General features: G+C 46.6%; 1 protein-coding gene across 1 annotated transcript; it reads right to left on the reverse strand.

Moving 5' to 3' along the window:
* Positions 1-4,987: 4,987 nt before the first annotated feature.
* On the reverse strand, positions 4,988-65,001 carry shkbp1 (SH3KBP1 binding protein 1). The gene is made up of 18 exons (XM_041179443.1): positions 64,876-65,001; positions 55,590-55,643; positions 53,093-53,138; positions 52,882-52,955; positions 51,814-51,872; positions 50,219-50,299; positions 47,761-47,925; positions 44,635-44,725; positions 43,538-43,728; positions 36,378-36,493; positions 36,209-36,296; positions 28,936-29,052; positions 20,132-20,302; positions 19,481-19,636; positions 18,270-18,366; positions 7,733-7,917; positions 6,960-7,092; positions 4,988-6,519 (listed from the first exon to the last, which is right to left on the reverse strand). Exons 1-18 carry the CDS (start codon positions 64,929-64,931, stop codon positions 5,937-5,939), a joined length of 2,463 nt encoding a protein of 820 aa, XP_041035377.1. The 5' UTR covers positions 64,932-65,001; the 3' UTR covers positions 4,988-5,936.
* Between the last annotated feature and the right edge of the window lie 41,298 nt (positions 65,002-106,299).

A 106,299-nucleotide genomic window follows, 5' to 3' on the forward strand; every position in this document is an offset into this window, starting at 1 on the left:
TTATAACCTGGTTGCTGCTCAAAAAGATTGACAGAAGTAAACAGTACTTCCAGTGAGAGTGTGAAACCCACGCATCGTAAAGGGGGTCAAAACTGGCAATTTACCAAGGAGATGCTGCTTTTTGCCTTCAATACTCATTGTGCTTAGCAAGTCAGTGAATATTTCACCTTTTTCCTCTATTTTAGTGTTTAGTGCAAAGTCAATGCATAGAAAAAGAAAAAAATTACAAACTAAAAAGTAGATATAAATAATCTAGACTAAGAGTAGGTTTTATGTCTGGACTGCAGTATTAGGGAGGGGGAGTGGAGTTTGTGGACAGTGGGACTGGCCTGAATGAACACAATCCAGTCGACATCTCCATCTCGAACCTCCCCGGCTCAGACTCCTCAAGCTGGAGTGAGAGTCGCAGAGACTCTGACACATATCAGGGAGCAGGAGGAATATCTGGGTAGTTTGCTCCAGCCATCAGTCACATCTTTTGGAGAGGTGCAGGTCAGAGGGGGGCATGTAGAATAAGAGGAGCTCAGTCAGGTAGAAGATTAGGATTCAGAGAAACTGATCCTCTCCAGAAAGCACAACGTACTTGCTGAGGAGGAGGATGAGGATAAAGATTGTCAGAAGCAGGCAACAGGCAGAATGTGAACCATGGGGCATTGGAGCAGGAGGCTGTCCAAAGGGGCAGGCCAGGGGGGGGTAGAAGGGGAAGTGTAACGTGGTAGTTGTAGATTCAGTAATTAGGAGGCAAATCACATCCTTTCTAAGCAGAATCAAGAATCTCCCACAGTTTGTTGCTGAGCTGGTGTCAGGATGAGTGGCATCTGGAATGGGGTTGAAAGGGCATTAGAGAGGGAGATGATCCATTCATTGTGATCCACGTTGGGACCAAATCATAGGGAAGAGTGAGCAAGAGGTCTTGTTGAGAGAATGCCAGGGACTAGGAGTTAAATTAAAGAACAGGGCAAGTATTATAACCTTTGGATTATTATACAACTGACAATCAGCACCAGAAAAACCAAAGTTATGAGCCAGGCTGTAGAAACTCCACCCTCTATCAACATTGAGAGGGTGCAGTTCTGCTTTAACAAATGAAGCTGGGCAGATGGAAGGAGTGACAGTGGGAGAGCATTTTGGTGACAGTGATCACAATACAATTAGTTTTAACATATTTATGGAATAGGTCAAAGATGGTACATGAGTTAAAGTTCGAAATTGGGACAAGGCCAATTTTACTAAGCCAAGGGGTGATTTAGCAAAAGTGAACTGGAAACAGCTACTTGAGGGTAAATCAGTGTCAGAGCCATGGGTGGCAACCAAAGGGGAGATTCAAGGGGTTCAGAGGAAACGTTCCCACAAAGGAAAAGGGTGGGGCGGTCAATCTAGAGTCCCCTGGATGTCAAGGAGCTAACAGGGTAAGATAAGGCAGAAAAGGAAAACTTATGTCAGACACTGAGGACTCAATACTACAGAAAACTGAGAGGAGTCTAGAAAGTGGAAGGGTAAAATCAAAAAGGACATTTGGAAAGCAAGAATATTGGCAAGAAAAATCAAGGAGAACCCAAAGATGTTTTATCAATGCACTAAGAGGGTCACTAAGGAAAGAGTAAGACCCATAAAAGATCAAAAAGGTAACCTGTGTGTGGAGGCAGAGGATGTGGGGATGGATCCTAATGAATACTTTGTGTCTGTCTTCACAAAAGAGGGGGACAAAGCAGACATTGCAGTTAAGGAGGAGGAGTGTGAAGTATTGAATGTGATAAACATCGGGAAAGGGGAAGTATTAAGAGGATTAGCATCCTTGAAAGTGGATAAGTCACCAGGGCCGAATGAAATGTACCCCAGGCTGTTAAAAGAAGCCAGGGATGAAATAGCAGAGGGTCTGATCATCATTTTCCAATCCCCACTGGATACAGGGGAGGTGTTGGAGGATTGGAGGTCTGGTTACATTGTACCTTTGTTAAAAAGGGATAGACCAAATCATTACAGGCCAGTCAGTCTGATGATAGTGGGCAAATTATTGGAATCAATTCTGAGGGACAGGATAACCTGTCACTTAGAAAGGCACAGATCGATCAAGGGCAGTTAGCATGGATTTGATAAGGGAAGGTCAAGCCTGACTTGAGCAAGTACCAAGTTGGGTTGATGAAGGTAGTGCAGTTGATGTGGTCCACGTGGATTTTAACAAGGCTTTTGACAAGGTCCCACATGGGAGAATGGTTAAAAAAAACAAAAGCTCATGGGATCCAGGAGAATGTAGCAAACTGGATACCAAATTGGCTCAGTGGCAGGGAACAAAAGGTTATTGTTGACCTTCCAGTCAGAAAAACATCTGTTTCCAATGAGGTTCTGCAGGGTTCTGCACTGGGCTGCCTGCTTTTTGTGGGCTATATTAATGATTTGGATGTAAATGATCAAGATGTCTGCAGATGACACAAAAGCTGCCAATGAGGAGGGGACTGCAGGAAGATATCAATGGACTGGGCTGGTGGGCACAAAAGTAGCAAATGGGATTCAACCCATTCAACCCACAGAAATGAGAGATGCTGCATCTGGGGAGGTCAAACAGGGCAAAGGATTACACAATAAATGGGAGGATAGTGAGAGGTGGAGAGGAAGCGAGGGGCCTTGGAGTGAATGTCCACAGATCCCTGAAGGGAGCAAGACAGGTTGATAAGGTGGTTAAGGGGGTATATGGAACCCTTTCATTTATTAGCCAAGGCATGGAATATAAGAGCAGGGGGGTTTTCTGGAATTATATAAAACATTAGTTATACCACAGCTATGTGTGGCTCTGGTCACCTCATTACAGAAAGGATGTAATTGCATTCGAGAGGTACAGAGCAGATTTACAAGGATGTTGCCAGGACTGGAAAATTGCAGCTATGAGGGAAGTTTGGATAGGCTGGGATTGTTCTCCTTGGAACAGAGAGGGCTGAGGGGAGATATGATTGAGATGTACAACATTGTGAGGGCCCTAGATAGAATGGATGAGAAGGGCTTAAGTGGGCATAGATTTAAAGTGATTGGTAGGAAGATTGGAGGGGAGACGAGGAAACATCTTTTTACCCAGAGGGTGTGGGGGTCTTGAACGTCCTGCCTGAAAGGGGAGTAGAGGCTGAAACTCTCAACTCATTGAGAAAGGTGTCTGGATATGCACCTCAAGTGCCATAAGAAGGGCCAATTGGCCTTCCTGTGCCATAAACCTTCCATGGTTCACACCCTGCTTCACATACCTCGGATCAACAGTTACCAGAAACCCGTTCCTTGATGCTGAAACAGCACCAGGATTGCCAAGGCTGCAGCTTCCATGTAAAGTTGGGAAGTTGAGTTTGGACCAACAGCAAACTAACCAAAAATACAAAACTCCATGTGTATCAGGATTGTGTTCTCAGCATCTGTTTTTACAGTAACGAGACGTGGACAACTTATACAAGCCAAAAAAAGCAGCTGAAAAGCTTCCACCTCTGCTGCCTCAGGTGAATAATGGGCATTTCCTGGGGCAGGCGGTGGTGTAGGTACACCCACAGGGAGGGAGTTGCAGGATTCTGACCCAGCGACAGTGAAGGAACAGCGATATATTTCCAAGTCAGGATGGTGAGTGGTTTGGAGGGAAACTTCCAGGTGGTGGTGTTCCCATCTATCTGCTGCCCTTGTCCTTCTAGATGGTAGAGGTTGTAGATTTGGAAGGTGCTGTCGAAGGAGCCTTGGTGAGTTGCTGCAATGCATCTTGTAGATGGTACACACACTGCTGCTACTGTGCGTTAGTGTTGGAGGGAATGGATGTTGAAGGTGGTGGGATGTGGTACCAATCAAGTGGGCTGCTTTGTCCTGGATGGTGTCGAGCTTGTTGAGTGTTGCTGGAGCTGCACTCATCCAGGGAGTATTCCATCACAATCCTGACTTGTGCCTTGTAGATGGTGGACAGGTTTGGTGAGTCAGGAGTTGAGTTACTTGCCACAGAATTCCCAGCCTCTGACCTGTTCTTGTAGCCACAGTATTTATATGGCTGCTCCAGCTTAGTTTTTGGTCAATGGTAACCCCCCCCAGGACCAGGATGTTAATGATGGGGATTCAGCAATGGTAATGCCATGGCACTTATGCGGCAAAAATATTACTCCCAAGACGAATGGATGTGTAACTATTACTCAAACCAAATGCAAATTGGCGTAGGGATGAATAAATTACTGAAGTGAAGGAGTGGAATTGGAAAGTGGAACTTCCATTTCATGGGACACTGGTACCAGTACTGGGACAAAAAGGAACTGTACATTTGGAGACTCGACTATTCATCATATTTGTTAAAGCACCAAATAATGAGATTGAAAGCTATATATCCAAATTTTCCAATGACACAAAGATAGGTAGCATTACAAGCAGTGTAGATGGAACCAGAAAATAATAGTTATTAGCAAGATTCATTGGGTGTGAAAAACTGAAATGGGTTTCAATTTAAGCAAATGTGAGGTTATCCACTGTGGACCTAAAAAGGAGGGAACATCCTAAATGATGAAAAACTAGGAACAGTTGTGGTTGAGATAGACTTGGGAGTCTAGATACATATCTAATTAAATGTCCTGAATTGGTGCAGAAAATAATCAAAACAGTGGGAGAAGTTTGGTACACTCTTCCAGAAACAGCAATTGATGTCAAATCAATTATTAATTTTAAATCTGAAATTGGCAAGTTTTTGTTATCCAAAGATATTAAGAGGTATTGGGCATAAATAAGAGTCATGATCTTACTGGATGGTGGAATAGGCTGAAAGGGTTAAATGAGCTTCTCCAGTTCCGATGTACAATCGATGGCACCGGGCCTTCAGCTGTCTAGGTCCCAAACTCTGGAATTTCTTCCCTAAATCTCACTTCCCTCTTTCTCTTTTCTCCTTCAAGATTCTCAATAAAACCTAGCTCTGAGTGAGCATTTGGTCATCTGTGTTAGTATTGCCTCATTCATTCTGTCAAATGTTTGTTTGATAATCACTCCTGTGAAGCACTTTGGGATGTTTAATTAACTCAAAAGGCGTGATACAAATACACATTTTTTGTTGTTTGTTCCACCTATTTAATTATCTTTTATCAATCTAAAGGATTAATTTATAATGGCCACAAAATCCCTCAATGGCTTCACTCCTCTAGCCCCACAACATTCCCGAGATTTCCCACTCCTCTAATTCTGGCCCTTTGAGCATTCCAGATTTTAATCTCTCCACAATTGGTCACTGTGCCTTATATAAGAAACATAAGGAATAGACCAGGGGAAGTCCAGCATGGGGGTTAGATAATGAGAAGGGGTTAGGTCCATTAGTAGGAGAGTGTTCAGCAGTTGCAAGTCCAACATGTTAGGAGTAAATCTTGTGAAAAGCACCAGTGGTGGAAGATGAAACAAAAGGAATCCTTCATTCTTTACTTCATTCTAGAAAACGCATCAGCACATTAAACAATTTTTAAATATATAGCAAATCATGAACTGCCTCTGACCCAAAACTAACTGGGTTATTATGTCATGAAGTTATTAAAAGCTAACACTTCAGGTGTTTTAAAATGTGCAATTTTTAATGTGAACTGTCGATAACTCCGAATTCTGGGGCTCAGTACGTCACAATATGCATCGAATCAGGATCAATCCGGAGCAGTTTTTGGGGCTGGAATTCGGGGCTGTTGGAATTTCCACACAACTGGAAAAGTAGCCGATTTGGACTGGTGGATTTCTCTGATGCTTTATGGAAGGGTTTCGAGTGTGGGGAGTTTGGTGGTGGGGAGATGAGAGGCGACCACTCAGTCAAAAGCCAGGAAGATGGGATTGAAAAAGTCTGCTGCAAGTACTCAGCCTTCAAAAGCTAACACAATGTTTCACAGCAGCTGAGAAAGTCCATTGCTGGGATCTTGTCGATGACTGGACATTGGTGTTATGGCTGGTCATTGACCACGGGGCAGTGATAGTCAGAACGAGGTCTCATTCATTCTGGGCCTGGTGGCAGTAGCTGCTTCAGTGGCTGGACTGAGGGGATTTGCTACTGACAACTGAGACTCTGCTGTGGCAATTGCTGATGGTACATTGGGAGGGAGAGTTCTGACTGAGAGCGTTGGACTGGGTGACACAGCTTTCGACCCCTGTGCTGAACTGCATGGACCCAGGGGTCTACCTTTCGTCGATAGTCTGCCCTCAGACTCAAAGCTAAACCGGCGAGGATCCATGGCACTTAATTCAGTGCAGCGTGCCAACTCCTGACAACGCTCAACAAAGCTTCCTCGGTGCCCCGCTCTGCCTTCACTGTCTGACGCACTATTTTCACCACTGGGACACTCTGCTTTCAGAGATGAGCGATGTGATATCATTAGCTGAGGGTTCCCACTGGAAACATCACCCTGATCCAATGAGGTTCGACTGGCAATGGGTGACTGCAGACTGCACACACTGGAAAATCTTTCCCGCTCTCTGGTCACCAAGGGGCTTTCTTTCCAAATGCCTCCAGTTCCACTCCGCATCCACCTCTCACGGAATCCATCGGCTGTTTGAAACTGGCTGTTTAAACAAAAAAGGAAAGAATTGCAACAAAACGGTATCCATCTGAACCTGAAAATCCTGTGCCAGGGCCAACTATAGGCTGCAGCCAGTAGTTACTGAGCATTTTGTAGTGTGACAGCACTAAACTGCTTGTAGATCACCTGCTTATGTCACACTTTCTCCCTCTAATACTTTCACTGTCGATTTGATCCTAATATTCTAGTTATAAAGCAGTTTATTCCCGCATTCTACTGTAACCTGAGTGAAATGAACAGCTCAGTGTCAGAATCAGACTGTGCAGCAATGGGGCTGGGACTGAGTCCCCACAGCACCAGATGCTTTAGCATTTCTTTTTTATTCCTGGTCTGGGTTTAATTCTTTGTCCCTGATGTTCAGCGGCTTTCTGCACTTTGTCATCCTTTACATTTCATGAGTGAACTTATTGACCAGGACATTACCTGGATGATGAGACCCGCAGCATGATGGGATGGGCCAGCGATTCTGCAGGGCTCACATCTGGTGTTCGGGTCAGCGCGAGGTCACATTGTTCCAGCTGCTGAAGGAGCTCCTGCACTGTGGGGCCAGCAGAATCTTTCAACGTTAAAAATAAAATTAAAATAGATTAAAAAAGGTTCTTTGTTCTCCTCTCCAACTGACCCTCCGCTGCTCAGATTGTAGCCGTCCTCGTGTGAGCTGACTGACTGCAGCAGGCATCACACCCCAGCACAATCTTGACCTCACAAACGTTGAGCGTGACAATGGGCTGAGAGAGCCTCAACTCATCATCATTCTGGCAAATTGCAATAATTCCACAGAACAAGGGTTGACCCAGAAACAGGCTGTACCCCCACCATCAGCCCACCCTCACCCTTATCCCCACCCACTCCTCACCCCCATCTCCATCCCAAGGCCAGGGTTGGGGGTGGGTTTCTGGTCTTTGAAGATTTTTTTCCTGTTTGGAGAGAAACACAAATTGAGGGCTGCAAACTGCCCTTTGACCCCAGACAGACACCCAGTGATTCCACCATCTCCACCCCCCCACAAACTGCTTTGTGCCTCCGAACCACTGCACACCCCCCAGCTTCTCGTGTGCCCCCCTGACCCCTGCACACCCCCTGCACACCCCCCAGCTTCTCGTGTGCCCCCCTGACCCCTGCAGTCCGGCTAACCCTCTGCACGCCTCATGGCACCTGCTGTGCCCCCTCCCCCAAACCCCTGCACGACCCCTGACCTCTGTTTGCTGCCTTGCCAGTTGTCTCCATGGCTGTGGTGAGGTCCCACATCTGGATGCTGCCATCGGTGTGTCCGGTGAACAGGTAGCGACGGGCACGGGAGCTGATCCTACTCGATCCCTCACACTCATGCACAGTGAAAGCAGTGATTGCAGTGCTGTCCACTGAACGAACCTCACAGATCCTGTGTCAGAGTAAGACAGAGATGGGAAGGAGGGGGTGAGATGGGTGGAGAGAGAACAGGGAGGGGGTGAGACAGAGGGAAAATTAACCAACGATCTTGGTCTGTTCATTTTGAGATGATTTCTCCCATATCAACCGATGACATCCATTTTCAGTCCTGAATCTTAGCCAATTGTTCAGTCTCTAGAGTAGCCTGAGCAGCTGCAGATAACCGGGAGGGGCTGTTACAGTTCCCCTGACCTCACTATGCAGCTGTCCTAGCAGCTAAGAGGCTGCACCACTGGGGGTTTATCAGCCTCTCCCCTTTGTAGAGAAAGATAAACTTGCATTTCTGTAGCACCTTTCACTGCTTCAGGACATCTCAAAGCACATTGCAGTCACGCAAGTATAACTGCTTTGTAGTCACTGTCATCATGTAGGGAACACGGCAGTGAAATTACACAGCAAGCTCCCACAAAAAGCAATGTGATAAGGACCAAATAATCTGGTTTTTGTGAGTTGTTTGGGACATAAATATTGGCCAGGATCACAGGGAAACAACCCTGTACTTCAGAATAGTGTTGTGCAATCATTTATATCTTCAGAATCGTGGAAAGTTCGAGTCTGTGCCTTTGAAGAAAAATGCACCTCGCAGCCTAACCCCACTTCCCAGCATTTGGTCTGTAGCCCTGCAGGTCCCAGCCATGGAGGAGCTAATCCAGAAACCTTCTCAATGAGATGAGGGTTTCTGCCTCTCCCCTTTCACGTAGTGAGCTCAAAAGCCCCACAACCTCTGGATGAAAAAATATTTCTTCGTCTCCTCTTTGGTAGAAAGATTAATCACTTTAAATCTCTGCCCCCTAGTCACTGGTCTCTCTGCTAAAGTAAATTGGCCATTCCCATCCAGACTGTCCAGGGCCCTCACAATGTTGTACATCTTAATCATATCTCCCCTCAGCCCTCTCTATTCCAAGGAGAACAATCCCAGTCTATCCAATCTTCACTCACAGCTGCAATTTTCCAGTCCTGGCAACATCCTTGTAAATCTGCTCTGTACCTCTTGAGTGCAATTACATCCTTTCATGAGCTGAATATGGAAAAAAAACAGCAAACAATCAGGTACATTGACCAGGATTGCACACAGTACTGATCAATCAGGTACATTGACCAGGATTGCACACAGTACTGATCAATCAGGTACATTGACCTGGATTGCACACAGTACTGATCAATCAGGTACATTGACCAGGATTGCACACAGCACTAAACAATCAGATAGAGTGACCAGGATTGCACACAGTACTAAACAATCAGGTACATTGACCAGGATTGCACACAGTACTAAACAATCAGGAACAGTGACCAGGATTGCACACAGTACTAAACAATCAGGTACAGTGACCAGGATTGCACACAGTACTAAACAATCAGGTACATTGACCAGGATTGCACACAGTACTAAACAATCAGGTACATTGACCAGGATTGCACACAGTACTAAACAATCAGATAGAGTGATCAGGATTGCACACAGTACGAAACAATCAGATAGAGTGATCAGGATTGCACACAGTACTAAACAATCAGGAACAGTGACCAGGATTGCACACAGTACGAAACAATCAGATAGAGTGATCAGGATTGCACACAGTACTAAACAATCAGGAACAGTGGCCAGGATTGCACACAGTACTAAACAATCAGGTACAGTGACCTGGATTGCACACAGTACTAAACAATCAGGTACATTGACCAGGATTGCACACAGTACTAAACAATCAGGAACAGTGACCAGGATTGCACACAGTACGAAACAATCAGATAGAGTGATCAGGATTGCACACAGTACTAAACAATCAGGAACAGTGACCAGGATTGCACACAGTACTAAACAATCAGGTACAGTGACCAGGATTGCACACAGTACTAAACAATCAGGTACATTGACCAGGATTGAACACAGTACTAAACAATCAGGTACATTGACCAGGATTGCACACAGTACGAAACAATCAGATAGAGTGATCAGGATTGCACACAGTACTAAACAATCAGGAACAGTGACCAGGATTGCACACAGTACTAAACAATCAGGTACATTGACCAGGATTGCACACAGTACTAAACAATCACGTACAGTGACCAGGATTGCACACAGTACTAAACAATCAGGTACATTGACCAGGATTGCACACAGTACTAAACAATCAGGTACATTGACCAGGATTGCACACAGTACGAAACAATCAGATACAGTGACCAGGATTGCACACAGTACTAAACAATCAGGTACAGTGACCACGATTACCACAGTACTAAACAATCAGGTACAGTGACCAGGATTGCACACAGTACTAAACAATCAGGTACATTGACCAGGATTGCACACAGTACTAAACAATCAGGTACATTGACCAGGATTGCACACAGTACTAAACAATCAGGTACAGTGACCAGGATTGCACACAGTACTAAACAATCAGGTATATTGACCAGGATTGCACACAGTACTGATCAATCAGGTACAGTGACTAGGATTGCACACAGTACTAAACAATCAGATACAGTGACCAGGATTGCACACAGTACTAAACAATCAGGTACAGTGACCAGGAATGCACACAGTACTAAACAATCAGGTACAGTGACCACGATTCCCACAGTACAAAACAATCAGGTACATTGACCAGGATTGCACACAGTACTAAACAATCAGGTACATTGACCAGGATTGCACACAGTACGAAACAATCAGGTACAGTGACCAGGATTGCACACAATCAGGTACAGTGACCACGATTCCCACAGTACAAAACAATCAGGTACATTGACCAGGATTGCACACAGTACGAAACAATCAGGTACAGTGACCACGATTACCACAGTACTAAACAATCAGGTACATTGACCAGGATTGCACACAGTACGAAACAATCAGGTACATTGACCAGGATTGCACACAGTACTAAACAATCAGATACAGTGACCACGATTCCCACAGTACTAAACAATTGGGTACATTGACCAGGATTGCACACAGTACTAAACAATCAGTTACATTGACCAGGATTGCACACAGTACGAAACAATCAGGTACAGTGACCAGGATTGCACACAATCAGGTACAGTGACCACGATTCCCACAGTACAAAACAATCAGGTACATTGACCAGGATTGCACACAGTACGAAACAATCAGGTACAGTGACCACGATTACCACAGTACTAAACAATCAGGTACATTGACCAGGATTGCACACAGTACGAAACAATCAGGTACATTGACCAGGATTGCACACAGTACTAAATAATCAGAATCAGTGACCAGGATTACACACAGTACTAAACAATCAGGTACATTGACCAGGATTGCACACAGTACTAAACAATCAGGTATAGTGACCAGGATTACACACAGTACTAAATAATCAGATACAGTGACCAGGATTGCACACAGTACTAAACAATCAGATACAGTGACCAGGATTGCACACAGTACTAAACAATCAGAATCAGTGACCAGGATTACACACAGTACTAAACAATCAGGTACATTGACCAGGATTGCACACAGTACTAAACAATCAGGTATAGTGACCAGGATTACACACAGTACTAAACAATCAGGTACAGTGACCAGGATTACACACAGTACTAAACAATCAGCTACATTGACCAGGATTGCACACAGTACTAAACAATCAGGTACAGTGACCAGGATTGCACACAGTACTAAACAATCAGGTACATTGACCAGGATTGCACACAGTACTAAACAATCAGGTACATTGACCAGGATTGCACACAGTACTAAACAGTCAGGTACAGTGACCAGGATTGCACACAGTACTAATAATCAGGTACAGTGACCAGGATTGCACACAGTACTAAATAATCAGGTACAGTGACCAGGATTGCACACAGTACTAAACAATCAGGTACATTGACCAGGATTGCACACAGTACTAAACAATCAGGTACATTGACCAGGATTGCACACAGTACTAAACAATCAGGTACAGTGACCAGGATTGCACACAGTACTGATCAATCAGGTACAGTGACTAGGATTGCACACAGTACTAAACAATCAGATACAGTGACCAGGATTGCACACAGTACGAAACAATCAGGTACAGTGACCAGGAATGCACACAGTACTAAACAATCAGGTACAGTGACCACGATTCCCACAGTACAAAACAATCAGGTACATTGACCAGGATTGCACACAGTACTAAACAATCAGATACAGTGACCACGATTCCCACAGTACTAAACAATTGGGTACATTGACCAGGATTGCACACAGTACTAAACAATCAGTTACATTGACCAGGATTGCACACAGTACGAAACAATCAGGTACAGTGACCAGGATTGCACACAATCAGGTACAGTGACCACGATTCCCACAGTACAAAACAATCAGGTACATTGACCAGGATTGCACACAGTACGAAACAATCAGGTACAGTGACCACGATTACCACAGTACTAAACAATCAGGTACATTGACCAGGATTGCACACAGTACGAAACAATCAGGTACATTGACCAGGATTGCACACAGTACTAAATAATCAGATACAGTGACCAGGATTGCACACAGTACTAAACAATCAGATACAGTGACCAGGATTGCACACAGTACTAAACAATCAGATACAGTGACCAGGATTGCACACAGTACTAAACAATCAGAATCAGTGACCAGGATTACACACAGTACTAAACAATCAGGTACATTGACCAGGATTGCACACAGTACTAAACAATCAGGTACACAGTGACCAGGATTACACACAGTACTAAACAATCAGGTATAGTGACCAGGATTACACACAGTACTAAACAATCAGGTACATTGACCAGGATTGCACACAGTACTAAACAATCAGGTACAGTGACCAGGATTGCACACAGTACTAAACAATCAGGTACATTGACCAGGATTGCACACAGTACTAAACAATCAGGTACATTGACCAGGATTGCACACAGTACTAAACAGTCAGGTACAGTGACCAGGATTGCACACAGTACGAAACAATCAGGTACAGTGACCAGGATTGCACACAGTACTAAATAATCAGGTACAGTGACCAGGATTGCACACAGTACTAAACAATCAGATACAGTGACCAGGATTGCACACAGTACTAAACAATCAGGTACATTGACCAGGATTGCACACAGTACTAAACAGTCAGGTACAGTGACCAGGATTGCACACAGTACTAAATAATCAGGTACAGTGACCAGGATTGCACACAGTACTAAATAATCAGGTACAGTGACCAGGATTGCACACAGTACTAAACAATCAGGTACATTGACCAGGATTGCACACAGTACTAAACAATCAGGTACATTGACCAGGATTGCACACAGTACTAAACAATCAGGTACATTGACCAGGATTGCACACAGTACTAAACAATCAGGTACAGTGACCAGGATTGCACACAGTACTGATCAATCAGGTACAGTGACTAGGATTGCACACAGTACTAAACAATCAGATACAGTGACCAGGATTGCACACAGTACGAAACAATCAGGTACAGTGACCAGGAATGCACACAGTACTAAACAATCAGGTACAGTGACCACGATTCCCACAGTACAAAACAATCAGGTACATTGACCAGGATTGCACACAGTACTAAACAATCAGATACAGTGACCACGATTCCCACAGTACTAAACAATTGGGTACACTGACCAGGATTGCACACAGTACTAAACAATCAGTTACATTGACCAGGATTGCACACAGTACGAAACAATCAGGTACAGTGACCAGGATTGCACACAATCAGGTACAGTGACCACGATTCCCACTTTACAAAACAATCAGGTACATTGACCAGGATTGCACACAGTACGAAACAATCAGGTACAGTGACCACGATTACCACAGTACTAAACAATCAGGTACATTGACCAGGATTGCACACAGTACGAAACAATCAGGTACATTGACCAGGATTGCACACAGTACTAAATAATCAGATACAGTGACCAGGATTGCACACAGTACTAAACAATCAGATACAGTGACCAGGATTGCACACAGTACTAAACAATCAGATACAGTGACCAGGATTGCACACAGTACTAAACAATCAGAATCAGTGACCAGGATTACACACAGTACTAAACAATCAGGTACATTGACCAGGATTGCACACAGTACTAAACAATCAGGTACACAGTGACCAGGATTACACACAGTACTAAACAATCAGGTACAGTGACCAGGATTACACACAGTACTAAACAATCAGGTACATTGACCAGGATTGCACACAGTACTAAACAATCAGGTACAGTGACCAGGATTGCACACAGTACTAAACAATCAGGTACATTGACCAGGATTGCACACAGTACTAAACAATCAGGTACATTGACCAGGATTGCACACAGTACTAAACAGTCAGGTACAGTGACCAGGATTGCACACAGTACGAAACAATCAGGTACAGTGACCAGGATTGCACACAGTACTAAATAATCAGGTACAGTGACCAGGATTGCACACAGTACTAAACAATCAGATACAGTGACCAGGATTGCACACAGTACTAAACAATCAGATACAGTGACCAGGATTACACACAGTACTAAACAATCAGGTATAGTGACCAGGATTACACACAGTACTAAACAATCAGGTATAGTGACCAGGATTACACACAGTACTAAACAATCAGGTACAGTGACCAGGATTACACACAGTACTAAACAATCAGGTACATTGACCAGGATTGCACACAGTACTAAACAATCAGGTACATTGACCAGGATTGCACACAGTACTAAACAATCAGGTACATTGACCAGGATTGCACACAGTACTAAACAATCAGGTATATTGACCAGGATTGCACACAGTACTAAACAATCAGGTATAGTGACCAGGATTACACACAGTACTAAACAATCAGGTACATTGACCAGGATTGCACACAGTACTAAACAATCAGAATCAGTGACCAGGATTGCACACAGTACTAAACAATCAGGTACATTGACCAGGATTGCACACAGTACTAAACAATCAGGTACAGTGACCAGGATTACACACAGTACTAAACAATCAGGTACAGTGACCAGGATTGCACACAGTACTAAACAATCAGGTATATTGACCAGGATTGCACACAGTACTAAACAATCAGGTACAGTGACCAGGATTGCACACAGTACTAAACAATCAGGTACAGTGACCAGGATTGCACACAGTACTAAACAATCAGGTACATTGACCAGGATTGCACACAGTACTAAAGTTGCAGCCTAACTAAAGTTTTTATTCAGTTCCTGCTCTTATATTCTATACCTTGACTAACAAATGAAAGGAATCCATATGCCTTGTTACCCCCTTGTTAACCTTCCCTGTGCACGTTCACTCAAAGCTCTCTCACTTCTTTTATGCTCTCACTATCCTCCCATTTATTAGGATTTCCTTTGCCTTGTTTGACCTCCCCAAATGCATCAGCTCATTTCTCGGGGCTGAATTCCATTTGCCACTTTCCTTCCCACCTGACCAGGCCAAACAGAATCTTGGTTTAGATCTCATCTGAATAATGGCATCCTTGGCTGCCGCTCTCCCTCAGCACTGCATTAGTTTGCACACTTGCTCATTCATGAACCCCCCCCCATGCTTCCCCACTTCTTACACTGGGATCAAACACAAGGATTTGAAGCATCTCTTCACATCTCCAGAACGTTTAAAATGCCTCAGCTCATGCACGCCTTTATTACCCCCAGATTCGACTGTTCCAACACTCTCCTGGCCCAAACCCCCACCTTCTATTCTCCATGAACATGAACTGACTGGAAACTCTGCCCATGTTTGAACTCGCACTAATTCCCCTTCATCTATCACCCGTGCCCACTGACCTACAATGAAGTAATGCCTTGATTTTAAACTCTCAGCCAGGTTTATCAAACCATCCATGGCCTCACCCCTCAGGTCTCTCTAAACTCCTCCAGACTCTGCAACCTACTACACTACTATCTCCAACACCTGCAGTCCTAACATCCCTCCCTATCTCTGTAACCTGCTCTAGGCCCTACATCCCTCCCTATCTCTGTAACCTCCTCTATGCTCTACAACCCTCCCTATCTCTGTAACCTCCTCTATGCTCTCCAACCCTCCCTATCTCTGTAACCTCCTCTATACCCTACAACCCTCCCTATCTCTGTAACCTCCTCCAGCCCCTACACCCCTCCCTATCTCTGTAACCTCCTCTATGTTCCAAAACCCTCCCTATCTCTGTAACCTCCTCTATGCCCTACAACCCTCCCTATCTCTGTAACCACCTCTATGTTCCAAAACCCTCCCTATCTCTGTAACCTCCTCTATGCCCTACAACCCTCCCTATCTCTGTAACCTCCTCTATGCCCTACAACCCTCCCTATCTCTGTAACCTCCTCTATGCCCTACAACCCTCCCTATCTCTGTAACCACCTCTATGTTCCAAAACCCTCCCTATCTCTGTAACCTCCTCTATGCCCTACAACCCTCCCTATCTCTGTAACCTCCTCTATGCCCTACAACCCTCCCTATCTCTGTAACCTCCTCTATGCCCTACAACCCTCCCTATCTCTGTAACCTCCTCTATGCCCTACACCCCTCCCTATCTCTGTAACCACCTCTATGTTCCAAAACCCTCCCTATCTCTGTAACCTCCTCTATGCCCTACAACCCTCCCTATCTCTGTAACCACCTCTATGCCCTACAACCCTCCCTATCTCTGTAACCTCCTCTATGCCCTACAACCCTCCCTATCTCTGTAACCTCCTCTATGCCCTACAACCCTCCCTATCTCTGTAACCTCCTCTATGCCCTACAACCCTCCCTATCTCTGTAACCTCCTCTATGCCTACAACCCTCCCTATCTCTGTAACCTCCTCTATGTCCAAAACCCTCCCTATCTCTGTAACCTCCTCTATGTCCTACAACCCTCCCTATCTCTGTAACCTCCTCTATGCCCTACAACCCTCCCTATCTCTGTAACCTCCTCTATGTCCTAAAACCCTCCCTATCTCTGTAACCTCCTCTATGCCCTACACCCCTCCCTATCTCTGTAACCTCCTCTATGTTCCAAAACCCTCCCTATCTCTGTAACCTTCTCTATTCCCTACATCCCTCCCTATCTCTGTAACCTCCTCTAAGTCCAACAACCCTCCCTATCTCTGTAACCTCCTCTATGCCCTACAACCCTCCCTATCTCTGTAACCTCCTCTATGCTCTCCAACCCTCCCTATCTCTGTAACCTCCTCTATGCCCTACAACCCTCCCTATCTCTGTAACCTCCTCTATGTTCCAAAACCCTCCCTATCTCTGTAACCTCCTCTATGCCCTACAACCCTCCCTATCTCTGTAACCTCCTCTATGTTCCAAAACCCTCCCTATCTCTGTAACCTCCTCTATGCCCTACAACCCTCCCTATCTCTGTAACCTCCTCTATGCCCTACACCCCTCCCTATCTCTGTAACCTCCTCTATGTTCCAAAACCCTCCCTATCTCTGTAACCTCCTCTATGCCCTACAACCCTCCCTATCTCTGTAACCTCCTCTATGCCCTACAACCCTCCCTATCTCTGTAACCTCCTCTATGCCCTACACCCCTCCCTATCTCTGTAACCTCCTCTATGTCCCTAAACCCTCCCTATCTCTGTAACCTCCTCTATGCCCTACAACCCTCCCTATCTCTGTAACCTCCTCTATGCCCTACAACCCTCCCTATCTCTGTAACCTCCTCTATGCCCTACAACCCTCCCTATCTCTGTAACCTCCTCTAGGCCCTGCAGCCCTCCCTATTTCTGTAACCTCCTCTATGCTCTCCAACCCTCCCTATTTCTGTAACCTCCTCTATGCTCTCCAACCCTCCCTATTTCTGTAACCTCCTCTATGCTCTACAACCCTCCCTATCTCTGTAACCTCCTCTATGCTCTCCAACCCTCCCTATTTCTGTAACCTCCTCTATGCCCTACAACCCTCCCTATCTCTGTAACCTCCTCTATGCTCTACAACCCTCTCTATCTCTGTAACTCCTCCAATCCTGACACTCCAAGAACTCAGTGCTCCTTTAATTCTGGCCTCTTGAACATCATCCATTTTAATTCCTTCACCATTGGCATCTATACCTTCAGTTACCTGGCCCCAAGTTTCAGAATTCCAACCTTAAATCTCTCCTTTTGTCTGTCTCCTCCTCTCAGATGCTTCTTAAAACCTCCCTCTGAAACCAAACTCTGGAAAATATTTCTGAATTCCCCTGTACTAACAATGCTATCTTAGAAAGCCCATTCAGTGCAAGGACTGGCTGCTTTTGGGAGTTTCAGTGTGTTCCATTACCTCTTGCCAGTTGAGGACAGACGCACAAAGATCTGATTTGTGTCAGGAACAACTTTCTGAATGAAAACTTGCTCATCATCTCGTTCCCCGAATGGGCCTGTGAGAAAGAGAGAGAGAGAGTGTGAGAGAGAGAGAAAGCGCCTGTAAGAGAGAGAGAGAGAGAGAGGCAAATTACACACAGTAGAAAGCTAGTCTCAGTTAAGGTGATGGGGAAATTACTGGGCTGTTGTAAAACCTATTTGAGTTTTAGGGAAGGAAATGTGCCTTCCTTTAATGGGCTGATCTACATGCAACTTCAGACCCACAAAATGTGGTTCACCCTTAACTGTCCTCCGAAACAGGGTCAAGCAAACCCTTCGTTGTACCAAACTGCTCCAAGCAAGTTGAAAAGGAATAAACCGGGTATATCACCCAGCATCAGTTCAGTTGACTGTGTAAAGTCCTCTTTGGTAGTGCCTGGGACTGGTGTGAAAATTAGAAGGGCTGTCCCACAGCAGTCAAACAACCCAGTCATTCTCACTGAACCACACCTTATAGTGTCCATGGCTCACACATTACCAAAGTACCATCATGGCCTGAAACATTCACTCGGTTTCTTTCCACAGATGCTGTCTGATCTGCCGAATACTTGCAGCATTTTCTGTTTTATTTCAGATTTCTAGCATCTGCAGTATTTTACTTTTGTACTTCTCTCACCATCCCTGGGTATGTCCTTATGTCCTGCCCCATGAGCAGGACAGATCCACCAGCAGTGGTGACAAAGTTGGGAAGGAGATGCTCTGGGAGGCCTCAGCATTGATTCCAGACTCCATGAAGTCTGACGGAATCAGGTTAAATATAAACTAGGAAGTCTACTTCCGATTGCCACTTACTGCATTCCCTCAGTTGATGAGTCACTGCTCCTCCATTTGGAAGAGGGTGGTAAAGCACAGAATATACTCTGGGTGGGAGACTTCAATGTCCATCGCTAACTGTGGCTTGGTAGCACCGTAACTGACTGAGCTGGCTAAGTCTTGAAGGGCTTGTGACAGGTGGTGACAGAACCAACACAAGGGGTGAACCCACCTTTCATAGATGCATCTGAGAAACAGGCAGCAGCAACAGGAACTGGCAGAGGCAAGGTACACACACACACACCGATGAATCAGAGGCCAGCTCTGCAATGTTTTGTGTCAGTTCCACACACTAACACCAATCTTGCTGCCTCTTACCGATCTCCAAACCCGCAGAACATCCTCCGTGTCCGTCCAAGTCTTCCAGCGAGAGGATTTTAAATGATGCCAGTGGGGTTGATCCAGGCTGTGTGGAGATCATTCCCCGGAATCTGGTTACACTCCACGTCCTCACGTGATTATTATCTGCACAGACTGAATAAAAAACACAGATCTCAGCTCCCGAAAGTGCCAATTGCCATTTGGCTGAAGTGACCCCACGTGCCTCATGAACCCATGCTATTTGGCTGTAGAAGGCTTCACAGTTTTAAGCTACTCGCACTGTCAGCTAAAATGCAAACAAGTGGTGGGGACTGAGCAGTGATCGATAGCAGCAACCTGATCAATCCTGCTGCTGTAGACTACAGTGGGTCAACTGCAGAGATTGGGGAAGGAGGGATTGGGGTCCGGGGGCTGAGAGTTGGTACACACTGTATCAGACTCTGATCCCGATAATCTGACACTCACCATTCCTGCCCACACTCGGGGGATCCTCCCTGTCTTTGCAGTGAGGGCTGTGGAGGGAGTGAGCCCAGGACAGGTAGCTGAGTAGTGGGTTGGACTGACAGGGGTAAGAGATGTGACTGATGAGGTGGGGGGGGGGTTGAGGAAATGGTGCCAAAAAGGTGAAGATTAATCATGGTTTCCTACCCGAGATGAGGTTTTTCTCAGAGAGTGTGATTTTTGTGATGGGGCTGCGATGAACACTGAATGTCTGGAAGAGCTGTGGACCAGAACCCACTGTCTCAGGATGCTGCACAATCACACGGACCATTCCAGAACTTGTCCCGTACGCAATCTCGATCCAGTTTCCACTGTCACCTGGTAGAAATAACGGCAAAAAACAGTTACTAAACTCCGCATTGTTAGAACTGAGGGGGCTGGATCGCTGAGGGACACAGCTCTGAGGGACACAGCTCTGAGGGACACAGCTCTGAGGGACACAGCTCTGGAGTCTGGTCTTTAGGCACATTGTTTGCTTTTAGGATTAGTAGGCCATTCGGCCCCTCGAGTCTGCTCTGCCATTTGAAAAGATCATGGCTGATCTCTACTACCCCGTCTGCCCCCAAATCCTCTGATTCCTTCTCAACCAAGAACCGATTGTTATGTTCAGTATAACCACAAGGATATTGGACATTACGCACAGTGGGATCATAGTTTGGGAAGCAGCCCCAAAACCTGCAACCTAACATGTAACTGTGGATGTTTAAATTGTGGACAGTATTCAATTCTGTGGTCAATATTTATTTAAACATGCACCTGAATAAGGGAACTTCACAGCTGCCTGTAAAGTTTACACATCACATTGTTAAAGGGTGAACCAGCATTCGAGGAATATGAAACCTCTGGACTGCTGCTCTCCAGGAACTATATTGAACAAAATGGGTTGTTTGGACTGAAGCTGGGATAGAGGTAAGAGTGAATGACATTGTATCGTGGTGGTCTGGAGTCCAGAAGTGTTAACCCTGCAGTCATGTGACTGAAACTAACTTCAGACTAACAAATCTAAACTCTAAAATATTAACATCAACCATGACCTAGATATATGTGACAGTTGACAAGTTATTGTTGATAGAGACACAATTTATATATTATGTACTTCCAGCTAAAAACCCCTCATTCAGTCTGCTCATTTACCCAAATACTATTAAACTATAATAATATTTAAGCCTGTATGTAAACTGTGTATAGAAACTGTATAATTAACAGCAAAGATGATGAGCTCTGATAACATCCTGGTTATAGTACAGGAGACTCGTGCTCCAGAGCTTGCTGCACCCCTAGCCAAGCTGTTCCAGTGCAGCCTCAACATTGGCATCTACCCGACAATGTGGGAAATTGCCCAGTCATATCTTGTCCACAAAAAGCAGGACATAACCGATCCATCCAATGACTGCCTCACTAGTCTACCCTCAATCACCAGCAAAGTGATAGGAGGTGTCATCGACAGTGTTATCAGCGGCACTTCTCAGCAGTAACCTGCTCACTAATGCCCAGTTTGGGTTCTGCCAGGGCCACTCAGCTCCTGACCTCATTACAGCCTTGGTTCAGATATGGACTAAAGAACTGAACTCCAGAGGTGAGAGGGAGCGACTGCCCTTGACATCAAGGCTGTATTTCACCAAGTGTGGCATCAAGGACCCTACAAAACTGGAGTCCATGGGAATCAGGGGGAAAACTCTCTGCTGGTTGGAGTCATACCCAGCACAAAGGAAGATGGTTGTGGTTGTTGGAAGCCAATAACCTCAGCCCCAGGACATCACTGCAGGAGTTCCTCAGGTAGTGTCCTCGGCCCAACCATCTTCAGCTACTTCATCAATGCCCTCTTCTCCATCAGAAGGTCAGCATTGAAGTTGTTTGCACTATGTTCAGCACTATTCGCCACTCCTCAGATACTGAAGTAGTCCATGTGCAAATGCAGCAAGACCTGGCCAATATCCAGGTTTGGGATAATAAGCCAGGCGATGTCCATCTCTAACAAAAGAGAATTGAACCATCTCCCACTGACATTCAATGACATTATCATCTCTGAATCCCCCACCATCAACATCCTGGGGGTAACCATTGACCAGAAATTGAACTGGACTAGCCATATAAATACTGTGACCACAAGAGCAGGTCAGAGGCTGGGAATCCTGTGAAGAGTAACTCACCTCCTGCCTCCCCAAAGCCTGTCCACCATCTACAAGGCACAAGTCAGGAGTGTGATGGAATACTCCCCACTTGCAGGGGAGTTGCAGCTCCCACAACACTCAAAAAGCTCGACACCGTCCAGGGCAAAGTGACCTGATTAAGTGGCATTCTAACCATCACCTTAAATATTCACTCCCTCCATCACCGAGTGCCAGCAGTGTGTGTACCATCTACAAGGTGCTCTGCAGCAACTCACCAAGGCTCCTTCAATAGGACCTTCCAAACCTGGGTCCTCTACCACTTAGAAGGACAAGGGCAGCAGATAGATGGGAACACCACCACTTGGAAGTTCCCTTCCAAGTCACTCACCATCCTGACTTAGAAATATATCGCAGTTCCTTCACTGTCGCTGGGTCAAAATCCTGGCACAGCAGGTGTACCCACATCACGCAGACTGCAGCAGTTCAAGAAGGCAGCTCACCCCCACCTTCACAAGGGCAATTAGGGATGGGTAATAAATACTGGCCCAGCCAGTGGTGCCCACATTCTTTGAATGAATTACAAAAAAATAATACCGACCAAAACCCCAGTCCTTGTCTTCCCCCCGCAGGGCCAACTAACTCATTCTCATCTCAATGATCTCTTCAGGCTGCCTGAAGGTCAAAATGAAGCCAATGAGAAAGATTGGCTTGTGATTCATTGCTGATTTCCACACTGAGACATTGACTGATTTGATCTATTAAACAGCACTTTGTTTCTGATTACTGGTCAATACCACCACCAGCTGGTGATCCGACGTACTGCAACAGAAGCATCCACTTGCAAAAAAAAGGCTTCAATTTACAGACGACAATTTGCATTTAGACAAATTATCAGGTCACCAGAAATCTCTCTCACTGATTCATCCTGGAAAACATGGCAAGGAGATTAGCACACAGCAAGATCCCAGACACAGCAAACATAAAAGCAAAAACTGTGGATGCTGGAAATCCAAAACAAAAATAAAAATACCTGGAGAAACTCAGCGGGTCTGACAGTGTCTGCGGAGAGGAACACAGTTAACGTTTCAAGTCTGTATGACCCTTTAACAGAACTAAGGAAAAATAGAAGAGAGGTGAAATATAAGCTGGTTTAAGGGGGGCTGGGACAGGTAGAGCTGGATAGAGGGCCAGTGATAGGTGGAGGTAACCAAAAGATGTCACAGACAAAAGGACAAAGAGGTGTTGATGGTGGTGACATTAGCTAAGATAAGTGCGAATAGGTGACATTAAGGGCAGAAAGCAGGACGAGAAAGGTACAGATAGCCCTAGTGGGGCTGGGGTGGGAGGAAGGGATTGAAATAGGCTAAAAGATAGAGATAAAACAATGGATGGAAATACATTTAAAAATAATGGAAATAGGTGGGAAAAGAAAAATCTATATAAATTATTGGAAAAAAGGGGGATCGGAAAGTGGGTGGGGATGGAGGAGAGAGCTCATGATCTAAAATTGGTGAATCAATATTCAGTCCGGAAGGCTGTAAAGTGCCTAGTCGGAAGATGAGGTGTTGTTCCTCCAGTTTGCGTTGGGCTTCACTGGAGCAATGCAGCAGGCCAAGGACGGACATGTGGGCATGAGAGCAGGGTGGAGTGTTAAAATGGCAAGTGACAGGGAGGTCTGGGTCATTCTTGCGGACAGACCGAAGGTGTTCTGCAAAGCGGTCACCCAGTCTGCGTTTGGTCTCTCCAATGTAGAGGAAACCGGATTGGGAGCAACGAATGCAGCAGACTAAATTGAGGGAAATGCAAGAGAAATGCTGCTTCACTTGAAAGGAGTGTTGGGGCCCTTGGACGGTGAGGAGAGAGGAAGTGAAGGGGCAGGTGTTGCATCTTTTGCGTGGGCATGGGGTGGTGCCATAGCAGGGGGTTGAGGTGTTGGGGGTGATGGAGGAGTGGACCAGGGTGTCCCGGAGGGAGCGATCCCTGCGGAATGCCGATAAGGGGGGTGAAGGGAAGATGTGTTTGGTGGTGGCATCATGCTGGAGTTGTCGGAAATGGCGGAGGATGATCCTTTGAATGCGGAGGCTGGTGGGGTGATAAGTGAGGACAAGGGGGACCCTGTCATGTTTCTGGGAGGGAGGAGAAGGCGTGAGGGCGGATGCGCGGGAGATGGGCCGGACACGGTTGAGGGCCCTGTCAACGACCGTGGGTGGAAAACCTCGGTTAAGGAAGAAGGAGGACATGTCAGAGGAACTGCTTTTGAAGGTAGCATCATCGGAACAGATGCGACGGAGGCGAAGGAACTGAGAGAATGGGATGGAGTCCTTACAGGAAGCGGGGTGTGAGGAGCTGTAGTCGAGATAGCTGTGGGAGTCGGTGGGTTTGTAATGGATATTGGTGGACAGTCTATCACCAGAGATTGAGACAGCAAGGTCAAGGAAGGGAAGGGAAGTGTCAGAGATGGACTACGTGAAAATGATGGAGGGGTAGAGATTGGAAGCAAAATTAATAAATTTTTCCAAGTCCCGACAAGAGCATGAAGCGGCACCGAAGTAATCATCGATGTACCGGAGAAAGAGTTGTGGAAGGGGGCCGGAGTAGGACTGGAACAAGGAATGTTCCACATACCCCATGAAGAGACAGGCATAGCTGGGGCCCATGCGGGTACCCATAGCCACACCTTTTATTTGGAGGAAGTGAGAGGAGTTGAAGGAGAAATTGTTCAGCGTGAGAACAAGTTCAGCCAGACGGAGGAGAGTAGTGGTGGATGGGGATTGTTCGGGTATCTGTTCGAGGAAGAAGCTAAGGGCCCTCAGACCATCCTGGTGGGGGACGGAGGTGGGGGATGTTCTGATGCCACTTTCAAAAACAGTTCCTCTGACATGTCCTCCTTCTTCCTTAACCGAGGTTTTCCACCCACGGTGGTTGACAGGGCCCTCAACTGTGTCCGGCCCATCTCCCACGCATCCGCCCTCACACCTTCTCCTCCCTCCCAGAAACATGATAGGGTCCCCCTTGTCCTCACTTATCACCCCACCAGCCTCCGCATTCAAAGGATCATCCTACGCCATTTCCGCCAACTCCAGCATGATGCCACCACAAAACACATCTTTCCTTCACCCCCCCAAGTGGCATTCCGCAGGGATCGTTCCCTCCTGGACACCCTGGTCCACTCCTCCATCACCCCCTACTCCTCAACCCCCTCCCATGGCACCTTCCCATGCAACCGCAGAAGGTGCAACACCTGTCCCTTTACTTCCCCTCTCCTCACTGTCCAAGGGCCCAAACACTCCTTTCAAGCGAAGCAGCATTTCACTTGCATTTCCCTCAATTTAGTCTACTGCATTCGTTGCTCCCAATGTGGTCTCCTCTACATTGGAGAGACCAAACGTAAACTGGGCGACCACTTTGCGGAACACCTGCGGTCTGATCACAAGAATGACCCAAACCTCCCTGTCGCTTGCCATTTCAACACTCCACCCTGCTCTCATACCCACATGTCCGTCCTTGGCTTGCTGCATTGTTCCAGTGAAGCCCAACGCAAACTGGAGGAACAACACCTCATCTTCCGACTAGGCACTTTACAGCCTTCCGGACTGAATATTGAATTCACCAATTTTAGATCATGAGCTCTCTCCTCCATCCCCACCCACTTTCCGATCCCCCTTCTTTCCAATAATTTATATAGATTTTTCTTTTCCCACCTATTTCCATTATTTTTAAACGTATTTCCATCCATTGTTTTATCTCTGCCTTTTAGCCTATTTAAATCCCTTCCCCCCACCCCACCCCCACTAGAGCTATCTGTACCTTGCTTGTCCTGCTTTCTACCCTTAATTAGCACATTCCTTTAGATAATATCACCACCTTCAACACCTCTTTGTCCTTTTGTCTGTGACATCTTTTGGTTATCTCCATCTATCACTGGCCCTCTATCCAGCTCTACCTGTCCAAGCCCCCCTTAAACCAGCTTATATTTCATTTCTCTGCTATTTTTCCTTAGTTCTGTTGAAGAGTCATACGGACTCGAAACGTTAACTGTGTTCCTCTCCGCAGACACTGTCAGACCTGCTGAGGTTTTCCCAGGTATTTTTATTTTTGTTTTGGATTTCCAGCATCCACAGTTTTTTGCTTTTATCCCAAAGAATCTCTGCTCTTGGAACAATGACACTTGGAGGAGACAAACAAGGTTTCAGTGAATAATCGCGCCTCTGACAGTTCAGCACACTCTCTGTCGGGCTGGGCTGTCACTGGGCTGTCACTGGGCTGTCACTGGGCTGGGCTGTCACTGGGCTGTCACTGGGCTGTCACTGGGCTGGGCTGTCACTGGGCTGTCACTGGGCTGGGCTGTCACTGGGCTGTCACTGGGCTGGGCTGTCACTGGGCTGGGCTGTCACTGGGCTGGGCTGTCACTGGGCTGGGCTGTCACTGGGCTGTCACTGGGCTGGGCTGTCACTGGCTGGGCTGTCACTGGGCTGGGCTGTCACTGGGCTGTCACTGGGCTGGGCTGTCACTGGGCTGTCACTGGGCTGGGCTGTCACTGGGCTGGGCTGTCACTGGGCTGTCACTGGGCTGGGCTGTCACTGGGCTGTCACTGGGCTGGGCTGTCACTGGGCTGGGCTGTCACTGGGCTGTCACTGGGCTGGGCTGTCACTGGGCTGGGCTGTCACTGGGCTGTCACTGGGCTGGGCTGTCACTGGGCTGTCACTGGGCTGTCACTGGGCTGGGCTGTCACTGGGCTGTCACTGGGCTGTCACTGGGCTGTCACTGGGCTGTCACTGGGCTGGGCTGTCACTGGGCTGTCACTGGGCTGGGCTGTCACTGGGCTGTCACTGGGCTGTCACTGGGCTGGGCTGTCACTGGGCTGTCACTGGGCTGGGCTGTCACTGGGCTGGGCTGTCACTGGGCTGTCACTGGGCTGGGCTGTCACTGGGCTGGGCTGTCACTGGGCTGTCACTGGGCTGGGCTGTCACTGGGCTGTCACTGGGCTGGGCTGTCACTGGGCTGGGCTGTCACTGGGCTGGGCTGTCACTGGGCTGTCACTGGGCTGGGCTGTCACTGGGCTGTCACTGGGCTGGGCTGTCACTGGGCTGTCACTGGGCTGTCACTGGGCTGGGCTGTCACTGGGCTGGGCTGTCACTGGGCTGTCACTGGGCTGTCACTGGGCTGGGCTGTCACTGGGCTGTCACTGGGCTGTGCTGTCACTGGGCTGTCGCTGGGCTGTCACTGGGCTGGGCTGTCACTGGGCTGTCACTGGGCTGGGCTGTCACTGGGCTGTCACTGGGCTGGGCTGTCACTGGGCTGTCACTGGGCTGGACTGTCACTGGGCTGGGCTGTCACTGGGCTGGGCTGTCACTGGGCTGTCACTGGGCTGGGCTGTCACTGGGCTGTCACTGGGCTGGGCTGTCACTGGGCTGTCACTGGGCTGGGCTGTCACTGGGCTGTCACTGGGCTGGGCTGTCACTGCGCTGGGCTGTCACTGGGCTGTCACTGGGCTGTCACTGGGCTGTCACTGGGCTGGGCTGTCACTGGGCTGTCACTGGGCTGGGCTGTCACTGGGCTGTCACTGGGCTGTCACTGGGCTGGGCTGTCACTGGGCTGGGCTGTCACTGGGCTGTCACTGGGCTGGGCTGTCACTGGGCTGTCACTGGGCTGTCACTGGGCTGTCACTGGGCTGGGCTGTCACTGGGCTGTCACTGGGCTGGGCTGTCACTGGGCTGTCACTGGGCTGGGCTGTCACTGGGCTGTCACTGGGCTGGGCTGTCACTGGGCTGTCACTGGGCTGGGCTGTCACTGGGCTGTCACTGGGCTGGGCTGTCACTGGGCTGGGCTGTCACTGGGCTGTCACTGGGCTGTCACTGGGCTGGGCTGTCACTGGGCTGTCACTGGGCTGTCACTGGGCTGTCACTGGGCTGGGCTGTCAATGGGCTGTCACTGGGCTGGGCTGTCACTGGGCTGGGCTGTCACTGGGCTGTCACTGGGCTGTCACTGGGCTGGGCTGTCACTGGGCTGTCACTGGGCTGGGCTGTCACTGGGCTGTCACTGGGCTGTCACTGGGCTGGGCTGTCACTGGGCTGTCACTGGGCTGGGCTGTCACTGGGCTGGGCTGTCACTGGGCTGTCACTGGGCTGTCACTGGGCTGGGCTGTCACTGGGCTGTCACTGAGCTGGGCTGTCACTGGGCTGTCACTGGGCTGGGCTGTCACTGGGCTGTCACTGGGCTGGGCTGTCACTGGGCTGTCACTGGGCTGGGCTGTCACTGGGCTGGGCTGTCACTGGGCTGTCACTGGGCTGTCACTGGGCTGGGCTGTCACTGGGCTGTCACTGGGCTGGGCTGTCACTGGGCTGTCACTGGGCTGGGCTGTCACTGGGCTGTCACTGGGCTGTCACTGGGCTGTGCTGTCACTGGGCTGTCACTGGGCTGGGCTGTCACTGGGCTGTCACTGGGCTGGGCTGTCACTGGGCTGGGCTGTCACTGGGCTGGGCTGTCACTGGGCTGTCACTGGGCTGGGCTGTCACTGGGCTGTCACTGGGCTGGGCTGTCACTGGGCTGGGCTGTCACTGGGCTGTCACTGGGCTGTCACTGGGCTGGGCTGTCACTGGGCTGTCACTGGGCTGGGCTGTCACTGGGCTGGGCTGTCACTGGGCTGTCACTGGGCTGTCACTGGGCTGGGCTGTCACTGGGCTGTCACTGGGCTGTGCTGTCACTGGGCTGTCACTGGGCTGGGCTGTCACTGGGCTGTCACTGGGCTGGGCTGTCAGCCAAGCTGTTACTTTCTAGTTGAAATGGGAGGTTTAGACATTGTGACACAGCAGTTGAACAGGAAGAGAGATGATCACTCACTGGTTTTCGGGGTGAGATAGACACTGAGGGCTGTGATGGCATCTTCATAGGGATCGCAGTAAAGCTCTGTAACAAGTAAATCATTGTCTTTCATCCTCAGGGGGAACTTCTGTACATCTGCAAAAGAAACATTCCTTCAGTTTGAGAATGCCAAAGCATCCGGGGAGAGATTGTCACAGGATCCCTCTCATAGAACATTTACAGCAAGGAGGAGGTCATTCAGCCCATCACGTCTGTGAACCTACAAAGAGATTTCCAGCTCTTGTCCTGTATCTCTATAGGTTTATGGCTTTTCGAGGGCATATCCATGGGACTGTTCTCCTTGGAGAGTCGGTGGCTGAGAGGAGATTTGATAGAGATGTTCATAATCATGAGGGGCTGGACAGGGTAAATAGGGAGAAGCTGTTTCCAGGCATAAAAGGATCAAGAACGAGAGGGCACAGATTTAAAGTGATTTGCGAAAGAAGCAAATGGGACGTGAGAAAAAAAATTTTCACACAAGTGGTTCAGGTCTGGGATGCACGGCCTGGAAGTGTGGTGGAGGCAGGTTCAATCGGAACATTCTAGAGGGCATTAGCTGATTATTTGATGAGGAAAAAATGTGCAGGGATACAGGGAAATGGCACTAGGTCATAATGTTCATTTGGAGAGCGAGTGCAGACACGATGGGCCGAATGGCCTCCTTCTGTGCTGTTATGATTCTGTGATTTATTTAAGAAGTGGTGATGTTTCTACCTTCCTTTCAGGCAGTGAGTTTCAGACCCCCAACACCCTCAAAGAGAATTTTTTTTCTCACCTAACCTCCCCTCTAATCCTTCTACAAATTACTTTAAATCTCTGCTTCCGGTTAGTGACCTCTCTGCTAAAGGAATTAGATCCTTCCTATCCAACCTACCCAGACCCCTCAACTTTATACACCTCATTTAAATCTTCTCTCAGTCTCTTCTGTTGCAAAGAAAACATCCACAGCCTATTTAAACTTTCCTCAGAGCTAAAACTCACCATTCCTGGGAAGATCCTCATAAATCTCCTCTGTAACCTCGTTAATGTGATCACATCCTTTGTGGTGATCAGAATTGCACTCAGTACTCCAGCTGCAGCCTATATATATATACATACATATACACAGTTCTGGCATAACTTCCCAGCTCTTATATTTGATGCTTCACCTAATAAAAGAAAGCATTCTGTTTGCCTTCTTACTCACCTTACCTACCTGCCCTATCTATGGACATGCACTCCCAAGGTCCCTCTGCTCTTTTACACTTCTCAGTGTTCTGCCATTTATTGTGTATTCTCTTGCCTTTTTGCTTTGCCCAAATGTACAACCTCTCACTCCCCCAGATTGAACTTGCCATTTTTGTCCCACCTGACCAGCCCTTTGACATTTTCCTATAGTCTACAGATTTCTTCTCCAAAATCAACCACACAAGTTTTTGCATCACCTTCTCAATCATGCTCCCAACAATTAAGTCAAAATCACTGATGTATTTCATGAACAGCAAAGGCTACAGTACTGAGCCCCGCAGAACCCCACCAGAAACAGCCTTCCAGGCACAGAAACATCTGCTCCAGACGAGCACTTGGCACCAAAAACAATCCAACAATTATCAACTTTGAGGTCAAACTTTTGAATTCCTTCCTTAGCTCCCTAAAAGATGCTGACAGAAGCTCATTCCTTTTTCCTTATGTCATTGGTACCAATGCACAGACCACAACCCCTGGCTGTTCATCTTTCTCCCAACATGTTCTGCATTCACTCGGTGACATCCTTGACTCTGACCTAGTGAGGCAACTTACCACCCTCGAGTCGCATCTACCACCACAGAAACAATCAAATCTCCCATCGCTATTGCTTTTCTGACCTTCCGCCTCCCCACTCCCTGTACAGCTGAACCACTCAGAACTAAATACTGGCTGGAGTGTGAGATGCGCTCAGAGGACCCTGCAGTAGCTGCCTGCTGCTCAACGGTCCAGTTGTGACCTGTTCCATCTCTCCCTGCATAGGCTTAAGCTGCAGGGTGACCACATCCAGAACATAAGAAATAGGAGCAAGAGTAGACCATTCAGCCCTTCAAACCTACCCCACCATTCAATAAGATCATGGCTGATCTGCCCCAGGCCTCAACTCCTTTTTCATGCCAGTTCCTCATAGCCCTCAACTCCCTGATATTTCAAAAATCTATCTATCTCCTCTTTAAATACTTTCAGTGATCTAGTCTCCACAATTCTCTGGGGTTGAGAAGAAATTCCTTCGCATCTCAGCTTTAAATGAGTGTCCCCTTGTTCTGTAACGATATCCCCTAGTTTAAGATTCCCCCACTAGTGGAAACATCTTCTCAACATCTACTCTGTCAAGCCCCTCAGAATCTTGTACGTTTCAATAAGATCACTCCTCATTCTTCTAAACGCTAATGAACAAAGGCCTAACCTGTTTAGCCATTTCTTGATATGTCAACCCCTTCATCCCAGGAATCAGCCTAGTGAATCTCTTTTGAACTGCCTCCAATGTCAATATATCTTTTCTTAAATACGGGGACCAACACTGTACTCAGTACTCCAGGTGCAGCCTCACCAACACCCTGTAGGTTGTATCAAGACTTCCCTATTTTTAAACTCCAACCCCCTAGCAATACAGGCCAAAATTCCATTTACCTTCCCAATCACCCGCTGCACCTGGATGTTAACTTCCCGTGTTTCATGCACAAGAACACCCAGATCCCTCCGTACCACACTTCCCTGGATCCTCTCTCCATTTAAACAATAGTCTGCCCTTTCCTTCTTCTTACCAAAGTACATGACCTCACACCTTCGCATACTAAACTCCATCTGCCAAGCCCTGCCCAGTCACCCAACCCATCCACATCCCCCTGCATATTCCCTATGTCCTCCAAACAACATGCCTCCCACTCAGCCCTGTATCATCAGCAAACCTAGAAACACTACATTCTGCCGCCTCCTCCAAGTCACCAATATCGACGGCAAACAACTGAGGCCCCAGGACTGATCCCTGTGGCACTCCACCAGCCACCTCCCTCTAACCTGCAAAAGACCCATTGACCCTGACTCCCTGCCCTCTGTGTGGCAACCAATCCTCAATCCCTGCCAATGCGCTACTCCCAACACTGAGCTCCCACCCCGTGCAATAACCCTCCACATGGTTCCCCATCGAATGCTCTCCAAAAATCTAAATACGATACATCCACTGGCTCCCCCCCATCAACCCTGCTCATTACATCCTCAAAGAACTCCAGCCAGCCTGTCAAAGCCCCTGTACAAAACCATGCTGACTCCACTTGTCTGCATCAAGCTTCTCCAAATGTCCCGCCACTTCCTCCCCAACAATGAATGTTAGCATTTTCCCAACAACAGATGCCAAGCCCATCAGCCCACAGCCCCCCGCTTCCCATCCCCTTCCCCCTGAACAGGGGTGTCGCATTAGCAGTTTTCCAATCCGCTGGGACCCTCCCGGAATCCAGTGAGTTCTGGAATATTTCGACCAATGCCTCCAATATCTCTGCAACCACTTCCTCTAAAACTCTTGGATACAGGCTATCAAGTCCTGGCGACTTGTCTGCCTTTAGTCCCAATAGTTTGTCAAATACTTTGTCCCTCATGATAGAGACTGTTACAAGATCTTTCTTCCCTTAGCTCCTTGCTTATCTGATATCTTTGGGATGTTTATAGTGTCCTCCACTGTGAAGACCTATGTAAAATATTGGTTTAAATTATCTACCATTTCCCTGTTCCCTATTATCGATTCTCCAGCTGCATCCTCCAATGGTCCCATGCTCACTTTAGCTACTCTCTTTATATAATTATGTATAATAATATCATCTATAATCATGTTACCCATGAAACTCCCAGCTTTACAGATCAGCCACAGTGACATCAACTCAAGCTCAAGCTCCTGCTCTCTCTATATTTAGCTTATAGTTTTTAGTATTTTAACTAATTACTTATCGAGTTGGATTGGCCCCACATCCACAAACATTCACTCCCTCCAGCAACAACCCACAGTAGCAGCAGTGTGTGTACCAACGACAAGATGCACTGCAGGAATTCACCAAGGCTCCTTCGACAGCATCTTCCAAACCCACGACCACTACCATCTAGAAGGACAAGGGCAGCAGATAGATGGGAACACCACCACCTGGAAGCTCCCCTCCAGTCACTCACCTTCCTGACTTGGAAATATATCACTGTTCCTTCACTGTCACTGGGTCAGAATCCTGGAACTCCCTCCCTAACAGCACTGTGGGTGTACCTACACCACATGGACTACAGCGGCTCAAGAAGGTAGCTCACCACCACCTTCTCCAGGGCAATTAGGGATGGGCAATAAATGCTGGCCCAGCCAGCGAAGCCCACATCCCATGAATGAATTTTAAAAAAAGTTCAAATTAAACATTAACCTGTAACAGGAACCATGACAAAGATTAGAGATGAAAAGCAGCAGCTCCCTCTGCATGGGCATTGAATACCCAACTTTCTCACCCCGTCCTGCCAGGGACAGTGTCTCAGCAAACAGCCACTTTGTCCCACTCCCCCCTGAAAGCACTGGCTCTCACTGGATGCAGTTACATGGAGATAATGCAGCCACTCAAGTGTCTGTTTCCCATCTCCCTGTCCCCCTAACAACACAATTCCCTGAGGCTGCTGGGACTCGGGGAAATCAACTGCTTCACCCACAGGGAAGAGGGAATCATGGAGGGAGAAGCACCCAGAGATCTGGGGCTGGCAGGGGTATAAACGCTTTGATCATGGATAATGGTTCATCTTCAAGGACTAAGAACGTTCTGGAAGAACGTGTTTTTTTTTTTAAAAACTGTCCCTGAAAGGGTTAACACAAAGACTCTGGTTGCTGCTGTTCCTGGAAAAGACAGCATTTGACAAGAAAAGGTAATTAATCAGCTTTAAAGAAGTTTGAAGCCTCTTGATTCTGGTGGACTATGTACAACAGGCTTATGTCTTTGGAAAAAAAACAGGCTTGGAAAACTGCTTTAAAAGCTGATTGGCTGGTTTAGCTCTGGGGAGAAAACAAGAGGGATCAACTGCTTGGATAAAGGAGACAACAGCTCCTGAAGCTCCAGACTCAGCCCAAAGTAAAAAGTGAATGGAAGTTGCTCTGAAATTGCTCTACCTTCCAAAATCGACTGATGGCAAGTTTGCTGCAAAGTCCACCTGAAAAGTAGTGCATGAGCCATCGCTTGTTTCGCAGACCAGGACTGTATAACCAGGACACCATTTCATGGATTTCACCATCTATCCTTCTTCCATGAACCATGAACTAGATAGACAAATGGTTGGTTGATAGTACAGAACTTCAGTATCACTGAAAAAGAGAGACTATTTTTATTCATTCACAGGATGTGGGTGTCGCTGGCTGGGCCAGCATTTACTGCCCATCCCTAGTTGCCCTGGAGAAGGTGGTGGTGAGCTGCCTTCTTGAGCCGCTGCAGTCCATGTGGTGTAGGTACACCCACAGTGCTGTTAGGGAGGGAGTTCCAGGATTTTGACCCAGCGACAGTGAAGGAACAGTGATATATTTCCAAGTCAGGATGGTGAGTGCCTTGGAGGGGAACTTCCAGGTGGTGGTGTTCCCATCTATCTGCTGCCCTTGTCCTTTTAGATGGTAGTGGTCGTGGGTTTGGAAGATGCTGTCGAAGGAGCCTTGGTGAGTTTCTGCAGTGCATTTTGTAGATGGTACACACTGCTGCTACTGTGCGTCGGTGGAGGGAGTGAATGTTTGTGGATGTGGTGCCAATCAAGCAGGGCTGCTTTGTCCTGGATGGTGTCAAGCTTTTTGAGGCAAGTGGAGAGTATTCCACCACACCCCTGACCTGTGTCTTGTAGATGGTGGACAGGCTTTGGGGAGTCAGGAGGTGAGTTACTCGCCACAGGATTCCCAGCCTCTGACCTGCTCTTGTAAACACAGTATTTATATGGCTAGTCCAGTTCAGTTTCTGGTCAACAGTAACCCCTCAGGATGTTGATTGTGGGGGATTCAGTGATGATAATGCCATTGAACATCAAGGAGCGATGGTTAGATTCTCTCTTGTTGGAGATGGTCATTGCCTGACACTTGTGTGTCAAAGCTTTCCATCTTACACTCATCAGGACACTCGCAAGAATACCAATAAAAGGGAAAACAACAACTTATACTGTATGAGAAGAGATTGGTAATTGATTGGCAAGTGGACGCTGATTGGCAGAGGCATTGCCATTGAGTATACACCAGTTGATGATGACTGACAGTAATCTGCCAGAATTATTTGAAATTTAAACCAGGCTGCTTGACCCTGATGGGTCAAGGCGTTACCCTGAGGAATGAGTCAGTGAATGGCTGTCACTTATTTTGTTTAGCTGAAACAAGGGCAATGTGTATACATGTTCTTTCTGTCTGAAAAGAAAGGGCCTGTGTATTAATATATGTAGCTTCCAGTACACACAAATGCAGCACACTGAGTCCGACTGACAATCTTAAATTAGTTATCAATGTAATTCTTAGCGCAATGAGGATTATTTAGCAAATGTTATCCAATCTCAGAATCACATCTAATGTTGGAGACTGTGTTTTGAGTTTAGGAAACATTGGCTGGCTGGGTAGGGTCTGTACCCTGCGGCTGGCACATGCTGTTTGATATGATCCGTTATTCTTTGGGATATACGGCCTACAGACCTAGCAACACACTGGCACTGAAACTCATACATCACATTACTCCTTTGTGTGATAGACAGAATGTCTTTTTGGTTTGACGGCAGCATCCTGTTAGTGGCACTCTCTTCACACACACTATAAATTGTTGTTTTCCCCTTATACTGGTATTCTTGCAAAGTGACCTGATGAGTGTAAAATGAAAAGCTTCGACATGTCTCTTTTTTCAGCAGTAACCATTGATTATTAACCCTTTGGCACAATTCCTCCTTTTTTTGGTGTGTGTGTGAGAGAGAGAGAGAGAGAGAGTTAGGGTATTTAGGAAGAGTAATTATTATACTTTCAGATTTCTTTCTGTATGTTAATAACCTTTCCCTTCTATTTGACAAGTCTGGTTTTATAATAAGCTTGTAATTTTGTTGTTTATTGAAGAAACCTGGGCATTGAGTGATCATTCTGAGGTTCATGGGTAAAGCACATGTTTGGCGAGCTGGAGAAATCATTTAAATATACGTTGTGACCCATGGAGTAGTGGGACTAGAGACAGACAGTGTACTCCTTCCATCCCTGTTGTAAGACAGGGTGAGGAGGTGGAACTTAATACGTTTCACTTACCAATGTAGTAAATTGATCCATTATTACACCCGAGGATGAGTAAGGAGCCAGCTGTGTCGTAACTGTTTATCGGAACTACATCCTGTATCTGTGGGAGAAACGAGCTGTGAGACAAGTGGCAGTAGGAGTGATGAGGAGACTGGAGTTGGAGAGTTGGGAAAGTTGCTACCTGCCAGTGTTTGGTGACCGCATTCCACACTCCCACTTTACCAGTGTGACTCGTTGCAATGAGCTGATTACCCACAAAGAACAAAGATTCCACTGGGACTCCAAGGCTGAAGATTCCTGCATGGAGAGAGGGATGGAGGGGAGGGAGAGGGGGGGAAGAGAGTTAGGCCACAAACCAGAGCACAGGATATCAACAACTTCCAATTTACCATGAAAGGTCATCGAGCCGAAACGTTAAATGTGCTCCTTTCTCCACACATGCTGGGCTTGAATGCAATAGGAATAAAAATATAAACCATTTTTACAGATTGCAGGGCCAAGTCCCACAGGCACTGATTCCCATTGGTGTGTGGGATTCACTGGGTTATGAGTTCCAAAAACTTGGCACATGTTCTAATTCACCATTTTTCATGTGTGAGCTTAAACAGTGACTTAAAACACAAAAATAAAAGCAAAATATTGTGGACGCTGGAGAACTGAAATAAAAACAGAAAGTACCGGAAAAATACGGCAAGTCTGGCAGCACCTTTGGAGAGAGAAAGACAGTTAACATTTCGAGTCGAATACACTGTTGAAAAAGAGTTTGGGGTGAGGGGGGGGGGAATGATAGTCAATCACAGCCCTGCAAATAATGGCTTGATGTTTGATGTCATGGGGAGGTGGAAATAAGTATCTGATAGTTGGCTTTCAGTCTGGGCAAGGTGGAGATCACCACGCCAGACAAAAACAGCATCAGTGGGTTTGGTGACAAAGTCAGGGTTCGACCTGAGAGAATAGAGTGCAGCAAGTTCAGTGGGAGGGAGGTGAGAGTGAGTGAGAGGAGCAGAGAAATGAAGGTGCTGATGTTATGCCCACAGTTCTCAATGAAAAGATTAAGAGCGGTTAAAAGGTGAGAGGCAGAGTGAACTAGAAAAATTCAATTTCCAATCCTCTTACCCTCACAGGGTCCATTTGTGACACTTCTCTTCTCAGTCGAGAGCCCAGAAATGAAGACAATCTACTAATATTCATTACAAGCCCGCTGACTCCCACAGCTACTGGAACTAAACTCCTCACTTACGATAAAAGCAAAATACTGCGGATGCTGGAAATCTGAAACAAAAATTGCTGGAGAAACTCAGTGGGGCAGGATTTTGCCTTTGATGGGTGGGTGGGCAGCCAATCGCTGCCAAAATGGGCCCCGCCGCCATTTTGAGTGGGCGGGCCAATTAAAGCCCCCCCAGTGGGCTGCTTGACGGGAAGCGCAATGCACTCCCTGTGCGGGGTGGGGGGGGGAGGCTGTCAGAGTGCGCTGTCTCACACACGCACACTTCTCCCTGAGACTAAGTGCTGTCTCAGGGAGATCGCTGAAAGGAAATATAAAAAATAGAACAATAAAACATTCATTCACATGTCCCCATCATGTGAAAATGTTAATGAAATAAACAAAAACTTTATTAAACGTTTTTATAACCGCGATCAAACCTCATCCCGCCGCTGGTTTGTGAAACAATCTCCTACCCGCCTACCTGTTGGGCCCGAACACTGAGCCAAAGTTCGCACGGGCCCCTCAAAATCATCGACGATTGGCAAGTTAAGGGCCTTAACAAGGCCTTTAATTCTGCTCAGCAGGTCTGACAGAGTTAGATAGAGAGGAGACGGGGGAAGACAGAGTTAACGTTTTGAGTCGATGTGACTCTTCATCACAACAGTTCTGAAGACAATTCATACGGACGCGAAACATTAACTCCGTCTTCCTCTCCATGGATACTGTCAGACCTGTTGAGTTTTTCCAGCAATTTTTGATGTTGTTAAACCTCCTCAGACCCTGCTTCCTGTAAGGATTTCATTCTATTCATCCATTTACTCTGTCTCATCTCTTCTGATGATGCTATCCTCCACCACAGTGCTTCTAACAGCTCTTCCTTTGTCCTGAACTTCTAGCTTCACCATTCCCACCCCTCCCAGAACCACAGTGGGGTCCCCCTTGTTGTCTCCTTCTACCCCACCAGCCTCCATGTTCAAAGGACCATCCTCTACCATTCCTGCCACCTCCAGCGTGATGCCACCACCAAACACACCTTCTCCTCCCCTCCCCCATCAGCAACACCCTGGTCCACCCCATCTATCAGCCCCAACACCTCATCCCCTTCCCAAAGCACTTTTGTAGGCCTGAGGCCTGCAGCCACTAATTATTACAATTTCGTATTTTTGCATTTTATTTCTGCTTTACTCTTGATTTTAAGCCTAAAGTGAATATTTCAAGTTATTTTGTATTAAATCTTACTTGGTAGACATTGATCTTAACCCAGTTATGATTATTATTGATTAATCAAAGCACAATCAGTAATGACCTGTTTTCCCAGGCCTTGTTTGTTCACACTGGCTGTGTAAAGCTGGTATTTAGATTACATCTTTGTTTTCCATTTTTGAATAGGTCAGCAGGTGAAACAAATGACTGGGGACCAGTGAATATGGCCAGTAGGACTAAGAGGAAGGGCAGGCAGGGAGAAATTACTGAACACAGTGGGACTGGGGTCTGAAATGCATTTATAACAGGCAAGACAGATGAGTTTAGAGCTTGGATTAGTACTTGGGACTATGATGTTATTGCTATTACAGAGACTTGGTTGAAGGATGGACAGGATTGGCAGATAAACATTCCAGGATTTAGATGTTTCAGGCAGGATAGGGAGAGATGTAGAAGAGGTGGGGGAGTTGCACTGCTGGTTAAGGGGAATATCACAGCTGTACGACAGGAGGACACCTCGGTGGGCTCATGCAGCGAGGCAATATGGGTAGAGCTCCGGAATAGGAAGGGTGCAGTCACAATGTTGGGGGTTTACTATAGGCCTCTCAACTGTCGGCAGGAGATTGAGGAACAGTTATGTAGGCAGATTTTGGAAAGATGTAAAAGCAGTAGGGTTGTTGTGGTGGGTGATTTTAACTTTCCCTATACTGACTGGGAATCACTTGGTGCTAGGGGTTTGGATGGTGCAGAATTTGTAAGGTGCATCCAGGAGGGCTTCCTGAGACAATATGTAGATAGTCCAACTAGGGAAGGGGCAATACTGGACCTGGTATTAGGGAATGAACCCGGCCAGGTGGTCGAAGTTTCAGTAGGGGAGCATTTCGGGAAAAGTGACCATAATTCAGTAAGTTTCAAGGTGTTGGTGGATAAGGATAACAGGAATCCTCGGGTTAAGGCGCTTAATTGGGGGAAGGCTAATTATAACAATATTAGGCCGGAACTGAGGAATCTAGACTGGAGGTGGATGTTTGAGGGCAAATCAACAACTGACATGTGGGGGGCTTTCAAACATCAGTTGATAAGAATTCAGGACTGGCATGTTCCTGCTAGGATGAAGGATAAGCATGGCAAGTTTCAGCAACCTTGGATAATGAAGGATATTGTGAGATTAGTCAAAAAGAAAAGGGAAGCATTCGTAAGGGCTAGAAGGCTGGGAACAGATGAAGCCCATGGAGAATATAAAGAAAGTAGGAAGAAACTTAAGCAAGGGATCAGGAGAGCTAAAAGGGGTCATGAAAAGTCATTGACAACCAGGATTAAGGAAAATTCCAAGGCCTTTTATACATATGTAAAAAGCAAGAGGGTAACCAGGGAAAGGGTGGGTTCACTCAGGGACAGAGGGGGGAATCTGTGTGTGGAGCCAGAAGAAATGGGAGAGATACTAAATGAATACTTCTCATCAATATTCACCAAAGAGAAAGACTTAGTGGTCGATTTGTCTGGGGAAGAGTGTATAGATAGCTTGGATCATGTTGAGATCAAAAAAGAGGTGTTAGGCGTCTTGAAGAATATTAAGGTGGATAAGTCCCCAGGGCCAGATGGGATCTACCCCAGAGGACTGAGGGAGGCAAGGGAGGAGATTGCTGGGCCCTTGACAGAAATCTTTGTATCCTCACTGGCTACAGTTGAGGTCCCAGAGGACTGGAGAATGGCCAATGTTGTTCCATTGTTTAAGAAGGGTAGCAGGGATAATCCAGGAAATTACAGGCCGGTGAGCCTTATGTCAGTGGTAGGGAAATTATTGGAGAAGATTCTTTGTGACAGGATTTCCTACCATTTGGAAGCAAATGGGTATATTAGTGAGAGGCAGCATGGTTTTGTGAAGGGGAGGTCGTGTCTCACTAACTTGATCTAGTTTTTCGAGGAAGTGACAAAGATGATCGACGATGGAAGGGCAGTGGATGTTATCTACATGGATTTCAGTAAGGCCTTTGACAAGGTCCCTCATGGCAGACTAGTACAGAAGGTAAAGTCGTACGGGATCAGAGGTGAGCTGGCAAGATGGATACAGAATTGGCTTGGTCATAGAAGACAGAGGGTAGCAGTGGAAGGGTGCTTTTCTGAATGGAGAGCTGTGACTAGTGGAGTTCCGCAGGGATCAGTGCTGGGACCTTTGCTGAATATAGTATACATAAATGATTTAGAGGAAAATGTGTCTGGGCTAAATAGTAAGTTTGCAGACGACACTAAAGTTGGAGGAGTTGCAGATAGTGAAGAGGATTGTCAAAGGATACAATGGGATATAGATCGGTTGGAGACTTGGGCGGAGAAATGGCAGATGGAGTTTAATCCGGACAAATGTGAGTTAATGCATTTTGGAAGGTCTAATACAGGCTGGAATTATACAGTAAATGGCAGAATCCTTAAGTGCATCGACGGGCAGAGGCATCTGGGTGTACAGGTCCACAGGTCACTGAAAGTGGCAATGCAGGCGGATAAGGTAGTCAGGAAGGCATACGGCATGCTTGCCTTCATTGGCAGGGGTATTGAGTATAAAAGCTGGGAAGTCATGCTGCAGCTGTATAGAACCTTGGTTAGGCCACACTTGGAATATTGCGTGCAATTCTGGTCACCACATTATCAGAAGGGTATGGAGGCGTTGGAGAGGGTGCAGAGGAGGTTTACCAGGATGCTGCCTGGTCTGGAGGTTATTAGCTATGAGGAGAGGTTGGAGAAACTCGGATTGTCCTCACTAGAGTGACGGAGATTGAGGGGTGACTTCATAGAAGTTTACAAAATTATGAGTGGCATGGACAGAGTAGATAGTCAGGAGCTTTTTCCCAGGGTGGAAGAGTCAATTACTAGGGGACATAGATTTAAGGTGCGAGGAGAAAACTATAAAGGAGATGTGTGGAGCAAGTTTTTACGCAGAGGGTAGTCAGTGTCTGGAATTTGCTGCCAGAGGAGGTGGTGGAAGCAGGTATGATAGTGGTGTTTAAGAGGTAGCTTGACAAATACATGAATAGGACGGGAATAAAGGGATACGGACCCCGGAAGTGCAAAATGTTTTAGTTCACGGGCAATATGATCGGCGCAGGCTTGGAGGGCCGAAGGGCCTGTTCCTGTGCTGTACTTTTCTTTGTTCTTTGTTCTTTGAAGCTTGAACACTGAAATAAGCTGCCTTTTGTTTATCAGAAGTCCTTTCTCTTACTGCATTCAGTGACCCTGGGACTACAGACCAGGGCAATGAGTAATCTTACAATGGTCACCAGAAGATGCAATTTGATTGATGGACAGAACACTTGAAGGATGAAAGATGGTAAGACACCATCAAAAGATGCGTAAGCAAATTGGGCATTGTGAAATCTGTACAGCCTTGCACTGTCTGTGAGAGGAATTGATAAGAATGTGTTTTGGGAAAGGGCTGTACCAGGCCTCAGCAGGCTGGAACGAAGCCAGACATTTGGCTGTTTGAGGACTCACTGCTGCAGTCATAGTGGAATAGTCACACTGAAGACTGGAGGAAGGGCCAGGAATGGAGTGACATATATAAAAAATATATATATATTTCTTTTTATATATATTTAAAAGTGCTTCCTCCTTTCCCTCTTTCTTTTTACTTATTTTTCCTTTTTCTATATGCTATTATCAATTACAACTGTCATATTATATTATAATCATTATTCAATATTCAATAATATTGTTGCTTTAACACATGACTTATCATAGTCACTCATTCCTGTTACATCCAGAGTATGACTCCAATCCTAAGTGAGACTCTGAAAGGGATCCTGACGCTCCTCCCTCCACTTCCCATGTAATCGCAGGAGGTGCAAGAGCTGCCCCTTCACCTACCGACTGTCAGAGACCCCAAACACACCTTCCCGATGAAGCAGCAATTTACATGTACTTCTTTCAATTTAGTCTACTGCATTCACTGCTCCCAGTGTGGTTTCCTCTACATTGGAGAGACCAAATGCAGGCTGGGTGACCGCTTTGGGGAACACCTTCAGTCTGTCCACAAGCATGACCCAGACCTCCCTGTCGCTTGCCATTTCAACACTCCACCCTGCTCTCATGTCCACATGTCTGTCCTTGGCCTGCTGCATTGCTCCAGTGAAGCTCAACACAAACTGGAGGAACAGCACCTCATCTTCCGACTAGGCACTTTACAGCCTTCCGGACTTAACACGGAGTTCAACAACTTCAGACCACGAGCTCTCTCCTCCATTTTGATTTTTATTCCCCCCTCCCCCCCACCATGCTGCTCCCCACCTAAGTGCCAGTTTGTATCTTGTTCTCATATTTTTGCTTTCAGATCTGACCTTTATTCTGCTATTAACACCTACTCTGGACCAAAGCTTTGTTTCTTTACCAATACCATTATCACTCCCTTTGCCTTATACTCCATGGCATCTTGGGTATTTAATCTCCCCCGGTCTCTAACCTAACCCTGACACCCCACCCCTACACCCTTATTCAACAGCATTAAACCCATCACATTTCTATCTCTCTTCAGTTCTGAAGGAGAGTAATATTGGACTCAAAACATTAACTTGGTTTCTCTCTTCACAGATGCTGCTAGACTGGCATTTTTCCAGCACACCCTGTTTTAAATAGCAATTGTGTAGGCCAATTGGACCCCACCACCTCACCCTTCACCCGGGGACCATGGGATCACTCCACACAAGTAGCTGTACAGTGATCAGGAACAGAGTCTCTTTCTGACACGTTCCTGCTCTGATACTGAGTCACACAAGTTTCTCCTGATGGTTTTCCAGTCGGGTTGGATACATGTAAAAGATTCTATAACCCAAGGGTTGGTACAGTGACCACATTTTGCAGCTAAAATAGCAACATGCAGGACACCAGAAAGCTTTCCAAATTCCCTTTCCTTGTGAAACAGTAAATCGGAGCAAGGTCACTCTTACCGATCTCATTCCCACTGCCGCCTTCATGAATGGCCCACAGGATAATCTCGCTGCAAGAGGCCACGGCTACCATCTTGTCATTGTCCCCCAGGGAACCGCCCATGACCTTAGCATTCAGTGCCACCCGCTCAATGACCCAGTCTAGACGGGGGCTGGAGAACACTTGCTGCCAGCCAGATGACTCCTTCAGTCTGTGAGACGAGAAACAGAATAAGGTGAGGAGCCAACAAGAAATGAGAGAAATGACCGTCTGTAAACTCCTGATCTGAAACGCTTAACCCCAGGCCCAGGGAGTGAGACTGCCCCGGGGCCCAGGGAGTGTGTCTGCCCCGGGGAGTGTGACTACCCCAGGGAGTGTGACTACCCCAGGGAGTGTGTCTGCCCCGGGGCCCAGGGAGTGTGACTGCCCCGGGGAGTGTGACTACCCCAGGGAGTGTGACTACCCCAGGGAGTGTGACTGACCCGGGGCCCAGGGAGTGTGACTGCCCCGGGGAGTATGACTACCCCAGGGAGTGTGTCTGCCCCGGGGCCTAGGGAGTGTGACTACCCCAGGGAGTGTGTCTGCCCCGGGGCCCAGGGAGTGTGACTACCCCAGGGAGTGTGTCTGCCCCGGGGCCCAGGGAGTGTGACTACCCCAGGGAGTGTGACTGCCCCGGGGCCCAGGGAGTGTGACTGCCCCGGGGAGTGTGACTACCCCAGGGAGTGTGTCTGCCCCGGGGAGTGTGTCTGCCCCGGGGAGTGTGTCTGCCCCGGGGAGTGTGTCTGCCCCAGGGAGTGTGTCTGCCCCAGGGAGTGTGTCTGCCCCGGGGAGTGTGACTACCCCAGGGATTGTGACTACCCCAGGGAGTGTGTCTGCCCCGGGGAGTGTGTCTGCCCCAGGGAGTGTGTCTGCCCCAGGGAGTGTGTCTGCCCCGGGGAGTGTGTCTGCCCCAGGGAGGGTGTCTGCCCCGGGGAGTGTGTCTGCCCCGGGGCCCAGGGAGTGTGACTGCCCCGGGGCCCAGGGAGTGTGTCAGGGTGTCAAAAAGAGAGGAGAAAGAAACAAGGTGAATAAGGAAGTAGGAGTGAGTTGACATGAAGTTTGTGTTTTGCATACCCACCTGTAACACACTACAAACTGTGTGTAAACCACTGCAATCCAATTGTGATGCCCTCGTACAATCCTTACCATCCCAGGATGGGCTGTCGAACCTGCGTAAGCAAGAGGCGCAGTTAGGGTCACACAAGTGAACTCACTATTCCAGTTCTACAGACCCACCGAGTACTTCTGTTACGGACAGAAAGGGGTTTAATTCGGACAGCACTAATTTCTCCTCTCACCACCCGTCCATAAACAGAAAGGTGTTTTGGATTTGCTTTTCCCTCTATAAGCAGTGGCGTATTTCCCAACCCCTCAGGTCTGGTGTGATCCAATTTTCCTTAAATAATCCTCCAGCAAATTTGGGATAGGATGAACTCAAAGGGTTAGTTTATTTGGGTTGCAATGTTGCTTTTTTTACATTCTTACAGTAAAATAGGGATCAAGTAAAGAAAGATTTACAGTGCAAGGACCACATGGGTTCCAGCGTTCCGAATTAAAGTCCAATGCAGTATTGCTTTTACACAGGTCAGCAGGCTGAAAACCAATTCTATCTTATTCACTCTTCAGGTGGCATTGACTTCACATGATAAGACAGGCACACAGAGAGATGAATCTGTCTTGTAGGCGATAATACAGAAGTTCCAGCAGAAACTGTATAGATGGGGCCAGGTATTCAACCTGGGCAAAGTTCCTTCTTGTGATGCTGCTAATTAGATGGTAAAATGGCAGCCCGAGTTTGCGGTACAGCAAGGCAATATAACTGGTTCCACAAGGTAGAACTCCACGTCACATGACTCCCACCTCTCCACATTGCTTTTTTATAAGGGATGTGTATCACTCATCTGAGTCCCTGAGATGGTTAAATGTCTCAACCATTAGGAATTGAAAGGAAGGTTGCGGGTCCCTTTGTCTGAGAAGACAAGTAGATTCCAGTTGGCCAACTTGTGATACAAACTTTCGATGACCTCTGCATGGCTCTCTTTGAATTTGATCTGTGCAGCCCACGGGGGCATCATTAGTGTCTCTTCAGGGACAACAAGGTGACTGGTTCGTCAATGCTACCAGGTGGCTCCTTTCATTCGGAGCCCACACACAAACCCAGATTCAGCCATTTTAAAAGGTCTTTGTCTGGTTTTTATAACTTTAGAAACAGCTGTGAGGATATCTATATATATATTTTTCACAAAAGCTATAGAAGATGTGGTCTTAGTACCCTGACACTATACTTTCATTGATCAAAAGTTCCTCTTGATTGCAGACCCAATTGCTTATGGTCTCGGCAAATCATCAACAGCTGTCTGACAGGTCAGAGTGTGAGCAGCTGCTCCATAGACCAGAATTCCTGCTCCTATCCTTAGGCTACACTCAGCTCAACTCTCACCACTGCCAGCAGATGCACAAGAACTTCAACTAGCCTCGGTGTCCTGGGCGAACACTTGGCACGTCCCAGACACACTACATTACCAGTGCTCAAGGTTCAAACCCAATTTTAATACCCCCCAACAGCAATAGCATCCCCATCCACAATCTTAAACATTCACTCCCCCCACCAACAGGCAGCAGTGTGTACCATCTACAAAATGCACTGCAGCAATTCACCAAGACTCCTTCGCCAGCACCTTCCAAACCCATAACCTCTACCACTTAGAAGGACAAGGGCAGCAGACACATGGGAACACCACCGCCTGCAAGTTCCCTTCCAAGTCACTGACCATCCTGACTTGGAAATATATCACTGTTCCTTCACTGTCGCTGGGTCAAAATCCTGGAACTCCCTCCCTAACAGCACTGTGGGTGTACCTACACCACATGGACTGCAGCGGCTCAAGGGGATGGACCATACCAGTGAAACTGATGTATCAAGAGTTAGTAAATGAAAAGAAAGCAGGCACCAGAACTTAGGGTCACACTTCCCTGCACTTCTCTCACAGAGAGACAGGCTCTCCCACCAGCTCTTCACTCAGAGAGACAGGCTCTCCCACCAGCTCCTCTCATAGAGAGACAGGCTCTCCCACCAGCTCCTCTCATAGAGAGACAGGCTCTCCCAACAGCTCCTCTCTCAGAGAGACAGGCTCTCCCACCAGCTCCTCTCTCAGAGAGACAGGCTCTCCCACCAGCTCTTCTCTCAGAGAGACAGGCTCTCCCACCAGCTCCTTTCTCAGAGAGACAGGCTCTTCCACCAGCTCCTCTCTCAGAGAGACAGGCTCTCCCACCAGCTCCTCTCTCAGAGAGACAGGCTCTCCCACCAGCTCCTCTCACAGAGAGACAGGCTCTCCCACCAGCTCCTCTCTCAGAGAGACAGGCTCTCCCACCAGCTCCTCTCTCAGAGAGACAGGCTCTCCCACCAGCTCCTCTCTCAGAGAGACAGGCTCTCCCACCAGCTCCTCTCTCAGAGAGACAGGCTCTCCCACCAGCTCCCCTCTCAGAGAGACAGGCTCTCCCACCAGCTCCTCTCTCAGAGAGACAGGCTCTCCCACCAGCTCCTCTCTCAGAGAGACAGGCTCTCCCACCAGCTCCTCTCTCAGAGAGACAGGCTCTCCCACCAGCTCCCCTCTCAGAGAGACAGGCTCTCCCACCAGCTCTTCTCTCAGAGAGACAGACTCTCCCACCAGCTCCTCTCTCAGAGAGACAGGCTCTCCCACCAGCTCTTCTCTCAGAGAGACAGGCTCTCCCACCAGCTCTTCTCTCAGAGAGACAGGCTCTCCCACCAGCTCTTCTCTCAGAGAGACAGGCTCTCCCACCAGTACTTAGCTGAGCTGATGTTTCTTTCTCCTTGAGGTTGAAGTGCAAATGGCCTCACGGTTTTTAATCAATAGTTGATGACGGCAATGCCTGATCCCCAGCCCCACCCCCTCTGACTTCACCAATCCTTCCCCAATGCTCAAGCACAATTTCCAGCAGATATTACCAAGTGGTAATAATGGTAGGAACCCTCGATTTGTTTTTGACTCCATAACTCAGGGTGCTGAGCCCAATTCTGGCTCCAGGTGTGGCTCCCAGACTGAAATCAACTCAGTCACAATGGACCAAGGACCTTCTTGACCTCAGGGCCAACACTTTGGGGTTGGGAGGGGAACCACACACTTTTTATTGACCAGTTTCTGAAATGGAGAGCTTGACTGCTCAGCAGCAACACTGTACAAACCGCTCCCTCGTTGTTCCAGGAGCTTCCCAAGAATCCCAGCATTGCCCAGGTTCGGTGGCATGGTGTTGCTCCTGCGTACAGGCACTCGATCTGTGGCTTCCTGCCGAGACCCCACAAACTGTGGGCCAGCAAGGCTGTGCCGATTCTGTCTCATTGTCGGGATCACTGTGAACAAAAAAAAATGCATTAAAATAAAGGTCAGGAAGCTAGAGGTTGTGATGATTTGTCATTGTGTCCCCACCTCCTATCCATGATGAAAGGGCATCAACTGCATTCTGATAGCCACCCCTTCCCTCCACTCCCCACCTCCCAATGGCCAATTTCTCCATGTGAGCAATGGACAGAGATTATTCAACCTTCAAGGCATCACATCCAAGACCAATCTTGCCAGAGGCCCAGTGTGACCACCACTAGGCGCCTAGAGCAGCAAAATGGAGAGGGGCGGAGGGGGTAACAACTGAATGAGTTATTTATGAAACTACAGATGAAAACAAACAGGCTTCAGCAATTGGAATCAAAGGTCTAGATCTACTGGCAAACATCCACATATACTGGCCTACATAGATTTCCATTTCCATGTATTTACATTGCAGCCTTTTCCAAAATTCCATATTATATTCCTCGTTCTGTTTATGCAAAAGGTTTACAAATTTGTACATGACTATTCCAAAATTGTGAACCAGTAAACAAGAACAAAGAATGGAATTTAATCGAGCCCACTCTAACATCATTTTTCTCTCTCTATTCGTTCATGCGATGTGGGCATTGCTGGTAAGCCCAGCATTTGCTGCCCATTCCTGATTGCCCTTGAACTGAGTGACTGGCCATTTCAGAGGGCAATTAACAGTCAGCCACTTTACTGTAGGTCTGGAGTCACACGGAGGAGGGCAGATTTCCTTCCCTAAAGGACATTAGTGAACCACATGGGTTTTTACAACAATCGATGATAGTTTCATGGTCACCATTACTGAGACTAGCTTTCAATTCCAAACTGATGAATTGAATTTAAATTTGCACCCAGACCCACAGAGTATTAGCCTCGGCCTTTGGGTTACTAGTCCAGTGATATTACCACTCTGCCATCATCTCCCCTATAATGATCATTGGTCTCCCCAACAATCTAATAGCTGTTGCAGGAACATACAGTGTTACATCATGTGAGCCATATTATATATTATAATGTGCATTTCTTAAGAGTACATATCCTGTGAAAAGTGTAGATCAGTGAGAATGTACAACCAGAATCAAAATATTCTTTTTCATGTAAAATAAATCTAATTTTAAATGCAGAATTTTTATTACTTATGCACAATATTAATTCTCAAAAGTTAATTGTGGGGTGGGTGCAAGTCTGAAGGTTCACCTAGAGCACCTAATACTCTTGCATTGACCCTGATCTTGCTCTCATGAATGTACCACAGTGACATCTGTCATGCTCAGTATAACCATGAGGATATTGGACTATGGACTATGAGTTCATACTTTGTGAAAGTGGCCACAAAACTTAAGATGGCTGAAACTTAATATGTGACTGTGGACACTATTCGATTCTATGGTTAATATTTATTTAAACATGGATGTGAATAAGGGACCTTTGCAGCCACCTGTGAAGTTTACACATCTGATTGCTTAAGGATGAACCAGGGCTCGAGGGATATGGGATCTCTAGACTGTTGGTCTCCGAGTGCCATTGTGAACAAAGGAGAATATTTGAGTTCAGTTTTAGGAACAGATAAGAGTGAATGACCACTGCCAACTACTGTTGTATCGTTGTGGCCTGGACAGCAGAAGTATCAGCCCCACAGTCAGAGAGCGGAAACTAACTTTTGGGGTTGGCAGTATAATACACCCTGAAAAAGCAAATCTGGCAAGAGGAGAAACACCTGAACCATCATCGCTGAAAGGCTTCTAATGCAGCCAAAGTACTGCACTTAATCCAGTTTCCAAGTTAACCTGAGAACTAATCTCCTGGCTATTCATCCACAAGGGGCTTTGAAGTTTGATGCGAATCCTTCGTTTTTAAAAAGGCCTTCATTCCAACTAAAGGATATAGAGACTGAGTTAAAATTGCATTTGTATAACTACAGCTTTGACTGTATCTGTATCTAATGCATCAGTGATAGTGTGAGTGGGGCGAGTAATTGAGATGTCACATTTCAAACATCCAGGGCAAGTCTGTGATAATAAATAAATCTTCCTTATTTTTAAAAATTACCAAAAAGCCTGCTGCTGGAGTTTAGTTTCAATTAAAAACATCACTCTGAGGATAAGGAAATACTCACACCTCACACACAAACACCCTGATTACAAACTGAAAAGGGCCACACAATTTCTGCCTGTAACACATCTCAAGGTTCCCAGTCCTCATCCATGCAAAAGGTGAAAGAGCTCCTTCAACATCAAAACCTTGGGAAGATTAATAATAAAAAGGGAAAAGAAACAGGGATATTGAACTAACCTGGAGGAGGCAGGTATCCATGGAACAGGACATTCCCACAAGACGAGCGTTCCAAATCCTCACATAATTCCAGGCGACGAACTAGAAATAGAAAGAAACAAAACATGAAACTCCACCACAGGCCCAGCTCCCAGAGGTGGGAAATGGGTACAGTGTGGCTCATCCACAGGCTTAGCTTTTGAGAGGGCCAGACGTTAGTGGGATCATTCCATGCAATACTGAGGCAATAAGCATGATGCAGAACACAGCCTCTTAACAGCTCTTGTATCCAGGTTACTGATGTAATTGGAGATGTTGAAATTCTGATCAATGGCAGCCCCCAGGAAGCTGATGGTGAAGGATCTAAATGTCAAGGGGAGGTGATTAGACTCTGTCTTGTTGGACAGTTATTGTCTGGCATTTGTGTGTCATTCTATATTTGTACCTCTGTCAGCCAAGTCCAGTGGTAGCTCCCTGCCCCTCCCTGCTTGAGACACAAGCACATAATCCATCCTGATACACTCAGTGCAATACTAAGGGAGTGCAGTAGAGGGGGAGCGCAGCACTTTTGCAGGTGCCATTTTTTGGATAGGACATTAAATCGAGGCCCAAAGTGCAATTCATTTATCTGAAGAGCAGGGAATGCTATCCAGAGACCTGGCCAATATTTATCCCTCAGCCAAAATCACTCAAACGGATTTAATTGGACCTTTATTCCATTGCTGCTTGTGGGATCTTGCTGTGCATGTAGAAAATGCCAGCAAGTCGTCTTGAAATTGATGGTGAAAAGAGGATCATCAGGATGGAGGTGGCAAGGAGTCAGGCATGATGGCGCTGTGGGCTAAGAGCACTGGAAAGGGACCCCATGGAGGAGCAAGTTAACAAGAGGTTGCAAGACTGAAACAATTGGGAAGAGAGAGTTAGCAGGAGAAGGCCATTCGGCCCCTCGAGCCTGCTCCACCATTCAATAAGATCATGGCTGATTTGAGTGTGGCCTCAATGCCAGTAGCCCTCCTGACCCTGATACCTTTTGACTCCCTTAGTCAAGAATCTATACTTATACCTTAAAAATATTCAATGGCCCTGCCTCCAATACTCTCTGGGGAAGAGAGTTTCACATCCTCACAAACCTTTGAGAGAGAGAGTGAAAGCGAGAGAGAGAGAGAAAGAGAAAGAGAGAGAGAGCGAGAGAGAGAGAGCGAGAGAGAGAGAGCGAGAGAGAGAGAGCGAGAGAGAGAGAGCGAGAGAGAGAGAGCGAGAGAGAGAGAGAGCGAGAGAGAGCGAGCGAGAGCGAGCGAGAGAGAGCGAGAGAGAGCGAGAGAGAGCGAGAGAGAGCGAGAGAGAGCGAGAGAGAGCGAGAGAGAGCGAGAGAGAGCGAGAGAGAGCGAGAGAGGGCGAGAGAGAGCGAGAGAGAGAGAGAGAGAGAGAGAAAACGAGAGAGAGAGAGAGAGAGAGCGAGAGAGATGGCGAGAGCACGAGAGAGAGAGCGTGAGAGAGAGCGCGAGAGAGAGCGCGAGAGAGAAGAGAGAGAGAGACAAGAGAGAGAGAAAGATACACATACAAATAACAGGTGACATCTGGAACAATTTTGGGATGTGGGTTTGTTCCTCACTTACCCAGTGGAGAGATTCCATAGAATTCAGCTTCGTGCCGAAGTGTTGCAATGTTGACATCTCTGGGGGTAAAAGAACAATTCAACCCCTCAGTTCTAGAGAATTCAACAGCTTCTAGCAGTGATATAATGATATCAATAAACCATCAAAATTGGGCCAAATGAAAGTTACCCCTCCCTTGTGACAATTATCATACCAACATTTTCTAGAAACTATTCTACAATACTGGAGGCTGAAGGAAAGGCATGCAGTTACTGAGGAGACATCTGTTAATTCAAAAAATGAATACATCCTTCTTTTTCACTCTGTTCTATCCAGGACAGGTAGAGCACGGGGTTAGATACAGAATAAATCACCATCTACACTGTCCCCATCAAACACTCCCAGGACAGGTACAGCACGGGGTTAGATACAGAGTAAATCACCCTCTACACTGTTCCCATCAAACACTCCCAAGACAGGTACAGCACGGGGTTAGATACAGAGTAAAGCTCCCTCTACACTGTCCCCATCAAACACTCCCAGGACAGGTACAGCACGGGGTTAGATACAGAGTAAAACTCCCTCTACACCATCCCCATCAAACACTCCCAGGACAGGTACAGCACGGGGTTAGATACAGAGTAAAGCCCCCTCTACACTGTCCCCATCAAACACTCCCAGGACAGGTACAGCACGGGGTTAGATACAGAGTAAATCTCCCTCTACACTGTCCCCATCAAACACTCCCAGGACAGGTACAGCACGGGGTTAGATACAGAGTAAGGCTCCCTCTACACTGACCCCATCAAACACTCCCAGGACAGGTACAGCACAGGTCACTGGGGAACTGGAGATTCTTTGACAACAAAAATCAAACTTTAAATTTCCTTAAAAATTCTTGTTTCAGTTACAATTTATTGGCTGTTCTGCTTTAAGGAGGGGACAGTCACTAACTGTTTAATTGCCACTCATTCCTGTCTTGAATGAGGTAAGACTGTTACCCAATTAACTGGATGATAAGTTTTGACCCTTGTGCATCCTAAACCCTTGCTACAAACACACTTACCCTGTCATCGGCCTCAGCCTTACCTTGCATCCAGCTCCTTTGTGCGGAGAAAATTCAAAATGGAGGTGAAGACAGTTGGATCCCGATCAATAAAAATCTAAAGTGAATCATAGGGAGAGTGAAGTTGGTGAGTACTGGGGAGAGGAGGTTCAGAATATTATGTGGGATCATTTGATTCTGGACACAGGATTGATATCAATATTCTTCTCAAAATGTGTGGTAAGTGTTACTCACGGCTCCTGTTTCATCTTTCAAGGTGGAGATTCTTCCGCTCAATAGACTAAAACAGAACAAATCCCAATGGCATCAGAACAATTACACAGACTCAATGGAGACCAACTGACGGCCTCATACTCCCCATACCCAGACCCTCACCCCGCACCCAGACACTCTCCCCTTACCCAACCCCACACCCAGACACTCACCCCTCACCCCGCACCCAGACACTCTCCCCTCGCCCAACCCCGCACCCAGATACTCTCCCCTCGCACAGTCCCGCACCCAGACACTCTCCCCTCGCACAACCCCGCACCCAGACACTCTCCCCTTACCCAACCCCGCACCCAGACACTGTCCCCTTACCCAACCCCGCACCCAGACACTCTCCCCTCACCCCGCACCCAGACACTCTCCCCTTACCCAACCCCGCACCCAGACACTCTCCCCTCGCACAGTCCCGCACCCAGACACTCTCCCCTCGCACAGTCCCACACCCAGACACTCTCCCCTCGCCCAACCCCGCACCCAGACACTCTCCCCTCGCCCAACCCCGCACCCAGACACTCTCCCCTCGCCCAACCCCGCACCCAGACACTCTCCCCTCGCACAGTCCCGCACCCAGACACTCTCCCTTCGCCCAACCCCGCACCCAGACACTCTCCCCTCGCACAACCCTGCACCCAGACACTCTCCCCTCGCCCAACCCCGCACCCAGACACTCTCCCCTCGCACAACCCCGCACCCAGACACTCTCCCTTCGCACAACCCCGCATCCAGACACTCTCCCCTCGCACAACCCCGCACCCAGACACTCTCCCCTCGCACAACCCCGCACCCAGACACTCTCCCCTCGCACAACCCCGCACCCAGACACTCTCCCCTCGCACAACCCCGCACCCAGACACTCTCCCCTCGCACAACCCCGCACCCAGAAACTCTCCCCTCGCACAACCCCGCACCCAGACACTCTCCCCTTACCCAACCCCGCACCCAGACACTCTCCCCTCGCACAGTCCCACACCCAGACACTCTCCCCTCGCACAACCCCGCACCCAGACACTCTCCCCTCGCCCAACCCCGCACCCAGACACTCTCCCCTCGCACAGTCCCGCACCCAGACACTCTCCCCTCGCCCAACCCCGCACCCAGACACTCTCCCCTCGCACAGTCCCACACCCAGACACTCTCCCCTCGCCCCGCACCCAGACACTCTCCCCTCGCCCAACCCCGCACCCAGACACTCTCCCCTCGCACAGTCCCGCACCCAGACACTCTCCCCTCACCCCGCACCCAGACACTCTCCCCTCACCCCGCACCCAGACACTCTCCCCTCACCCCGCACCCAGACACTCACCCCTCACCCCGCACACAGACACTCTCCCCTCACCCCGCACCCAGACACTCTCCCCTCACACAACCCCGCACCCAGACACTCTCCCCTCGCACAGTCCCGCACCCAGACACTCTCCCCTCGTACAACCCCGCACCCAGACACTCTCCCCTCGCACAACCCCGCACCCAGACACTCTCCCCTTACCCAAACCCGCACCCAGACACTCTCCCCTCACACAACCCCGCACCCAGACACTCTCCCCTTACCCAAACCCGCACCCAGACACTCTCCCCTCGCACAACCCCGCACCCAGACACTCTCCCCTCGCCCAACCCCGCACACAGACACTCTCCCCTCGCACAACCCCGCACCCACTCTCCCCTCGCACAGTCCCGCACCCAGACACTCTGCCCTCGCCCAACCCCGCACACAGACACTCTCCCCTCGCACAACCCCGCACCCACTCTCCCCTCGCACAGTCCCGCACCCAGACACTCTCCCCTCGCACAACCCCGCACCCACTCTCCCCTCGCACAGTCCCGCACCCAGACACTCTCCCCTCGCCCCGCACCCAGACACTCTCCCCTTACCCAACCCCGCACCCAGACACTCTCCCCTCGCACAGTCCCGCACCCAGACACTCTCCCCTCGCCCAACCCCGCACCCAGACACTCTCCCCTCGCCCAACCCCGCACCCAGACACTCTCCCCTCGCACAGTCCCGCACCCAGACACTCTCCCCTCGCCCCGCACCCAGACACTCTCCCCTTACCCAACCCCGCACCCAGACACTCTCCCCTCGCACAGTCCCGCACCCAGACACTCTCCCCTCGCACAACCCCGCACCCAGACACTCTCCCCTCGCACAACCCCGCACCCAGACACTCTCCCCTCGCACAACCCCGCACCCAGACACTCTCCCCTCGCACAGTCCCACACACAGACACTCTCCCCTCGCACACACAAAAACAAACCACACACCCCATTCATTGGGAACTTAATCCACAAAGCATTCCTGGGCAGGGTGATTCGAGTTCAAAGACTTTCTTTGCTGAAGGATTGATGAAAATTCATTGCAAACAAATGGGAAAAGAAATGACCAATCAGGAGACCCCGCCACGAGAAACAGGAAATGCAATGCCTTATATCACTGACTCGAGCAACAGCAAAAGGGCCTTACCTCGAGAAAAATGAGTCCGGGATCCAGGTAAGAGTCTGTCGCGAGGAACTGAACCTAAAGACATTCGAGAAAATACCAGAAAAAGTCAGTCACAATATCCAGCACGTCCTGACCCAGGCTAAAGGAGCAGGTCTGTAATGCACCAAGGCTCAAAATACACAGGGGCAGTGGGCGAATTCACCTTCAAAACTTCAAAAAGTAGCCTGCAAAAAAGCAAGGAAGGAGCCAAAAAACTCAAAGTCATCGCCATTCCTCCTGCCTAGTACAACATGAAGTTGCATTATGGCTCCCCCATGGTCAGGGACTGAACAGGCATGTTGGCAGCAGGAAAACCAGGCAGAGTTTGATTGGAGGAGACAGAATCTGTGAGCAGCTGCTCCTCCAATCACAGGTTCTGTCTCTCCCAGAGAGAGGATCTATGATTGGAGGAACAGCAAGGTCAGGAGGGGGCAAACCTGTGTTTGAAGGGAAGGTGATGGTCTAGTGGTATTGTCGCTGGGCTAGTAATCCAGAGACCCAGGGTAATGCTCTGGGAACCCGGGTTCGATTCCCACCATGGCAGATGGTGGAATTTAAATTCAATAAAAACCAGGAATTAAAAGTCTAATGATGACTATGATGCCGATTCTTATAAAAATCCATCTGGTTCACTAATGCCCCTTAGGGAAAGAATCTGTCGTCCTTATCTGGTCTGGCCCACATATGACTCCAGATTCCAATGTGGTTGACTCTGAAATGGTCTAGCAAGGCCACTCAGTTGTAACAAACCGCTACAAAGTCACAAAAAAGGAATGAAACCGGACGGACCACCCGACATCGGAAATGACAACAGCAATCTCAGCCCTGTTGACCCTGCAAAGTCCTCCTTACAAACATCTGGGGGCTAGTGCTGAAATTGGGAGAGCTGTCTCACAGACTAGGCAAGCAGCAGCCTGACATCGTCATCCTGAATCAGTGCTCCTCCATGTTGAACATCACTTGAGGGTGGCAAGGGTGCAGAATGTACACTGAGTGAGGGACTTCAATGTCCATCACCAAGAGTGGCTCGGTAGCACCACGACTGACCGAGCTGGCCGAGTCCTAAAGGACATAGCTGCTAGTCTGGGTCTGCGACAAGTGGTAAAGGAACCAACAAGAGAGAAAAACATACTTGACCTCATCCTCACCAACCTGCCTGTCACAGATGCATCTGTCCATGACTGTGTCGATAGGAGTGACCACTGCACAGTCCTTGTGGAGATGAAGTCCTGCATTCACATTGAGGATACCCTCCATCGTGCTGTGTGGCACTGCCACTGTGCTGAATGGGATAGATTTTGAACAGATCTAGCAACTCAAGGCTGGGCATCCATAAGGTGCTGTGGGCCATCAGCAGCAGCAGAATTGTACTCGAGCACAATCTGTAACCTCATGGCCCAGCATATCCCCCAATCTACCATTACCATCAACCCAAGGGATCAACCCTGGTTTAATGAAGAGTGCAGGAGGACATGCCAGAGGCAGCACCAGGCATACCTAAAAATGAGGTGTCAACCTGGTGAAGCTACAACACAGGATTACTTTATGCTAAACAGCATAAGCAGCAAGTGATAGACAGAGCTAAGCAATCCCACAACCAATGGATCAGACCTAAGCTCTGCAGTCCTGCCACATCCGGTCGTGAATGGTGGTGGACAATTAAACCACTAGAGGAGGAGGCTCCACAAATATCCCCATCCTCAATGATGGAGGAACCCAGCACATCAGTGCAAAAGATAAGGCTGAAGCATTTACAACAATCTTCAGCCAGGAGTGCCAAGTGGATGATCCATCTTGGCCTCCTCCAGAGGTCCCCAGCATCACTGATGCCAGTCTTCAGTTAATTTGATTCACTCCACTTGATATCAAGAAGCGGCTGAAGGCACTGGATACTGCAAAGGCTATGGGCCCTGACAATATTCCAGCAATAGTACTGAAGACTTGTGCTCCAGTAATTGCAATGCTCCTAGCCAAGCTGTTCCAGTACAGCTACAACACTGGCATCTACCCGACTATGTGGAAAATTGCCCAGATATGTCCTGTATACAAAAAGCAGGACAAATCCAACCCGGTCAATTACTGCCCCATCAGTCTATTCTCGTTCATCAGTAAAGTAATGGAAGGGGTCATCAACAATGCTATCAAGTGGCACTTGCTTGGTATTACCTGCTCACTGATGCCCAGTTTGGGTACTGCCAGGGCCACTCAGCTCCTGACCTCATTACAGCCTTGGTTCAAACATGGACAAAAGAGCTGAGCTCCTGAGGTGGTGAGAGTGACTGCCCTTGACATCAAGGCAGCATTTGACTGAGTGTGGCATCAAGGAGTCCCAGCAAAACTGGAGTCAATGGGAATCAGGGGGAAAATTCTCCACTGGTTGGAGTCATACCTAGTACAAAGGAAGATGGTTGTGGTTGCTGGAGGTCAGTCATCTCAGCTCCAGGACATCACTGCAGGAGTTCCTCAGGGTAGTGTCCTCGGCCCAACCATCTTCAGCTGCTTCATCAATGACCTTCCTTCCACCCATTAGGTCAGAAGTGGGGATGTTCGCTGATGATTGCACAATGTTCAGTACCATTCGCCACTCCTCAGATACTGAAGCAGCCCATGTCCAAAGGCAGCAAGACCTGGACAATATCCAGCCTTGGGCTGACAAGTGGCAAATAACATTCATGCCACACAAGTGTCAGGCAATGATCATCTCCAACAAGAGAGAATCCAAACATCGCCCCATGATTTCAATGGCATTACCATCTCTGAATCCCTCAATATCAACATCCTGGGGGGTTACCATTGACCAGAAATTAAATTGGACTAGCCATTCCTACACCCCTAGCAATACTCCCTACTTGCCTGGATGAGTGCAGCTCCCACAACACTCAGGAAGCTGGACACCGTCCAGGACAAAGCAGCCTGCTGGAATGGCACCACATCCATAAACATTCACTCCCTCCACCACTGACGCACAGTAGCAGCAGTGAGTACTATCTACAAGATGCACTGCAGCGACGCACCAAGGCTCCTTAGACAGCACCTTACAAACCCATGACCACTACCACCTAGAACAAAGGCAGGAGATAGTTGGGAACACCACCACCTGGAAGTTCCCCTCCAAGCCACTCACCATCCTGACTTGGAAATATATCGCTGTTCCTTCACTGTCACTGGGTCAAAATCCTGGAACTCCCTCCCTAACAGCACTGTGGGTGTACCTACACCACATGGACTGCAGCGGCTCAAGAAGGCAGCTCACCACCACCTTCTCAAGGGCAACTAGTGATGGGCAATAAATGCTGGCCCAGCCAGTGAAGCCCACATCCCATGAATGAATAAAAATAAGGAACTGGAACAGCAGCAAGAGGGTGACAGGATAGGAAGAGACCAAGATGGTGATGGATCCAGTGCAGGCAAACTGGCTTCAGCTGTGTCTGAGAGAGAGGGAGAGGGCATGAGTGTGAGAGGGGGGAGGGAGACAGAGGGAGGGAGGGAGACTGTCCCTGGGCTGGGCTTTCAACTTTACAAACTACAGCTGGAACAACAAGAACCAAAGAGGAAAAAGTGAAATCCTTTCCAGTGGCTTTGCTTCTCTTTCATAATTTGTCCAATGAATGATTTTGGGAGTAAAGTTTTCATGAGAGAAAGGGCTAGAGGAAGATAGTGTATTCTGGGGGAACATCCAGATTTTTCTGTTCCCCTTAGATTCTTCTTTTAATGTTTCTGCTATTGAAGTGTCTGCTTGGAAACAAGCGTTTTTGGCTGTTGTTGTGCCTGTGTTTTCTTTTTAAAAGAAGCAGGTTTTCCTGTGTAAAAAGAGTAGGGATTCCAGTGGAGAGAGGGCGATGGACTGGACTGCAATGTCGGATTTTTGGCCACCTGCTCAGCACCAGAATCTCTTGTTTTTTTAATATCCTTTAATGGAAGTGGTGCATGAGTTTGCAAATCCCTGTAACTTAAATCTTTAGATCAAAGCAGCTCCTGAAAACCAAAAAGTAACCCCTAAAATCAAATAGTACTCCTTGAGAGGAAAAAAACATTTTGACTCCACACTCCCTGACCCAGGCTAAGGGAAGGGGCTGTAATCACACACTCCCTGACCCAGGCTAAGGGAGGGGGCTGTAATCACACACTCCCTGACCCAGGCTAAGGGAGGGGGCTGTAATCACACACTCCCTGACCCAGGCTAAGGGAGGGGGCTGTAATCACACACTCCCTGACCCAGGCTAAGGGAAGGGGCTGTAATCACACACTCCCTGACCCAGGCTAAGGGAGGGGGCTGTAATCACACACTCCCTGACCCAGGCTAAGGGAAGGGGCTGTAATCACACACTCCCTGACCCAGGCTAAGGGAGGGGGCTGTAATCACACACTCCCTGACCCAGGCTAAGGGAAGGGGCTGTAATCACACACTCCCTGACCCAGGCTAAGGGAAGGGGCTGTAATCACACAGTGCCTGACCCAGACTAAGGGAGGGGGCTGTAATCACACACTCCCTGACCCAGGCTAAGGGAAGGGGCTGTAATCACACACTCCATGACCCAGGCTAAGGGAAGGGGCTGTAATCACACACTCCCTGACCCAGGCTAAGGGAAGGGGCTGTAATCACACACTCCCTGACCCAGGCTAAGGGAGGGGGCTGTAATCACACACTGTCTCTCTCTGACTCAACTCCAACTAGCTCAGGTGTCCAAATGTTACCCTGTCACAAGGAACCCAGACTGGAACATTCCATCCTCTAAAGCCAGCAAATTATCATCTATTGGTGCCTTTGTTTCTCTTGAAGTTATTCAGATTTGAGGGACCTCGAATGTTAGAAGGAAGCAATTTTGAATGAGCTCAGGCATTACACAAATCATTGGGATTTTGGATTGAAGCTGCATTGCTCCTCCCTCTGATCCAGGTTACACAAACAGCAAACAAAAGCACTAGGTTTCCAACAGAACAGGAGGATCCCAGCTCTGTTGTAATGTTTTCAGCCAAAGAGAAGTTGGGACCACAATGATCTCAATGCCCACAGGATAGAGTGGGGAAATATTCAATCTGGATCTCTGCTTGTGTACTCTATAACTTTCTTTTAAAGCCTCCTCAACTGTCTCCAGCTCCAACATATTCCATATGGATTCCAACTGAAATTGCACCCTTCATGCTTCAGATCTACCAACGATTACAGGTGTCTCCAAGATATTCAGTGTTCCTCAGGTCACTGTTCTTGCCGTATCCTGTGATTCACACTCAACATCCTGTCCCACCACATCAGCCTTTTCAGCAGCATTGACTCGCTATTGCAAAGCTGTCCCATTCCAACCTTTCATTTAATGCTTCATCTCATCCAATGTTTTAACAAAAATTTCCAGAGCTTTCCACCCCTTCATTTTTTCTGACCCCCATCTCTCCTTCCAATCTCACACTTATCCTTATTTTCACTATCCCCTTTTCTGATCCTGAATGCTCAGCCCTCAAAGGCCTCAGCTTCAACCCCTTATCCCCACCTCAGTGAATGTTAAGCTCAACAGGAAACTGAGCTCTTCTTTTTCAATATCACCTACCTACACACTCACTTCTTTGGCCAGGAGTCTCCCCCTCAGTTAGCAAAACCTTTTCTCTCATCTTCAGAGTTTGTCTTCTGCCTAGACCCCTCCCTCTGGTCTCTTTCCAGATCTTTTCATTCAGAACTATCAGCGTGACATGGACTGTCTCCATTTTCCTGCTCCTCTTCTCACTCACGCGAACCCATCTTCCTCTGAAATTCCAGCACTCCATCCTTGTCATCAAACCGGTGACAATGGTGGGGCTGTTGTTTGATGAACAAGCCTCAGCCCATGGAACCGATTTCTCATTTTAACCCTTTTTTTCCCCTCCTGCTTGTCCAGTCTCTTCCCACCTACATCTGGGATTCTTCTGATAGCCTCCAGCACTTTAACAGTTTCCTGGCTCAAACTGTTGCTTTTTCACTAAAATGTCGAGTCCCTCTAGACCTCCACTCAGCAGGTTGTCCAATCACTTTTTCATCACCTTCCCCAACACCCGCTCTCCCAACACCCACTCTCCCAACACCCGCGCCCCCAACACCCGCGCCCCCAACACCCGCGCCCCCAACACCCGCGCCCCCAACACCCACTCTCCCAACACCCGCGCCCCCAACACCCGCGCCCCCAACACCCGCGCCCCCAACACCCGCTCTCCCAACACCCACTCTCCCAACACCCGCGCCCCCAACACCCGCGCCCCCAACACCCGCGCCCCCAACACCCGCGCCCCCAACACCCGCGCCCCCAACACCCGCTCTCCCAACACCCGCTCCCCCAACACCTTTCTATGAAAGCATAGGGATGCAGCACCTGCCCTCTTACTCTCACCATCCGAGGGGGCAAACACTTCTCCCAGATGAAACAGTGGTTTACTTGAGCTTTTTTTGATTTATTACGCTGTGCTCACTGCTCATGATATGGTCTCCTTTACACTTATGGTCTTCCCAACAAAGATTGAGTGACTGCTTTGCAAATTATCTCCATTCAGTTCAGAGGTGTCATTTTAAACCTTCATCCGACTCTTACACTGACCTCTGCACTCTCGGTTTCATGCTCCGCAGCAATAAATTTGCAGAACAGCACCTCATCATTTGATTGGGCACTTTAGAACCTCTGGACTCATTCAAAAGTTTCAGACAAAAGCCTTTGCTCCCAATTTATCACATGGAAGTTGCTAACAATGATTCAGCATTTTCACATTTACACTTCGCATACGACCACCTTTTGGTTCTTTACTTGCCTCATCTCCTTTTGTCTGATGCCATCCATCCCTTTTTAAATGTCCGATCTGACAGTCCCACGCTCCCTACCCCAGACAGTGCAGCACTCCCTCAGTGCTTTGGAGTGTCAGCCTAAGTTATGTGCTGAAATCCTGCAGTGATGCTGAACATAAACTCTGACTTAGGGATGAAAGTGTGGTTCCTCTCTCCTGCTTTGCACCCAGTCACAGACCTGCTCTCGTGTTCTTTCCTCCCCTGCTCCACTATGGTTAAAAGCTGTTACACCTTCAACATCTTCCAGTTCCGATGAAAGGTCATTTAAAGTTTCAGGTCAGTGTTTCTCTCTCCAAAGAAGCACCCAGACCATTGAATATTTCCAGCATTTTCTGTTCATATTTCAGATTTCCATCATCTGCAGTATTTAGCCTAATCCCTCCTCATGCTCACTATCAAATGAACCCTGCTTGCGACTGGGTGGGGGGTGAAATTGAATGAGGGTAAGATAGGCTTGGAGGTGATGCTTTCTTTGGTTGAATATTCTGCTTGCAATCACCATCGATGGTCACGGGTGGATAAAGTGGCAGGGGGCGGGCCACAGACTGCTGAACCCAGCCAGAATAAATACAATCTGTCACCAGGAACAGGTGAGGCCAGAGCAGGCCATCGTGGACTTCAGAGAGAGTCACAGTCACTGAAAATATCTCCTTAACTTATGAATTCTGCCAAGAACATCACTGAGCAGCAACTCCCTGTCCCCTCCACTATTCCCCCTCCCAGCAGAACTGCCCCCTCCACAATTTCACATGAGACCTGCAAAGCAATCTGTGAAAAATAAAAGAGACATTTATTCTTAACCTTGGATTAATGAAGGTGGCAAATATGGAAACCAAGTTTCATTCACTGAACTGTATATATTGTCCAGTGATCATGCGGTTGTCCCCCAGTCAGAGTTTATGTTCAGCCATCAGTGCAGGGTTTCAACACATCACCTAGGCTGACACTCCAAAGCGCTGAGGGAACACTGCACTGTCATGATGGCATTTTTTGGATGAAACATTAAATGGAGGCACCAGCTAACTCTCTTGGGTGGGTGTAAAAGGTACAACAGCATTATATCAAGGAAGAGTAGAGAAGCACTTCTGCAATCCTGGCCAATAATTATCACATAGCAATAAATTGCATATACATAGCACCTTTAATGTAATAAAAGATCCCAAAGCCCTTCATAGGGCTTTTTAAATCAACTATCACCCTGAGCTGGTAGTTAGGAAGGCAAATGCAATGTTGGCATTTATTTCTAGAGGACTAGAATATAAAAGCAGGGATGTGCTGCTGAGGCTTTATAAGGCCCTGGTCAGACACATTTAGAATATTGTGAGCAATTTTGGGTCCCGTGTCTCAGGAAGGATGTGCTGGCCCTGGAGAGGGTCCAGAGGAGGTTCACGAGAATGATCCCAGGAATGAAAGGCTTAACATATGAGGAACGTTTGAGGACTCTAGGTCTATACTTGATGGAGTTTAGAAGGATGAGGGGGGATCTGATTGAAACTTACAGAATGCTGAAAGGCCTGGATAGAGTGGATGTGGGGAGGATGTTTCCATTAGTAGGAGAGACTAGGACCCGAGGGCACAGCCTCAGAGTAAAGGGAAGACCTTTTAGAACAGAGATGAGGAGAAACTTCTTTAGCCAGAGAGTGGTGAATCTATGGAATTCATTGCCACCGAAGGCTGTGGAGGCCAGGTCATTGAGTGTATTTAAGACCGAGATAGATAGGTTCTTGATTGGTAAGGGGATCAAAGGTTACGGGGCGAAGGTGGGAGAATGGGGTTGAGAAATTTATCAGCCATGATTGAATGGCGGAGCAGACTCGATGGGCCGAATGGCCTAATTTCTGCTCCTGTGTCTTATGGATCCACATAGGGCAGATGACCAAGCTTGGACAGAAAGGTAGGTTTGAAAGGAACTTTTTGGAGGAGACACTCCTTAAAATCTCTCTCTTTGACCGAGCTTTGGGTCATCAGATGCAATATCTACTTATGTGGCTTGGTGTCATATTTTGTTTCCTAACTACAAATATAAGTTGTTTTTGTTGCAAGAGACAGGGGTTTATGGAGGGAATTGCTGCATCTCAACCAACATCACTAAAAAAATTAACTGATCATTTCTCACAACGCCACTTAGCGGGATCTTGCTGTGTGTATATTAGCTGCAACATTTCCTGTATCGCCAAAGTGACCACACTTCAAAAGTGATTCATTGGCCGGAAAGCACTTTGGGACCTCCGGAAAGATGTTTTGCTGCTAACACAAGTGTAACTCCTTTTAGAAATTCAGTCAGAGCAATGCCACAAACTCTGCTGTTTAGCAGGAAGCCACTGAGCAGCGAATGGAAGGAACAGCTGCTGAATGCAGATGTTTGGAAGCAGTTCACATTTCGACAGCTCCCCAACCCGACCCAGAATCTGCGGCAGTGACAGTCTGCTCTGCGAGGGTTTGTCATGCAGCCCTCGCTGTTTCACTCACCTCTTCCCTCCCACATTAAGATGTATAATTTCTCCAGGTTGGGCTGAATTTGCCATCCTCACATCATCCCAGCAAACTCCGATCCAACTCCCCAACTTCCTCAAACTTTGTCTCCAAACAAATTCAGCAAACCCTGCCCTCAGCTGATTGGCTTGAACCTGGCCCAGTCATTCAACCTCATTGTTTGATTGGTCAGGTTAGATGTCATTTCAAACCTCTTCCTTGTTCCCGGGGTTCTTTGCAGCAGCTGCAATGTCCACATTTCCAGACACCTCCCCATGACTGAGAATTTCTTAAAGCAACAGGACACTGAGAATTCATTGTAAAAGCCTGAGAAAAGCAAACAGCTTGAATTCCAAAAGCATAAATTTTCTCAAAGGTATTCAAGACTACTTTCTAAAACAAAAACAAAAATAGCTGGAAAAACCCTATAAAACAATGCGTTCTTCAATCAACAAGATACGTTCTGGAGATCATCTTAGATTCCATTTAAGATAAAAGCAAAAAAACTGTGGATTCTGGAAATCCAAAACAAAAATAAAAATACCTGGAAAAACTCAGCAGGTCTGACAGCATCTGCGGAGAGGAACACAGTTAACATTTCAAGTCCGAATGATTCTTCAACAGAACTAAGGAAAAATAGAAGAGATTAAATATAAGCTGGTTTAAGGGGTGCTAGGACAGGTAGAGCTGGATAGAGGGCCAGTGATAGGTGGAGATAACCAAAAGATGTCACAGACAAAAGGACAAAGAGATGTTGAAGGTGGTGATATTATCTGAGGAATGTGTTAATTAAGGGTAGAAAGCCACACGAGCAAGGTACAGATATCTCTGGTGGGGGTGGGGTGGGGGGAAAGGATCAAAATAGGCTAAAAGGTAGAGATAAAACAATGGATAGAAATATATTTTAAAATAATGGAAATAGGTGGTAAAAGAAAAATCTATATAAATTATTGGATAAAAGGGGGATCGGAAAGGGGGTGGGGATGGAGGAGAGAGTTCATGATCTAAAATTGTTGGACTCAATATTCAGTCTGGAAGGCTGTAAAGTGCCTAGTCGGAAGATGAGGTGTTGTTCCTCCAGTTTGCGTTGAGCTTCACTGGAGCAATGCAGCAGGTCAAGGACAGACATGTGGACATGAGAGCAGGGTGGAGTGTTGAAATGGCAAGCGACAGGGAGGTCTGGGTAATACTTGCGGACAGACCGAAGGTGTTCTGCAAAGCGGTCACCCAGTCTGTGTTTGGTGTCTCCAATGTAGAGGAAACCGCATTGGGAGCAGTGAATGCAGTAGACTAAATTGAGGGAAGCGCAAGTGAAATGCTGCTTCACTTGAAAGGAGTGTTTGGGCCCTTGGACGGTGAGAAGAGGGGATGTAAAGGGGCAGGTGTTCCACATTCTGTGGTTGCATGGGAAGGTGCCGTGGGAGGGGGTTGAGGTGTAGGGGGTGATAGTGGAGTGGACCAGGGTGTCCCAGAGGGAACGATCCCTACGGAATTCTGCCGGGGGGGGGTGAAGGGAAGATGTGTTTGGTGGTGGCATCATGCTGGAGTTGGCGGAAATGGCGGAGGATGATCCTTTGAATGTGAAGGCTGGTGAGGTGATAAGTGAGGACAAGGGGGACCCTATAATGTTTCTGGGAGGGAGAGAAAGGTGTGAGGGCTGATGCACGGGAGATGGGCCGGACACGGTTGAGGGCCCTGTCAACCACCGTGGGTGGAAAACCTCGGTTAAGGAAGAAGGAGGACATGTCAGAGGAACTGTTTTTGAAAGTGGCATTATCAGAACAGATGTGAGGGAGGCGAAGGAACTGAGAGAATGGGATGGAGCCCTTACAGGAAGCGGGGTGTGAGGAGCTGTAGTCGAGGTAGCTGTGGGAGTCGGTAGGCTTATAATGAATATTGGTGCACAGTCTATCCCCAGAAACTGAGACAGAGAGGAAGGGAAGGGAAGTGTCAGAGATGGACCATGTGAAAATGATGGAGGAGTGAAATTGGAAGCAAAATTAATAAATTTTTCCAGGTCCAGACGAGAGCATGAAGCAGCACCGAAATAATCATCGATGTACCGGAGAAAGAGTTGTGGGAGGGGGCCAGAGTAGGACTGGAACAAGGAATGTTCCACATACCCCATAAAGAGACAGGCATAACTGGGGCCCATGCGGGTACCCATAGCCTCACCTTTTATTTGGAGGAAGTGAGAAGAGTTTAAGGAGAAATTGTTCAGCGAGAGAACAGCCAGACGGAGGAGAGTAGTGGTGGATGAGGATTGTTTGGGCCTCTGTTCGAGGAGGAAGTGGAGAGCTCTCAGAACATCCTGGTGGGGGATGGAGGTGTAGAGGGATTGGACGTCCATGGTGAAGAGGAGGCGGTTGGGGCCAGGGAACTGGAAATTGTTGATATGATGCAGGGTGTCAGAGGAATCACAGATGTAGGTGGGAAGGGACTGGACAAGGGGAGAGAGAATGGAGTCAAGATAGCAAGAAATGAGTTCCATGGGGCAGGAACAGTCTGACACGATCGGTCTGCCAGGACAGTCCTGTTTGTGGATTTTGGATAGGAGTTTGGGAGACTATCAGTTGGAAGCTGTGGAAGGAAGATCTCCAAAGGAAATGAGGTCGGTAACAGTCCTGGAAACAATGGCTTGATGTTCAGTGGTGGGGTCATGGTGCAGGGGGAGGCACTTCCTCCTACCTCACTCAATCTCTTTATTTCTGTTTGCAAATGGGGTTCAATGTGGGTAACTGTGAGGTCATTCACTATAGATTCTAAAAAGAGTTTGGAATATTTTCTGAATATCAGAAATCAGTCTACTCTTGATCATCAGCAAAGTTATGGAAGAGATCGTCAATACTGCTTTCAAGCGGCACTTACTCAGCAATAACCTGACCACTGATGCTCAGTTTGGGTTCCGCCAGGGCCACTCAGCTCCTGACTTCATTACAGCCTTGGTGCAAACACGAAGAAAAGTGCTGAACTCAAAAGGTGAAGTGAGAGTGACTGCCCTTGACTTCAAGGCCGCATTTAACCAAGTGTGACATCAAGAAGCCCTAGCAAAACTGGAGACAGTGGGAATCAGAAAGAAAATGCTTCAATGGTTGGAGTCATACCGGGCGCAAAGGAAGATGGTTGTGGTTGTTGGAGGTCAGTCATCTCAGCTCCAGGACATCACTGCAGGAGTTCCTTAGGGTAGTGTCCTCGGCCCAACCATCATTAGCTGCTTCATCAGTGACCTTCCCTCCAATATAAGGTTAGAAGTGGGGATGTTCGCTGATGATTGCACAATGTTCAGCACCATTCGCAACTCCTCAAATATGGAAGCAGTCGCTGCCTATAGGCAGCAAGACCTGGACAACATTCAGGCTTGGTCTGATAACTGGTGCGATATAGAATATTACTTTATAATGTCATCGGCTGGACATATGTATGTATTGTTACAGTGTGCAGTTATGATATTACAAATGTTTAGAAAATTGTTTTAAAGATTACATTAAAAAAAGTCTTGGACTGAGTTTAAAAGCTGTTTCAAAATGTGTCCAAGCTGCCAGACAGAATTGTAGATTTCAGACTGGGAAAATATAACTAACGTGGGAGCTGAGGTAAAACAAAAGACAACCCTTCCTTTACCAAAAACAAAAATTGCTGGAAAAGCTCAGCAGGCCTGACAGCATCCATGGAGAGAAAGACAGAGTTAACGTTTCGAGTCCGTATGACTCTTCTTCAGAGCTTCTCCACAGATGCTGTCAGACCTGCTGAGTTTTTCCAGCAATTTTTGTTCTTGTTTCAGATTTCCAGCATCTGCAGTGTTTTGTTTTTAATCCTTACTTTAATTCTGGTTCACTGTGGGCTCGTCCAGGAGATAACAAAGTTTTATTGACACTTCATTGTAAGAATGTAAATTGTGCATTGTCCAGGACAGAAGCTAAGGAACACAGTTGGGAGAAGGGCTGTTTGAAGTGTTGATCTCCCTTATTTGGGAGGTGACTTGGCACTTATACAAGTCACATGATAGCAGTAGCTAATTTAACTCTTGCATTAAGCATTGAAAAGGGCAGGAGCTGAGAGAGCCACAAAAAAAATCTTAAAGAAGCTTCAACCCAGAGGAAGACAGAGAAAGGCATCTAACAATAGCCACTGGCCTGCTGTAAAGTAACTGGGCAGTTAAAAGTGCCTTGCTGCAAAACAGAAGTAAGGAATATTCTCTCTTCCCTGTAAACTGGATTCCAGCGACTAAGCTCACCTGTTAAAGCAAGCTCTGGCAATTCGACAATGGAAGCCAACACAGCTAGAGAGACAATCCTACAACTTCAGCATCTTCACATCAGACAACACAACATCTCGACTTCAAAACTATCAGGCCTGTACCCAAACGGACTAAACTGATCCAATTTTTATGTGTCATTTTATCTTCATTTGTAATCAATCTTTGTGTTCGGAACTTTGGGTGGAATTTTCTGCTCCAGAGACTAAGTGCAGTGTTGGGCAGGAGAAGCAGTGTGGTTCCCTCTGTTCCTTCTGTACCAGGTCGTCTGCTTTACAGCTCACTATATCTGCATGAATGTAGAGCACATCGTATCTCATGGTTGGGTGGGCTGCGATTTATCCGCCCCACTGTTACCTCATTGGCTCAAATTTCCAGGTATTATATTTAAACAGCACCCATGCACACATTGACTCTCAAAAGAGGCAAGCGCTGTGTGCCCAAATTCAGCGATGACACTCCTCAAGGAAGCCGTGGACCAGCGGGAGACCCTATGCCCCCATGATGGAAGCCGGAAGCCCACCAGCCTCACCACTAAGGCTTGGGAGGAGGTCTCCAGGGCGGTTAGTGCCTGCGCTCTTCAGAGGAGGACCCCAACCCAGTGCAGGAGGAGGATGAATGATCTCATCTGCTCTGCCAGAGTAAGTCAACCTTCTCTTCAGTCTCGACTCACGCCCTCATAAGGCCATCAGGTATTTGCAGGGTTACAGTGATGTCACACATGACCAGCACAAAGGACATCACCACTGATTCTCTCATGTACACTTCTACATATCCATTTCTTGTCACACCCTGGACAAGTCACATCTTCAGCCCTTATATAGGCCCACTCAGCACATACAGCAGGGAGACATGCTTATCACATGCTTTGGCATCTGTCCTGCTCACAGACAGTCCAACTGTCTTTATGAAGGAAAAGATCATCCACAACAACAAGGAAAGATCCCTGACTGGAGGGGGATGCAGGAGCTCAGACCACTCACAGCCTACAAGGAGCTGGCGCAGGGCTGGTCAGTGAGGATGGGGACCATTCTTGCGCCGAAGGCAAGATCATCGTTCCTCAATACACCATTGAGGCCTCATCTACTACTCTTTGTCCACCCATCAAAACTCTGATCGCTTTTTAATGTAGGTCACTATCCAGCCAATCATTAATGATGTATTCTCTCCATTAAAGGCACCGGGCCATCAGTCCCAGCCCCCATGGCACTCAGGTGCAGATCATGAGGACCCACTGGATGTGGAGCCATCATTAATTTCATCCACACCCTCCACCAGTGCAGAGACACACACCTCGGGGGGACCTAGTTGTAGAGCAGGCTCGGGGTCTGCTGGTTGACAGAGTTCAAGACGAGGTAAGCAACCTTCACTGGGAAATAGAAAACCTGTTGATGGACCTTCACACACTGCAAGATTCCCTCAGGTCAAAGTTTGTACCTCTGGAAAAGTATAAAGAGAAACAGAAAGAATTCAGCCCCTCTCTGGACAAACTGAAGAATCAGCTGGCAGAGAAGACACTTCAATGTTCCATTTTGCAGGAGGCAGCAAACAAATACAAAAAAGGGATGGAAGAGCTGAAGAATCAGCTAAATGAAGCCAAAGAGGTTTTGGAAGCAAAAGTCACAGAATTTTCCAAGTAGCAGACAGATGATGAAATTCTGGGAGACTCAGCCATTGAGCTCAGACAAGTTGAGGTTACATCTGAGAGAATTCTGGCCAACACTGAAGCCAAGAAGGCTGAGATTAAAGTCTGAGCTAGCGAGAAGAAGGCATGTAGAAAGAAGATACAGAAACACTAAGAGGGCTTTCATTCTGGCAGCATATGAATACACTTTCATACACAAGCCTGGTGATTAAATCACAAATGCTGACACCCTTAATCATTTGCCTTTACAAGAAATTGATGAGCATATCCCAGTTCCACAGGAACTCGTTTTACTGTTAAATTTCTTAGATTCCTCACCGGTCTGTGCTCGACAGATTAGAGACTGGACAAGTCGGAACCCAGTCTTATCTCAAGAATGACAAGTGCTGCATGGTTGGTCACAGGAGCATTATCTGATGAAATAAAACCATAACTTCAATAGAAGACATGAAATAACCATTCAGGATGGCATCTTATTGTGGGGAACACGAGTGATAGTTCCTCTACAGGGAAGGGAGCCACTTTTAATTGAACTACACAACACATGTCCAGGAATTTCCCGAATGAAGACCATAGCATGCAGCTATCTATGGTGGCCTGGGATGAATGGTGAAATAGAGAGCATGGTAAAGCAGTGTGTGCAATGTCAGCAACTGCAAAAGTTGCCAGCGACAGCATCTTTACGCCCATGGGAGTGGCCAGGTAGACCCTGGGTGCGGATACACATTGACTACGTTGGACCTTTCCTGGGAACAATGTTTCTGCTCATTGTCAATGCCCATTCAAAATGATTGGGAGTATATGAGGTGAAGTCACCAATATCAGTTGCTACAATTGAGAAACTACATCAGAGTTTTGCCATTCAAGGACTACCAGAATTCGTCTTTTCTGATAACAGCATGGCATTTACAAGTGCTGAGTTTCAACTGTTTTATCAATCCCAACGGTATCACTCGTAAAAACTGATAAGTCGCCAGGGCCAGATGGATTGTTTCCGAGGCTGCTGAAGGAAGCCAGGGAGGAGATAGCAGATGCTCTGAGGATGATATTCCAATCTTCACTAGATACAGGGGAGGTACTGGAGGATTGGAGAAATGCAAACGTAGTTCCATTGTTTAAAAAGGGATCAAAGGAAATGCCAAACAATTATGGGCCAGTTAGTCTTACATCGGTGGTGAGCAAATTAGTAGAATCAATCCTGAGAGATAGGATTAACTGTCATGTGGAAATGCATGGACTAGTCAGGGATGGTCAGCATGGATTTGTTAAAGGAAGGTCTTGCCTCACAAATTTGATTGAATTCTTTGAGGAAGTGACAAGAAGGGTTGATGAAGGTAGTGCAGAGGATGTTGTGTACATGGATTTTAGCAAGGCATCTGACAAGATCCCATATGGCAGATTGGTCAGGAAAGTAAAAGCCCATGGGATTCAGGGTAATGTGGCAAACTGGATAAAAGGTTGGCCTTGTAACAGGAAACAAAGGGTAATGGCTGATGGATGCCCTTGCGAATGGAAAATTGTCTCAAGTGGTGTTCCACAGGGCTCAGTGTTGGACCCTTGCTGTTTGTGTTATATATTAACGATTTGGATGTGAATGTGGGGGGCACGATTGGGAAATTTGGAGATGACACAAAGATCGGCTGAGTAGTGGATAGTGTAGAGGATAGTCATAATCTCCAAAACGATATAGATGGGTTGGTGGAGTGGGCGGTAAAGTGGCAGATGGATTTTAACATAGAGAAGTCTGAGGTAATACATTTAGGGAGGTCAAACAGTTACAGGGAGTACATAATAAATGGGAATATACTAAGAGGGGTAGATGAAGTGAGAGATCTGGGCGTAAAAGTACACAGGTCCCTGAAGGCAGCAGTTCAAGTAGACAAGGTTGTAAAGAAGGCATATGGAATGCTCCCCTTCATTGGCAGAGGTATAGAATATAAGTAAGGATATAATGTTGGAATTGTATAAAACACTGGTGAGGCCACAACTGGAGTATTATGTGCAGTTCTGGTCACCACATTACAGGAAGGATGTAATAGCTCTGGAGAGAGTGCAGAGGAGATTTACAAGAATGTTGCCAGGATTAGAAAAGTGTAGCTATGAGGAGAGATTGGATAAGTTGGGGTTATTTTCCTTAGAACAAAGAAGGCTGAGAGGTGACTTGATTGAGGTGTACAAAATTATGAGGGTAATAGATAGAGTGGACAGGATAAAATTGTTTCCCTTGATGGAGAATTCTAGAACCAGGGGACATAGGTTCGAGATAAGTGACAGAAGATATAGGGGGGACATGAGAAAGAACTTTTTTACACAGAGGGTAGTGGGTGTCTGGAATTCGCTGCCCAAGTTGGTGGTAGAGGCAGAAACTCTAAACTCTTTTAAAAAGTACCTGGATCTGCACCTAAAGTGCTGTAAGCTGCAGGACTATAGGCCGGATGCAGGAAGGTGGAGTTAGAAAGAGCATCTGGGTGTCCTGGGGCTGGCATGTACAAGATGGGCCGAATGGCCTCCTTCTGTGCTGTAACTTTTCTATAGTTCTATGGTTCTATGCACCATACCACCTTTCCTCAAACGGACTGGCTGAAAGGGCAGTTCAAATGTTTAAGGCAGGCATGAGAAAGCTAACTGGTGATTCCTTGGCAACCAGGCTAGAATACTTTCTTTTTCATTACAGGGCTACCCCTCACATAACAACAGGTGTCACACCTGCAGAGTTATTGTTGAAATGTTGTCTCAGGATGAGGTTCAGTTTATTAATGCCGAATTTTTAGGGGAAGGTGTAAAGGAGCTAGGGAAGCCAGCAAACTAGACGAGACTGTCATAGTCGCTAGAGGAAAACTCACAGGTACATTTGTGAGCGGAGGCTTGGGATATTCTGCAGAGGTCCCCAATGGAGCCCTGGAACGAGCCACTCCAAAAAAGTACAGTGCAGCTTTGGAGCCATTGGCAATAGATGGCCTCCCATTCCCTGTAGCATCAGCTCCTCCAGAGGAAAATGGCAGATGTGAGCTTCCACATGCCTTGACAAGCAAAGGTGTCTACAGCACTATCTCTTGCTCATCTGTGGATATGAGAAGCGTCTTCAGTACACACTTGTTTGTGCCAAATGCCTCTGTGGAATGGGTCTGTTAGCCCCAGCTTCTGGGTCTCGATGAGGCTCCGCTGGCCTATGTTCCTCAGGGTGAGGTTCTTCCCTTTGCCCTGCCTGATGTCAACAGGCCCATCCTCTACTCCTCAGCTGCAGAATTTCCAGCAAAAAGGCTGCATTGCTTGCTGCAGCCATCCTCCTGCTTGTTTTGCAGAAACATTGAACAGAGACATGATTGAACATAACCCTGCAATGAACACCTTCCATTGCCAAGCTGGGGAGTCACTGTGAAGCCCTTGGAATGCCCGATATCCAGGCATTCCATCCCCAGGTCATCCTTACAGCTGTAGCACAGCCCTAAGGATCACTGGAAGCGGCCCACTGCCACCTTTCCACCCACTGCCACCCACTGCCACCCACTGCCACCCACTGCCACCTTTCCACCCACTGCCACCCACAGCCACCCACTGCCACCCACTGCCACCTTTCCACCCACTGCCACCCACTGCCACCCACTGCCACCATTCCACCCACTGCCACCCACTGCCACCCACTGCCACCCACTGCCACCCACTGCCACCTTTCCACCCACTGCCACCCACTGCCACCCACTGCCACCTTTCCACCCACTGCCACCCACTGCCACCCACTGCCACCTTTCCACCCACTGCCACCCACTGCCACCCACTGCCACCCACTGCCACCTTTCCACCCACTGCCACCTTTCCACCCACTGCCACCCACTGCCACCCACTGCCACCTTTCCACCCACTGCCACCCACTGCCAGCCACTGCCACCTTTCCACCCACTGCCAACTTTCCACCCACTGCCACCCACTGCCACCCACTGCCACCTTTCCACCCACTGCCAGCCACTGCCACCCACTGCCACCTTTCCACCCACTGCCACCTTTCCACCCACTGCCACCTTTCCACCCACTGCCACCCACTGCCACCTTTCCACCTACTGCCACCTTTCCACCCACTGCCACCCACTGCCACCTTTCCACCCACTGCCACCCACTGCCACCTACTGCCACCCACTGCCACCTTTCCACCCACTGCCACCCACTGCCACCTTTCCACCCACTGCCACCCACTGCCACCCACTGCCACCTTTCCACCCACTGCCACCCACTGCCACCCACTGCCACCTTTCCACCTACTGCCACCTTTCCACCCACTGCCACCCACTGCCACCTTTCCACCCACTGCCACCCACTGCCACCCACTGCCACCTTTCCACCCACTGCCACCCACTGCCACCCACTGCCACCCACTGCGACCTTTCCACCCACTGCCACCCACTGCCACCCACTGCCACCCACTGCCACCTTTCCACCACTGCCACTTTTCCACCCACTGCCACCCACTGCCACCTTTCCACCCACTGCCACCTTTCCACCCACTGCCAGCCACTGCCACCCACTGCCACCCACTGCCACCTTTCCACCCACTGCCACCTTTCCACCCACTGCCACCCACTGCCACCTTTCCACCCACTGCCACCTTTCCACCCACTGCCACCCACTGCCACCCACTGCCACCTTTCCACCCACTGCCACCCACTGCCAGCCACTGCCACCTTTCCACCCACTGCCACCCACTGCCAGCCACTGCCACCTTTCCACCCACTGCCAACTTTCCACCCACTGCCACCCACTGCCACCCACTGCCACCTTTCCACCCACTGCCAGCCACTGCCACCCACTGCCACCCACTGCCACCTTTCCACCCACTGCCACCTTTCCACCCACTGCCACCTTTCCACCCACTGCCACCCACTGCCACCTTTCCACCTACTGCCACCTTTCCACCCACTGCCACCCACTGCCACCTTTCCACCCACTGCCACCCACTGCCACCTACTGCCACCCACTGCCACCTTTCCACCCACTGCCACCCACTGCCACCTTTCCACCCACTGCCACCCACTGCCACCCACTGCCACCTTTCCACCCACTGCCACCCACTGCCACCCACTGCCACCCACTGCCACCTTTCCACCTACTGCCACCTTTCCACCCACTGCCACCCACTGCCACCTTTCCACCCACTGCCACCCACTGCCACCCACTGCCACCTTTCCACCCACTGCCACCCACTGCCACCCACTGCCACCTTTCCACCCACTGCCACCCACTGCCACCCACTGCCACCCACTGCCACCTTTCCACCACTGCCACCTTTCCACCCACTGCCACCCACTGCCACCTTTCCACCCACTGCCACCTTTCCACCCACTGCCACCCACTGCCACCCACTGCCACCCACTGCCACCTTTCCACCCACTGCCACCTTTCCACCCACTGCCACCCACTGCCACCTTTCCACCCACTGCCACCTTTCCACCCACTGCCACCTTTCCACCCACTGCCACCCACTGCCACCCACTGCCACCCACTGCCACCTTTCCACCCACTGCCACCCACTGCCACCCACTGCCACCCACTGCCACCCACGGCCACCTTTCCACCCACTGCCACCTTTCCACCCACTGCCACCCACTGCCACCCACTGCCACCTTTCCACCCACTGCCACCCACTGCCACCCACTGCCACCCACTGCCACCTTTCCACCCACTGCCACCCACTGCCACCCACTGCCACCTTTCCACCCACTGCCACCTTTCCACCCACTGCCACCCACTGCCACCCACTGCCACCTTTCCACCCACTGCCACCTTTCCACCCACTGCCACCCACTGCCACCCACTGCCACCTTTCCACCCACTGCCACCCACTGCCACCCACTGCCACCCACTGCCACCTTTCCACCCACTGCCACCCACTGCCACCCACTGCCACCTTTCCACCCACTGCCACGCACTGCCACCCACTGCCACCTTTCCACCCACTGCCACCCACTGCCACCTTTCCACCCACTGCCACCTTTCCACCCACTGCCACCTTTCCACCCACTGCCACCCACTGCCACCCACTGCCACCTTTCCACCCACTGCCACCTTTCCACCCACTGCCACCCACTGCCACCTTTCCACCCACTGCCACCCACTGCCACCTTTCCACCCACTGCCACCCACTGCCACCTTTCCACCCTCTGCCACCCACTGCCACCCACTGTCACCTTTCCACCCACTGCCACCCACTGCCACCCACTGCCACCTTTCCACCCACTGCCACCCACTGCCACCTTTCCACCCACTGCCACCCACTGCCACCTTTCCACCCACTGCCACCTTTCCACCCACTGCCACCCACTGCCACCCACTGCCACCTTTCCACCCACTGCCACCCACTGCCACCTTTCCACCCACTGCCACCCACTGCCACCCACTGCCACCTTTCCACCCACTGCCACCCACTGCCACCTTTCCACCCACTGCCACCCACTGCCACCTTTCCACCCACTGCCACCCACTGCCACCTTTCCACCCACTGCCACCCACTGCCACCTTTCCACCCACTGCCACCCACTGCCACCCACTGCCACCTTTCCACCCACTGCCACCCACTGCCATCTTTCCACCCACTGCCACCTTTCCACCCACTGCCACCCACTGCCATCTTTCCACCCACTGCCACCCACTGCCACCCACTGCCACCCACTGCCACATTTCCACCCACTGCCACCCACTGTCACCTTTCCACCCACTGCCACCCACTGCCACCTTTCCACCCACTGCCACCTTTCCACCCACTGCCACCCACTGCCACCCACTGCCACCCACTGCCACCTTTCCACCCACTGCCACCCACTGCCACCCACTGCCACCCACTGCCACCCACTGCCACCTTTCCACCCACTGCCACCCACTGCCACCCACTGCCACCTTTCCACCCACTGCCACCCACTGCCACCTTTCCACCTACTGCCACCCACTGCCACCTTTCCACCCACTGCCACCCACTGCCACCTTTCCACCCACTGCCACCCACTGCCACCCACTGCCACCTTTCCACCCACTGCCACCCACTGCCACCCACTGCCACCCACTGCCACCTTTCCACCCACTGCCACCCACTGCACCCACTGCCACCCACTGCCACCCACTGCCACCTTTCCACCCACTGCCACCTTTCCACCCACTGCCACCCACTGCCACCCACTGCCACCTTTCCACCCACTGCCACCCACTGCCACCCACTGCCACCCACTGCCACCTTTCCACCCACTTCCACCCACTGCCACCCACTGCCACCTTTCCACCCACTGCCACCCACTGCCACCCACTGCCACCTTTCCACCCACTGCCACCCACTGCCACCCACTGCCACCTTTCCACCCACTGCCACCCACTGCCACCTTTCCACCCACTGCCACCCACTGCCACCCACTGCCACCTTTCCACCCACTGCCACCCACTGCCACCCACTGCCACCTTTCCACCCACTGCCACCCACTGCCACCCACTGCCACCCACTGCCACCTTTCCACCCACTGCCACCTTTCCACCCACTTCCACCCACTGCCACCCACTGCCACCCACTGCCACCTTTCCACCCACTGCCACCTTTCCACCCACTGCCACCTTTCCACCCACTGCCACCCACTGCCACCCACTGCCACCTTTCCACCCACTGCCACCTTTCCACCCACTGCCACCCACTGCCACCCACTGCCACCTTTCCACCCACTGCCACCCACTGCCACCCACTGCCACCCACTGCCACCTTTCCACCCACTTCCACCCACTGCCACCCACTGCCACCTTTCCACCCACTGCCACCCACTGCCACCCACTGCCACCTTTCCACCCACTGCCACCCACTGCCACCCACTGCCACCTTTCCACCCACTGCCACCCACTGCCACCTTTCCACCCACTGCCACCCACTGCCACCCACTGCCACCTTTCCACCCACTGCCACCCACTGCCACCCACTGCCACCTTTCCACCCACTGCCACCCACTGCCACCCACTGCCACCCACTGCCACCTTTCCACCCACTGCCACCTTTCCACCCACTGCCACCGACTGCCACCCACTGCCACCCACTGCCACCTTTCCACCCACTGCCACCTTTCCACCCACTGCCACCCACTGCCACCCACTGCCACCCACTGCCACATTTCCACCCACTGCCACCTTTCCACCCACTGCCACCTTTCCACCCACTGCTACCCACTGCCACCCACTGCCACCCACTGCCACATTTCCACCCACTGCCACCTTTCCACCCACTGCCACCTTTCCACCCACTGCCACCCACTGCCACCCACTGCCACCTTTCCACCCACTGCCACCCACTGCCACCCACTGCCACCTTTCCACCCACTGCCACCTTTCCTCCCACTGCCACCCACTGCCACCCACTGCCACCCACTGCCACCCACTGTCCTTGCTCGGGATCTGGCTTTCCCCGTGCTGCAGTGCAGCATTAAAATCAATTTTTATCATTTTTAAGGGTTGCTGATCAGTTCCATGACCTTTGCTTGGTCCTCTGACTTGAAGCCTACAATTGCTGGATTAAGATTTTCTTCACCAGATAGAAACATGGAAACATAGAAACTAGGGGCAGGAGGAGGCCATTCGGCTCGTTGAGCCTGCTCTGCCATTCCTTATGATCATTGATGATCATCCAAATCAATAGCCAGCTCCCGCTTTCTCCCCATACCCTTTCGCCCCAAGAGCTATATCTAACTCCTTCTTGAAAGCATACAATATTTTGGTCTCAACTACTTTCTGTGGTAGCGAATTCCATGGGCTCACCACTCTCTGGGTGAAGAAATTTCTCCTCATCTCAGTTCTAAATGGTCTACCCCATATCCTCAGACTGTGACCCCTGGTTCTGGACTCTCCCACCACCGGGAACATCCTTCCTGCATCTACCCTGTCTAGTCCTGTTAGAATTTTACAGGTTTCTATGAGATCCCCCCTCATTCTTCTGAACTCCAGCGAATATAATTCTAACTGACTCAATCTCTCCTCATATGTCGATCCCCCAATCTCAGGAATCAGTCTGGTAATCCTTCGCTGCACTCCCTCTATAGCAAGTACATCCTTCCTCAGATAAGGAGACCAAAACTTCACACAATATTCCAGGTGTGGTCTCACCAAGGCTCTGTACAATTGCAGCAAGACATCCTTGCTCCTGTGCTCGAATCCTCTGGCTATGAAGGATCATTTGCCTTCTTTACCGCCTGCTGCACCTGCATGCTTACCTTCAGCGACTGGTGTACGAGGACACTCAGGTCTCGTTGTATGTTCCCCTCTCTCAATTTATAGCCATTCAGATAATAATCTGCCTTCCTGTTTTTGCTACCAAAGTGGATAACTTCACATTTATCCACATTATACTGCATCTGCCATGTATTTGCCCACTCAGTCAGCTTGTCCAAATCACACTGAAGCATCTCTGCATCCTCCTCACAGCTCACCCTCCCACCCAGCTTTGTGTCATCTGCAAATTTGGAGATATTACATTTAATTCGCTCACCTAAATCATTAATATATATTGTGAATAGCTGGGGTCCCAGCACCAATCCCTGCAGGACCACACTAGTCACTGCCTGCCATTCGGAAAAAGACCTGTTTATTCCTACTCTTTGTTTCCTGTCTGCCAACCAGTTCTCTATCCACCTCAATACACTACCCCAATCCAATGCGCTTTAATTTTACACACCAATCTCTTATGTGGGACTTTGTCGAAAGCCTTATGAAAGTCCAAATAAACCACATCCAATGGTTCCCCCTCATCAACTCTACTAGTTACATCCTCGAAAAATTCCAATAGATTTGTCAAGCATCATTTCCCTTTCGTAAATCCATGCTGACTCTGTCCGATTCTGCCACTGTTTTCCACATGCTCAACTATTAATTCTTTTATAATGGACACTTGAATTTTCTCCACTACTAATGTCAGGCTGACTGGCCTATAATTCCCTGTTTTCTCTCTGTCTCCCTTTTTAAATAGTGGGGTTACATTAGTTACCCTCCAATCTGCAGGAACTGTTTCAGAGTCTGTAGAGTCTCAAAAGATGACCACGAATGCATCCACTAATTCTAGGGCCTCTTCCTTCAGTACTCCGGGATGTAGATTATCAAGCTCCGGGGATTTAACGGCCTTCAATTCCATCAATGTCCCCAATGCCATTTGCCTACTAACACTGATTTTTTTCAGTTCCTTCCTCTCACTGAACCCTGTGTTCCCCAACATTTCTGGTATGTTATTTGTGTTCTCCTTTGTGGAGACAGAACCAAAGTATGTATTTAGATGGTCAGCCATTTCGTTGTTCCGCATTATAAATTCCCCTGTTTCTGACAGCATGGGACCTACATTTGTATTCACCAATCTTTTTCTCTTCCCATACCTATAGAAACTTTTACAGTCAGTTTTCAAGTTTCTCGCAAGCTTACTCTCGTACTCTATTTTCCCCTTCTTAATCCCCTTGGTCCCCCTTTGCTGAATTCTAAGCTGCTCCAAATCCTCAGGTCTGTTGTTTTTTTTAGCCAATTTGTATGCCTCTTCCTTGGATCTAATACTATCTCTAATTTCTTTTGTAAGCCATGGTTTGGCCACCTTGCCTGTTTTTCTTTTGTGCCAGACAGGGATAAACAATTGTTGCAGTTCACCCATGCGCTCTTTAAATGTTTACCATTGCCTATCCACTGTCATCCCTTTAAGTAACATTTCCCAATCCATCATAGCCAACTCATGCATCATACCATCGTAGTTTCCGTTCTTAAGATTCAGCACCGTAGTCTCAGAATCAACGACGTCACTCTCCATCTTGATGAAGAATTCTATCATATTATGGTCACACATCCCCAAGGGGCCTCACACAACTAGACTGCCAATTATTCCTTTCTCATTACACAATACCCAGTCTAGGATGGCCTGTTCTCTAGTTGGTTCCTCAATGTATTGCCCCAGAAAACCATCCCATATACACTCCAGGAATTCCACCTCTGCGGTGTTATTACTAATTTGATTTGCAGAATCTATATGCAGATTAAAGTCACCCATCATTACAGATGTTCCTTTATTGCATGCATCTCTAATTTCCTGTTTAATGCCATTCACAACATCACCACTACAGCTTGGGAGTCTATATACAACCCCCATTAATGTTTTTTGTCCCTTAGTGTTTCTGAACTATACCTATACAGAATCCACATTGTCAGAGCTAATATCTTTCTTCACTATTGCGTTAATTTCCTCTTTAACAAGCAATGCAACTCCATCACCTTTTCCTTTTTGTCTGTCCTTCCTAAATACTGAATACCCCTGGATGTTCAGTTCCCATCCCTGGTCACCCTGAAGCCATGTCTCCATAATCCGGACCATATCATACCTGTTTACAGACCCAAACAAACACAAACAGAGCCAAACAGAGCCTGGCAGAGACAAACAGATCCTGACAGAGCCTGGCACAGCCAAACAGAGCCTGGCAGAGTCAAACAGATCCTGACAGAGCCTGGCACAGCCAAACAGAGCCTGGCAGAACCAAACAGATTCTGGCAGAACCAAGCAGAGCCAAACAAATCCAAACAGAGCCTGGTAGAGCCAAACAGAACCTGGTAGAGCCTGAGTGCCTAACAGAGTCTGGCAGAGCCAAATAGAGCCAAAGAGAGACACACAGAGCCTGGCAGAGCTAAACAGAACCAAGCAGAGCCTGACAAAGCCCAACAGAGCTAAACAGAACCAGGCAGAGGCAAACGGAGCCTGGCAGACACGAACAGAGACATGCAGAACCAAACAGAGCCAAAGAAAACCAGACAGAGACAAACACAGCCAGACAGAACCTGTCCGAGTCAAACAGAGCCAAACAACTCCTAACAGATCCATACAGAGCCAAACAGGGTCTGGAAGAGTGAAACAGAGCCTGATAGAGCAAAGAAGAGCCAAACAAAGCCAGACAGAGCCAAGCAGAGCAGCACAGAGCCAAACAGAACCCAACAGAGCCATACAGAGTCACACAGAGCCAAACAGAGCCAAGCAGAACCATACAGTGCCAATCAGAGACAAACAGAACCAAACAGAGCCCAGCAGAGCCAAACAGGGCCTGGTAGAGCCTGGCAGAGGCAAAGCCTGGCTATTCCAAACAGAGACAAACTGAACCGGGCAGAGTCTGACAGAACCAAACAGAACCAAAGAGGGCCTGACAGTGCCTAACAGAGCCTGGCAGAGCCTATCAGAGCTAAATAGAGCCAGAAAGAGTGTGGCAGAGTGCAACATAGCCGAAGAGAGCCTGGCAGAGCCAAAAAGAGTCAGGCAGATCTAAACAAAGCCAATTAGAGTCTGGTAGAGCCATACCAAGCCAAACTAAACCAATCAGAGCCAAACAGAATGAAACAGAGCCTAACAGAGCCTGGCAGAGCCAAACAGAACCAGATATAGCCAAACAGAGCCAAAAAAAAGCCAATCAGAGCCAAACAGAGCCTGGGACTTCCAAACAGAGCCATACAGTGCCTGGCAAAGCCAAACAGAGCCAAACATAGCCTGGCTGAGCCAAACAAGGCCAAAAGGACCATGGCAGAGCCAAACTGAGACAAACAAAGCCAAACAGAGCCTGGCAGAGCCAAAAAGAGTCAAACAGAGCCTGGTAGAACCAAATGGGGCCAAACTGAGCCAAACAGATCCAAACAGCGCCATGTAGTACCTGGCAGAGCCAAACGGAGCCAAACATAGGCAAAAAGAGTGAAACAGAGCCTGGCAGAGCCAAACAGGGATGAACAGAGACAAACAGAGCCAAACAGACGCTGGAATAGCCAAACAGAGCAAAGCAGAACAATACAGGGCCTGGCAGAGCCAAACAAAGCCAATCATAGCCAAACGGAGCGTAAGAGTGCCTGGCAGACCCAAACAGAGCCATCCAGAGCCTGGCAGAGCCAATCAGAGACATAAACATCCAAACAGAACTTGGCACAGCCAAATGGAGGCAAACACAGCCTGGCAGAGCCAAACAGATTGAAACATAACTAATCAGAGCCAAACAGCCAGCTGGTTCCATACAGAGCTAAACAGCCTGGCCAAACCAACCAGAGCCAAACAGAGCCAAACAGAGCCCAGCAGAGCCAAACAGAGCAAGACAGAGCCAAGCAGATTAAAACAGAGCCACAGAGAACCTGACAGAGACAAACAGAGTCAAACAGAGCTTGGCATGGCTAAACAGAGCCAAACAGAACCAAACAGAGCCAAATAGTGCCTGGCAGAGACAAACTGAGGCAAGCATAGCCAAACAGAATGACACAGATCCTGGCAGACCCAAAGAGCTACAAACAGAGCCAAACAGTGCCAAACAGATCTTGGAAGAGCCGTACAGAGCCAAACAGAGCCAAACTGATCCAAGCAGAACTATACAGAGCCAATAAAAGACAAACAAAACAAAACAGAGCGCAGCAGAGCCAAACAGGGCCAATGGGAGCCAAGCAGAGCCTGGCAGAGCGACACAGAGCCTGGCAGAGCCTGGCAGAGCCTGGCAGAGTGACACAGAGCCTGGCAGAGCCTGGCAGAGCCTGACAGAGCCTGGCGGAGCGACACAGAGCCTGGCAGAGCGACACAGAGCCTGGCAGAGCCTGACAGAGCCTGGCAGAGCCTGGCAGTGCCTGACAGAGCCTGGCGGAGCGACACAGAGCTTGCCAGAATGAATCAGAGCCTGACAGAGCAAAACTGTGCCAAACAGGGCCTGGCAGAGCCTGGCAGTGGCAAGCAGAGCCTGGCAAAGCCTGGCTATTCCAAACAGAGCCAAACTGAACCAGGCTGAGTCTGACAGAACCAAACAGAGCCAAAGAGAGCCTGACAGTGCCAAAAAGAGACTGGCAGATTGAAACATTGCCGAACAGAGCCTGGCAGAGCCAAACAAAGCTATACAGAGCCAATCAGAGTGTGGCAGAGCCAAATGCAGGCAAACAGAGCCTGGCAGAACCAAATAAAGTGAAATAGAGTGAAATAGAGCCAAACAGAGCCAAACAGATCCAAACAGAGCCAAGTAGTTCCTGGAAGAGCTAAAGTTGCCAAACAGAGCCAAAGAGATCCTGGCAGAGCCAAACAGAGATGAACGGAGACAAACAGAGCCAAACAGATGCTGGCATAGCCAAACAGACTGAAACAGAGACATACAACGCCTGCAGAGCCAAACAGAGCCAGAGCCAAAGGGAGCCGGACAATACCCGGCAGACACAAAGAGAGCCAAACAGAGCCTGGCAGATCCAAACAGAGACAAACAGAGTCTGGCAGAGCAAATCAGAGACATAAAGATCCAACCGGAACTTGGCAGAGCCAAACGGAGGCAAACAGAGCCTGGCAGGGACAAACAGATTGAAACATAGATAATCAGAGCCAGCTGATTCCAATCGGAGCTAAACATAGCCTAGCAAAGCCAACCAGAGCCAAACAGAGCCTGACAGAGTCAAACAGAGCCAGAAAGAGCCAAGCAGAGCCCAAAAGAGAAAAAGGGTACCTGACAGAGCCAAACAGGGTCAAGTAGAGCATGGCATGTCCAAAAAGAGCCAAACAGAACCAAACAGATCCAAATAGCACCTTGCAAAGACAAACGGAGCCAAGTGTAGCCAAAAAGAGCAATAGAGTGCCAACCAGAGCCAGACAGAGCAGAACAGAGTCAGACAGAGTAAAACAGAGCCAAGCAGAGTAATAAAGAGCTGAACAGATGCAAACAGACACAAACAGAGCCTGGCAGAGCCAAACAGAGCAAAACAGTGCCAAACAGACCTAAACAGAGCAGGACAGAGCCGAACAGAGCAAAACAGAGTCAAACAGAGTAAAACAGAGCAGAACAGATTCAAACAGACACAAACAGAGCAAAATATAGCCAAACAGACCCAAACAGTGCTGAACAAAGTCAAACAAAGCGCAACAGAGCCAGACAGATCCAAACAGACACAAATACATCCAAACAGAGCCAAAGAGAGGAAAAGAGAGTAAAACAGATCCAAACAGAGCAAAACAGAGGCAGACAGAGCCAAGCTGAGCAGGACAGAGACAAACAAAGCCCAACAGAACCACACAGAGCCAAACAGAGCCAAACAGAGCAAAACAGAGCTAATCATAACCAAACAGAGCCAAAAAGAGCAAAACAGAGCCAAGCATAACCAAACAGAGCCAAACAGAGCAAAGCATAGCCTAAGAGAGCCAAACAAAGCCAAATAAACAGAGCCTAACAGTTTCAAACTGAGTGCAACTGAGCCAAACAGCGCCAAAGAGAGCCAAGCAGAGCAAAACATAGCCTAGCAGAGCCAAACAGAGCAGAACAGAGCAAAACAGAGCCAGACAGTGCCGAACAGAGCTAAACAAAGCCCAACAGAACCACACAGAGCCAAAGAACAGAGCTGAACAGAGCCAAAAAGAGCAAAATATAGCCAGACAGAGCCAAACAGAACAAAACAGAGGGAAACAGAGCCAAACAGACTGGAACAGGTGCAAACAGAATGAAACAGGGCAGAACAGATCCAAACAGAGCCGAACAGAACCAAACATAGCCAAACAGAGCAAAACATAGCCTATCAGAGCCAAAAAAACCAAATAGAGCAAAACAGAGCCAAACTGAGTCAAACAGAGCAAAACAGAGCCAGACAGAGGCAAACAGAACAGGACAGAGCCAAACAGAGCAGAGCAGGGCCAAACAGAGTCAAACAGAACCAGGCAGAGCAAAACAGAGCCAAACAGGGCAAAATAGAGCCAAACAGAGCAAAACAGATCCTGGCAGAGACAAACAGAACCAAACAGAACCAAACAGAGCCAGACAGAGCGAAAGAGAGCCTCTGGTTAACTCTGTTTAACTCTGTTTGCCTCTGTGTAACTCTGTTTAACTCTGTTTGTCTCTCTTTGCCTCTGTTTAACTCTTTATAACTCTGTTTGCCTCTGTTTGCCTCTGTTTAACTCTGTTTAACTCTGTTTGGATTTGTATGCCTCTGTTTGCCTCTGTTTAACTCTGTATAATTTTGTTTAACTCTGTTTGCCTCTGTTTGCCTCTCTTTAACTCTGTTTAACTCTGTTTGCCTTTGTTTGCCTCTGCTTAACTCTGTTCAAATCTGTATGCCTCTGTTTAACTCTGTTTAACTCTGTTCGCCTCTGTTCAACTCTGCGTAACTCTGTTTGCCTCTGTTTAACTCTGTTTGCCTCTGTTTAACTTTGTTAAAATCTGTCCCCCTCAGTTTAACTCTGTTTGCCTCTGTTTAACTCTGTTTAACTCTGTTTGCATTTCTTTTACTCTGTGTAACTCTGTTTGCCTCTGTTTAACTCTGTTTGCCTCTGTTTCACTCTGTTTAACTCATTTCCCCTCTGCTTAACTCTGTTTAACTCTTTTCGCCTCTGTTTAACTCTGTGTAACTCTGTTTGCCTCTGTTTAACTCTGTTTGCCTCTCTTTAACTCTGTGTGCCTCTGTCTAACTCTGTTCCATTCTGTTTAACACTGTTTAACACTGTTTGCCTCTGTTTTACTCTGTTTAACTCAGTTTGCCTCAGTTTAACTCTGTCTGCATCTGGTTAACTCGGGTTAACTCTGTTTAACTCTGCCTCTGTTTAACTCTGTGTAACTCTGTCTGCCTCTCTTTAACTCTGTTTGATTCTGTTTGCCTCAGTTTAACTCTGTTTAACTCTGTTTGCCTCTGTTTAACTCTGTTTGCCTCTGTTTAACTCTGTATAACTCTGTTTGCCTCTGTTTAAATCTGTCTGCCTCTATCTAACTCTGTTCCACTAGCTTAATTCTTTTTTACACTGTTTGCCTCTGTTTTACTCTTTTTAACTCAGATTGCCTCTGTTTATCTCTGTTTGCCTCTGATATACTCTGTCTGCCTCTGTTTAACTCTGTTTAACGCTGCTGGCCTCCGAATAACTGTGTTTCACTCTGTCTAACTCTTTTTAACTCTGTTTGACAAAGTTTGCCTCTGTTTAACGCAGTTTAAATCAGTTTGCCTCTGTTTGCCTCTGTTTAACTCTGTTTAACTCCGTCTGCCTCTGGTTAACTCTGTTTAACTCTGTTTGCCTCTGTGTAACTCTGTTTAACACTGTTTGTCTCTCTTTGCCTCTGTTTAACTCTTTTTAACTCTGTTTGCCACTTTTTGCCTCTGTTTAACTCTGTTCAACTCTGTTTGCCTTTGTTTAACTCTGTTTGAAACTGTTTGCCTCTGTTTGCCACTGTTTAACTCTGTTCAACTATGTTTGCCTCTGTTTAACTCTGTTTAACTCTGTTTAGATTTGTTTGCGTCTGTTTGCCTCTGTTTAACTCTGTATAATTCTGTTTAACTCTGTTTGCCTCTGTTTGCCTCTCTTTAACTCTGTTTAAATCTGTATGGCTCTGTTTAACTCTGTTTGCCTCTGCTTAAATCTGTGTAACTCTGTTTGCCTCTGTTTAACTCTGTTTGCCTCTGTTTAACTCAGTTTGCCTCTTATTAACTCTGTTTGCCTCTGTTTAAATCTGTTTATCTCTGTTAGCCTCTGATAAAGTCTGTTTGACTCTTTTTAACTCTGTTTGCCTCTGACTAACTCTGTTTCACTCTGTCTAACTCTGTTTAACTCTGTTTAACTCTGCTTGCCTCTGTTTCAATCTGTTTAAATCTGTCTGCCTCTGTTTAACTCTGTTTAACTCTGTCTTACTCTGTTTCCCTCTGTTTGCATCTGTTTAACTCAGTTTAACTCATTTTGCCTCTGTTTCACACTGTGTAACTCTGTTTGCCTCTGTTTAACTCTGTTTAACTCTGTCTGCCTCTGTTTAAATCTGTTTAACTCTGCATCTGTTTAACTCTGTTTAACTCAGTTTGACTCTGATCAACTCTGTTTGCCTCTGTTTAACTCTTTTAAACTCTCTTTACCTCTGTTTGCCTCTGTTTAACTCTGTGTAACTCTGTTTGCCTCTGTTTAACTCTGTTTGCCTCTGTTTAACTCTGTTTGCTTCTGTTTAACTCTGTTTAACTCTGTTTGCCTCTGTTTAACTCTGTTTAACTCTGTTAGCCTCTCTTTTAGTCTGTGTACCTCTGTTTGCCTCTGTTTAACTCTGTTTGCCTCTGTTTAACTCAGTTTGCCTCTGTTTAACTCTGTTTGCCTCTGTTTAAATCTGTTTATCTCTGTTAGCCTCTGATAAAGTCTGTTTGACTCTTTTTAACTCTGTTTGCCTCGGACTAACTCTGTTTCACTCTGTCTAACACTGTTTAACTCTGTTTAATTCTGCTTGCCTCTGTTTAAATCTGGTTAAATCTGTCTGCCTCTGTTTAACTCTGTTTAACTCTGTCTTACTCTGTTTGCCTCTGTTTGCCTCTGTTTAACTCCGTTTAACTCATTTTGCCTCTGTTTCAAACTGTAACTCTGTTTGCCTCTGTTTAACTCTGTTTAACTCTGTCTGCCTCTGTTTAACTCTGTTTCCCTCTGTTTAACTCTGTTTTATCTGTTAGCCTCTGTTTTACTCTGTGTAACTCTGTTTGCCTCTGTTTAACTCTGTTTGCCTCTGCTTAACTTAGTTTGCCTCTGTTTAACTCTGTTTGCCTCTGTTTAAATCTGTTTATCTCTGTTAGCCTCTGATAAAGTCTGTTTGACTCTTTTTAACTCTGTTTGCCTCTGACTAACTCTGTTTCACTCTGTCTAACTCTGTTTAACTCTGTTTAACTCTGCTTGCCTCTGTTTAAATCTGTTTAAATCTGTCTGCCTCTGTTTAACTCTGTTTAACTCTGTCTTACTCTGTTTGCCTCTGTTTGCCTCTGTTTAACTCCGTTTAACTCATTTTGCCTCTGTTTCACACTGTGTAACTCTGTTTGCCTCTGTTTAACTCTGTTTAACTCTGTCTGCCTCTGTTTAAATCTGTTTAACTCTGCATCTGTTTAACTCTGTTTAACTCAGTTTGCCTCTGATCAACTCTGTTTGCCTCTGTTTAACTCTTTTAAACTCTCTTTACCTCTGTTTGCCTCTGTTTAACTCTGTGTAACTCTGTTTGCCTCTGTTTAACTCTGTTTGCCTCTGTTTAACTCTGTTTGCTTCTGTTTAACTCTGTTTAACTCTGTTTGCCTCTGTTTAACTCTGTTTAACTCTGTGAGCCTCTCTTTTAGTCTGTGTACCTCTGTTTGCCTCTGTTTAACTCTGTTTGCCTCTGTTTAACTCAGTTTGCCTCTGTTTAACTCTGCCTCTGTTTAAATCTGTTTATCTCTGTTAGCCTCTGATAAAGTCTGTTTGACTCTTTTTAACTCTGTTTGCCTCTGACTAACTCTGTTTCACTCTGTCTAACTCTGTTTAACTCTGTTTAACTCTATTTGCCTCTGTTTAACTATGTTTGCCTCTGTTTAACTCTGTGTGCCTCTGTCTAACTCTGTTCCATTCTGTTTAACACTGTTTAACACTGTTTGCCTCTGTTTAACTCTGTTTAACTCAGTTTGCCTCTGTTTAACTCTGTCTGCCTCTGTTTAAATCTGTTTATCTCTGTTAGCCTCTGATAAAGTCTGTTTGACTCTTTTAACTCTGTTTGCCTCTGACAAACTCTGTTTCACTCTGTCTAACTCTGTTTAACTCTGTTTGCCTCTGTTTAACTCTGTTCAACTCTGTTTGCCTTTGTTTAACTCTGTTTAAAGCTGTTTGCCTCTGTTTGACTCTGTTTAACTCTGTTTAACTCTGTTTGGATTTGTTTGCGTCTGTTTGCCTCTGTTTAACTCTGTATAATTCTGTTTAACTCTGTTTGCCTCTGTTTGCCTCTCTTTAACTCTGTTTAAATCTGTATGCCTCTGTTTAACTCTGTTTAAATCTGTTTGCCTCTGTTTAATTCTGTGTAACTCTGTTTGCCTCTGTTTAACTCTGTTTGCCTCTGTTTAACTCTGTTTAACTCATTTCCCCTCTGCTTAACGCTGTATAACTCTTTTTGCCTCTATTTAACTCCGTTTAACTCTATTTGCCTCTGTTTAACTATGTTTGCCTCTGTTTAACTCTGTGTGCCTCTGTTTAACTCTGTTCCATTCTGTTTAACACTGTTTGCCTCTGTTTAACTCTGTTTAACTCATTTTGCCTCTGTTTAACTCTGTTTGCCTCTGTTTAAATCTGTTTATCTCTGTTAGCCTCTGATAAAGTCTGTTTGACTCTTTTTAACTGTGTTTGCCTCTGACAAACTCTGTTTCACTCTGTCTAACTCTGTTTAACTCTGTTTAACTCTACTTGCCTCTGCTTAACTCCCTTTAACTCATTTTGCCTCTGTTTAACTCTGTTTAAATCTGTTTGCCTCTGTTTAAATCTGTTTAACTCTGTCTTACTCTGTTTGCCTCTGTTTAACTCTGTTTAATCTGTTTAACCCTGTTTAACTCTGATTGCCTCTGCTTAAATGTGTTTAACTCTGTTTAAATCTGTTTGCATCTGTTTAACTCTGTCTAACTCTGTTTGCTGCTGTTTCACACTGTTTAACTCTGTTTGCCTCTGTTTAACTCTGTTTAACTCTGTTTCCCCCTGTTTAACTCTGTTTAACTCTTTTTGCCTCTGTTTAACTCTTTAAAACTCTGTTTGCCTCTGTTTAACTCTGTTTGCCTCTGTTTGGCTCTGTTTAAACTCTGTTCAACTCTGTTTGCCTCTGTTTGCATCTGTTTAAATCTGTTCAACTCTGTTTGCCTCTTTTTAAGTCTGTGTACCTCTATTTGCCTCTGTTTGCCTCTGTTTGCCTCTGTTTAACTCTGTTTAAATCTGTTTGCCTCTGTTTAACTCTGTTTAACTCTGTTTGCCTCTGACTAACTCTGTTTCACTCTGTCTAACTCTGTTTAATTCTGTTTAACTCTGTTTGCCTCTGTTTAACTCCGTTTAACTCATTTTGCCTCTGTTTCAAACTGTGTAACTCTGTTTGCCTCTGTTTAACTCTGTTTAACTCTGTCTGCCTCTGTTTGAATCTGTTTAACTCTGTTTGCCTCTGTTTGCCTCTGTTTAACTCTGTTTGCATCTGTCTAACTCTGTTCCACTCTGTTTAATACTGTTTAACACTGTTTGCCTCTGTTTAACTCTGTTTAACTCAGTTTGCCTCTGATCAGCTCTGTTTGCCTCTGTTTAACTCTTTTAAACTGTCTTTACCTCTGTTTGCCTCTGTTTAACTCTGTGTAACTCTGTTTACCTCTGTTTAACTCTGTTTGCCTCTGTTTAACTCTGTTTGCTTCTGTTTAACTCTGTTTAACTCTGTTTGCCCTGTTTAACTCTGTTTTATCTGTTAGCCTCTCTTTTACTCTGTGTAACTCTGTTTGCCTCTGTTTAACTCTGTTTGCCTCTGTTTAACTCTGTTTACTCATTTCCCCTCTGCTTAACTCTGTTTTTCTCTTTTTGCCTCTGTTTAACTCTGGTTGCCTCTGTTTAACTCTGTGTGCCTCTGTCTAAATCTGTTCCATTCTCTTTATCACTGTTTAACACTGTTTGCCTCTGTTTTACTCTGTTTAACTCTGTTTGCCTCTGTTTAACTCTGTCTGCCTCTGGTTAACTCTGGTTAACTCTGTTTAACTCTGTTTCCCTCTGTTTAATTCTGTTTAACTCTGTCTGTCTCAGTTTGCCTCTGTTTAACTGTGTTTAAATCTGTTTGCCTCTGTTTGACTCTGTTTAACTCTGTTTGCCTTTGTTTCCCTCTGTTTGCCTCTGTTTAACTCTGTTTAACTCTTTTGCCCTCTGTTTGACTCTGTTTAACTCTTTTTGCATCTGTTTAACTCTGTTTAACTCTTTTTGCCTCTGTTCAACTCTGTTTGCCTCTGTTTGCCTCTGCTTAACTCTGTGTGCCTCTGTCTAACTCTCTTCCACTCAGTTTAAAACTGTTTAACACTGTTTGCCTCTTTTTTACTTTGATTAACGCTGTTTGCCTCTGTGTAAGTCTGTTTTTCTCTGTTTGCCTCTGATAAACTCTGTTTGCCTCTGTTTAACTCTGTTTGCCTCTGTTTAACTCTGTTTAACTCATTTCCCCTCTGCTTAACTCTGTTGATCTCTTTTTGCCTCTGTTTAACTCTGGTTGCCTCTGTTTAACTCTGTGTGCCTCTGTCTAAATCTGTTCCATTCTGTTTATCACTGTTTAACACTGTTTGCCTCTGTTTTACTCTGTTTAACTCAGTTTGCCTCTGTTTAAAACTGTTTAACTCTGTCTGTCTCAGTTTGCCTCTGTTTAATTGTGTTTAACTCTGTTTGCCTCTGTTTGACTCTGTTTAACTCTGTTTGCCTTTGTTTCCCTCTGTTTGCCGCTGTTTAACTCTGTTTAACTCTTTTGCCCTCTGTTTAACTCTGTTTAACTCTTTTTGCATCTGTTTAACTCTGTTTAACTCTTTTTGCCTCTGTTCAACTCTGTTTGCCTCTGTTTGCCTCTGTTTAACTCTGTGTGCCTCTGTCTATCTCTCTTCCACTCAGTTTAAAACTGTTTAACACTGTTTGCCTCTTTTTTACTTTGATTAACGCTGTTTGCCTCTGTTTAAGTCTGTTTATCTCTGTTTGCCTCTGATAAACTCTGTTTGCCTCTGTTTAACTCTGTTTAACTCTGTTTGCCTCTAACTCAGTTTAACTCTGTTTAACACTGTTTGCCTCTGTTTAACGCAATTTATCTCAGTTTGCCTCTGTTTAACTCGGTTTAACTCTGTTTGCCTCTGTTTAACTCTGTATAATTCTGTTTAACTCTGTTTGCCTCTGTTTGCCTCTCTTTAACTCTGCTTAACTCTGTGTGCCTCTGTTTGCCTCTGCTTAACTCTGTTCAACTCTGTACACCTCTGTTTAACTCTGTTTGCCTCTGTTTAACTCTGTGTAACTCTGTTTGCCTCTATTTAACTCTGTTTGGCTCTGTTTAACTCTGTTTAACTCTGTCCCCGTCACTTGCACTCTGATTAACTCTGTTTGCCTCTGTTTAACTCTGTTCAACTCTGTTTGCCTTTGTTTAACTCTGTTTAAAGCTGTTTGCCTCTGTTTGACTCTGTTTAACTCTGTTTGGATTTGTTTGCGTCTGTTTGCCTCTGTTTAACTCTGTATAATTCTGTTTAACTCTGTTTGCCTCAGTTTGCCTCTCTTTAACTCTGATTAAATCTGTTTGCCTCTGTTTGCCTCTGCTTAACTCTGTACACCTCTGTTTAACTCTGTTTGCCTCTGTTTAACTCTGTGTAACTCTGTTTGCCTCTATTTAACTCTGTTTGCGTCTGTTTGCCTCTGTTTAACTCTGTGTGCCTCTGTCTATCTCTCTTCCACTCAGTTTAAAACTGTTTAACACTGTTTGCCTCTTTTTTACTTTGATTAACGCTGTTTGCCTCTGTTTAAGTCTGTTTATCTCTGTTTGCCTCTGATAAACTCTGTTTGCCTCTGTTTAACTCTGTTTAACTCTGTTTCACTCAGTCTAACTCAGTTTAACTCTGTTTAACACTGTTTGCCTCTGTTTAACGCAATTTATCTCAGTTTGCCTCTGTTTAACTCGGTTTAACTCTGTATAATTCTGTTTAACTCTGTTTGCCTCTGTTTGCCTCTCTTTAACTCTGCTTAACTCTGTTTGTCTCTGTTTGCCTCTGCTTAACTCTGTTCAACTCTGTACACCTCTGTTTAACTCTGTTTGCCTCTGTTTAACTCTGTGTAACTCTGTTTGCCTCTATTTAACTCTGTTTGGCTCTGTTTAACTCTGTTTAACTCTGTCCCCGTCACTTGTACTCTGATTAACTCTGTTTGCCTCTGTTTAACTCTGTTCAACTCAGTTTGCCTTTGTTTAACTCTGTTTAAAGCTGTTTGCCTCTGTTTGACTCTGTTTAACTCTGTTTGGATTTGTTTGCGTCTGTTTGCCTCTGTTTAACTCTGTATAATTCTGCTTAACTCTGTTTGCCTCAGTTTGCCTCTCTTTAACTCTGATTAAATCTGTTTGCCTCTGTTTGCCTCTGCTTAACTCTGTACGCCTCTGTTTAACTCTGTTTGCCTCTGTTTAACTCTGTGTAACTCTGTTTGCCTCTATTTAACTCTGTTTGCGTCTGTTTAACTCTGTTTAACTCTGTCCCCGTCACTTGCACTCTGATTAACTCTGTTTGCCTCTGTTTAACTCTGTTTGTCTCTGTGTAACTCTGGGTAACTCTGTTTGCCTCTGTTTAACTCTGTTTAACTCTGTTTGCCTCTAACTCAGTTTAACTCTGTTTAACACTGTTTGCCTCTGTTTAAAACATTTATCTCAGTTTGCCTCTTTTTAACTCGGTTTAACTCTGTTTGCCTCTGTTTAACTCTGTATAATTCTGTTTAACTCTGTTTGCCTCTGTTTGCCTCTCTTTAACTCTGCTTAACTCTGTTTGTCTCTGTTTGCCTCTGCTTAACTCTGTTCAACTCTGTACACCTCTGTTTAACTCTGTTTGCCTCTGTTTAACTCTGTGTAACTCTGTTTGCCTCTATTTAACTCTGTTTGGCTCTGTTTAACTCTGTTTAACTCTGTCCCCGTCACTTGTACTCTGATTAACTCTGTTTGCCTCTGTTTAACTCTGTTCAACTCAGTTTGCCTTTGTTTAACTCTGTTTAAAGCTGTTTGCCTCTGTTTGACTCTGTTTAACTCTGTTTGGATTTGTTTGCGTCTGTTTGCCTCTGTTTAACTCTGTATAATTCTGTTTAACTCTTTTTGCCTCAGTTTGCCTCTCTTTAACTCTGATTAAATCTGTTTGCCTCTGTTTGCCTCTGCTTAACTCTGTACACCTCTGTTTAACTCTGTTTGCCTCTGTTTAACTCTGTGTAACTCTGTTTGCCTCTATTTAACTCTGTTTGCGTCTGTTTGCCTCTGTTTAACTCTGTGTGCCTCTGTCTATCTCTCTTCCACTCAGTTTAAAACTGTTTAACACTGTTTGCCTCTTTTTTACTTTGATTAACGCTGTTTGCCTCTGTTTAAGTCTGTTTATCTCTGTTTGCCTCTGATAAACTCTGTTTGCCTCTGTTTAACTCTGTTTAACTCTGTTTGCCTCTAACTCAGTTTAACTCTGTTTAACACTGTTTGCCTCTGTTTAAAACATTTATCTCAGTTTGCCTCTTTTTAACTCGGTTTAACTCTGTTTGCCTCTGTTTAACTCTGTATAATTCTGTTTAACTCTGTTTGCCTCTGTTTGCCTCTCTTTAACTCTGCTTAACTCTGTGTGCCTCTGTTTGCCTCTGCTTAACTCTGTTCAACTCTGTACACCTCTGTTTAACTCTGTTTGCCTCTGTTTAACTCTGTGTAACTCTGTTTGCCTCTATTTAACTCTGTTTGGCTCTGTTTAACTCTGTTTAACTCTGTCCCCGTCACTTGCACTCTGATTAACTCTGTTTGCCTCTGTTTAACTCTGTTCAACTCTGTTTGCCTCTGTTTAACTCTGTTTAAAGCTGTTTGCCTCTGGTTAAATCTGTTTAACTCTGTTTGGATTTGTTTGCGTCTGTTTGCCTCTGTTTAACTCTGTATAATTCTGTTTAACTCTGTTTGCCTCTGTTTGCCTCTCTTTAACTCTGATTAAATCTGTTTGCCTCTGTTTGCCTCTGCTTAACTCTGTACGCCTCTGTTTAACTCTGTTTGCCTCTGTTTAACTCTGTGTAACTCTGTTTGCCTCTATTTAACTCTGTTTGCGTCTGTTTAACTCTGTTTAACTCTGTCCCCGTCACTTGCACTCTGATTAACTCTGTTTGCCTCTGTTTAACTCTGTTTGTCTCTGTGTAACTCTGGGTAACTCTGTTTGCCTCTGTTTAACTCTGTTTGCCTCTGTTTAACTCTGTTTAACTCTGCCCACCTCAGATTAAATCTGTTTAACTCTGTTTGACTCTCTTTAAATCTGTGTAACTCTGTTTGCCTCTCTTTAATCTGTTCGACTCTGTTTGCCTCTGTTTAACTCTGTTTGTCTCTGTGTAACTCTGTGTAACTCTGTTTGCCTCTGTTTAACTCTGTTTGCCTCTGCTTAACTCTGTTTAACTCTGTTTGCCTCCGACTAACAGTGTTTCACTCTGTCTAACTCTGTTTAACTCTGTTTAACAAAGTTTGAAGCTGTTTAACGCAGTTTAACTCAGTTTGCCTCTGTTTAACTCTGTTTAACTCTGCCTCTGTTTAACTCTGTTTAACTCTGTTTGCCTCTGTGTAACTCTGTTTAACTCTGTTTGTCTTTCTTTGCCTCTGTTTAACTCGTTTGAACTCTGTTTGCCTCTGTTTGCCTCCTTTTAACTCTGTTTAACTCTATTTCCCTCTGTTTAACTCTGTTTAACTCATTTTGCCTCTGTTTGCCTCTGTTTAACTCTGTTTGCCTTTGTTTAACTCTGTTTGCCTCTGTTTAATTCTGTTTAAAACTGTTTGCCTCTGTTTGCCTCTGTTTAACTCTGTTTAACTCTCTTTGGATTTGTTTGCGTCTGTTTGCCTCTGTTTAACTCTGTATAAATCTGTTTAACTCTGTTTGCCTCTCTTTAACTCTGTTTATATCTGTATGCCTCTGTTTAACTCTGTTTGCCTCTGTTTAACTCTGTGTAACTCTGTTTGCCTCTGTTTGCCTCTGTTTCAATCTGTTTATCTCTGTTTGCCTCTGATAAAGTCTGTTTGACTCTTTTTAACTCTGTTTGCCTCTGACTACCTCTGTTTCACTCTGTCTAACTCCTTTTAACTCTGTTTGCCTTTGTTTAACTCTGTTCAACTCTGTTTGCCTTTGTTTAACTCTGTTTAAAGCTGTTTGCCTCTGTTTGACTCTGTTTAACTCTGTTTGACTCTCTTTGGATTTGTTTGCATCTGTTTGCCTCTGTTTCACTCTGTATAATTCTGTTTAACTCTGTTTGCCTCTGTTTGCCTCTCTTTAACTCTGTTTAAATCTGTATGCCTCTGTTTAACTCTGTTTAAATCTGTTTGCCTCTGTTTAATTCTGTGTAACTCTGTTTGCCTCTGTTTAACTCTGTTTGCCTCTGTTTAACTCTGTTTAACTCATTTCCCCTCTGCTTAACGCTGTATAACTCTTTTTGCCTCTATTTAACTCCGTTTAACTCTATTTGCCTCTGTTTAACTATGTTTGCCTCTGTTTAACTCTGTGTGCCTCTGTCTAACTCTGTTCCATTCTGTTTAACACTGTTTGCCTCTGTTTAACTCTGTTTAACTCAGTTTGCCTCTGTTTAACTCTGTTTGCCTCTGTTTAAATCTGTTTATCTCTGTTAGCCTCTGATAAAGTCTGTTTGACTCTTTTTAACTCTGTTTGCCTCTGACAAACTCTGTTTCACTCTGTCTAACTCTGTTTAACTCTGTTTAACTCTGCTTGCCTCTGCTTAACTCCGTTTAACTCATTTTGCCTCTGTTTAACTCTGATTAAATCTGTTTGCCTCTGTTTAAATCTGTTTAACTCTGTCTTACTCTGTTTGCCTCTGTTTAACTCTGTTTAATCTGTTTAACCCTGTTTAACTCTGATTGCCTCTGTTTAAATGTGTTTAACTCTGTTTAACTCTGTTTGCCTCTGTTTAACTCTGTTTAACTCTGTTTCCACCTGTTTAACTCTGTTTAACTCTTTTTGCCTCTGTTTAACTCTTTAAAACTCTGTTTGCCTCTGTTTAACTCTGTTTGCCTCTGTTTGGCTCTGTTTAACTCTGTTCAACTCTGTTTGCCTCTGTTTGCCTCTGTTTAAATCTGTTCAACTCTGTTTGCCTCTTTTTAACTCTGTTTAAATCTGTTTGCCTCTGTTTAACTCTGTTTAACTCTGTTTGCCTCTGACTAACTCTGTTTCACTCTGTCTAACTCTGTTTAATTCTGTTTAACTCTGTTTGCCTCTGTTTAACTCCGTTTAACTCATTTTGCCTCTGTTTCACACTGTGTAACTCTGTTTGCCTCTGTTTAACTCTGTTTAACTCTGTCTGCCTCTGTTTAAATCTGTTTAACTCTGTTTGCCTCTGTTTGCCTCTGTTTAACTCTGTTTGCATCTGTCTAACTCTGTTCCACTCTGTTTAATACTGTTTAACACTGTTTGCCTCTGTTTAACTCTGTTTAACTCAGTTTGCCTCTGATCAACTCTGTTTGCCTCTGTTTAACTCTTTTAAACTCTCTTTACCTCTGTTTGCCTCTGTTTAACTCTGTGTAACTCTGTTTGCCTCTGTTTAACTCTGTTTGCCTCTGTTTAACTCTGTTTTATCTGTTAGCCTCTCTTTTACTCTGTGTAACTCTGTTTGCCTCTGTTTAACTCTGTTTGCCTCTGTTTAACTCTGTTTAACTCATTTCCCCTCTGCTTAACTCTGTTTATCTCTTTTTGCCTCTGTTTAACTCTGGTTCCCTCTGTTTAACTCTGTGTGCCTCTGTCTAAATCTGTTCCATTCTGTTTATCACTGTTTAACACTGTTTGCCTCTGTTTAACTCTGTATAATTCTGTTTAACTCTGTTTGCCTCTGTTTGCCTCTCTTTAACTCTGCTTAACTCTGTTTGCCTCTGTTTGCCTCTGCTTAACTCTGTTCAACTCTGTACGCCTCTGTTTAACTCTGTTTGCCTCTGTTTAACTCTGTGTAACTCTGTTTGCCTCTATTTAACTCTGTTTGCGTCTGTTTAACTCTGTTTAACTCTGTCCCCGTCACTTGCACTCTGATTAACTCTGTTTGCCTCTGTTTAACTCTGTTTGTCTCTGTGTAACTCTGTGTAACTCTGTTTGCCTCTGTTTAACTCTGTTTGCCTCTGTTTAACTCTGTTTAACTCTGCCCCCCTCAGATTAAATCTGTTTAACTCTGTTTGACTCTCTTTAAATCTGTGTAACTCTGTTTGCCTCTCTTTAACTCTGTTCGACTCTGTTTGCCTCTGTTTAACTCTGTTTAACTCTGTTTGCCTCTGTTTAACTCTGTTTGCCTCTGTTTGCCACTGTTTAACTCTGTCTGCCTCTGTCTAACCCTGTTCCACTAGTTTAATTCTTTTTTACACTGTTTGCCTCTGTTTAACTCTGTTTAACTCAGATTGCCTCTGTTTAAATCTGTTTATCTCTGTTTGCCTCTGATAAACTCTGTTTGCCTCTGCTTAACTCTGTTTAACTCTGTTTGCCTCCGACTAACTGTGTTTCACTCTGTCTAACTCTGTTTAACTCTGTTTAACAAAGTTTGAAGCTGTTTAACGCAGTTTAACTCAGTTTGCCTCTGTTTAACTCTGTTTAACTCTGCCTCTGTTTAACTCTGTTTAACTCTGTTTGCCTCTGTGTAACTCTGTTTAACTCTGTTTGTCTTTCTTTGCCTCTGTTTAACTCGTTTTAACTCTGTTTGCCTCTGTTTGCCTCCTTTTAACTCTGTTTAACTCTGTTTCCCTCTGTTTAACTCTGTTTAACTCATTTTGCCTCTGTTTGCCTCTGTTTAACTCTGTTTGCCTTTGTTTAACTCTGTTTGCCTCTGTTTAATTCTGTTTTAAACTGTTTGCCTCTGTTTGCCTCTGTTTAACTCTGTTTAACTCTGTTTGGATTTGTTTGCGTCTGTTTGCCTCTGTTTAACTCTGTATAATTCTGTTTAACTCTGTTTGCCTCTCTTTAACTCTGTTTATATCTGTATGCCTCTGTTTAACTCTGTTTGCCTCTGTTTAACTCTGTGTAACTCTGTTTGCCTCTGTTTGCCTCTGTTTGCCTCTTTTAACTCTGTTTAACTCTGTTTCCCTCTGTTTGCCTCTGTTTAACTCATTTTGCCTCTGTTTGCCTCTGTTTAACTCTGTTTGCCTCTGTTTAACTCTGTTTGCCTCTGTTTAACTCTGTTCAACTCTGTTTGCCTTTGTTTAACTCTGTTTAAAGCTGTTTGCCTCTGTTTGACTCTGTTTAACTCTGTTTAACTCTGTTTGGATTTGTTTGCGTCTGTTTGCCTCTGTTTAACTCTGTATAATTCTGTTTAACTCTGTTTGCCTCTGTTTGCCTCTCTTTAACTCTGTTTAAATCTGTATGCCTCTGTTTAACTCTGTTTAAATCTGTTTGCCTCTGTTTAATTCTGTGTAACTCTGTTTGCCTCTGTTTAACTCTGTTTGCCTCTGTTTAACTCTGTTTAACTCATTTCCCCTCTGCTTAACGCTGTATAACTCTTTTTGCCTCTATTTAACTCCGTTTAACTCTATTTGCCTCTCTTTAAATATGTTTGCCTCTGTTTAACTCTGTGTGCCTCTGTCTAACTCTGTTCCATTCTGTTTAACACTGTTTAACACTGTTTGCCTCTGTTTAACTCTGTTTAACTCAGTTTGCCTCTGTTTAACTCTGTTTGCCTCTGTTTCATTCTGTGTAACTCTGTTTGCCTCTGTTTAACTCTGTTTGCCTCTGTTTAACTCTGTTTAACTCATTTCCCCTCTGCTTAAAGCTGTATAACTCTTTTTGCCTCTATTTAACTCTGGTTCCCTCTGTTTAACTCTGTCTAACTCTGATTGCAGCTGTTTAACACTGTTTAACTCTGTTTCCCTCTGTTTAACTCTGTTTAACTCTGTTTCCCACTGTTTAACTCTGTTTATCTCTTTTTGCCTCTGTTTCACTGTTTAAAACTCTGTTTGCCTCTGTTTAACTCTGTTTTATCCTGTGTTAAGGGGCCTCGCTTTTAGGCTCTGTGTAACTCTGTTCAACTCTGGTTTGAACTCTGTTTGCCCTCTGTTGTAAATCTGTTCAACTCATGTTCCCGCTGCTTAAGCTCTGTTAATCTCTTGTTTGCATCTGTTTAGCGCTGGTTTACCTCTGTTTAACAATTCTGTGTGCACTCTGATCTAAATCTGTTGCCATTCCTGTTTATCCACTGTTTAAACATCTCGTTTAGCCTTCTGTTGAACTCTGTATAAATCTCTGTGTAAACTCTGTTTGCCTCTGTTTGCCTCTCTTTAACTCTGATTAACTCTGTTTGCCTCTGTTTGCCTCTGCTTAACTCTGTTCAACTCTGTTTGCCTCTGTTTAACTCTGTTTGCCTCTGTTTAACTCTGTGTAACTCTTTTTGCCTCTATTTAACTCTGTTTGCGTCTGTTTAACTCTGTTTAACTCTGTCCCCGTCACTTGCACTCTGATTAACTCTGTTTGCCTCTGTTTAACTCTGTTTGCCTCTGTGTAACTCTGTGTAACTCTGTTTGCCTCTGTTTAACTCTGTTTGCCTCTGTTTAACTCTGTTTAACTCTGCCCCCCTCAGTTTAACTCTGTTTAACTCTGTTTGACTCTCTTTAAATCTGTGTAACTCTGTTTGCCTCTCTTTAACTCTGTTCGACTCTGTTTGCCTCTGTTTAACTCTGTTTAACTCTGTTTGCCTCTGTTTAACTCTGTTTGCCTCTGTTTGCCACTGTTTAACTCTGTCTGCCTCTGTCTAACTCTGTTCCACTAGTTTAATTCTTTTTTACACTGTTTGCCTCTGTTTAACTCTGTTTAACTCAGATTGCCTCTGTTTAAATCTGTTTATCTCTGTTTGCCTCTGATAAACTCTGTTTGCCTCTGTTTAACTCTGTTTAACTCTGTTTGCCTCCGACTAACTGTGTTTCACTCTGTCTAACTCTGTTAAACAAAGTTTGAAGCTGTTTAACGCAGTTTAACTCAGTTTGCCTCTGTTTAACTCTGTTTACTCTGCCTCTGTTTAACTCTGTTTAACTCTGTTTGCCTCTTTGTAACTCTTTTTAACTCTGTTTGTATTTCTTTGCCTCTGTTTAACTCTGTTTGCCTCCGACTAACTGTGTTTCACTCTGTCTAACTCTGTTTAACTCTGTTTAACAAGTTTGAAGCTGTTTAACGTAGGTTTAACTCAGTTTGCCTCCTTTTAACTCTGTTTAACTCTGCCTCTGTTTAACTCTGTTTACTCTGTTTGCCTCTGTGTAACTCTGTTGTCTTTCTTTCCCTCTGTTTAACTCTGTTTAACTCAGTTTTCCTCTGTTTGCCATCTGTTTAAAACTCTTTTTGCTCTGTTTAACTCTGTTTGCCTCTGTTTGACACTGTTTGAAACTGTTTGCCTCTGTTTGCCTCTGTTTAACTCTGTTTAAACTCTGTTTAACTTGTCTGCCTCTGCTTAGCCTCTGTTTAACTCTGTATGAATCTGTTTAACTCTGTTTCTCCCTTGACTCTTTTATAGCTTGTATGCCTCTGTTTAACTCTGTGTAACTCTGTTTGCCTCTGGTTACCTCTGTTTAACTCCTGTTTGGCTCTGCTTTGCCACTGTTTGCCCTCTGTTTTAACTCTGTTTAAAACTCTGTTTCCCTCTGTTTGCCTCTGTTTAGACTCAGTTTTGCCTCTGGATTGCCCTATGTTTAACTCTGTTGCCTCTGTTTTTAAATCTGGTTGCCTCTGTTTAACTCTGTTCACTCTGTTTGCCTTTGTTTAACTCTGTTTAAACTGTTTGCCTCTGTTTGACTCTGTTTAACTCTGTTTAACTCTGTTTGGATTTGTTTGCGTCTGTTTGCCTCTGTTTAACTATGTATAATTCTGTTTAACTCTGTTTGCCTCTCTTTAACTCTGTTTAAATCTGTATGCCTCTGTTTCACTCTGTTTATCTCTGTTTGCCTCTGTTTGCCTTGCTTTAACTCTGTTTAACTCTGTTGCCTCTGTTTACTCTGTTAACTCTGTTTGCCTCTGTTTAACTCGTTTAACTCTGTTTGCCTCTGTTTCTCTGTTAACTCTGTTTGCTCTGTTAACTCTGTTTGCTCTGTTTACTCTGTTTAACTCTGTTTGCCTGTTTACCTCCGTTTAACTCTGTTTAACTCTGTTTGCTCTGTTTAACTTTGTAACTGTTACTCTTTTTCTCTGTTTAACTCGTTTAACTCTGTTTAAATCTGTTTGCCTCTGTTTAACTCTGTTTAACCTCTGTTTGCCTCTGTTTAACTCTGTTTAACTCTGTTTGCCCTGTTTAACTCTGTTTAAATCTGTCCCCTCAGTTTAATTCTGTGTAACTCTGTTTGCCCTCTGTTTAACTCTGTTTGCCCTCTGTTTAACTCTGTTTAACTCATTTCCCCTCTGCTTAACGCTTGTATTAACTCTGTTTGCATCTGAGTTAACTCTGTTTAAAACTCTCGTTTGCCGTCTGTGTAACTCTGGTTGAACTCTGTTATCTGGTGTTCGCTGTCTAACTCTGTTTTCCATTCTGTTTAAACACTGTTTGCCTCTGTTAACTCTGTTTAACTCAGTTTTTGGCCTCTGTTTAACTCTGTTTGCCTCTGTTATAAATCTGTTTATCTCTGTTAGACTCTGATAAAGTCTGTTTGACTCTTTTTACTCTGTTTGCCGCTGTACAAACTCTGTTTTCCACTCTGTCTAACTCTGTTTAACTCTGTTTAACCTCTGCTTGCCTCTGCTTAACTCCGTTTAAACTCATTTTGCCTCTTGTGTAACCTCTGATTAAATCTGTTTGCCTCTGTTTAAATCTGTTTAACTCTGTCTTACTCTGTTTGCCCTCTGTTTAACTCTGTTTAATCTGTTTAACCCTGTTTAACTCTGATTGCCCTCTGGTTAAATGTGTTTAACTCTGGTTAACACTTTTTGCACTCTGTTTCAACTCTGTTTAACTCTTTTTGCATCTGTTTAACACTGTTAACTCTTTTTGCCTCTGTTAAACTCTATTTAACTCTGTTTGCCTCTGTTTAACTGTGATTAACTCTGTTTGCCTCTGTTTTACTCTGTTAGCCTCTGTTTGCCTCTGTTTAACTATGTTCAACTATGTTTGCCTCTGTTTGCCTCTGTTTAACTCTGTTCATCTCTGTTTGCCTCTTTTTTACTCTGTTTAAATATGTTTGCCTCTGTTTAACTCTGTTTAACTCTGTTTTCCTCTGTTCAACTCTGTTTGCCTCTGTTTAACTCTGTTTAAATCTGTTCAACTCTGTTTGCCTCTGTTTAACTCTGTGTAACTCTGTTTGCCTCTGTTTGCCTCTGTTTAACTCTGTTTAAATCTGTTTGCCTCTCTTTTACTCTGTGTTACTCTGTTTGCCTCTGTTTAACTCTGTTTGCCTCTGTTTAACTCTGTTTAACTCATTTCCCCTCTGCTTAACTCTGTTTATCTCTTTTTGCCTCTGTTTAACTCTGGTTCCCTCTGTTTAACTCTGTGTGCCTCTGTCTAAATCTGTTCCATTCTGTTTAAATCTGTTCAACTCTGTTTGCCTCTGTTTAACTCTGTATAATTCTGTTTAACTCTGTTTGCCTCTGTTTGCCTCTCTTTAACTCTGCTTAACTCTGTTTGCCTCTGTTTGCCTCTGCTTAACTCTGTTCAACTCTGTACGCCTCTGTTTAACTCTGTTTGCCTCTGTTTAACTCTGTGTAACTCTGATTGCCTCTATTTAACTCTGTTTGCCGTCTGTTTAACTCTGTTTAACTCTGTCCCCGTCACTTGCACTCTGATTAACTCTGTTTGCCTCTGTTTAACTCTGTTTGCCTCTGTGTAACTCTGTGTAACTCTGTTTGCCTCTGTTTAACTCTGTTTGCCTCTGTTTAACTCTGTTTAACTCTGCCCCCCTCAGTTTAAATCTGTTTAACTCTGTATGACTCTCTTTAAATCTGTGTAACTCTGTTTGCCTCTCTTTAACTCTGTTCGACTCTGTTTGCCTCTGTTTAACTCTGTTTAACTCTGTTTGCCTCTGTTTAACTCTGTTTGCCTCTGTTTGCCACTGTTTAACTCTGTCTGCCTCTGTCTAACCCTGTTCCACTAGTTTAATTCTTTTTTACACTGTTTGCCTCTGTTTAACTCTGTTTAACTCAGATTGCCTCTGTTTAAATCTGTTTATCTCTGTTTGCCTCTGATAAACTCTGTTTGCCTCTGCTTAACTCTGTTTAACTCTGTTTGCCTCCGACTAACTGTGTTTCACTCTGTCTAACTCTGTTTAACTCTGTTTAACAAAGTTTGAAGCTGTTTAACGCAGTTTAACTCAGTTTGCCTCTGTTTAACTCTGTTTAACTCTGCCTCTGTTTAACTCTGTTTAACTCTGTTTGCCTCTGTGTAACTCTGTTTAACTCTGTTTGTCTTTCTTTGCCTCTGTTTAACTCGTTTTAACTCTGTTTGCCTCTGTTTGCCTCTTTTAACTCTGTTTAACTCTGTTTCCCTCTGTTTAACTCTGTTTAACTCATTTTGCCTCTGTTTGCCTCTGTTTAACTCTGTTTGCCTTTGTTTAACTCTGTTTGCCTCTGTTTAATTCTGTTTAAAACTGTTTGCCTCTGTTTGCCTCTGTTTAACTCTGTTTTATCTGTTAGCCTCTCTTTTACTCTGTGTAACTCTGTTTGCCTCTGTTTCACTCTGTTTAACTCTGTTTGGATTTGTTTGCGTCTGTTTGCCTCTGTTTAACTCTGTATAATTCTGTTTAACTCTGTTTGCCTCTCTTTAACTCTGTTTATATCTGTATGCCTCTGTTTAACTCTGTTTGCCTCTGTTTAACTCTGTGTAACTCTGTTTGCCTCTGTTTGCCTCTGTTTGCCTCCGTTTAACTCTGTTTTACTCTGTTTCCCTCTGTTTGCCTCTGTTTAACTCTGTTTGTCTCTGTGTAACTCTGTTTAACTCTGTTTGCCTCTGTTTAACTCTGTTTGCCTCTGACTAACTCTGTTTCACTCTGTCTAACTCTGTTTAATTCTGTTTAACTCTGTTTGCCTCTGTTTAACTCCGTTTAACTCATTTTGCCTCTGTTTCACACTGTGTAACTCTGTTTGCCTCTGTTTAACTCTGTTTAACTCTGTTTGCATCTGTCTAACTCTGTTCCTC

This window comes from Carcharodon carcharias, chromosome 34 (genome assembly GCF_017639515.1).
Source record: "Carcharodon carcharias isolate sCarCar2 chromosome 34, sCarCar2.pri, whole genome shotgun sequence".
In the NCBI taxonomy this organism is placed as follows: Eukaryota; Metazoa; Chordata; class Chondrichthyes; order Lamniformes; family Lamnidae; genus Carcharodon; species Carcharodon carcharias.

Coding starts and splice junctions, on each gene's coding strand:
- shkbp1 (XM_041179443.1), bottom strand. CDS start 64,931: ATGGCAAATTCAGCCCAACCTGGAGAAATTATACATCTTAATGTGGGA. Junction 55,644..64,875: donor CTTAATGTGGGAGGGAAGAG/GTGAGTGAAACA, acceptor GAATGTCTTTAG/GTTCAGTTCCTCGCGACAGA. Junction 19,637..20,131: donor TGAGAAAAACCTCATCTCGG/GTAGGAAACCAT, acceptor TTTTTTATTCAG/TCTGTGCAGATAATAATCAC.